Genomic DNA, 123,104 nt, shown 5'->3' with positions numbered 1-123,104 from the left:
TTTCAGGAGCAGGGCAGGTGGGCAGCAGATCCAAGATGGATTTTGGGGTGGAGTGGAGGAGGGGTGTTGGTTATTTTTAGAATTCAGCGCCCACCACATGCCTGCCTCCTGAATCAACAGCCCACAACAAATACACTTCAGAGAATAAGGAGAACAGTGGAGAATGGCACGCAATAAAGTAGACACTAAGTCATGAAATTCCCAGAGAACCCATTTAGGTCTTCTCTATATTGTATTCCAACATGGTAGCCTATACATTATGGGCCATCTTCAGCAATAACATTGCTTTTACTATGCACAAATATACAGGTTGCAAAACTGATGAAGCATTTCAAAACACAACAAATTAATATTGTGCAGTTAAGCCCCTTCAGGAGTTATGTGTATGTACTTTTCACAATTTAAAAGCCTTCTATAAACAAGGTCAAACCTAGTTTTATGTTATTCTATGTTAGCTGACTGACGAAATAAGTGATACAAATCTGGTAGGCCATAACCAGTCAATTTTCTCAAAACATCCCGCAAGTTTGAAGGAATATTCACAAGCAAAAACAGTAAATTTCATCATAAAGCATAATAAATTGTATGGTGCAATACACAAATAGGTAAGTAAGGTAAGGCCATAGCTAGTGAAAGTAGCGTGTAGTTTTGAAGGGTGTTTAAAAATAAATTGGGTTTATCAACGGCTATCCATGTCAAGCATATTAATTGAATTTCTTAGATTACGGGAAGTTTTTTGTAAAACATACCGTTTTCGAATTGGATGATTCTTTAAGCTGACGTTTTAATTGCAAGACTTTCTTCAAAACATCAGCAGCGGCCATTACAACCTCTCACGTGAGCAACTCACCTGCGGATTGGAAACGTCGAAATCACTGTCGTCATCTTTTATATGGGGCGGTGGCTCATTGAACGCTCATTGAAAAAAAAGGTGTGAAATCATCAGGTATGAAAAGCCTTGAGTTGGGTTTGACTAACAGTATTTATGGAATGACTCATATAAAGCAACAATTCCCGAATCGAATGCGTAGAAATAGCCTAATAAACGTATCCCCCAATAAGTATTTGCAACAACACCTGATTTCATTATGAACTGTGAATATTTGCCCAATGTCTTTCTGCACCATTGCGATGAGCTGGCGATGCAACAATTGTCAAATCTGTAACGAATTTGAACAAGCAGAATTAATTACATGTCAAACCCAATAGAAATAAATGTTGTTGCTGTTGTTGTTGCTTCTGCTCCTCCTTTAACTATACCTTAAAAAGTCTTCTATGGCTGAAAGGAAACCAATTAGTTTGTGTGGTTCAGTACATAGGCTACTGTTATTTAGAAATTTTGCTGTTCGTACATTTAACATTTGACGTAGGCCACATTTGATGTAATATGCCATGCTTCCCAATTGCTTCTTTTACTATGGGCGTTAAAGATATTGTACTGGTGGTCGAACCGAAATAGAGGATGGGTTCCACCACCGAATTGCGCAATCCCTTCTTTGCCCTGCTTTCAGTTAGAGGAGGAGTTAATTGCCAGGCTACTCTGCTACTGTTAAGTTTTGATTCTTTCTCTCTGCTCCTCACCAGGGCTTGGAGGTACAGGTCAATTCACCACCAACTTCTGCCTCATTCATTGCTATCTGTCAGGTAAGTGTGACATGTCTGATCTGCATGTACCATCCTTTTCATTGCTTTTCATACTATTTGCATATGACAAAAGTCAATATGCCATTAAACAGCGATTTTTATTTTCTGGTAGGCTATAGGGCAAACAGCCTAATCGCAACAGTTCTCTCAAATATCAGTGCTGTCATGGTTATTGTTGTCGTCAAATACCAAAATCGCACGAGGGCAGTATATTTAATCAATTACACACACACACACACAAAAAGATTTTAAAATAACGAATAATAATAGGCTTACAATAATATGAACCTTTAGTTGGCATTGTTGAATCAGAATGATTGTATATTATATTGAAAAGCATATGTTAACTTTAGATGAAATTAAGAAAGGCCCCTTAAATACGAAGTCTTTTAGGGAAAAAGAGCCTGTGGTTGAGCCTGGCAGTGCGGCTATTCTTGGAGCTGGTGTTGATAAAATGTGACAGATGCAAAGAGTGGAATGTTGGGTAACGGCTCGGTGATTTTCACAATATTCAAATTGTAAATGCTCATAACCGAATTTCTGCCGATTAGTCAGAACCTGTGAAATACTAAACTTTTGTATGTTGCTGAAACTTACTTTCTGTAAGGGAATATTTTCTGCTTTCATTGCCAATGCTTGTACTGCTGTAGCACGTGACTTGGGAATTTGAGGACGGTAATAGACCACTTCACAGGCGCGCTGCGCCGTAAATAGCACCGGATCCGTCTCACGCGTAGATAGGGAATCATTCGATAAAGGCTCTACTTGTCACAATAAATGTGTGCAAATAAGGTAAACCAGTTTTCTCCGTAAATTGAAAAAATGTGTTCCCAATTTCCCGGATGAACTTACACTCCACCGTCCGTCAATTTAGAGTAGCCTACATTAGGCATACATAACACATAACTAATTTTAAAGGACACATGGGGAAGCATGTCTTTACTCACTCATAGTATGGCCTTGGGCCCCCGTTTATATTTTGTCCAATGCCATGATATTACGTATTGTCGTTGACATGTCATTGCCTGAATTGGCTACATTTTATAAATATAAAAATACAGTTGGGAAAAAAGATAACCTTTAACTTTTTTTAGGTCTTGGCTGTGACCCACTGCTGCAGTCATGGCACCAAAGAAGAACAAGACCACCAAAAAGATCAAGGGAGACATCAGTGAGATGATAGTGGAGGATGGTCCAATTAACAAAATGAATGGCCTCAATACTCTTTTAGAGGGAGGGAATGGCTTCAGCTGCATCTCAACTGAGGTGAATGATCCTGCATACTGCCCAAACCTCCTGGAGGGTCTGAACACCATGAGACAAGACAGCTTCCTGTGTGACTTAACCGTGGCCACCAAGACAAAAACCTTCAGTGTGCACAAGGTTGTGATGGCTTCCTGCAGTGAATACATTCAGAATGTGCTGAAGAAGGATTCCTCCATCCAGCATTTGGACCTCAACGATTTGTCTCCTGTGGGCCTCGCCACCGCCATCACGTACGCATACTCGGGCAAGCTGACCCTGTCCCTCTACACCATTGGAAGCACCATCGCGGCGGCAATTTTCCTTCAGATTCAGAGTCTGGTGAGGATGTGCAGCGACTTCCTGATGCAGGAGATTACCGTGGAGAACTGCATGTACGTGGCCAACATCGCAGACACCTACGGGCTCAAGACCACCAAGCAGGCCGCGCAGAAGTTCATGAGGGAGAACTTCATTGAGTTCTCAGAGATGGAGCAGTTCCTGAAGCTCACCTACGAGCAGATCAGCGACTTCCTCATGGACGACTCCCTGCAGCTGCCCTCTGAGATCACCGCCTTCCAGATCGCTATCAAGTGGCTGGACTTTGATGAGAAGAGGCTGAAGTACGCCGCTGACCTGCTAAACAACATCCGCTTCGGCACCATCTCCGCCCAGGACCTCGTGAACCACGTGCAGAGCGTGCCTCGAATGATGAACGACAACGAGTGCCACCGGCTCCTCGTGGACGCCATGAATTACCACCTGCTGCCGTATCAGCAGAACATCCTGCAGTCCAGGAGGACGAAGCTCCGTGGCGGCCTCCGTGTCTTACTGACGGTGGGGGGGCGTCCCGCTCTGACAGAGAAGTCCCTCAGCAAAGACGTCCTCTACAGAGACCCCGACGGCATCTGGAACAAGCTGACCGAGATGCCTGCTAAGAGCTTTAACCAGTGTGTGGCTGTCCTGGATGGCTTCCTCTATGTCGCTGGTGGTGAAGACCAGAACGATGCCAGAAACCAGGCTAAGCACGCCGTTAGCAATTTCTGCAGGTGAGTTTTCACATGGTTTGTTAGGGCATTTAATCATTTATTTCTGGCCTATTTCTTTTGTCTTCATTTTCTCTGCTTCTGCTAACATGGCCAAATTTTTAAATTGACCTTTTTTTTTTTTTTTTTACTCTTTTACTCTTTTACATTGGGTGGTATGAAAATATACACACTTAACCTGTGATTCTCAAGTTCGGTCTGGGGTAATACCAGTTTGGGGTAATGCTGGTTTCCATCCCAGGTAATCTCCTGCTTACTTAAGGTTGTTGAACACGTGTTTAAGTTCTTTAATAATTCTTCCCTTAAGCTTGATAACACAACGTAGGTACATTATCATTTGCTTTTCTTTGAATTTTAAATCTACTAAATGGTTAGTTTTAGTGGTCATGTGTCCATATTTTCACAAATAGTTGATTCACAGTCTTTAATTTGATTAGTTAAAAATCTTTTTTTATCTCTTATTATGTGATTTTTGCAATATAGCATAATATGTATATGGGGCATTTAAAACATAAAAAAATGTAAAAATTTAGTTGTATTATGGTTGGAATGAAAACCAGGGATCCTCCTGGACTGAATTTGGGAGCCATTGCTCTAAACAAACCAAACAATTCCTGTTTGTTTCTCAGATATGATCCCAGATTCAACAGCTGGATCCATTTGACCAACATGATCCAGAAGCGTACCCACTTCAGCCTCAACTCATTCAACGGCCTGCTGTTCGCTGTCGGGGGCCGCAACTCCGAGGGGCCCCAGTCCTCGGTTGAGTGCTACGTGCCGTCCTCCAACCAGTGGCAGATGAAAGCCTCCATGGAAGTGGCCAGGTGCTGCCACGCCAGCACGGTAATCGACGGTAAAATCCTTGTCACAGGAGGCTACATCAACAACGCCTACTCGCGCTCTGTGTGCGCGTACGATCCCTCCACCGACAGCTGGCAGGACAAGAACAGCCTCAGCACCCCAAGGGGCTGGCACTGCGCCATCAGCGCCGCCGACCGTGCCTACGTCCTCGGCGGCAGCCAGCTTGGCGGCCGCGGGGAGAGGGTGGATGTCTTGGCGGTTGAATGCTACAACCCTCACAATGGGCAGTGGAGCTACACCGCCCCCTTGCTCACGGGGGTGAGCACGGCCGGCATCGGCACCCTCGACAGCAAGATCTACCTCCTCGGAGGCTGGAATGAGATCGAGAAGAAGTACAAGAAATGTGTCCAGATTTACAATCCCGATCTCAACGAATGGACCGAGGAAGAGGAGCTGCCGGAGGCCACGGTCGGCATCTCGTGCTGTGTGGTTACCATACCGACCCGCAAAACTCGGGAGTCCAGGGCCAGCTCAGTATCATCTGCACCAGTCAGTATATAAACATCACATAAGCAGGACAATGTAGTTTACTGCCAGCCAATACAGAGCCAGACAGGAAAGGAAACCCCTCCCTCCCGTAAACGTTTTTTTTTGTCACAGTTATTGAAACTGTAAATGTGATAAATAATATATTCCTCTTTGACAAACTGTATTTAGAATAATAAATAATTCAGGGAAAGAATGTTTGCCTCCCAAAAGCATTACTATCCATCAAAGGTTTTGAGAGATAAATGATAATACAAAATTGTATCTTAAATCTCATCTGAGAAATTAAATACCAGATACTTATAAACAAAATAAATACTTTAGCATACTTCATAGATAAAACACAGGATCTGTAAGGATCTGTATTTTCAACAATGCGACCATTTTAGAAATTTAGCCAAATTTGAATGTTGTCCTTTTCTGAATATCCTAAATGCTGTATTCAGAGCAAGCCATGGTGGGTATATCTGTGATGAAATATTCAGAATATTCTGGAAATATTTTATTTAAAGGGAACACTGACAACTAGAGACATTTGTACAGAAGTTTTTTGTTACATAGTGTAGTGAGTGTGCATTGTACTTGTGGCACCTGGAAAATAACATTGTATTTAAAACCTTTTTTAAAGGACAGATTTGGCTATAATTCATATTTGATTTTTAAAAAAGTAACCTTTTCCCTCTGGGGCCAATAACATTAGTATAACATGATCTCTATGACATAACAGTCCTGCTTCTCATTTCCGGAGTAAACAATTAGAAAATGAAATTAGACATTTGTATGTGCATGGGTTTATATAAAAACCCTGCCATTTCCGAAAAGTAAAACCAAGTCTCTCGTTGGTGAATGTCGATAAATTAGTAGTAAATTATTCATAATTAAGAAACGAAAAGGTATTGTCAATTTTATATCAGTGAGTGCTGGCTGCCAGGAGTAGGCATACAGGGAGGGGGGCATATTTATTTGTTTCATTCATACGTGCAGGTATACTTCTGGCTGCTCAGATACAGAGGGTGCGGGTGCCTGTCTGGGCAAAAGCATGTCGTCATTTGCTTTCTGAAGGATCCATGTTGAGTGAGCCTGAGTATGTTGAGAAGGTTGACTGGGGACAATAAAGGAACAGAGAGGAGTTTGAAAGCCTTTTGTAAAAAAAGAAAAATAATAGATTTAATTTAAACACTGGAAGCATGTTTTACGCCTGGACTGCCTCTGGGATGAATGCTACTTTGCATGTAGCGCTTCAGGAATTCCCTGACAGTTCATGTTTTAAATGTTCTTGGGTTGAAAGTAAATTATGTGAAACCGTTTTTATGCTGTAATGCTGGTGTAGAGCATGTGAAAGGTAACTAAGGTACCTTCCTAAATGGTGTACAGTTTGTTGTTGGTTCCCTGTTGTTGACTCTGTGTTCCACCATTTGTGAATGTGTGTGACATAAATGCTTGATTTCATCCAAGTATCTTAGTCTTTTCAAAGCTCTATGTCTTCATTAAAGTTTCCTAAGAAAATCAGAACTTGATTTCTTTTTCTTTGTACATTACAATAAAGCATTGTAAGTTGCTGACATCTGTGCCAAAAATAAACAGTTGAAGAGAAACATAAATCTATGAGAATTTTTTAAAAATTTGTTAATATTATAAGTAATAGTAACGGTATTGCAGTACCATACCATAAAATAGCATAAAGAATGATCAAACATTTTTGCATAACACTAATATGGCTGTACCGTAACTATTCCAGAGGAAATTCAGAAAGGAAAGAAAGGGTAACTACAGAGGGCATGGGGAACCACACCACAGTGTCTTGGAAAAGGAGAATACATAGGCCTATACATTTCATATTCACATTATAATTAATTTCTTTTAACTTCAGTACACTCGTGGTAAAATGGATCCTAAAGTTGTTTTTTTATTTATTCATTTTGAAATAAACCTGACCTACATAGTCTCAGTGTGAAGGTCATTTTGAGAAGTGGCCTCTTTGTGTTCTGCTATAGATACAAAGTCTGTCTCAGCACAATTTATAACCACAGCAGTGCTCATAAACTGTCCAATATAAGACAACACAGGCAGCAATGAGTCACTATCATTACGTCCACAAATCAGGGCTAAGGCAACACTGACTAGTAAAAGTGCTGTTTAATATTAAACCCATTTAGATAATGTGTAATAAAAAGTGGTGGATACTTCTCACTGTTTTATTTTCCTGTCTCTAGTTCTGTTTGGTTTTTATCGTGGAATATTGTCACTTTAATGAAAAAAATGAAAGGAACAGCATATTGCTGAATCAGAGTGACAACAGACAACAGATAACAGACTAGCAGACAAAAGCCATGGACAAAGGTCATTTCAACAGACCTCTTTATGCTTGTGTTGTGTGTTTCTGTGCCTCCAAATCCTCCAACTCTGTCACTTTGGGTTGTGTTTTACCACAATTTCCCTGAAATAATAAATTAAGTAGGAATGTTAACCATGCACTGAAAAAAGCCTGCTTATTAATGCATACAAGCTGACAAACAGTGCTCCAAACACATATTTTACTCAGTTAATTGTGTGCTTCAATAACAAACCTAAGCACACCATGAGAGAATGTGCTTTTGTACTGTCTTAAAGTGCTTTTCTCTCTTTCTTGAACCTAGTTTTGATGATTATGCATAATCAGGTTAACACTTAACTTAGTCTAGTTAAACCAGTGGCAGGAAACTGTCAGGCGTCTAGTTCACCATTTACAGGAACTATGTTGGACATTCTGAACAGGTCATTCCAAAATAAAGCGGAAATCCAAGTGTCACTGCTGACTTTGTAATTTGGTTTAATTATCCCTTGATCTTGTGTCTCCATGTCATGGCTCACAAACTTGTCCATAATATCCAAAGCTCTCCCTCCCATGTCAAAATACTAATATTTAATGTCACCATAATGCTTACTAGGAGTAGATTAGATTCCCTATAACCATAAAAAGATGTGTCATATTGTAAATTGACCCGAACCAATAATAATACATATAAAAGGGTAAAAATCTGTACTCCTTGGATTCCCCCTGCATCATTAATCAAGCACACACAGGCCAGGAGAGGGGGGTGTCCCATCCCCCTCCTCTTTTTCAGTAGATGAAAAGTGCACCTTTCTTTTAGTTGGCAGCCAGTTTTTAATATTTAGTTGAAAGTGGGCATCTGAGTCCTACATCTAGGCCAGGTGTTCTACACTTAATCTCTGGCCTTTTGGAATATTCTGCTATCTTTTTGGCTAATAAATCTCTTGATTTTAATCTGGTAGTGCATTGTACATTTGGAAAATTTTGATCCAACAGGTTGCTCTGCCTTTCAATGAATTTGGCAATTTAATTAATAATCGATATCTTTTATAATAAATAACAAATTAAATAAACTAAATTCATTTTACATGTTGGATAAGTGAAGGGTTTTAACTGTTGGTGCACTTGTATTCAGTGCTGGTCATCAAACAAGGGTGTTAGTGTCTAATAATTAAACATATATTACTTAATCCTCGCAATTGGCCTCATTCACAAAATCTTTCTTGAATTATTCTTACTTTTGTTCTTTAAAATTTTCCTACAAAAACTATGAGATTCATGACACATGTGCAGACCTTTGTTTCTGAGCATATCCCAAGCATATGAGATGATGAATGCTGACTGTTAGTAAATTTTATGCGCCATCCTGTTCATGAGATTTGCATAAGGGAACAGCCATGAACAAATACAGATAAGAAAAAAAATGATGAATGCAAAAATGTTCTTGGAAATGTTCTTACACTGTTACAATCAAATGTGATTGTACATATGTTTTGTGAATGAGGCCCAATGTCTACACTGCGAAAACACAAAATAAGTCAATCTTAACAAGTATTTAGTCATATGTTTAGACTATAAAATCTTATTTCTATTACTTTTTTGTGAAATAAGACAAAAAGATTGCCAATGAGGAGAGACAGTTTTACTCATTTCAGGATTTCATCATAACCTTTATTTAATTTTTGGAGGTACAATTGAGGGCCAGGCCCTCATTTTCAATGTAGCCGAGATTACAAAAACATTTAAGACACAATAAATATAAGACAAGATCACAGAATATAGCAACAGTAAAACCAACATAGTATGTAATACATAACTAAAATAAAATAAAATAAAATAAAATAAAATAAAATAAAATTTGCCAATGGAGTAAGACAATTTCACTTGTCTGACTCAAAAAACGTAAGATTAAGATTAAGTTATTTGGGAGGGGAAAAAATAAATTTTCATTACAAAACTAAAACACTTGTTAAGACACTTTTTGCAGCGCACTATTACCCACCAATAATATTCAGTCTAATTAGCATTTACTGTAGCCTGATCCTCAGGGTTTATCTTCAAAAGACATGGTGAAACACAGCACGTGACAAAAGCTTAATTCTGCTTAGTCATAGTGATCCCAGGCAAAACCAGCTGACTGAAGACTGGATGGAACTGAAAAGATGATATACTGTAGGCTTGTAGGCTCTGAGAAAGAAAAATTTTGAGTGACTATAAGACAGATGGACTGAACAGTAGGGATACTGGTCCCTCTCTGTCCTGAACTTGGTTTTTCATCATTGGGCATTGTGGGAGATAGAACAGCTGGGTTGCCCAGGATGCTTTTGTGGTGGCAGTGCTTCAGTCACATTAAATCATTGACACAATAAAATATATAACTGGTTGAGTAAAAAACGAAAAAAAAAAAAAATCCACTCTGCTTATTGTCATATTCAAAATGATTTTATGTAACCTGGTCTATCTATGCTGTAGCCTAAGTAGAGACACGCCTACTAAGGAATTAATGGGTAAAAAATCGTTTCTCCATTAGAATCACTTCATTCAATATTGCGGTTTTTTTTTTTTTTTTTTTTGCACAATACACAATAGTCTCTATCGGCGGCGTGAACCGCTTCATTGAGGGTTTGACATGGTGAGGGAGTGCTGAGTCATTGTATGACGTACGTCCGCCTGACTGGGTCACGTGTGTTTCTGTCGTCGCTGGGTGCCAGTAGGGAAGCAGCTTCCAATTTCACTCAAAAGCCGACCGTGGAGGTGTGTGTGAGTGTGCGTGCTGTGTTTCAGGAGCCTTCATTCACTGCTGAAACACGCAGAGAAACTCTGACCTCCGGGTGCGATAAATTACTGTTTTAATTCATTCACCTTTCATTGTTCCGCATGATACTGTCGCCTCGGCAGAGAAGATCAACCTTTAAGCTCGAGTTAGTTTTCGTTGGAGACATTTTTTTAATAAGTAATGTGAGAAGGCCTCGTTCATGTTAGCTGGCTAGCTAATACACATAGCTAGCGGTTGGAATTCCATTTGGAAGTGGCTAACGGTAACAACAAAATAAACTTAGTTTCAGTTTAATTAGCTTACTAGCTTTCGATTTGTTCTGCACAAATAACGAGCTAAGTCGTTGGATTTATACCAGCAAGTGTGCTGTTACTGTAGATTTGTGTTAGTATGGGCTTGCTGTCACAAGGGTCTCCTTTGAACTGGGAAGAGACCAAAAAGTACGCGGATCATGTTAGAAAACATGGCATCATTCAGTTTCTCAACATCTACAACAAGGTGAAAGACCGACAGAAGGACGTGTTAAAATGGGGCGATGAGGTAAGATCCATAAACTGAAAGTGTTTTTTTTCTTGCTGCTTTGCTGTTCATTGTAGGCACTGTACGTGCACTATAGTTTACTGTGCGACATCCTTCGCTAACTTTGCTAAGCTACTCATTTCATTCAATTTGGTTACATGAAGCTTTGTTTCAGTCAAACATTGTTGCTGGCGTGATGAAATTCAGATGGACTGTTGCGGCCATTCTAAGACATTGTGTGCAGGCCCTTTAAAGTTAATAGATCTCTGGATGTAATAGTGTTGCAGGTGCATGCATCGCCCGACAGGACGTTGCTTAGCTTCGTTTGTAGGGTATCGCTGCTTGTTGTCAACGTCGCGTTAGTAGCTAAAATATGCGCACTGTTTTAATCTGGAAATAAAATGGTTTCAAACTAAATGATTGTGTACATATTCCTTCATACTGTATCGCATTTCTAATGAATTCCAACATTTAATGTGTACGAAGATAAATGTCTAATGAGATTAAATTACGTGGAAATAACCTATGTTGTTTCTCAGAGTCCTTTATCAACCTATATTTCGCCTTTCCCAAAGGACTCAAATAATTTGAATCGTGCGGTTTTTTTTTTTTGTTTGTTTTTTTGTGGGGGGTTTTTTGGGGGGGGGGGGTTGTAGTATTTGTCAAAAATGTACCATTATTATATTTGTATATTGTTAATAAACAAACCCCGCAATGCTTAACTGAATTCCAAGTGTAATGTTATGAATGTAATGGTATGTGTTGGCATCAAAGTCAGTGTGATTTCTAGCAAATTCGGCCTTCAGGGAAACTGGTTTCCTGATGATGAAAAAAATCATTTCCTTCAAAGAAGACTTCCGTAAAGTATAGCATTTCTGAATTACTGACTTTGCTTTGAAAGTGCGATGCTGGATTGCATCATGGATTTACTCAGAGTAGTAGTTGCTCAGCAATCTACCTTGCTGGAGTATGCAGTTTAATGCAAACATATTGAGAAAGTGGCACAATTTTGTCGTTTGGCTCTCTACTCCAGCCCTTTGGTTTTGAAATAAAGTGCAGGTTGTCAGCTTTAATTTGAGGGTGTTAACATCCACATCAGGTAATCGGTGTAGGAATTACAACCCTTTTTATACATAGTCCCTCCATTTTATGACACATTAACATTATATTAAATGAAGTCCTCATATTTAGTACTTGGTTGTAAATCCTTTGTATTTGATGACCGTTTTAAGTCTGTGATCCATAGACTTCACCATACACTGGGTATTCTACTTGGTGATGCTCTCTGCCAGGCTTGTACTGCAGCCATCTTCAGTTCCTGTTTGTTTCTGAGGCACTTTACCTTCAGTCTTGTCTTCAGCAAGTGAAATGCATGTTCATTTTAATTTCAGGACAGGTGATTGACTTGGCCAGTCAAGAACATTTCACTTTTTGATGCTGAAAAACACGTCATCAATAAAGACAAGTGAGCCTGTTGCAACAGCATGCATGCCCAGGCCATAACACTACCTCCACCATGTTTCACCAATTAGGGGAGAGTGCTTTGGATCATGAGCAGTTCCTGTATTTCTCCACACTTTCCCTTTTCCATCACTTTGGTACAAGTTAATACTTGTCTCATCTGTCCGTAAGACTTTAGCAAACTCTAACCCATTCTGTTGTTGAGGCTTACCCATGGTGTGCATCTTGCAGTGAACCCTCTGATGTTGTACTGGTGTGATCTTCTTTTTATAGTAGTCTTTCACATCTGTGCCTAGATCCTGGGGATTGTTCTTTCTTGTTCTGTTCAACAGTTGAAAAAGGGGTTTTACTTCACCGTTGAAAGTATTCTTCCGTCTCCCACTACAGTGGTCTTCCGTGGTCGACCAGCTCATTTGCTATTGCTGAGCTGACCAGTGCGTTCTTATTCCTAACAATGTATCGAACAGTTGATTTTGACATACCCAATGTTTTGGCTATGTATCTGATTGATTTACTCTCATTTTTCACCCTCATGGTGGCCTGCTTTACTGGTATTGGCACTTAGGCTATTTATTCCTCATATTGAGAGACTGCCACAGCAGACTCCAAATGCAAATTCAAGTCCTAGAATCAACTGTAGACCTTTTGTTAGATTTTTTGTGCATGATCGAATTATGCAAAAACACATAGCTGGCCAAGAAACAGCTGAGCAGCCATTTTGTTTGATTAACTTTTGGTCTCCTAAAACGGGATTACAGTGTATGAAAAGGGCCATAATTCCTACCGGGATCACCAGAAATTGATGTTTAGCCTCACGTTAAAGCTGACAGTCTAACCCTTACCTCATATTTTTGTTTTATTCAAGTCCAATGTGCTGCAATACAGAGGCAAAACAACAAAGATTGTGTCCCAATACTTTTGTTCTGTATGTTGGCTAGACCCTTGTCAAGTGGAACGCTTGTTTAGGTGGATATCTCTGACGTGTTGTATTCCTAACTTATCTTGGTTCTGTTACGGGGATTTAAATTTCTCTGGCTTCTTCTGACCACACTATTTAGAAGAATATGTATTCCCATATCTGTTTTCTATGGAAAAACAAATATGGGAATAAACAGTTTTCAATTATAATGGTTTTAAAAAATGATGTAGGCTGTGTTCAAATGTTCACTTGTCTCATCAAAATCTGAAGGCAGTGTGGGATTTGCGCTGCTCTCTCCCTGGACTGTTACAGTATGAAAATATTGCTCTGTTATAACAGTCAGACGTATGATGCTCAGAGCTGAAATGGATAAGTAACTTGGTGACCAGTGGCAGTTGCATGGTGGCGTTATCCAAAGTCCACAGTGCCTTCTCCTGGTCACAGCACATTGATCTCAACCCTGGTGGAATGCTGTTGTTTTAGATTAATCCCACGTGCAGACAGTGGATTACAGGGCAGCACAATCGGAGTTAAGAAAGGCCCGTCTGCTGGAGTGGAAGGGACTCGGCGGGCGCGTCCCCCTTTTTATCTCCAGAGCGAGGACGCGGGGTTTTCGGCCGGCGCCGTGACCCGCGCCCCTGTGCGAGAGTGGCTCGCTGACGCCCACGGTCTCCTCTCAGCCAGGGAAGCTCCAGCCGATGGTGCTCTTCATCCAGCGGCACACCTGCGTTAGGGTGCTGTCTTTGTGCGCGTTTGCGTTTGAGGCTTTGAGATGAATTACGATCCGCAGATATGTGCGCCAGATATGCACAGATTCCTGAAATGGCAGTAGTTGATTTCCGCCCTGGAACAGGTTCAGGCAGGTTGTTTTGACCCCGTACTTATATTTCCAGTTTGGCAAAAGCAGAAAATTAGAGCCCAAATTGGCTTGAAACTTCATTTTATTACTTAAGAGAAATATCGTACAAGATACTCCAAAGCTGGCACCCAAGCTTATTTTTGATGGGTATCCTTATTTTATTGTTGATATTGCATGGTTTTATTGGCCCTTTTTTGTGTAGGCGAGTGCGATGTTTTGACTAAGTCTAATTGAACTTAATTGATTGTTCAATTTAACTCTAGTGTTTGTTTTTCCCACTTTCCTAGGTGGAGTACATGCTGGTAGCAATGGACGAGAAGGATGAAAAGGCTCGCCTGGTGTTGAATGGAGCCGAGGTGCTGGAGACGCTTCAGGACAAAGGTGAAAAAACCAACCCAAAGTAAGTGGACTCTTAGCAGCACTGTCCATAACGGGGTGACCTCAAAAATTTAGTCTCTAGAAAGCAAACCCAACAAACATGTCTCCCGTACACAAGCCTGTAGTGAGAGTGTGTTCAACTTAACATTCTTCTTCATTGTAGTGATTTTCTTTGTAAAAATGTGACATTTACATGCTAACGTTTAAAGTTTGATTGATTGGATTGGTTCTTTCTTTTGACGGGCCATGTTTGTATTGGTTGAACCTGAAGGAATATTTAAGTGCACATGCGCAGGCTGCCCCTGTGCACACTTACCTGGGTACTTACTGCAAGCTTAAGGTCACAACCTCTGGATTAGCGCTGTGTTGTTATGAATGTGTGAAACCCAGAGCAGGGTCCGTTTCCCTGGCGGGTTTTGTGGCTTAGAGAAAGGACTACTATGCAGAGCTGTCCTTCATTTCATATTATTGTGGATATACGTCCTTGGTACAGTGCAATTTGAAACGTCTTGTTGTGAGCTGGGTAACTCTGACACCCCTTCCCTCCTTCCATTATTATTTTATTTGTTCCATACGTTTTTAAAAAGTCATATTGAAAGCACTTAGGATTTTGCTTTAGAGCAGGTTTCTGACTTGCACTGTTTTTGTTTTTGGCCTAAAAATTTCTGTCAGGGTGAAAATGAAAAATATCAAGAAATCGTTCTGCAACTAAAGGGATAGAGGTTTATTTGCTGCTTTTAAATGAGAGTTCTCATTTGAAGGCTATGTACTGGTTAAAGATACAGTCATTTCCTTATCAGTTATTCTAATAGCGCAGCAGCTGAATGTGTGATGAACATTGTGGTGTGGTGAGCAGTTTTGCTCTGTTATTAGCGAAGTGTACACTGTGAGGCGGTGTGCATTGTGCAAATGTGTTTGGACCAAATAGTGTGCTAGCAGGCTAGTAGCTGGGGCTGTTGGACATCTCCCCTGCCTCAGGGGTGGTGGGGAGGGGGGACAGCAGCGTGCGGTGGGGGAGGTGACGCTGTGGAATTCCTCATGAATGCCTCTCTGCTGCACATTCTGATGTGCTCCACACAGCACTTTCCCCCACTGAGATAAGGGCTCAGTGCAGATTAAAAACATGTTTAACTCGTTTGAGAGTTTAGCTAAGCCTGTCATGTGGCCAGTGTTGGACACTGTGCCCTTCCAACTCCCACCCCCCCACCCAAAATCCCCCCTAGGGACATTTAATGCGCCACTGGCCTGTGTAGCCATAGAGTGCGCAGCTCCCCAAATCGGCTGAAATAACGCTGCGTGTGTTTGGTGTGCACCCCCCCACGCAGCCACCCCACGCTCTGGAGGCCAGAGTACGGCAGCTACATGATCGAGGGCACCCCCGGGCAGCCCTACGGGGGTACCATGTCCGAGTTCAACACGGTGGAGGACAACATGGACAAGAGGAGGAAGGAGGCTTCGTCCGTTCTCAAAGAGCGACAGACGCTCTGCACAATTACATCATTCCCCAGGTATGTGATGGCAGCAGGCCCCTCCCTCTGCCCATAACCAGGTGTGCACGGTCTGGCGCACTGTCCTGTCACAGTGACACAGCACCTGCATTCTGTTTAACAGAGTTTCCCAGACACATTTCCCAGGTGTTCACCACTTCCCTGGTGACATGTCTCTGGGTCCCCCTGCACAACACATAAGAGGACACCTGAGAGTCAGTGGCACGGATAAGACAGGCGATGCACACAAACACACCACTGAAGATGTGGCCTATTTGTGGAAGCTTGTTGAGTGTTTTTGGTGAAAAAGAAATAAGATGCACAGGTACTAGGTATGGAGAAATGCAGGGAATTTTTTTTATTTTGGTCCCTTTGTCAACAAGTCATTAAGGGTAGCTGGGCTTAAGAGACGTTCTCTTGCTGAATACCTTTAACCCTTGCAAATGGCTTCTTTTCCCTCTGTATGTCCTGATTGAATTAAACTCCTTTTGTTCACGATCTTTAAGCAGATTAAATATTTGTGTTGTGTTTAATAATTGTCCAGCTCCTTGTTTGATTTTCCAGTTATATTAGAAAGTCACACTGTCATCGTGTACATCGGTATTAGCGGCTAGTGGAAACCAGCCATCGCTATCAAGGCTAGCTCAAAATAAGGAAATCCCAGCAGGTCCAAGAATGTGACTTGCTTCGAACTAAAGTTAAATAGAATCTCTTGTCTCCTTTGGATTGAGTGGATATTGGGTTCTATGGAGAGGGTAGTCCATGTCCCCCTCAGTCATTAGTAAAAGTTTAATGTACAGCTTCTTCACTGTGTTTTACCTCCGTCTGTCCCGCCAAAATACATTCCCTGGAGATGGAGGCGGCGATGCCGAGGCCTTCCGTCTCTGCGGTTCAGATCTGAGGAGAGCAGCTCGACGTCGGCGGCTGAATGTCATCTCAACCTGATATCCCTGTGTTTTCAGGCTGGGCTGCCCTGGTTTCACCATGCCGGAGTTCAAGCCCACTCCAGTCGAAAGAGGAGCCTCCAAGTCTCTCTTTTTCCCGGACGAGGCTATAAACCGGCACCCGAGGTTCAGGTGAGGCAGCGCGCGTGGGCTTAGCGCTTAGCGTAGCGCAGCTCTTTTCACTCTTGGCACTCACACACAGTATTGCTCTCAAAGAGGTCGATGAAGGACATTGTAAGAGAGTGAAGAAATTTGTGCAGGCAGGCTTTTGTTGTTGCATGCCTTTGTACGGTAGTCATGTCAGGGGCTTTCCACTGAAAACGTTGCCTGTACATTTGGGGGATCGTGTTATTCAGTGGCCCGGTATCTGACTCACCAAACATATCCAACAATGGTGCCTTGCCTTCGACCGGGCAGTGAAGTGTTTGACCGGGCCTGGATCCGGATGAAAGCCGCACTCTGAGCATTAGCCTGTTGTTGATGGCGTTACGTAACTCGGCTGGGGCAGGGGAGGGATGTTGATGGGGGCTGAGAGCCAGACTAATGAATGGGGGATTAAGGGAGTCGACCCCCCCCCCCTTCCCCCCCCACTGCCACTAGCGCCGCAGTGGGCTAAAAAAACAAGGTGCCCGCTGTCCCATGGACACGAGAGGCATGACCCAGACTCTGACCGGCACAGGCTTAGCAGCTGGCCAGAACCGGAGAGGCTGTTCAGACATCGGCTTTGCCGAGCCACGTGCCTCGTCTTCTACGCAGTCCGGAAAGGTGTCCGCGGTTCACTGACTTTCCTCCAAAGTGTTTGTCCTCCTGTAGCTCGGATAAGAGGGGGTTCTCCGTAGAATTTGTTACGGTCAGTTTTAAAAGCCGCATTCTGCTCCACGAGCGCCGCTGCATTGTGCCTTCGCCATGCCTGCTGCAGAGACACATGGTGTTACTTTTCTGATGTTTATTTGTTCAGTGTGGGAGGACTGTGTTCTCTTTACAATTTGTTGAGACATTTATGAACAGTGTAACATTGTGATGCCATTTAAACAGTATTCTCTGTAGTTTGCCTTTGGATTTCCGACTGAAAGCCAGCAGTGCTTGTGTTTACACAAAACCAAGGAAACCAAAGGAAACCTGCCAAGCCAAAGGAAATCCCTGCTTTGATCTGTATGTAAATGAACATAACTTGATATAATGTCCTGAGGGAATTCTGGGATTTTTATGGGCGGTGTAAAGGCAGCATTTTAGTGGTATCTGGCACTCCTGGAGGAAAAAAAAGAGAGCACCTTTAGAACACTTTTGACAGAGAAGGATCTCCAATTAATCAGGATTTAAAGCTATCCTATGAGAGTGGGTTTTGTGTGCTGAAGTATTTATCTTGTACTTGAGCTCGAATGTTTTTCATTTGCGCCAAAAGCCTTTTCCAAGAAAAATATTATTTGCCTTTTTTACTTTCCAGCACTCTGACACGAAACATCCGTCATAGGAGGGGGGAGAAGGTGGTGATCAACGTGCCCAGTGAGTATCTCTCCTGAGGGGGGAGGTTTTTTGTGTTTGAACAAGTATTTTTTAAACACGCACACACACACACACACACACGGAAACACAAACTTTGTTGACTTTAATTGACCCTTTAATGTCCTGCTCCTTTCGTTGTCTTCGGATAGTTTTTAAGGACAAGAACACCCCGTCTCCGTTTGTGGAGAAATTCCCCGAAGACGACGGGGAGGCGGAAAGGGGGGCGCTTGCTGACCACATCTACATGGACGCCATGGGGTTTGGGATGGGTAACTGCTGCCTGCAGGTGCATACAGCCGCCTTACCGCTCATAGCATAGCGTAACACGGCTTAGCATAGCAGTAACCTAGCATAACGTAGCATAGCATGGCATAATATAGCATACCATAATGTAAGGCATAGCATAGCATGAATTGTAATATAACATGTAATATGTTTAACTTAACATAACATCATGACGAGAACTAGCCATTCAGCCAAACTCTGCTCGCCATTTTCCGACCGCTAGAGGGTACCTAGCGCTCATCGTTTACCTGCAGTACAAACTAAACAGTGCTCCCAGGGTATCTGCCTCCGCTACATGGCCTGGCAGGCTGTTCCGCACAGCGACTCCTGTGCTCCCTGCGTGTTCCGTGGGCCAGACCCGTGCTGCGCGCGGCGTGCGTTTCCCAAACGTCGTCCCAGACGTGGGTATCGCGGTACCCACGCGCGCACAATGCATGCTGCAGGACTCGCGCACCCACCGCATATATCGCTGTATCGAGACGCGCAGCACAGTTGGAAAGATTATTACACGCTCCTGAGGTCACATCCTGTGGGCACACCCAGATTTATCGCATCGTGACTTCCTCCGAGGGCAAACGAGTTCAACCCACTTCCTTCCACTGCCAATCCAGTCGAGCAAGAAACGAAAAATTTTTTTATTTTCTTCTAGCGTTGGTCTGTAAGCTGAGATCAGCATAAATTGCAAGGTTACTTAAGGTGAAGTGCAGACTGAACTAAAGGAAACCCACAGTTCTCTCTGTATTGTTTCTTCTCCCGGAAAACTTCCTTTTTGTAATTTAAAGCCAGTTTTTTTTTTTTTTTTTGTAGGTAACGTTCCAGGCTTGTAGCATTAATGAGGCAAGATACCTGTATGACCAGCTGGCTACAATATGCCCCATTGTGGTAAGTTAAAAACAAATGCAGCCGATTGCCTGTGGGAAAAACACACTGCATAGCATTACATAGCATAGCAATTCATATTGATGAGGACTGGGGCTCCCTGATAGGAGAAGCTGCCTTCAGTCTAAATATTTTGCTCTCCACTCCATCGTTGGCTGAAAAACCAGTGAGTAACTTATAACCGATGCTAGCTCCGCCCATTTTGAGGCTGTGACGCTTCATTCTTCCTTGATGTTGAAAGATAGTTGAGAGTCTGCTTCCTGTTCCCGCCATGAGTTTCTGTCCACATGCGCTAAAGGTGTGCACAAGTTCTGTCCACGTGCGCTAAAGGTGTGCACGAGTTCTGTCCACGTGCGCTAAAGGTGTGCACGAGTTCTGTCCACGTGCGCTAAAGGTGTGCATGAGTTCTGTCCACGTGCACTAAAGGTGTGCACGAGTTCTGTCCACGTGCACTAAAGGTGTGCGTGCTTGCAGATGGCCCTGAGCGCCGCCTCGCCCTTCTACAGGGGCCACGTCTCCGACATCGACTGCCGCTGGGGGGTCATCTCCGCCTCGGTGGACGACCGGACGAAAGAGGAGAGGGGTGTGGAGGTGAGACTGTCCTGTTCTGCTGTTTTGATTGGCAGTGTGGTGCAGTGCGGCCTTGTGGTCGATTACGGGTCGATGTGCTTCATTCCAGTCACCAGCCATTTGTATGAGTGAACAATAATGGTATTTCTTTTATAAATAATAAATGCATTTATACCACATAATGTAGTGTAATAATGCTACTGTGTAATGTACTCTAATGCAGTGATTTAGCTGCCTCGTCTGTGAAGACAATTGGAGTTGGCTTCTGTGTTTGTTATAGTAATGAGTATTCCAACCATTTTATTTTTAATATTTTCTAAAAAAAAAAAGTTAAAAAAACTAACATCATTATATGGGCAATTACATTTGCATTTTTATATTCTAGGGGTTTATTTAAGGCATTTGGCAGACACTCTTGCACAGTTTACATTGTCACATACAGTTCATCTACGCAGCTGGGTACTTACTGAATTCGTTCAGTGCCTTGTTCAGGGGTACAATGGCAGTGCCCCACCCAGGAGTGAAACCCACAACCTCCGAGTTGCACGCCCAGTTCCCTAACCGTTATGCTGCACTGCCACCCCTGTCAAACCCCACATCACCCGGCTGCCGTACGCTGTGTGACTCCCCTGGGAGGGACAGAATGACTGTACATTGTGAGATGTGGTGTGTGCCAGCATTTTATTAGAGAGAGTTCTTGAATGAGCAAAGCTGAAGTCTTCACCCTCATGGCAAAAAATAATCAACTAAACAAAGACAAAATGAACCAAAGCCTCACGACAGCTTCTCAGCTTTCAGCTTGGTGTCTTTCTCTCGCTCTCTCTGCCTGCATGTTCCGGTCTCAGACACCTACCGTGAAAAGAAGCGCACTTTTAGAGCTCGGGCTGATCGGCCAGCACAAGCCCACTCCCAGACCGAGCCCTGCCACACGAGAATTTCGCTCAGTTTCGTCCCGTGCTTAAGTCAGAACCTCTGTTCTTCTTTTCAGCCCCTGAAAAACAACAAGTTCCGAATCTTTAAATCCAGATACGACTCAATCGACAGCTACCTGTCCCCCTGCGGTGAGAAATACAATGATATAGAACTGACGATAGACGAGGAGATCAACCAGCAGCTTCTGGACGCAGGTAACGTGTTCGCTCGCGCGAGGCCTCGCCGCTGGCAGGGCACTGACTGCACTGTGACGGGGTGCGGAGGCCCTTCATTCTAATGAGGCTACAATATGTTTACACTTCTGCCGGGTGGAAAGGGATGCATACCCACGTTTTATTAGACACCGGCTTGATGGTGCACAGTTCAAGTAAACTGGACGTTTTCTTTAATTAGCACTGCCTGCATTTTGGGATACACATTCAAAGGTCATGATACATTATGGCACATCATTCATTTTTGAAAGATATTTTGAAGTACCTAAGTGTAAAATACTTCTATTTGCTAAAAATAGCTTTAAAAAATGAGTAGTTATAAAAAATAAGTTAAAGTCATATATAACTTATCAAAATAAGTGGTGCTTTGTAAAATATTTAAGTGTTTAGATGTGTATCCCAGTGCAGACCGGTATTTCAAAATGCTGGTAAGGGTGCACACTTCAATTTAACCATGCAATTTATGAAACGATTATCAACATGGCAACATCTTGACCTTGAATGCCTTCAGTGAGGTAGACATCAAAATATTTGGAAACATGAAGCGCTAATCGTTTTTGAAAGCTAATTCAAGCAAATCGTAGGCGAGCGTGAGATGCAGTCGCTGCCCAAAAACAGCACTGAAGCGTGCTCATAAATGTGTAACATGGAATCCCTATGGAAGCGAACAACCCAACCCAAAATTATTATTATTATTATTTTTTTTTAATCTTAAATTGTAAAATTGAGATTGATTTTGTAGGAATCGACAAACCGCTGGCACAGCACATAGCCCACCTCTTCATCCGTGACCCTCTAAGCCTCTTCGAGGAGAAAATCCACCTGGACGACGCAAACGAATCCGACCACTTCGAGGTGAGAGATCTCCTCGCCTGTCCTCTTAGTCTCGTGCTATCGGCCGCATGCTGTGCTCTTAGCCTCATGCTAACGGCCGCGTGCTGTGCTCTTAGTCTCTGCTACGCCTGCTTGCCTTACCTCATGCTACGGCGCGTGCTGTGCTCTTAGCCTCATGCTATCGGCCGCGTGCTGTGCTCTTAGCCTCATGCTAATAGCCGCGTGCTATGCTCTTAGTCTCATGTTAGTGGGTGCATGCTGTACTCTTAGCCTCTGCTATCGCTGCTTGCTCTTAGCCTCATGCAATAGTCGGCGTGCATGCTTTAGTCTCATGTTGTGTCAGTTCTTTAGTTCGTGCTAATCGATACTCTGACACTTTTAGAGCTCTGCAACAGAATCACATTCCGAGCGTGCATTTGAATTTTAGATCTGAATGTTGTCTAATTCCTTTGAAGTTGTGCAAAGCAGTAATCACTTGGATACTCCTGCCACCCTGCAGCTAATTTCTAAAGTTACAGCACTGAACTCTAATGTTGTGGCTAATGTGTTCTCGGAGATCCATTTTATGGCCATAGATTCTAACAAGCTTTTTCCCAAATAATATTGAGTTACAAATTTAATTTCATTGGTTCTTCACCAAACTTTTTAAGTAAAAGGGACACCTGCATTATTTGAAAGACAATGTTAAGGTCAAACGTTGATTTAATTCAGGCCAAATTCACATTCAGTGCTATATCTATCCCCAACCGGTTTCAGTTCTATAATAGGAAAACACAAAGGAAGTAGTTCAGCCCATTTCAGGGAAACTAAATAGTGGCTTGCGTCATCAGGATCTTAACCCTTTGAAGAGTAGGTTTTTTGAATGTTTTTGCAAGAAGTCAGTGTTCTAGAACTCAGTTGCTTTCAATTACCGCTATTATTACATCAGCATTAGAACGTTCAGTTAAGAACATTCTAGTGGTGATTGTTACAGCATCATTAGAATGTTCAATTAAGAACATTCTAATTGGATATTTGTGATCTTACACCTTAAAAGGTTAGACTCCTCAGCCCTTAACCTCATTGACTCCTAGCAGGGATTATGAACTTTGTCCACGTGGCAGTGTAAAATGTGGTCTGACCTCCTCGTAGGTTCCAGGCACACCCGTAAGAAGTCTCAGATAGTACAGCATGTCCACAGGCCGCTTATTACCTGAGCTTACTGTATAACCGAGAGCTCTTTTCAGCTTAGTGTTTATTGTCTGTGTTGCAGAACCTGCAGTCCACCAACTGGCAGACAATGCGATTCAAGCCGCCTCCCCCGAACTCGGACATCGGCTGGAGGGTGGAGTTTCGCCCAATGGAGGTAAGGCTGCTTCCGGTAGGGGATGGGGTGTCTTGTGACAGTGTAACAGATTCCTGTACTCCTGCCGCAGATTTCTAAACACAAGCCACACCAAATTCACATCAAACCAAAGTGTGCTCAAAGTGGCTCTCCAAGCTAATGGCCCGTGTCCTCAACTGTGTTGACAAATCACACATTGTGAACCGAATCCGTCATCGTTCGCATAACAGGACCGACGCAGCTTCCTGTTCCACACAGCTGAGCTTTCCCACACTAACCGCCCATCACCTCGTACTTGGTTTGCATATTGAGACTGTGTCATGAGGTTCTCGCAGGTTTACTGCAGCCATTCTCACAAGTGCTACTGACTGAAATATACCACCGCTGCCCTCTGCTGGAAGCTGAACCGTTTGGCAACGTGAATCCACTACTTGCACATAAGCGCACACACACGCATACACATAAATATTCACAAATACGCAGAATTTTCCCCTAGCAAAAGTTCACGGTTTAAACAACCTCCAAGCCCAGGCATAGTAGGCATAACGGAAGTTTCTGGATATGATGTATTTACTCTTATATGGATTTGTGAGTATGAATCCGGCTCGCTCCACGCTTCCAGCTGGCTAGCTCCGTGCTATGCACCTGAGGGAAAAGCAGTGCAGTCATTATTATGTAACATATACAGAATGTTTTCCGTTCTGCGAGCTTGGGGATGGAGACCGGTTGTTCCTCTTTGGTTCTTACATAAGGGTATTCATTTTCACAACTCGCAGACCAAATATGGACCCACCCCCGTAGGTTGTGTATGACAGGTTTCACCACATTCTTTCTGACCCTTGTGACCAAGTGACCCTGGCAACGTAACTAGGCGACAGCCAATGACTGCACTGCACTCCACAGCGGCTCACTTTGCTGAACAGAGTACACATGCAAAAATGGCACCTGGAATTTGAATGTTGCCATGCCTCTCCAGGGTTTGCTGGGTATTTACATTGTTTAGCCGGCACTTAACACTAGACATGTTTATGTCACCAGAGACCGTGCTATTAATTTCTGATTGGTGCATGATAAATGGAGTGGTTACTGATTTGTGGAGTCATGGGTGGAGTATTTCCTGAAGCAATTAGATTGGTGAAGCTTATTTGCAGGCTGATGAGCAATTAGTGGTCATGGACAGATACGAGAGTGATGGCTGTTCATTTGCCCTGTCTATGGACAAATACAGCTATTTGTAAGTTATTTGGAATTTTGCGGTTATTTGAAATTCTTGTGATTACAGTTAGAAGTTATTGTACCCTTTGCATACTTTTGCCAAAATTATTTTGAAATAATTTGAAATGTTTTGATTTATTTTCCCCCAACCCAGGTCCAGCTGACAGACTTTGAGAACTCTGCGTATGTGGTGTTTGTGGTTCTGCTCACCAGGGTAATCCTTTCCTACAAGCTGGACTTTCTTATCCCCCTGTCGAAGGTAGGAGAATCGTTCAGCTTCCACAAACTACTAGGGAATGTGGCTTTTCAGGCCAGTACAAAACTGTTCATTATCATATTAGGGTAATTTGAATGGAAATAGAAAATGTGTGCTTTTGTTAACCTGTAGCTGAAATCCAAGACAAATCAGTTCCTTCCCTGCAGAAGACTAGGAGGCCGGAGGTTTGAAGTGAGCAGGTGGGCGGGCCCGGTTTTAACCCCTTGTGTTCCTCATCAGGTCGATGACAACATGAAAATGGCTCAGAAGCGGAACGCGGTTCTGGAGGGCATGTTTTACTTCCGGAAGGACATCTTCAAGGGTAAATATTTCTGCCAATTATTTTTACACTCGGAAGGCAGCGGACGTTTAATGTTTATCCGCGGTAGCTGATGAATAAGCTTTGCGTCGAAAGGCTTCGGTCAGTCGCGGAGATAAAAAGGTTTGCTTTGGGGGTCCCGCTGCGGGACCCGGTCTGGCGCCGGTGGCGAGAGGAAGCCGCGTGAGGCCGCTGAACCTCCTCTCCTTCCCGCAGGCTGCAGTCCCGTTCTGGAGGGATCCCCCGCCACTCCAAACGGACTGGACAACGACACCGCGGAGTACGCCCTGATGAGCATCGACACCATCATCAACGGAAAGGTAGCGTAGCGTCCTGTAATACCACTACAGCGCTTCATACGCACTGACTACCGCCATCAGGCACTCTTCTCAGTAGTAGTACTGTTTGTGCAGTTAAGGTATGAGAAATGGTAGCTCTACGGTAGTAGTAAAAACAGTAGCAGCAGCAGCAGTATAGTATTTGTTACAGCATGCTAAAATATGATATTCAAATCCTCCTAGGGCCAAGTATTTGTTGAGCAGAGCAACAGTATCTTGCATCATAATGCATATAAGGAATGTGGGTGTGGCTTTGCAGAAATATTTACATTATGTGGCATCACCTGGTATTCACATTCATAGCAGTGTCAAAACCCCAGTCCTCCAGCACTGGCCCAGTCAGGCCACATGGTGGTGCTGTAGAGTTCCAAATATTAAAGTGTATTGAGAAATGAACTGTTAAGAGATTTTAGACTTGCTCCTGTGGCCAGTTACTATAACAGGGGAATGTGTGTGTGGCCTGTGGGTTGCTGCCGTCTTGAATTGGTCTCCATTTTGGATGCTTTCAAAAATTCCACCACAGAGTTTAATTTGAAAGCACTAGGTGTATCAGAGAGTTAGGTACGCGTGACCCGCCTGTGAATGTCTACCAAATTATTAACAGAAAGCTTGTGGGGCCAAAAATACGATCATCATAAGCCAATCAAAATGCATATACACAGTGATGTTGGGACTCATTTGCTACATTGGGGCTGTCATGCCAGGTCCCCATAATTGCTCGCTGCAGTATTTGTTTCTTTATGAAAAAAAATGTATGATCATTCTTTAATAAATTGTTTTTATTAATGCAGTATTTTTTATTCTTCTATACTTTTTTAATTGGCACTGCTTCTTTTAACATTATTACATTTATTTCTGTTCAGTGTGTATTATTTACTGACTGTATATGCATTATCCGTCTTCTCTCAGGAGGGCGTGTTCCAAGGACTCATTCCAATCCTCAACTGTTACCTGGAAAACATGGAAGTGGATGTGGACACGCGGTGCACCATCCTCAACTACCTGAAGCTCATCAAAAAAAGGGCCTCAGGTATGTGTGTGGCTCCAGAGCCCTCCGCCAGGCTGCACTGCCTGCCATTCGGCTCCGAGTGGAGTGTGAGTTGGGCAGGCTTTGAGTCGGCTGCTAGCAGGGTGTGAGTAGACTGAGAGTACGCTACAGGCTGACTGAGCGGGGTGCTAGTAGACTGAGAGTACGCTACAGGCTGACTGAGCGGGGTGCTAGTAGACTGAGAGTACGCTACAGGCTGACTGAGCGGGGTGCTAGTAGACTGAGAGTACGCTACAGGCTGACTGAGCGGGGTGCTAGTAGACTGAGAGTACGCTACAGGCTGACTGAGCGGGGTGCTAGTAGACTGAGAGTACACTACAGGCTGACTGAGCGGGGTGCTAGTAGACTGAGAGTACACTACAGGCTGACTGAGCGGGGTGCTAGTAGACTGAGAGTACGCTACAGGCTGACTGAGCGGGGTGCTAGTAGACTGAGAGTACGCTACAGGCTGACTGAGCGGGGTGCTAGTAGACTGAGAGTACGCTACAGGCTGACTGAGCGGGGTGCTAGTAGACTGAGAGTACGCTACAGGCTGACTGAGCGGGGTGCTAGTAGACTGAGAGTACACTACAGGCTGACTGAGCGGGGTGCTAGTAGACTGAGAGTACACTACAGGCTGACTGAGCGGGGTGCTAGTAGACTGAGAGTACACTACAGGCTGACTGAGCGGGGTGCTAGTAGACTGAGAGTACACTACAGGCTGACTGAGCGGGGTGCTAGTAGACTGAGAGTACACTACAGGCTGACTGAGCGGGGTGCTAGTAGACTGAGAGCAGACTATGGGCTGACTGTGGGCAGGCTGTCAGTAGGGTGTGAGCACGCAGTGAGTAGATTGTGAGAAGGCTATTAGTAGGTTGTGAGCAGGTTGTGGGCAAGTTGTGAGCAGGCTGTGAGAAGGTTATTAGTAGGCACTGAGCAGACTGTTGCCTGTGTGCCTGTGTGTGAGTAAGAGCAGGGTGTGGTGGCCACTGTGAGTCAGCAGATAGCCGTTTGGAAGTCAGTGCTGGAGTCTTATCTCGACCCTCTCAGTTCATAGTCCAGCCATTTCCATTCAGGCCACAGTGCGATAAGCAGTAATGAGGCTCTTAGTGATCCCTGTTCTAATCCCCTCAAAGATTCGCCACAAAGTACGATGCAGCTTTCCAGATTGCAAATGCACACCTTCAGTTGATATTCACTAGGACTTTTTTGACGAGGAACTGGCACTTGAGGCGGCATTTCCAGGTGCTGTTAAAATCCCGATTCTCTTTATCAAACGATCACTTGCTGCGCTCATATTTCACACTTCAAATGTAGTCCTTCAGTTTTTCCTGTAAAGACTCGGAGAGCTGAGAGTCATGTTCAGTTGGATATAGCTGATGCTTTCGGAAAGCCCTGTGAAGTGCTTGAGCGTCGGTCCTGTCTGTCCCCCCCCCCCCCCCCGCGCAGGTCAGCTGATGACCATGGCCCGCTGGATGAGGGAGTACGTGGCCCAGCACCCCGAGTACAAGCAGGACAGCGTGATCACCGACAAGATCAACTACGACCTGCTGGTGCGCTGCGACCGCATCGCCAAGGGAGAGCTGCGCTGCCCCGAGCTGTTCGGGGACCCCGTCAACCGCCGCAACAAATGAGGCCCCGCCCACCCCCCCCAAATACCGGGGTTCTCCGCTCACAGTCAAAGTGTTTATTCACCTCCCTGCCCTCCCCATCCAAGCCCTCTCAGCATGAAGACCAAATATTTGGCTGGACAGAAGAAACCGTGGTCCAAATCTACTGTTGACTCTTGACCATAATGATTTTTATTTTATTTTAATGCACACACTGCATGCATTCGCAGTGTTCAGCCAGGATGTGTCCAATTTGTATATATCAGATTTTTACAATTCACAAATTATTTTAGTAGCTGGAGAAAAGAATTCAATCAAACATGTATGTATATATTTTCTCTGACGTTTGTGTTAGCTGCGTTCTTTGTGTGAGGTTATTTAAGTATAACAAACACTAAGCTGTACATTAGACTGGATTTATCTTACAGGTGATCTGTTCCATTGATCAGAAAACATTAACAATGGTGTGTTCATACTTGCTGTCCTCTTTGTATTTGAAATTCTATTTTTCCTTTAAGCATAAATATTTTGGCTGTGCTGAATTGTACTGCAGTGTCTTTAGAAAGCACTTCCTTTAAAAAGATTGCGATTTGTTCTTGTGTTGTACTGGAAAGCTTAAAACAACAAGTAGTAGCTTATTGAAATGCCAATGAGGGTGATTGTTTGGCAATTTAGGCAAAAAAGTGATTCTGAATAAATCTGAATTATACTTTGTTTTTGGTTTCTTTTTATATAATCTGATTTAGTAATAATAATGCATCTTATTTATCTAGCACATTATCCACCCAATTGTCTGTCAATACAGCAGAAATACCAGAGGGGCATGCGTTTTCATCAGTGGTAAAACCATAGTAACAGATGCTATTTAATGTGTTGTATGAGGATATTCACTGCGATCATTAGAGGAATCCATAAAAAATGCTGAAAAGATGACAGTAAATAACCTTGTTTGGCATTTTGCTTTTGTAGAACAGTGACTTTGGAAGAATTCCTCCAACTCTCTGAGTTCTGAAAATTTGTGAATAGAATTTCTTACCTTTTTTTTTGATAATGTAATTTTTTGACCTTTTAATATGACTTAGATTTCTGCCATTTATCATACATGAAGGTTTTATTTTAGCTATTATTAAATACAGTAATGCTGAGAATAAAGACTCCAGACTCAAACCATGCACTATTCTTTGTCATGCATAGTTTTGGTTATGTTTGTCTCTACTTCTATTAATAATTTCCTTTCTTACTATAAGTTGCTGTATACATAAATATGATGTTCTATATAAATAGTAGAAAACCATTTCACTTATTCTGTTTCACAATGGATACTTTAAAAAAACCCTGAAGAATAACACAAATACTAAAGGATTCAGTAACATTACTGGCATTTATCAGAGGGCTCTTATCCAGAGAGGCTGTTTACTGCAGATAATACTCCACTGACTTGCAATGCAACAGCTGAACGTGAAGGAGCCTTTAGAATCTTTCAAACCATTGACCCTGCTAATTGTTCTGTTGGACTGTATGTTGAAACCTAAGGGAGTTTTTGGTGGGTGCTACGTTTTTTTCATTTGAAAGTTTCAAAGACTAAGCTGCAAAATTTTATGAAGCAATTTTCCATAGTATACCTCTAAAGCTGAACTAGGCCTTAAGTGCCAATGGTATTTCCATTTCCACTAAATAATCTGGCTATTGTAAAGTATGCAAATGAGATATTCTATTTATTCAGATGTTCCTCCTGTATACAGGTCAAACTTAAAAAGGGCCCTCAAAAAATATTAGACTGAAGGATTTTCTTGGTGGGAGGATCCCAATGTGAGATCTTTCCATGGGGTCCAGAATCCCTGGTGATGCCCCTGCACAACACACACACATACTTTTGACAGATTTATTGAGATTCCGAGCATCTCTGAGTTCAACAGAAGATGACAGCCATCAGTCAGTTGTTAAAAAAATATATAAAGATATACTTTATATTGCAGAGAGGATCTGGTCGGACCCAGATTCGAACCCAGAACCTCCTTCTTGCGAGGCAACACGGCTAACCACTATGCCACCGTGCTTGCCCTGGTGATTTTCTATAGCAGTGTTCATAGTCTCAGATCATCAGTGGATATGGTGGACTTCAGCATTGGTACAGTGGGCCGCTCTGCATGGTTTCACCCAGCTGTGTTGACCATGTGACCCTGTAGACTGGGAATAGGAGCAGGCAGCCATCTGTGTGTTAAAGACCAGTGGGGATGCCTGGTTGCCAGGCTGCTGGGATTGGAACTGGCATGCTATGGTAATGCTGGACTGCTTTTGTGGGGAGAGGGAGATGGGAGCAGTCCCCAAACCACTGAGACAGATATGGTCTTTTAATTGGGCAGCTCTTATCTTTCCATTCCATGATTGTAATTTGCTGGGAAATGGGAAAAGCACACAGACGCATGGCCAGGATGGTCTGGTTGGATGTTGTGTGTTTAGGATGAACCCTGGTGGACAGGCTTGTCTTTGTCTTTGGACTGTAAGAGGGTTTTTTTTTTTTTTTTTCCTCTGGGGGGGGGGGGGGGGGCAGCTAAATTTCTGAGCTCCGCTGAACAGGGTTCACTATTTATATCATGCCACGAGGGAAAAGCAGCAGGACTACTACCTGCTGCCAGCGCAATGTTGAACGGTAGGGGGCAGCAACGCCTTGCCTTGGCCACAACGAGCTATTCTTCGCAACCATTTCAACGCAATGTAACTGAATTACTTAAGTTATTGTTGTTTAATCTAATGAAACGTGAACACTACTTAATAACGTGCAATGTATACAACAGCCAGTTTTAGCAAACAGCAAATTCTCATCTCAACAGGCTTCTGTCAACCTCAGTCTTGCTCCTGAAATCCTTAAGAGTGAAAATAAAAAGAGAGTAGATTGTATTTTATCCCTTATCGATTCATATAAAATAAGAGTTGAACTGACACTGAAAATGTTCACGCATATGGATACTTTCACTCGTTTGGAATGGTAGCAACGCTCGCGTAAGTGATACGGGCAGCACGTGCAGTTATTTGGCAAATGTGATCTTGACTTTTTCTTCTGCCTTCTCCATCCAGCACATTCTGCTATGTAGTCATTTCAAACAAGGTAAAGGAAGCTATTGCGTGTACTGTCACCGACACGTTGTTCTCTCTGTGGATGTTTGGGCCAAGTACGTGATGGGACGCGGCGCGGTGCGTGTTCTTTTACTTGTTTATGCCTTCACTGCCGCATTAGATGCGTAACTTTCTCTGGAACCTAGCCGGAAACAATTTAAGCAAAACAAAATGTGAAATCCCCGTTTGCTCATTTCATTACGGATATACATCCTAATAGAAACATATAGTCAGCTAGCATATTGTCATTTATAGTATAGCCAGCTAGCTGTTTATTGTGAATTCTGAGCTCTGAATGACGCTTTGCATAATACCTACTGTTGGCAATGAACATGGAGCTGTGCCTCATATGATCACTGTTTACTTTGACCCACCAGAATATGGGAAAATTATATGTATTATGTCTAACCGTGCAATCATCTGACATATAAAACAGGACGTATTAGATTTAGCGTTATTATATAAATATTTTGGTGGGCTGCAGCTGCTCGCACAATGTTCGCAGTTAGTTTTCCCAGCGGTCATTTAGTGATATGATATCCCGTAACTAACTTTGTGCTGGTATGTTTTAACTTATTTTATCAAAATACCGCTATTTTTGGAATTTGAGTATGCCATTGTTTTACATTGTTTTGACACATTTTCATGTGGGTTCTTAAAAGTCTTGCACAAAACCTCTGAAAGGGTTTCAGTGTGGGAAACTCCCACTGGACCTGATTGCAGGGGTACACACACACACACACACACACGTGGCTGTTAACGACTCTACACTACACTGGCTGTTGTCAATGGCTACAGTCGCAGATTGTCAATGGTGGATTAGACAGGCACTTCTAATTTTGCTGATAATCCAGATTAGGGTTTGGTATGTGTTGCTGGGAGTTTTTCAAGGGGGTGGAGCTTAGCGTTTAGAACATCAGCAGTCAATGGGCCAGCGCTGAATCTGTTCACTCGAGCCATGGCTCTCTGGTGTTTGTGTGGCAGGACTGTGCAGTACACTCAGGAACAAATGTTACAACTTTGCATCCCAAAAGTGAGGTGTTTTTTTATATAGTGAAACTGTTTTCCTGGGAAATATTATTTAAATATAAAAATGCTCCTTCCTGTCGTGGTAAAGGCTTTCTGCCTTTACAGCACAATGTTGCTCCTGAAGTTGGAAGTGCAATGAAATGGGGTTGAGACATCATATACAAAATTATGTTTGGAAATATAGACGTAGTTATAAAATAATGCCAATTTCTGAGACATGCATCATTCTTTATGGGCATAAATTCATTTAGATACATGCATACTCAAATTTTGAGTACAATTTTTATTTTTTATTTTTTGGGGGAGGGGGGGCAGGGTGAGCCACAGTCACCTAAATACTATCCTGACCCACACTTTTATTTTGGCTGAAGTGCCACACCTAACTGAATGAATGTTTTTGACAAATCATTTGTTCATTGTACAAAGTACGGGGGAGCCCAGTTCACATCCTCTCCCCCAAACCCCACCCCTGTCAAAGTTTTCTTCCCCCATTCAAGATTGCAACCCCACCCCCCCATGTCAAAATTGTTTTTCTTTTTTTTGCCTGGGGCAATTTGCTACCTCTGCGTCAGACATTGAAACGGCATAATACAGAGCTCCTCAGTCATTATCCCTTAATTAATTACAGCTGGGTGAATCAAGCAGTCATTTTAAACTCTGGACTTTTAAAGCTTATGGTCAGTGTCAATGGTAACTGGCATTGGCCTAACTTCTTGTTTTCTGAAATGATACGTGTACACTGTAGGTTATGTCTGCGCTTACTGTCTGATTCTACCCTTACAGCCCTGAAATCTCCCTTTAACAATGATGACCAATGGATCTATCACTTGCTAAAAGCAGATTGAACAATACATGTTTAAACTTCATTTCTACAAGTTATTCTTCAAATTCTAATCTCTTTTACATTTTGATTTCCTGTTAAAAACTCATTCAGAAAGAGGCATAATAGACATACAATTGTTTTAAGATGTTTTTGCTATTTAATGAATCCTGTTTACAGTGTGGATTCATGAGCCAAATTATGGTGGTCTTGTCCTTGAGTGTAAATGATCAGAAAAGGCAGGTCCATAATTTTGGTGTAAATGTTTAGCATGCTGTCATTCATTGTAGCACATCACTCTGTTAAAGTCATTTGGTTGCAATCAGTGAAATGTAAATAAACACATCACAATCTCAACCAGTTTGTTTTTCATAATATAATGTGTCACACACCGTAGACTTTGCACTTAGTTTAGTGCCTTGTTCTTTTGCAAACTTATGAAATGAATCTTATTCATGGCACCCACAAAAAAATGATGCCCTAATTTACTGTAGAATGCGTAATATTTTTTGGATTTCTGTGTAAATTCATTTTGTTGTGCCTTTTTTAATGTCATTTAAGAGGTATAGTTTCATGCATGCAGAAACTGTTACCTAAATAGTAGTTATTTTTATGTGAAATTTGAACTGCAGCACTGGCATAATGTGGCATCAATTGATTGGTGACAATCATTCAAATGTTTTTCCATTCTGTTACAGGTAAAAAAGCAGTGCTGTTGTGCTTCAACTTAAATTTGACTAGGAGCCTGCTTGCCCCAGGCCTAGGCAAAAATGTACAAAATGGTGAAACTCATACTCTGAGTTCAGCAGTTTTAGTGTAAAAATAACTCTGGTTGGGATCAACCATGGTATACTATAAACCAGGAGTTTTCAAACTCGGTCCTGGGGGACCCCTGTGTATGCTGGTTTTCATTGCAACAAGAAAGCACAACCCCTGAACTGTAACATACTGTTAGTTATTTTAATTAGACACTTAATATCCTAAAATTTCTATTGAAGGAATAGAAAATATACTCTCTTATGTCAGGTTATGATTGAAATTGCCATGCCCACCATGAAGAATAAAGTCCCATGTTCATGTCCCAGGTTTCATCAGTAAAATCAGCTTATGCTTGCATAGTCTGGGCAGCAAATGATGCCTTTAGAAAGAGGCTACATTGTTTGTTGTTTAAGTAATAGACTGACAGGTAAAACAAGTGAGATCCAAACTGATATATGTCTTCGCCAGGTTGCTGAAATGAAATCAGTGTACCAAAAGTGTAGGCAGTTCATATACTTTTAGTTAAAGCATTCCGAAAGAACCTAAACAGCAGGGGTTCACTAAGAGATTGGCTATAACAAAATGCGACTCTAATGGTGACGGCAGCAAAACAATGTGTGTTAGTGTGGAAGAAAATGTGTTATTCTAATGCGTTTTTAACATCTGTCCTACCGTAGGTGATCTTTGCTTTATTAAACACAGGAAGTGCATGCAGTTCAGAATGCCCCCAATGCTCAGAGAACTGTATTCCTCCACTCAAATGGATTGTGAATGAGTGAGCTCTGCGAGTGGTTCCACCTGAAGCTTTGAGCTGGCTGGCAGGTTAACCCTTTACCCCGAGTCCTGACCTCTCAGCTCAGCTGGCAGGCTGTTCACCCGTTGCCGTGACTGTCGCCGACCTGCCTACCTACGTGTGGAGAAACGCCCCTCGCACACCTACCCGTACCACCCCGACTGCGGCCCACACGCTCTGCCCACGGGCCTCCTAAACTGCTGGTGCATGTTGGGACACGAGTGTTCCGGCTGTCATGCCGCTCTGCTTAGGGTCTTCTTTCAAGTGCTGTTATAGTCAGAAGAATGAGTCGGGTGGTTTTGGTCTTAAATCCCGGCAGTGCATTTAAATGAACTCGCTGCGACTGTGCTCATTTACATAACCCGTCTTAGTAAATACTGCGCCAAAATCAAAACACGCAGCGACAGACGTTTGCGACCCTAACGGTAATTTGGCCCTAAGACCAGAGACTCATGTCCCCTATAGGGGACAAAAATGAATTGGCAGATCTCAGGAGGATATAATCACAGACTGGTAGGGAAAGGTGCAGGCGTGTGCAAACGCTGCACTTAACAGGGTTGCCAGGGTTACCAGGGAACATGGGTGAAAGAAGGAAGGCTGATAACTATGTGCTCAGTCCCTGGTGTTTTGCTTCTCCGGCTGCTCAGTAAATGTGTGTGTGCGACTGTGACTGCTCTGCCCTCTACCCTGGCCCTGTAAGGAACCCCAGTGAAAGTTTGCCTGTTTCTCTGACTATCTCAGGACTCAGATGACTCAGTTGTGCTTCGTATTGGTTCTGATTGACATACAGACATACATACAGGACTGTGCTCAGGAGCTGATCGAGCCTCTGCAGCGTTAGTGTGTGTCCCTGCACTTCACCCCCTTTTCAGCCTCGCTTATTCATGTTGTTGCGGGACTGCAAACAGGTTTCCAGAACACTCTGTGGAAGAAGTTACCCCGATAACTGAACGCTGAATGAGGTCAAGTCCTGATCCCAAGAGGTATGATACTGGGAGGAGGCAGACATTATCTGGATAGCTTCACCTGTAAAGGGACAAAGGAACACCTGCTACTACTGGTGCAATCATTACATTACATTACAGTCATTTAGTAGACGCTCTTATCCAGAGCGACTTACACAACTTTTACATAGCATTTTACATTGTATCCATTTGTACAGCTGGATATATACTGAAGCAATTTCGGTTAAGTACCTTGCTCAAGGGTACAACGGCAGTGTCCTACCCGGGAATCGAACCTGCGACCTTTCGGTTACAAGCCCAGTTCCTTACCCACTGTGCTACATGCCGTCCAATCAGCTATGGCTTTTCTGGAGATAGCAACCCCCCCCAAAAAAGGAAGAAAATAATCATCTTTCCTCTGCTGAAGGGGCCCTTGGATGTGGTTGTGTGTAGACCACCAGTCCTGATCTCCAGGAGATCGAGGCCCATTGCAGGTCTCTGTATGTTCACCCCTGGCCACCCTGGAGTGAGTGGGAGATCGAGGCCCATTGCAGGTCTCTGTATGTTCACCCCTGGCCACCCTGGGCTGAATGGGAGATCGAGGCCCATTGCAGGTCTCTGTATGTTCACCCCTGGCCACCCTGGAGTGAGTGGGAGATCGAGGCCCATTGCAGGTCTCTGTATGTTCACCCCTGGCCACCCTGGGCTGAATGGGAGATCGAGGCCCATTGCAGGTCTCTGTATGTTCACCCCTGGCCACCCTGGAGTGAGTGGGAGATTGAGGCCCATTGCAGGTCTCTGTATGTTCACCCCTGGCCACCCTGGGCTGAATGGGAGATCGAGGCCCATTGCAGGTCTCTGTATGTTCACCCCTGGCCACCCTGGAGTGAGTGGGAGATTGAGGCCCATTGCAGGTCTCTGTATGTTCACCCCTGGCCACCCTGGGCTGAATGGGAGATCGAGGCCCATTGCAGGTCTCTGTATGTTCACCCCTGGCCACCCTGCGGTGATCGCGGCACAGTTGCGGTACGGCAGCCACTGTTGTGACCAAGTGCAGGCGCTGCAGAACAGAGCCTCGCTCAGACCGGGCCGAACAGAAGAAAGACTGCATTCTTCAGCGCTTGGCCTGTTCCCTGCCCCCTAATTATGTCAGCGGGGTGTAGTAAGCTCTGCTCCACCCTTATCGTGAAGCTGTCTATTATGACGGCCCCATAAGCCTTCTCCTCGGCTCCACGTTTCGCCTCGCATTTAAGTGAAGTGACTGTTTATGGAGGAAAGGTCAAAAAAGTGCACGTGTGAAATTGATCGTGGAATTTCATGTTGTTGTTTTTTAACTGCAATTTTATTATGCTTCCCCTTTTTATCTTGTGATTCTCTACTAACAAATGGGTTATTTTCTGACAATATTTTTCTTCTTTTAATGAGTCAAAGGTAAGGTTAAATAAGGTATGATGATTAATTATTAATACATTTTCACATTTGTGAAGCTCGTTTTTAAAATAATTTAAAAAAACAGAGTTTACACTATTGTCTTTGCGCCCAACCAGCCATTCCAGCTCCTCATTGTTACATTGTCTTCCTCTTACTTGGCCATTGTGTGAAAGAAAAGGCAGAGGCTGGATTCCTGTGAGGTAACCCCAGTCTGCAAAATGAAAATCTGTTACTTGATTTTAACAGAAGTTCAAAATGGCAAAGATTGTGTTTTCATGCACTGGGTAAATACATGTAGAAAATTTGGCACTGATGTGTAGTTCGTTGCTGATAGTATTGATACGTTACAAAATGTCAGTCAGTAGGAAAACAAAACAAACCAAGTGAAAGAACTTGTTGCAAATATGAAAAACCTCAGAGCCTTACTATGGTTGGCAAGCTTGCCAACATACAGTATGGATCCCCCTCTGATGTTAGTATTTTTGCGATGTTATGTTTTAACAAAAGGACAGACAAGTTGAGTGTTCAGGGTCACTGGTAGCCAATAAGGTTGCCAGACCCAGAGATATCCCCACCCCTCGTCTGGACTGTGCATGGCTCAACCACACACGCGCATGCATAACTCTTCTCTTGGGTGGCTGTTGTGCTCCCAGATGTGTCAGTGGGTTGCTTAGCCTGCCAGGGTAGGGGGGATGGGGGGGGGGGGGTGTCAGCATGAGTTTCTTCTCCAGGGAGGGGTCAGTCAATATAGCCTTTAGCATTTCAGGAGAACTCACACTTACTTTTGCCCATGAGTTATTGCCATGTTGATTATAAACTTTCATTTCTTCCATTCGGCCCTCTCCCCAATTGTGAAACTCCCAGAAAATTCTAATCCTTTCCTTATGATGCATCATGTCTGATGGAAAGGGCTGAAATTGATTAGGGTTTTTTTTCTAGCCGGTATCAGCTTGAAAGATGGATCACGGATTTACCCATCCATACTCAGAGACACTGGTGAGGATAAGCTCCAAATACCCAAATTAAAATAAGATGGACCTCAAATTTTTCACTGGAAGTTGGAGGTTTCCTGGCCAAAGTATACCAAGGCCATTCTTTCTGCATGCTGTTTTCTTCTCACCAAGATCCTTTTTTTATGTGAACAATCATTCATTTTAGTTTTAAGACCAATCCATTCAGCCAACTGCTGTATATGCAGGGTGGGAAGAAAGAACTACAGAAAGAAATATTGTCTTGGTTGCATTTGAGCCAGGTGCACACACACAGACACACACAGACACGCGTGCATATACACACACACACACGCACACACACACTCACATGCATGCACACACACACTACATACTCACACACTCACACACACACACATACACACATATACACTGCACACACACACACACACACACCCTTAAGTACTGCAGTGGAGATCAGTGCACTTAGGTCTTTTCTGGAGGTTGATGTACCAGATCACTGAAGATCACAGCCAAAAAACTTTGAACTTTGAAGTAACTATAAATCACAATTGAAAGACAGCTATACAGCTGAGTCATATTTAGTGGGTTGCCAATTAGCAGTATGTGTCAGCTATTGAAGAGGTCTGATAATCAGCCCTTTGATATGAGTTTCCAAAGGAACACGAGGGAACTAAAAGAGAACCAAGAGCCCAAATAGTTAGTGCCAAAATTGTAGGTGAATCATACACAGAAATGCTTTAAAAATGATTTAATGTGGCAGGGGAACAAAAATGATGGCAACACAACAAACATGAACAAACTGCATCAGCAAAGACAAACAGTGGTCACAGGTCAAAGGTCAACAGGGAAACATACACACACATACGCGTACACACACATGCACACACACACACACCAACAGGGACAGACACGTAACAGGATAAATGCTAAACACCCCAAATTTACAGCCACAAAACTTACCACAGAACTGAATCAACAACTCCAAAAATTCTAATTGCCGAGCTTCACAAAGCTGGTATACGTATATGACTTTGGGATAAATCTTACGAATCTTGGTGGGGTTGTGGTGAACATCCTGAAAATAAAACCTTATATTTTTCCTCCTCTTGTGATTGCTCTACAACATAAGAAGTTGACAAATTTTTTTGCAGTCTATTGTCAACACAGCCAGCTCAATTCTACCAATTATTAATGTTACCCAGGCCTTCTTTACCACACATCGCTAGGATAATTTGAGGCATGTCATATTTAATTAAATGTGGGCTTTCACAAACGTTACGATTGATTAGTCAATCAAGCATTGAATTATCCTGGATTACTGCACACACTCACTCTGCTATAAATGGGAGATCAATCACATGGCAAAAACAGGATCAGTTCCTTATATTGGAGGTGCACAACTTTGGTCCTGTGATAGTTCTTGTTCCAACCAATTATCTTAGATTTGGTTTTCTCTATCAACTGTACTGGTTCACTCCTGTACTTTAATACAGTAAAATGTTTGGGATACGGTTGCAGCCTGCAGCTGTAGCTGGTGCTTATACAAATGGCAGATCAAGTATGATTGAGCTAATTAAATAATTTAGAGTTGGCACAAAACCCTGAAATTGATCAGCCCTTGTTGTGCACCTCTGACCTTACACTAAGGGATTACATCACATTAAATGATTATAATCAATTAATTGGACTTCTCCTTCCTGAGTTCTTTTGTACTAAAGCAGTATAGAATTCAAAGAAAGTTGGTTCAGTGACCTGTATCCTTCACGTGAAACCTTTTTCCTCTGCACTTTTTTGTGTCTCTTGAAATTCTCTCTTGGTCAAAGCATGTGTTTGCTGTATTTAAAGTTGCTTGCACCAAGACAAATTAATTAAAAAGGAACAACACAGAGATGGATGGACAGCTGCCTTTAGAGCGAGTGTATGAAAACAGTCCAGCACTGGAGTTTATTTATGTCGTTTTTATGGAGGTGGGTGGGTTTGGGAGTGGTCCAGATCAAACTGGTTCAAACTTGGCGACACATTTTTGTGTGTTCTGTGTGATAACCATGACAACGTGAATACAGAAAAGTGAGGCTGTGCAGGGCAGACCAGGCACCAGCCCCTTGTGAAACTCTCAGATATTTGGCAACCGGCAACGGGAGCGATGGTCTGGGAGCAATGGCCCGCTGCCTCAGAGACAGCTCCCTGCCCTGTGGAGGCCGCATTAGCAATGGGGGTATCACCTCCATCTTTAATTCTACGTTAAAACGCTTCTCCTAATCTCCATGCTGGGATGTCCTGAGCTCTGTCCTGTGGAGGATTAAGGCAGGGGAAGAGAACCCTCCCCTCCCTATCCTATTCTGCCCAGCCCTGCCCTGCCCCCTCTCCAAATTGTTTCCAGTCGCCGAGAGAGGTTGAGTCAGGCCGAGCTGGCCTGGAGTGTCTGTCTCTGGGCCTTTTTCTGTGTCTGTGGCTGTCCCTGTTTCTGCCTGTCTGCCTCTATCTGTCTGTCTCACTTTCTGTCCGTATGTCTATCTGTTTTGTCTCACTGTCTCTGTCTGTCTATATCTGTCAGTCTCACAGTCTGTTGGCCTATATGTGCTCGTCTCACAGTCCGCCTGTCTGTCTGTATCTGTCTGTCTATACCTCTCAGTATCACAGTCTGTTGGTCTGTATGTGCCCGTCTCACTGTCTGCCTGTCTGTCTATATCTGTCTGTCTCACTGTTTGTGTGCTTGTGATGGACAATGTCTTTCATGACAATATTGGGATGCTCTCTTTACCAGACCCTCAGATAAGAGAGGTGGTAAAGTGCAGACAGGACAGTGCATGGGTTTTTGTGTTTCATGTGTTTCTCTAACAGCATGTCCTGGTGTTACAGGGACAGCTGTCCCCAGAGAGAAGCACAGGAGGTTGTGTATGCTCATGTGTCTTGGTTGGACTACTCTCCACTGGAAGCTTGTTCAGTGCCGGTGACAGCAGTCCTGACCCCTACGGCCGCAGACACTTCAGGACTGAAGTCAGGCTGTGAGCTGGCGCAACAGGCCTCAGGTTTGCTTTCTCAGTGTTGAGCTGTTTGTCATTTCTAAACCCTGCTAATGCCGTCACAAAGCCAGTGAGAGGTACGGGCAACACAGGGCATGATCTGATCCACAATGATGCCTCCATTTTACAGGTGCTTCAGTTTGGGGGCGGGGCATGGGTAATGGTGGGATTGCCTCCCCCGCTGATAGGGCATCTTCACATTCTGCTCTAACTCCACCAGGTGGCCTATTAATTAATTTGAAAACACCACAGGGTTAATGAATAAATAAAAGGCTCAATGAAATCAGATTTCAGCCGCTTGACTACTGAGCACCCGTACAGGGCCTCTGGCTGAGGTTTACAATCAGATGCCCGTTTTGACGCAGGGAGCGCGAGAGCTCGAGCGGTTGCTGTTGTGGGGCTGCAGCGCTAATGGGCCCAGCTAAATAAGGAGGGAGCGGGGCGTGCCGTGGAGACGGCGGGAGCTGAGAGGCTGGGACTTCAGCTGCTACGACAGGCTGGAGCGTTGTTCCTGCGCTGAAAGGGCATGTAATTAAGTGCACTATAATCAGGCCACCCCTTTGTCAGCGTGACGGTGTGGTTTTAATAGGGGCGAGAGCAGGGAGCTTTGCCTTTCCGCGCTACGCAAAAGCCATGCGACAAAGTCCTTAATTACTTGAAATCTAAGATAGGCAGTTTGCATTTCCCAAATCCATGACCCTTTCCACTTTCACAATGAATCAGTCTAATCAGTGACCTTTTTCAGGAGTAAAAGTCTAAAGGAATCGCTTATCCTTTTTTGACCCCTCTCGCTCCTCAGGCGAGGGGGGTTTGTTTCATTTTTTGGCTAAACTTGACCCCTGTCTGCGGAGAGGACGAGCCTGGTGAGAGGATCCGGGGTGTAATAGTGAGGGGGCGGTGGGTAGCATGGTGTGCCTCTCTGTGGCTGTGGTGGCGACTCTGGTACAGAACAGAAAGCTGTTGTGGGTTCAGTCCAGGAGCCAGTGCTGCTCGGTCTCGCTCTCATTACTCAGGGAGTCGTTTCCTGTTTTTGACTGGAATTCTTTATTTAGAACCACCTCCCCTTACAGTAGCTGTTTTGTTAAGAAAACAAATGGCGAGAGGGGGAAACCGCCAAAGAAAACTGCACTTGCTCCAATAAAAGCGCACAAAAGGCATAATGTGTCACTGTGTGCGACTACGCGCAGCGCATTTGTAACTCCGTAATCTTTTGGTGGAAATAAAGTAGCCCCGCAGACTGTTAATTCTTTGTTTACGCTCGAGTTTCAGGATTTGAGGGAAACGGGCGCTGTGTGCCTGGTCTCACCTGTTAGCGCGCATTGCTCCGGGCTCCTGAAACATGAGAGAGGGCTGGCGGTGGAGCCTTCTGCCATCTTTAGCGCATGCCAGACTGAAAATAGGTGAGCATACGGCCCGGCCTTTCTCACGCTCTCGCGGCAGACACTCAACGGCAGACCTGACCACGCACCTTCTGTCGCCGTCGTCCATTATTTAAGGAGGGCACGGCGAGCGGAGCGGCTTGTCGTGGCGCTCACGGCCTCTTCAGCGCAGCGACGCCAGGGCTCGGTTCGCATTGTGTGTGCGGCGCCGAGGACGATCGCACTGTGAGGGAGCTCCACCTCTGCCGTGTTTCTCATGAAATTTTAATAGCTCCCCCACAGGGGTAGAAGAAATCCTAGCAGATGAGATTTTCAGATTAGGTGTCCGTTGTCTGTCGCGGTGCATAGTTCAATTGGTGCAGTCATGTAGATATTGTGTTACTTTGTCTCTCTGCGTGGCGTGCTGGGACTTGTTCAGGTTGGGGCAGCGCTAGGCTGGGGAGCTGTTGGATGTTGAGGCCCCCTCCAGTATCTCTGGAGAGGGGTCAGCTTGAATGCTGAATGGTGGACCCAGAGAGGTGGTTCTGGGACAAACCGCAACATAATGGACCTTGTCCCGTTTGGGAACGCCACAACGGCAGATCTTCGCTCAGGCTGTGTTTTTGCACTTGGGTCTAGTAAGAGTTGTCAATCCAATGTGTGCAGATTTGGGTTTTCAGATGAGGCAATTTCGGCAAACACCAAAATGAACCTGCAGACCATGCAGTTATATTTATGTCTTTGCATTTGGTAAGGACAAATGTTGATTGAATCCAGGCCCTTGTGCCATGATCACAGAAATAACGCAGGAGTCAAATTGTTCTGGTTTCTGCAGAAAGGGGTATTGGAAGCCTTCTAAGCACAGCAAACACAAGACAACAGAAACAATTCTATAGGCTACTATACTATAAGACACAGTATAGACTACCTTTTACAGCCCTTGCTGTCATGGAAGCTCTTGGCATATGCACTATGAAGAGAAGGGTATGGATATGTGAAAGGGCTGGCAAGAGCATGTTGTTTGTGTTCTTCAGCTGTCCAGAACAAGCAGCTGCCACAATTTTCATCCATTTCTTAAAGACTGACTCATAGCTCACCACACAGCAGCATCAGGCAATGGTATGCATGACAATCAGAAATCTCAAGTAGTTGGATGCAAAATCCAAATCGAATATTTAACATATGCAAGTGCTTTCTTAGTTCCCCCAGTTAGGCATATGTGGCCTTAATTGGAACCATAATAAAAAATGAAAAATCACAACACTAGTGCAGCTTCAAATTTTCTGGACCCCTGCCAATCAGGGTTGGACCAAATTCCATTTCAGGTCAGGAAATGAATTGAAACTGACTTCCTAAATTGAAAAATGCTCAAAATGTTATATGGAGATTTTCCAATTCATGAACTGAATTTAATTGAATTTCCTGAATTGACTTTTGAAGAAGGATGAACAGAGCTGATGCACTGCTGGTGCATTCATGTTGACAGTACACCAAATGGAAGTTGGGCAGACTGACCAACATTGAGGCACAACAGGTGTCCTCTTCAAGAGCCAGCTTCAGAAACTGAGTCGAGATTACATCTGCTCATTGATTATGGTGCAGCATACTAGTCTTGTCATTCGGTCAGTTATTCTCCAGTCCAGTGAGTGTAGGCCAGAGTTAGCCACCAACATAAATTCTATGAATGGGGCCCAGTGGTGTATGCAAACACACTTCCCATCATGCACCTGGACTCATGCCCTGCCGGGGGCCCTGAGAAGAGCCTTTTAACAGCAAAGTAGCGAGAGAGAGCAGTGAAATAAACACCTGCACATGCTGCCCTCTCCTTTGCTGTATGATCATCTTCCTGCTGGATGGCTGTCAAGATGGCTGACAGGACAGACTGAACTGCTGTCGGTCTGTATTTGTGACATCCGTTTAGAATTTATCAGAGAGGAACCATGCTAACTTAAAAACCAGCCCCAGAAGTGTGTTGCACTACCCTGTCTTGTTATAAGCTCTTTTGTCCAAACATGATTTGATTCCTGTCAGCAGAGCTATTGATATTGGTTTTTATTGGCTTGTCAAAAAAATGTTTTGGTTCACTAAAATAAATGACATTTCTGATATTAGAGACTGGAGTGCACTGTGAGAAGCTTTGTACTCTCTTGTGCCTGCCTCACTGTATCAGTCCACCAGATGAAGAGGTCAAATCAGTATGTTCTCTGTCTGTGTGCCTCAGTCAATATTATTCAATTGCTGTGCTCACAAAATACGTACCTGTCCGACCAGTTTTCTACATAGAGGGTGAAATACAGTATGTATATCCAGATACATTTCTTATGGTAACAGACTATTTGAATTGCGTGCTTCCTGTGCTATCTCAGGTAAATTATTCTGGTAAATTCACTGTTGCTTTGGGGACAGTGCATACAGGTGCATCATTTTTTCCCCCACATCCAAATATGCTAGATGCTTTATGTATTGATTGTCAGATGGTAGATCAACTGCTCCTTGTAATTAAGTAAAGTGAGTTAATTAGTGGCTAGTCAGTCATTCTGTTTCAATCTGAAATGGCTCAATCCTATAAAGTCAATTTAATATAGTTCTGTTGAAGAGATCCAGGTAATCCTGGGTGTAGGGATAGTCCACAATGTGGCATGGTCAACTGGCCATCTTTCACAGACCAGATGTGGCAGTGGCACTTGCTACAAGATCCAATTTTAGGGGGAAAAAAAGAAGTAAATTAACAGATGGATCTGAATTCTGTTACACTATAGTGAGCATTTTTCCATATTGAAAAACTGATAGCCGCTTTGTTTATATCGGTCCAGCTAACAAGCTGACTGCTCTCCTGAGGGACAGGAAGGAGACGGCGGCTAATCTGCCACCAGGACTGCTGATAAAGATTAGAAAACACAGAAATGTACAAATGAACCGGGAATTTGGGATCCGTTTAAAGAGAGAGCAGTTATTGCAGAGAACTCTTAATCGTGTTTTCCCTTTGGTACTTTTTACATTGTTTATAAGCGGACTATTTCAGATCCTTATAGGCTACTGTGTTTAACGTCCACCTAAAAACAGCATGTAGAAACAAATACATAAAAATATTTGAATTGATTTTGCTATGTGCGAATACGAATGTGTCTAGTAAGTAAAGTTGTTGACGGGTTTCAAGTTGTTAAATAACTTGAATGCTTCAAATATTTGCGGTTGCTCGTTCTCTCAGCGGGGCAGTTCCTCGCGGTGAGGCGAGTTATGGAGATACGCCCGTTGTCACCGACGGTATGATTTTAACATTGTTTGTCGGTAACACAGTAGTTCTTGTAGTCCATCGTAACTCATGCATGGACCTGGTATGGCACAGAGGTGGGCTTTTGCAAAGGGCACGAAAAAATAAGCATTTATTTTCCCACAGGATAAGGGCACATGCATGAACCATGAGAGACCGGGAGCGGATAGCCCACAGTCCTCTCTGATTGGTTATTGAGTTGAAGAAGGGGCATGTGTAGCAGCCTGGCTATCGTTGGGGTTGCTTGGTCCCTCTCCCAGCTGCTAAGTGTGCACGGTGCACGGGGGAGGAAGGGTAGAGCAAAGCGAATGAGGAGGGGGAGGAGAAAGGACGCAGGCAATCGTGTATGTGTGTGTGAGGGGCGGAACTCACTGAAGCCAGACAGTGTTGTCGGCGCACTGCACAGCTGAAGCCTCACTATACGTCATTCTTTTCGGGGACAGCATTAGCGCAGCTGACGGCACTGTCTTGGCTTTTTAGTAGGCTAACCAGTGGTGGGGAATTTCTCTCTCCGCACCGGAACGCCATTGTGTGACTGGATCTTCACTATTGCCTGAAGAGTGGAGACTCTGGAAACGATGTAGCGAAGGAGTTTATTGTGGACACAGTCGTTTAGTCTTTAAACAAGCTCTGTTTACCAACGAGTAATCCCGATGCTTCACTTAAAACCTCAGGTGGAACTAAATGTGGTAAGTGCCGCTTTCAGACATCTGAAGTAGCCTACAAAATGTCTAAATATAGCGCATCTAGTTAACTTGGCTACCTTGCGAACTACTGTTGCTGGAATTACTGTAACATTAAATGTCGTTTGCCTTTTTATATCTCATTGGTAGAGATAGTAATGCTGTCCAGTAAACGATGACATGTATAAATAAAAGTGCAAATATAATGTTATAAGAAGTATTTTTCGATTATTTGTGGTCAGACTGTATTACAAGCTCGTGCTGGTCTGTAGCCAAAGTTCAGCTGCACGAACGTCGCGCTACCGTTGCTAGCGAGTGAGCGAGCTGTGTCAGTCCCGATCTCTATGCATGCTATTTTAGTGGCGGTTGACCTTCTGGTCGTAATTTCGGAGTAAACTTGCGTTGTACTGGCTGCGGCGTCCTGGAAAGCATGGTATGCTCTCTCATTTTGCATGCGTTGGTTATTATGTTTGAGTGTTTCGCCAAGTACATGCATTCGAATTGGCGCATTAGATGGATAGCAGTTAGTGGAATGGCTATTTAGCTGGTGTTCGGCGATTTTCTTTCAGTTTTGCCCTCAGCTAACAAGCTAGCCAGCTAGAGGGCTACACCGTTGGACGCTCACGAAGTCAGATGCGGAGCATGATTTATTTTCTATTGTAAAGTAGAATACATCCGAATGTTTGTATTTGTCGATGTAACAATTAGCTATCTAGCTTGATCACAAATGCAGCGAAGTCGCTCTCGAAGGCATGGAGGTGTTGATTCTTTAATGAAAATGTATGTGCACCAAGGCTTTTTCGATTTTAAAGTTATAAGCGTACGCTTTAAGAGTTCGGTGACGTTGAAGACTAGGATAAAACGGGACTCGCTTCTCGCGTTGTTGACAACCTTATTAAATTAAATCTTAAATTAGATACCCTGCCAATTATTTATTTATGTATATATTTGCTTGTATCCACGTATGTTTTGTTTATTCTTTCGGACTTGTATTGAATTAATGTTTAGTTGAAAGACCCCATTAGTTTACCAGTAGCTGGTATTGACTGAGCGAGCTGTTTATCAGATTATTTGAAGAACTTGGGCACCGACTACTGAGTATAGTGACTCGCTCCAAGTACAGGAAGTTGGTTTAAAAGAAACGTCATATACTTTTTAGCGATTCATCCTGTTTAGCCTAGCTAGTGTACTTCGATGTGTTTTGAAAGGGAAGCGCTATTCATTTTTATCCAGGCTGATATTTTGCGGTTATTGTATTGTCAGTTCTGAATATGCACCATGTGTATGACATTAGTGCGATGTGATTTAATTTAGTGCAAAAATGTCCTGAGATGTTCAATTTTGTTGTCCGTGTTATAGGCAAACTCATCCACACTTTGTAATCTGATGAATGTTTATATATTTGTCCTTTTATTATGTAGCATATTTCTAAAATATACTTCGCATCAATTGTCAGTTAAACTTAGACAATCTTTGGGCTTGTGTCGTGTACCATGGATGTAAATTAATCAGTTCTCTTATAGGCTATTTTTAAATCTGTCACATCATTGAGCCGCTTCATCGTGATCACCGTTAGCCCTTCTGTGGAATACAGGGAAAGCACGGTATAGCACCACTTTAGGATTACTGAGTGTGCGGCGTGTCTCATTGAAGCTGTGGTTAGGGTACGCTGAGGATTTAGTAGTGAGACGCTGTTGGCTGGTGATTTCATGGGCCAAAGAACATTTGTACGTCCGAGAGGGTTCAAGGTGCAGCTGGGTTTGCAACCCGGCAATACTCCTATGTTAGAGTTGATTGTTTTCCAGTGCTTGGTTTATAACTCATAGTAGGCCTGTACATTTGAATACAGTCTCTTTTCCAATAAATGGGCTTACATAGAACGTTTTGATTATTGTTTCTGATGTTCTTGCAGCAAGGTGTGACCTGACAAACTCACTGGGTTAGAGTAGGCTACCCTGGTCCAGGAGCTTATTGTGTTCTTATAATTATGTTTCATCTGAATGCTTAAGTGTAGAATTTAGTAGTTTTTGAAGTTGAATGAATGCAGGTGACTGTTATGAAGGCCTCAGAAGTCTTCAGGATGGTGGAACTCTGGGAGTGGTCTTAATTCGTTTCCGATCTTTGACAGCGTTTTCACTGTGGAGTGTGTTTAGTATCTTGTCAATGTAGAGGATCTTTGGTGCCATGAAATTATGTCACAGCAGGACAGCTCCTGCCGACAGTTTATTTCAGGTTGGGCTTTAATACAGACAGTCTACGGCTAAGACTGTGAGAAGTGGCTCTGAAGAAGGTGCTCTCCTCCTCCTCGTGACCGATGTGCTGATGGACTGATTGAGTGTTGTAATGTCTAGCATTTGCTTGCTAGAGGTCCTAAAAGGCAGTTCTGATGTAGTCACAGCCACTACGGACATTTTCAGTTTTGCCTTGTTGTCTCTTGGAGGAGAATCATCTGTGTTATCTTTCACCTAACCACCTCTGCGTAAGGATGCAAATTTCATGCAATTCTTTTAATCGATCATCGGCGATTAACTGATAAGCCTAAAATCTAGCTACTATATGGCCTATAAAAAGAATGACTCAAAATAGGCCTTCCAGTTAATCAGTTGTATATATCAGAGGTTTTATTAAGACATGCTAAAACTATCATTATTACGGGATTTGCATTGTGTATGAAGGCCATAACCGCCAGAAACGAAATTAGAAAGAAACAAAATTATTCAAAGACGCATTCACGGACTGAGAAATCTGTGCAGGAGGGGAGGGACCACTGAAATTTTTATTACAGACTGGCTGAACTGCTACTGCAATGGTGACAAAAGATATTACATATTAATGCGTAACTTTATAATAAACAAATGAACTGCTCCCTCACAAGACACAGTCCTCTCTCCTGGATCTCACTCACAACGCACAGTCCTCTCTCCTGGATCTCCCTCGCAAGACACAGTCCTCTCTCATTGGAGAAATCGCATTCCCTGTTCAAACTTGTTCTACATGTGTTGGATATCAAAATGTAGGCCTATTGCACTGTTGTTTTGTCAGTCACATCCATCATTTGGTTTCTGCATACCATTTGAGCATGGTAGAGCCCATTCCAAGGACAGGCAGTACTTTAATGTGCTTTTATGTTGCCTGAAAACAAATGTATCCATTCTGCCACAGATCCACGTTCTCTCTGACTTCAAGTTCCTGTCCTGTGTTTTTCCCCCTTTTCAATGGCATATGATTGTTTTAGTCAACAACAATATATGCCTCGTATAAATTATTATTATTATTTTAAGTAGCCTATTTATTTTTCCAGCTTGCTAGTAACTAATCATACATTTCCAAATAATATGTATGTATTGACTAGCGGTTGTTGGGGCCATGGGATCAGGGGCAGCGCCAGGGATTTTGGGACCCATGAAAAGATCTTACGTTGGGGCCCCACCATCCCAGGCCACCCTGTCCCTGCTCAGCACAATTCTTTGAGAGTCCCTTTCTGTCAGGCCCTTGGAATCATCCTACCCACCTCCTCCCCCATACGGCATCATTGCATGGGAAAAATGAAGGGTCCGTTGTCAGTATGTAAACTCAAAACCTTTGCAAAACCCATAGTTTATTTGCATTTTAGAATCTGTCATCCTCAAACATGAGCACTGCAAATCTTACTTGAAAGCTGCTTGGGCACATCTCAGTTTTTAAGAATGAATGTAACCCTCATCTCTTGAAGCTGGAGGTCAGTAATACGAAGAAACACATCGCTGCTGAAAACTGCACTATTGTACACAATGCTACTTTAATGCATTAATAGTAAGGCATTACCTCACTCGTTATATCAGTCCCATTGTCGTGTTATACTAACTGGAGGAGAGTGGTGTGGGCACAGTTTGTGATGATACATTTTAAAAATAACATTGTGATGTCACACAGTCTGATTAAGCCCATCTCCTAAATCCAGTTGTCCACAGCAGACTTGGAACTTGGAACTCAGTATTTTCAAAATGAATGTGCTCGTGTAATGCGTATTTCACAAATAACTTCCAAAATACTGGAATAGGTATAAATTGCAGCCATGACTTTTTGCAGTTTTGAGTTTAACACTAAGTAACCAGTGCGTCTGTGTTGTTGAGGTTGTCCGATTTTCAGAGTGACCTGAATTCCCTCTGAGTATGTGAAGTTCACCCACAATTTTTCGCCCTTAATAGTCCCTTTCCAAAATAATGGAGGGTCTACGCTTTTTTAAGCACTTGAGGAAAGACTTTTTTGTAAGTACTCTAAACCACTTGCTCTGGGTAGGCTATAATGTGGTCTATCTTCTGTCTTTCATAGAACAGTGCAGAGCAGAAGGGAAACATTTCTTTCTTTCTTTATTTTTTCTTCCCAAGCCACCTGGAATTCTAAAGCCGTGCCTACTCACCTGCGTGAATCGGTCGCTGTGAGGAAATGCAGCCTTCATCAGCCTGCCAAACAAGTGCTACGTCAGCATTTGTCCTCAGCTTCACCCGAACCCCGCTTGTCCTCAAGCCTGTTTACTTTTGTAGAACCCAGTCAAATGCAAGTGAACATTTTAAAGTCACTGACAAAGGCAGATGTTAATTTATTCCACGTCTCCAGCTCTGCGCAGTCCAATGTGCGAGTGTGTTGCAGGCTGACGGTGTGTCCGTCGACGGGTTGCCTAGCATCCCACATAGGCTAGCTGTTGACATCTGCCGCCTGTTGTTAGCGACTGTCCGTGATGCTCTCTGGAGATTCAGAATGCTTGCTGCTTACAGGTAATGATGCCTGCTAGCACCAGCTGCCGAGGATGGGATGAGGCAAAATGTAATGGTGAACAGTGTGGCTGTGGTCGGTGAATTTAATTCTTCCAGTACATTTGGTGTGTTGGTGTGAAAGGTGTGAAGTGTTCACTCTTAACATTAGCACTTGCCTGTCTCCATGGGACACTCTGTCCTGCTGTATTGACCTGCTTTGCTTCACCTGGCCATTCTGTGGTGGCCTGGGTCCACCAGTAGGGCTTGTGCTGGGTTCATGTTGAGTGGAAAGCAGGGCAGGTGGGTTTGGACTGTTCTGTGAATACAGTGTGCAGAAGGGTTCAGAAAACTGATGGCTGTGTGTTTGTTTTTATGTTTGTGTGTGTGTGTATGCGTGTGTGGTGTACGTGCATGTGTGTGTGGTGCACATGTGTGTGGGTGTGTACATGCGTGTGTGTGTGTGTGTGCATGTGTGGTGTACTTGTGTGTGTGTGTGGTGTACGTGCGTGTGTGTAGTGTGTGTGTGGTGCATGTGGTGTATGTGTGTGTGGTGCACGTGCGTGTGTGTGGTGCGTGTGGTGTGCGTGTGTGTGTGGTGCACGTGTGTGTGTGTGGGTATGTGTGTGGTGTACATGTGTGTGTGTGTGTGGTGCGTGTGTGGTGTACTTGTGTGTGTGTGGTGCACGTGTGTGGGTGTGTGCGTGGTGTACGTGCGTGTGTGTGTGTGGTGCATGTGTGGTGTACTTGTGTGTGTGGGTGTGTGCGTGGTGTATGTGCATGTGTGTGGTGTGTGTGGTGAATGTGTGTGTGTGGTGCACGTGTGTGTGTGTGTGGTACGTGTGGTGTATGTGAGTGTGGTGCACATGTGCGTGCGTGGTGTACGTGCGTGTGTGTGGTACGTGTGGTGTATGTGAGTGTGGTTCACGTGCATGTGCGTGTGTGGGTGTGTGCGCGCATGCATTTGCCCTTAGGACCTGAAATAGCACAGCGAAGAGAGAAGGGGGAGGGGAGGCATGTAGACAAAGATATCCCATTACAGGATCATAGTATCACTGCAAACTCCAGCTTCTGTGCCCGTGTTTTTTGCCTACCTGTCTTATAAATTTGTGTAAATATCCTGCTGGGCATATCTGTTTTCTTAAACAGTTTTGCTTAATCCTAGAAATCCTCAACTTTGTCCTAGCTATTAGCCTCTTTATGGCACAGCTGGAAATTGGGAAATCTAAAGTAGAACCAGGTAGGCTACAGTTTTGATTCTGCCTACTCTTCTGCAGATTTTTCTGTCGAGAAGATCTAGAAGCACACATGGATTTATGTTACTTCAGTCCATTAACAAAATTGCAGGCACACCCAATCAGATGAGAGCTGTAGGCAGCAATTTCTTCATCATAACATAATATAGCCCAGCCCTAAAGCAAGAAACAAGCACATATTTTAACCTCGGAGAAAGCGTACCTTATGTAGTCACAATCCTGAGACCACACGTCTCTTATCTGTGCCTTATATCTGTGCTTTACGTACCGGCAGATTGTCTGCCATCTTGTGAAGAAATGTGATGCTTCTCTCCTGGTTGGTGCAGAGTGGAGCACTACTGTGCATGGAGGTCTAATGGAAACACAAACTGGACCTGTGTTTGTAGTTCTGGGTCCCTGTTTCAGATTCCACCTGTATGTGTGACAAGCTACTGAGAGCCGTCTTTCAGTGGAAGTTTGTTGTTTCTTTGTTGGGTTGCTGATCTTTTTTTTATTTTTGAAAACTTCACCTTGTTACCGGTTGCTGTGTTTCAGGTAACAGTTGGCAGGAAATGAGTAGCGTAGCTTTCAGCCTACATTGTAATCTAGAATAGGGGTTTGCCAAGTTTTTTAAAAAACTTTTTGTTCTTCGAAGCAATTGTGCCAGCTTCAGGAGTTTTGGTGGGGAAAGTCCCGCACATGTAATAGAGAAATGTTTTTCCTGTATTGGCCCTAATTTTAAGTGTTCTGCTGCATCAACCCTTTCAGGGCCAAAGACATTAGCACACTGATTTCCATTGCTTAAGTGTGTGCGCGCGAGTGTGCGTGTGCATGATCACCCACTATTAAGTGTGGGAGTAAAGGAAGCAGTGCCTGACTGGAGATGGTCTGAAATGCCACTCAGAGTTATTAGGGGGCGGAGCCTAACGCACGTGCCTGGCAGTCACACTGGGTGTCAGGTGTCAGTCAGGAAGTGGAGCAGGCGAGCGTCGGGCCCTCTCTCAGCCACAGCCAGCCTGAACAGGCCCTCCCTTCCCCTCCCCCCTCCCACCTCCCACCTCCACAGCCTTTAAGTGCTGTCAGCCAATCACATTGCAGCAAAGGGACTGCGCATGGCAAATGAGCTGGAGTGTCCAGAGTAGAGAGTCCAGAAGCGGGGGAGTGGGAGTTGTGAAGAGGGGCGGGGCTATGGTGGTGTTTTTCAAGTCGCTCCTGCAGGTCTTTGCCGTGAGTCACTACGACTCGTACAGCTGCCTCCTCACTCCACTGAAAATCCCTCTCCCTCTCTTCCTTCCTCCCATAATTCTTCATAATTGAGTCCTCACATATTTTGATATGTGTTGCCAAAGCTTTATGTAAACACATTATATTGAGCATAAACTACAACTGTCTCTGTATCTATCTCTATCTCTCTGTTTATAATTGTCCCCGTCTCTCTCAGACTGAACTGTGCCAGTGTCCTGTCCAAAGAAGATATGCAATTCTGCTAGGAGACCTCTGTCACACATTCTGCGGCTTTTCCAGTAGTTTTGGCTCTGTATAAATTGACTCTACCTTTGTAGCTGCTGCTAAACACAGAGCAGGAACAGTATTTAACTCTTCAAGGTGTGAGATCACAAATATGAGATTAGAGTGTTCTTATCTGAACTTTCTAATGCTGATGTAGCAATCAGTACTGGTAATTGACAGCAGAGTTCTAGAGCACTCACTTAGAATTTTGAAAAAACAGTCCAAAAAAAGCCTCCTCTTTAATTGTTTAAAATCTGCCCTTTTTTCCCAGCTGACGTTGTTCGTCACGGTAACAGGCGACGAGGTGACTGGCCCGGGCGCTTGCTCTTCCTGGAGGAGTGGGCGCAGTGCAGGCTGGGTGAGAGCCCAGCGCGTACGGCCCGTCAGTCTGGATTAGGCTCAGAAACCGCTGCGGCGCCTTCGCCGTGCATCATGGGAATGCTTGTGGGAAGAGTCATAAGGAGGGAGTGTCCTGCCTCCCTTTCAGGCCACAGTTAGAAGCTGCTGATCTTTTAAGTTTCCAGTTTTCTCCAGTGACAGTTGGCCATGCTCTGTTTATTGTTGCCTTCTAGATTGTGTCTGCTCATGACCCATTCAGTGGCCCATCTTTATTGCAGGTCAGGGAAACTGGATTCAGATTGTGGCTGTATTCCCAGAAGTGACAACTGGTTGTGCTTTTAATATTTCTTTCATGTTTTAAACGCTGTAGCCAATATAACCATTACATTTGAATAAAAACGGTTAGATTATCTTGACCTGTTCAGCAGACAAGGACAGGGTGGGCATGTATCCTGTGCTCATTAATATTCATATCTGTAGGACATGTTATATGTAAACCGTTCCTCGTTGCTAGGTTAGAGTAGGTTGTCCCCTGCAGTGACATTAGACTACCAGACAAAACAAAAGGAAGCAAGATAAGCTAAGCTTTACCATCATAGCGAAATTCCCTGCCTAAAATCTCTTAAGCCCTTGCTCCTCTAGGGAGCATAGGCCATTGACAAATGTCAATGCCTAAAATGGGCTAGGTTTATTGTGTTTAAATGCATTTGCAAAGTTATTGTGTTACTATCACATAATATGCAAGATTTACGTGACTATACCATGAAATCTTGAGTGCGCAATCATGTCTACATCATGAATGGGCTAGCGTAATGTAACAAAGTTCTCAACAGTGGCAGATTGGCCACATTTCATGCCAATCAAATGTACCTGTCGAGACGTGTATTAGAAGCTGTAGGGAAGAGGGATGAAAACAAGAAGAATTTTAATATTGACTGATGCATTTTTAAAATGACACTCAATTTACCCACATGACCTTGGCGATCGACTGGTCATAATGAACCAGATTCTACTGAAGCTAATTTATCCTGTCTAAGGTTGCGCGTAAACTTTAAAAACTTGAAGTGCAGTATCATTCACGACCAAATTGCACCAATAAATGCACAGAGTTTTCTTAATTGTTCCGGGTGTTTTCTGTTTTTTAAATGGAATTTTTGCGCTGCTTCTCCTATAGGTGGCTTAGGTGGCTTGAAAAAACACTTAAGCGAATCACCCAAGACATCTCAATGCAGGAAAAACCCTGAAAAGTGTTCCGTGTGTCACGCAACAGAAGTGAAGGTTCTTTTTCCGGTTTGCTCGGATTGGCTGAGGTGATTCAGGGAGTCTGTGAATCTCTGAATTTGGGCCCTGTCAGCGACCACGATCATCTCCCTACCAGCCTGAGGTTGTTGCTGGGGTGACTGAAAGTAGTCTGGGTTTGTGTAGGCAGGTCCCTTCGCTGACAGAGGCCTGTTCTAAGGGTGTGTGAGTGGAGTGCGTGTCACGTTTGCACGCACACTAATTGTCCTTGTGTCTTCGTTCGTATGGATCTCTCAGCACATGACTATTTGTACAGGAAAAGTTGAGTCACCAGAATCCAGTCGGACTGCCAGCTCGGGTGCTGCATAGCAGGTTACTCAGAATTAACACATTAAATGCCACACAGACTGTGAGAGCCGTTTTGGGGCCCCAGACATTCAAAAATCTGAATGTGCCATTTTAACAATACTTTTTGTTCCATTTTAAATTTAAGTAGAATGCTACCGATGTCAACAGGCAAACTGTTGAAAAGTGTTTTGATGTCTCAGCTTTTGCTTAGCGTAGCACATCAGCATGTGAATGTGCATAATTTAATCCTTTCCTTCAATCAGTCATAAAGAAATAACCCTTAAAGTGTAAGATTTAAAATGTGTGATTAGAATGTTCTTGACTGAACATTCTAATGCTGATGTAACAGTCAGTACTTGTAACTGAAAGTTCTAGAACATGAACTTAAAATTTTGAAAAAAACATTCCAAATACCTCCTCTTCAAAGCGTCATAAGCAGTTACAGGTTATTATATGTCATACGCAGTATAATGGCTGATTTTATCTGCAGTGATTAACAGTGTCCTGTGTCCCTGCTGCAGATTTATGTTGGGTAAAGGGGCGAAGCGGAAACTGGAAGAGGATGAGGACGGGCTGGAAGGCAAAGCGCTGGCGTCGGGCGGGGCCGCGGACGGGCCGTCCAAGGTGTCGTACACGCTGCAGCGCCAGACCATCTTCAACATCTCCCTGATGAAGCTGTACAGCCAGCGGCCGCCGCCGGAGCCCAGCCTGGCCCGCCGCGTGCTCATCAACAACATGCTCCGCCGCATCCAGGAGGAGCTGCGCTGGGAGGGCGGGCCGCGCCCCATCCTGTTCCCGCCCTCCGCCCCGCCCGACGACCCCGCCGACGAGGGCTTCCGCGAGGCCCAGCCCGCCTTCGGCGCCCTGTCCGCGGCGGCGACGGCGGCCACGCCCACGTCTCCTTCCCCTCAGGCCCTGCCCCAACCTCCGCCCCTCCCCGCCCTGCCCGTCTCCGCCCCTCCGGATTCCTGCCTCACCCCCGCCTCCCTCCTGGAGGACGACGCCGCCTCTTTTTGCACTTCCCCGCCCCCCCACACCGCCCTGGCCCATCCCCTCCTTCATCACGGCCTGTCCAGACTGCCCCCCGCCTCCACGGCTCTGGACGACACTGGGGGGCTGGGTCCACCGGCCGCGGAACACGCTACGACTACTACCTCCTCCGTCACCGTGGCGCCCCACCCGCTCCTGGCCGGGTCCGACTCTAAGGACTGCAGCAAGACCTGCAGCCAAAAGTTCGAGGGGCTGGTCTCGCAGCTGGAGGGCCGCGCGGGTGTGGCCACCAAGGCAGAGTCGAGACTGATGGACTCCCTGCCCCCCAGCGGCCTGGACATTAGCCCCTCCTCCTCTTCGGGATTCCTCACAGATCTGGCCTTGGACGACATCCTGTTCGCGGACATTGACACCTCCATGTATGACTTTGACCCCTGCACCACCACCACGGCGGGGGTCACTGCTTCCAAAATGGCCCCCATGGTGATGTCGGACGACCTCTTCAAGACCCTGTCCCCCTATGGGGGTACCCCCACCTCCGCCCCCCCTGCCCAGCCCTTTAAAATGGACCTCACTGAACTGGACCACATCATGGAGGTTCTTGTTGGTTCTTGATTCACAATTTTAAAAACAACAAAAACTTTCAAGACAGAAAAAAAGAGAACATTTTATTTCATCTGTGTGTTTTTGTACAGTTTTCTAAAAACAGTTGAAATAATTAACTGATACTACTACACAATACTGTGCATGCATTGTCCTTCGCTTTCCAAAAACAAAAAGATGAACACTTGGCTTCTAGCTAATTTGAGTGCCTTTCATCTGTCACTAGTCACATAACCACTTTTAACTTGCAGCGCTTTTTTTTATTTCAGTCAGTTTTTTTTGTTGTAGGTGTTTTTTTTAAATATCACTGAAAAATGAAAAATGCAATAACCTTTTAAAGACTTGGTTACCCTCTCAGAAAAAGCAAGATGAACTTTAATGAAGCACAAAGCGTGTACAAAGTAAAGTCGCATGTGTCTCTGTTTCAACTGTCCTCTCATTTACTGTCATTGTCAGAAACATTTGTGAGAAGTATTATTATTATTATTATTGTTGTTATTATTATTATTTTAATATTATTATTTTGTTGTTGCTGTGGTTGTTGTAGTTTCCTGTTGCTCTTGATTAAGCAGTCTATTAGTACTGGTTGTATTATTCTGACTGTCCATTTCAAACTGCTGTACACATGGAATTGTATTTTTCTACCAAATCTCTGAATTGAGAATGTTGTTTCCTAACATTGATGAAAAGCACATACTTTGATACGACTGTTTAGCTGACCCAAAAATTGACAAGAATATGTTGTACTTTTATACAAAGTCACCTGAATTATGACTGTAGGATGTGTCCAGGAAATCCATGAAAAGCTTTACTTACTGCCTTTGTAAAGCTGTATGAATTCAGCGCGAGAGGGAATTCATCCAAATCAGATTTTCAAAGTATTGATGAACATAATTCTGTATGTTTACGCTTCTGAGCAATCGTCTTCCTTAGTCTCTATATTCCTCAGTCATTTAATGTGATGGTACCGATGAGAAAAAAAGACTACTCTCATCACCAGAAATTAATTTTAGGTTTACTTTTCAATGAAACGTGCGTTTTACTGAGTATAATTGGCTGGTTTTTAATGATATTTCAGTTTGAAGTATTTGAAGGCTAACTATAATTAGTATCATAACATTTATTATTGATTAGTTCTCTGACCTAATAAATGCTGATGAGAACGTCAGTCTACAAGATAACTAAGCAAGCTGAATTATCTGCGACTCTTCAGTGAAGAGGTGGCATGCTGTTTCACAGAACACACACACACACACACACACACTCTGTGTCTCAAGCTCCATAATTTCTCACTTTCCCAACCCTTAAATGCAGCAAACTGTGTTCCTTCACTTCTGCTGTGCATCATGTTGTGCGTGCTGTCGGGTCCATGCCCCTGCTGGCGAGCGTGCTGTAATACCCCGCGCATGGCTTTGTAACGGTACGCGAGCGCGCTTTGCCGGTTGGGTGGCGGCCTGGTCGCGGCGGAACACGAGCTGGGTTCTGCATGAGTAACTTCCTCATTAATTTATTGTTTTGTTTCTTAATGCTTCGCCGCGTTAGCACGGGCAGGGGCGAAGCACGGCGTTCTTTTTTCCTGTCGGCGCGCGCTCAGCGCACAACGGCCTTTAGGCACAAACGGGCCTTTGGGGGGGGGGGGAGGCCCCACCGCTGCCGGCCTGAGGGAGCGGGCGTGCCGGAGTGAACGAGCGGGGGGCGGGGGTGTTATCGGCCGTGCGAGGAGACCATGAGATTACATTGCCTGGGAGATCCGTGGAACATGGTGACAGCAGCTTGTGAGTTAAACAAATATTTTGCTTTATATATATATATATATATATATATATATATATATATATATATATATATACACACAGGCTATATAGCACATCGGATAGTATGCAGGTATCTGCAACAAACCACTTAAAACACGTCAGGTGATGCGTCAGTCATGGAGGCTAGCTGTGAGTGCTCGCTTGTTGCCAACTTATGGAGCCATTTTTGCTTTATTCCTGTATTGAAACAAAAAAAAAACGTAAATCCTGTACCTTGTTCGTCAACAGTGGTATCCAGCATTCCATATGCAAAATGCATATTGCGTATAGTGACGGGATATTCTGGGACAGCCTTTATTTCTGTGACTCATGTTCTTGCTTTACTTGAAGCAGAGTGTCAAGTGAATGAAAAACAAAGAGATTACAATAATGAGTGGAACCCAGGCATGTATGGGTTTCCGGTACCCAAAAGAGATGCAAGAACTTAAACTAGAATTTGCGCAAAAATCATTGTCCTGCCATTGCCTTGGATTTAACCAATCATATGACAGTCCAGCAGGTGTGGGCCTGACCAATATGCCCACCTGAGTGATGTCACCTACATGTTTATACCAATGGGATCTTGCTGTCTGTCTTGAGATTTCTGAAGCCTGGAGAGGGAGGGGCAGTCCTCACAATAACTGCTGATTCACAGCCCTGACAGCCTGGTTTCCCAGTGCAGCCATTTCTGTTTGTGAAAGGTGGAATCAGCCATGAGAGGAATGCTACTGGGAATTAGGAATACATCCCGCTGACTGAGTCTGTGGGGAAGTGGTTAAACAGTGACCGGGGGAGTGCAGAACACACAATACTATTATTAATTTATATGTAATTAATAAGTTTAATGGTTTAAAATATTTTGGTTTTGAAGTGATTGTTCAGTTTATTTATTCATTTCCTGTGTAAATATATTTATTTTCCATGTGAAGCTAACATCTGTATTGTAATGTGTACAGAATGTATGGTAGGAATGTTCTTTTCTTTTAGGAATGTGTATTACAGTATCTATGGAATTTGGGTGAAAGCCATGTTTATGTTAATGCATTTTTGTTTGTTTTTTTGAATTGGTGAGGTATCTGTACCAGTTCCTGGTTTAACACTCTGTAAACCCAATCAGGTGGTGACAACGGTGTCTCATTTTGGTATATATGCGTCAGTTTTGTGTCCCTGGAGAAAGACTGGATAAGCAAGACACAATGCAACATATGCAACTTTGTTCTCACAAACGTTGGAGAATGAAGTCTCTGAACCTGAGCTTGACCTGTGAAACGGCGTTGTCAGCCACTGATGCCAAACCGTGCTGAAATGTCTAAGAGAAGACGAGTGCAGTGTGTTTCTCCTGTACCTTCAGTTTGAACAATCATTTCTGCTGTTCCCTGTGGACTAGGCAGCAAAATTTTAATATGCAGTAAAAAGGGGGGTGGGGGTTGGGACATTGGTTGGGGTTGGGAGTGTGACCGCATGCGGATTTCGGTATAGGCTGAGGTTTGGATTTGGGTTTGGGAGCGGTGTGTGTGGGGATGCTCTTCCATTCAAAAAGCAGGCTGTATGTTACATACATCCTGGAGCTGTGCCTTTTTCTATGCAATATTATCAATATATTTGTCAGTGGGGGCGGAGACAAGCATAAACACTGACTACTGTATTTGCATCGACTTATGGACTATAGCATCTATTACAATGGTCAGGTGTATATGAATTTGAAACAGTCTTACTTTTGTAGTTTTATATTATACAATAAACTATATAAAGAATATTGCTTGTGTTTTTTAATTTTTTTAATGAGAAATATTTCATTTTCACAAGTCATTATTGTGACCTATGAACACCTATGTACTTAATCTTAAACATTGGCTAAAGCTTGACCATGGTCAAATACAGTCATGTACTTCAATGTTGCATGTACACATGAAACATGTATGTACAGTATATCATATATTATATATTGCTTTACAAACGTGCTCATGAAGGAAGTCACACTATTTGCGGAGAAGAAAAAAGATGCTTTCACTGTGAGCCACTGCTGTACAGAAATGTTGATTGAATCTTGGCCCAGCTCGGTAGTCATCCTGTACCGCATTTTTCTCCGGTGTCCCCATAAGCCCCGCCCCCTCTTGTCCTGTATCAACAGTTGCCGCAGTTTTCTCCCATGACTCACCCTGCCGTAAGCTGGCATCTATTTTCAGGGGCTGGAGCGTGTGTGGAGCCTGGGGCTGGAGCGTGTGTGGAGCGTGGGGCTGGAGCGTGTGTGGAGCGTGGGGCTGGAGCGTGTGTGGAGTGTGGGGCTGGAGCGTGTGTGGAGCGTGGGGCTGGAGCGTGTGTGGAGCGTGGGGCTGGAGCGTGTGGAGCCTGGGGCTGGAGCGTGTGTGGAGCGTGGGGCTGGAGCGCGTGTGGAGCGTGGGGCTGGAGCGTGTGTGTGGAGCGTGGGGCTGGAGCGCGTGTGGAGCGTGGGGCTGGGGTGTGTGTGGAGCATGGGGCTGGAGCGTGTGTGGAGCCTGGGGCTGGAGCGTGTGTGGAGCGTGGGGCTGGAGCGCGTGTGGAGCGTGGGGCTGGAGCGTGTGTGTGGAGCGTGGGGCTGGAGCGCGTGTGGAGCGTGGGGCTGGGGTGTGTGTGGAGCATGGGGCTGAAGCGTGTGTGGAGCCTGGGGCTGGGGTGTGTGTGGAGCATGGGGTTGGGGTGTGTGTGGAGTGTGGGGCTGGGGTGTGTGTGGAGCATGGGGCTGAAGCGTGTGTGGAGCCTGGGCTGGGGTGTGTGTGGAGCATGGGGTTGGGGTGTGTGTGGAGTGTGGGGCTGGGGTGTGTGTGGAGCGTGGGGCTGGAGCGCGTGTGGAGCATGGGTTGGGGTGTGTGTGGAGCGTGGGGCTGGAGCGCGTGTGGAGCATGGGGCTGGGGTGTGTGTGGAGCGTGGGGCTGGAGCGCGTGTGGAGCAGGGCTGGGTGTGTGAGCGTGGGTTGGGGTGTGTGGAGGTGGGCTGGAGCGCGTGTGGAGCGTGGAGCAGGAGCGCGTGTGGAGCGTGGGGCTGGGGCGCGTGTGGAGCGTGGGGCTGGGGTGTGTGTGGAGCGTGGGGCTGGAGCGCGTGTGGAGTGTGGAGCAGGAGCACTTTGTGGAGCGTGGGGTTGGGGTGTGTGTGGAGCGTGGGGCTGGAGTGCGCGTGGAGTGTGGAGCAGGAGCGCGTGTGGAGCGTGGGGCTGGGGTGCGTGTGGAGCATGGGGTTGGGGTGTGTGTGGAGTGTGGGGCTGGAGCGCGTGGGGCTGGAGCACAGGCACCAGAGACTGTCTCCGTGCAACATGAGGCTTCCTCCTCTGCTCTCTTTGACGGCTGAACTTAATGCTGACTCTCCAGAGATGACTGCACTTAATTGTTTTTAAGCGTCACGCAATGAGATTGTACACACACACACCAGTTATCACATACTGAACTGACTCAAGGCAACAACTGCAAAAGGGATTTGTAAATAGAGTGTATTCCATGTAATCCAGTCTATAATGTAGGCTTTTTGGCCATCTGTTTTTTTATAAAATAGTGACAGTTTATAACTGCTCAATGGCACTGTTTTCAGTCACTGTTTTTGTAAATTGTCTTTGTCTCCCTTTTGGTATTAATGAAAAATTTTGTGTCAGTGAACACAACATTGAGCCAAAACTGTTATACTGCCACGTTTCCATAAAAGAATGCATCCTACCTAGCAGCAGGCGTGTTGTATTACCGACTGATGCTAAAGCTAAGTCAGACTCCATTGGTGAAAGGCCACGTGAAGGGATTGGTTGATTTTCGATGAGGCTCGATGGCCTTCAGAGCAGAAGCATGACAGCGAATAGCTGCAATTTCATTGGTTGACAGGAGAAGTGGGAGGACAGCAGAACATTTCTGTTCCTGTCAGGTTTACTCTGTGTGTCAGCTATTGGAATGACCCTGTTCCTCTGGGTTTGGTAAGGGAGGCAGTGCCTCCCCACTATTGCCTGAAGCCCTGCCTCCCCACAGCTGCCCCACCTCCACCACCACCACCACCCTCTTCCCTCCTCAGGATTGTCATGCAGCTGGCCACACTTTTACATAACACCCAGAATGCCTCTCTGCTGCTCCCGCTGGCTGGAATGCGGAACGACAGCCCAGGCTGAGGACTCGTCCTCACGTGACTCCGTGAGCTCTTCCCCACAGTACACAGCAGCACGAGGTCTCTCCCTGTTTCTGCTCTCTTACAATAACAGCAGTGCACTGAAAGGAAAACACATTCACACACACACACAAACACACACACACACACACACATACACACACACACACACACACACACACACACACACACACAACACACACACACACAACACACACACACAAACACACACACACACACACACACAAACACACACACACACACACACACACAACACACACACACACACACACACACAAACACACACACACACACACACACACACACACAACACACACACACACACACATACACACATACACACACACACACACACATTAAACATCAATTAAATGTTTCAGCATTATTTGCACTGTGCATGATCAGTGGCTAATGTTTGCAGCCATGTGAAGATACACATGATGTGCAGACAGCAGAATCAGAAAAGCTGAAGTGATTGAAAGTATATTTAGTAAACACGTAGGACAGGAGCCGTGTCATCACCACCGTAAAACTATAAAGATCCGGAGTGTTCAAATAATGCACAAAAGCCACGTTTGAAAACAGCAGCCTTAAAACTCTCTAGCAAAAGCACATAGAGTACAGTTAGATTAGGCCAGTGCTAAAGGTCAGCTGCAGTTAATCATTAAAAGCTGCACTGCCAATCTAGATATGGAGACATTGAGCAGATTGCCACAGACAATATTCAAAATCTCCCACAATGCTAAAGTCCTGATATGTGACTCATTCAAATTATTCCTCAGAGGTGCAGATAAATTTTTTGGAATTGTGTACTCACTGCCACTGAAAATCAAGCAGATACCTTCTTCTGTCCTCAGGGGCTACACCTACAGACATGCCTCAAGAAGAACATGTAATGCATGTGCCCTGATGCTAAAGGACAGCTGGTCCGCATGCACAAATACATGCCCTGAATTTGAGCCAGGAATTCCCACACATGGCCACACAGAGTGTGATGCGTGTGGTTTGTGCCCACATATGTGGGTCCTGGTTCAGTTACTAAAGACATGGTGTGACTTCTGGACAGAAGAAAGCTCAGCGACAGCTGTCTTTAAAAAACGCTGCTGAGAAAATTATTTAGGGTATTTATGAGAATGAGTTTTGGCAATAAGCTGTTTTGTGAAAATGCGTAAAAATGAAAATGCCACATAAGGTTGCGCAAAAGAAAGCATCTCTTATTTCAAAATTTCATGGACAATTAATTCATGCAGCTCCTGTGGGGCTTATTTTGGACACTGATAAACATGGACAGAAGAATATCAGTGGTCATCACACTTCAGGATGCTCACATTAATGTTCATTTGAAATATGACCATAAGTAGGATAAAAATCATTATTCAGAATATTGTGTGCATGCCAATGAAGTTGAACATATAACAGGTCCTGTGGAGAAACCGGGGCTCGGAAGATCACATATTTTGTCCACAAGGGGGAGCCAGAGCAGGAAGGAGTCATGTGAAAGAGGAGGGGTCACAGTGAGCCATTGGAGTGAGTTTGGCTGCTCAGGCTGTCATTGAGCTGCGGTCTGTCCAGCTGGCCCAGCTCAGACCGTGGAGCGCGAATGGCGCCAGTCCTGGGCCCACCTGCACAGTGCTTCGCCTGAACAGCTGAAGAGAATGGAAACTCCACGCACAGGAAGGACACTGTAGCAACAGCAGCATTAGCCTAATTACACTGTGCTTCTGTTAAATAACGCTCATTAAATTTGCATGCATGACCACACTTAAGGGCGGACAAAAGTACACGCACTGAGCTATTGTTTAAAAATAAAAATTTAAAAATAGATCCAGAAATTAAATTGTGGATATATGATTTCATTTTCAGTTTTTTTAACTGCAAAAAAACTATAAAAATTGCAGTAAAAATTATTTTAAAAAGTAAAAAATTGTTTTGCTTTTTGTCATATCATTTGAGAGCTGTCCCAATTTCTGACTACCATTGTATCAACTTCAACAGTAGGATTAATCTCTACTCTTTTCTTTTTTTTTCTTTTTACTAGTGGGATGAACGTGGACTTAAATGCTTTAGTCCAGTGAGAACTCATGCGTTACTGAAACTGTTACCGTTTCATTTTTAAAAGCAAGCAACTTAGGGACTTACAGTATCGCCAGTTTTAACACCAGAAGACAAAACCATGCTAATCAAACATGACTTTACAAGATCTGAAAGCAAGACTTGTTGTGACACATTTCATGCTTTTGTCAGATTTGCCATATTTCAGAAGTCCATATTTCACAAGCACTATTAAAAAACATTATAGATACAATGTATGCCATTTGTTAGCTAGCCAGAAACACAATACTGGAGGCTGATGGCAGGAGTTAAGTTCATAATGATCTTAGAGCCTGGTTAAGGATGCTTTGACATTCTATTCTGGTAAATTATGACTTGTGACTCAAGTCCAGCCTGGACAGTGCTACTCGCTGACTGTGACCATGATTGTGAAGCAGCAGGACACCATCAGTACAGGTTTGTGTTGACAAGATTTCCTCAGGTTACTTTTGTATTAGTTCCTCCTGTAACGAACCGGATGTGCACAGACTACCATTCCTGTTGTCTGGGAGAGATGTAGCAACCACTCACGCTAATGCTAGTTATCCTGGAGTACTGTGTGGCCTGTAGCACAGGGAATATCCCAGCTTGTTTGTGAGGGCATCACAGTACAGTATACAGTACGTTTCCTTAGCTGTGGTCCTTCTACAGATGTTGGCGGCACAGTATTGATTGATGGATTTTACCTTTCCCGTGAGGCTTCAGGAATATGCTCAAACTTCATGTTGCATTGTAAAAGCCGTTCAATCCGGCCCACACACGATGGGATGGTCTTGCCGACAGGGTGCCACTAGGGTGCAATGCTACTTGTGTGCAGAAGAGGGCAGGCATAAACCAAATATAAAACGGTAACAAATCAGCTGACCGAGTTGCAGAGCGTCCCGGATATGTCTGTAGTTTCGTTTGGAAGCAGCAGCCTGTCTGTGCACATACCTACAAGACGCCTTTTAATGAAGGCTTTTCTGTTAGAACTGAAAATGCAGACGTGTCCCACCACTGCAGTGTGTGCAGTCAGTTCGGCAAGCAATTTCCCGATACAGCTGCTAAATTACGGGCGCCGCTGCACTGACGATTACGCAATCACCGGTGAGTTTACTGGGTAACATTATAAGCAAGTAAGCATACGCCCGAGGCCTCCTGGCCCCGGTCCACATTGGCACAGCGCAGATTAAGTCTGGCAGCGGGTTCATCTGCTACACTGTGTAACACTTTAATATACTGCTTGTTGGCTGATCGTGGGTTTTAAACATTCAACGTCAGCGCTATGCAGGGTGTTCAATATGGGTGTGAAGCACGCGCTGGCGTACCGGAACCGAAGCCTTCTTCAATTGGCACATGAATATTTAAAAATAACCGGCGTGAGTTTGCAGCCTACCTGCAGCGATACTCGCATCCAAGAAGCAAAAATAAAGGTTGGTGCTACTCTGACAAAGATCTTAATCACCACTCTGTGACTACTCAGTCAACTACGGCAGATGGTGTTTCAGAGTCCAACACTTCCCACAATTCTTTACTGTTGGTCAGACGCCCCTCAGCTATTATTGCTTTCATCCAAACATAATCAAATATGCGAGCGAAGAAATACAATTCACACAAACACCTAGCAACGTCTTGCATTAGTACATAACGAATTTTAATATTACGTTTGTCCTGTGCTGGATAGATTGTTTTTTGAAAATAAATATAGGTCACACAAAATATTTTTTCTCCTTATGAGCTTGACCTATTGTTGGGACTTTACTTTAAAAGAACAGATTAGTGCATTTCAATAACTACACATAAGTGCTTTAAAACCATTCCTGATGGTTTCCAAGATTTAAGTCACCAGGACTTGACAACAGAGTTTGATTAATGGAGTATGGAGTTGGCCCACCCTTTGCTGCTATAATAACCTGCACTCTTCTGGGAAGGCTTTATACTATATGTTGGAGCATTGTCACAGGGATTGGCTTCCATTCCGCCAGAAGAGCATTAGTGAGGTCGGGCAGATATTGGGCAACTAGAGCTGGCCTACAGTTGTCTTTCCAACTGATCCCTAAGGTGTTAGATGGGGTTGAGGTCAGGGCTCTGTGCAGGCCAGTCAAGTTCTTTCACACAGTTCTTGACAATACCATTTCTATGTGGACCTTGCTGCGTGCTCGGGAGCATTTTCATGCTGAAAAGGGCCTTCCCCAAAATGTCAGGGAAGCACAGAATCATCTATAATGTCATTGTCTAAGGGGTCCAGTCCAAACCATGAAAAACTTCAAACCAAGGTGTGTCCAGACACTGTTGGTCATATAGTGTATGAATATCTGCAGCACGTGATCGTCCGCTAACTGGCACATCACAAAGGGGAAAAAAACAGCAACACGTGTTTTCTTAAATTATTTTATTTTCATATACGCTAAAAGAAAATAGACACACTAAAGTATGAAACAGGGTGTATACTTTCATTTTTAAAATGCCCAGCGGGAGAACAATGTCCTTTCACAGGAATTTCCCCACACATTTTAAACTCCATAGCATTACTGTATACAGTCTGAAACCACAGCTAAGTAGGATTACATTCATGTCTTTACAATGTGCAAAATCCGCCTTTAAAATGGTATGCAGCGGTAAGAGAGAAGAGGTGAAAGAAAAACTCAGTGACAAAATCAAAATGAAGTAGCAGCAATAATTCACAAGCCCAGCCAAATGGGCATTGGTCCCTCATTCCTTCCGAGGAGAGAAGATTATCTGTATCTTAGCAAATTGCATTTTGCCGCTTTAACCCAGTGGTTTTAACAATATTAAAACATCCCACAAAATACTGAACAAAACACAAAAACAGACACCTGTACTTAATCATATTCACAGTTTTTCATAATGCTTCTATATTAAAATGACAACAGACACACACACACAAAAATAGGACAGGGGCTCATAGGAGAGTCTATCTGAAAGAATTTAGGATAAAATCTACATACTGTAAAACCAAAAAATAAGGTGGCAATAACTACAATTATAAAAAAAAATAGCGCTGGATTTTACAGGTAGTGCCATTTCAAGTTGTATTATGTACTTTCATATTCACTTCATTCTTGCCTTGCAAGTCTTCAACCAGCGATATCTTGCAAAAGAAAAATATTTACACCCAGCCAGTTAAATAGTATTACAAAATAATCCAAGTGCTTCCTGCTTTTTTACAAATTGAACAAAGATTTATCTAGCTATTCTGTATATAAATAAACATTTTTTATTTTTCGTACTTGTTATCATACTTATACAAAATAGAGCTTGTTTGTGGATATAGACGCAGTACATATTCAGAAGAAAAATGCAGCTTTTAAAATACTTTTAAAAAAACGGAAGAGGAGTGTGAGAAGAAAAGGGAGCAAAAATGAAAAACAAAATAAGTGCATATTGACAGGAACAACCCCAAAACAAAGGGGGCGGGCTCAGGCAGGTGTGGGCCGGCTCAGGCAGGTGTAGGCGAGCTCATTCAGGTGAGGGCGGGATTAGGCAGGTGTGGGTAGGCTGGTTCAGGTGACAGCCACCGGAAACATCACCACTCTGGCCAGCATGAAGGACAGGTCAGGCAGGGCTGCCATCACCCTGGCTGCCTCCTCGCTCAGGGCCCCCTCCTGTCTGTGTTCCCTGTTGCCGTCAGAGACCAGAGGGACACAACCGTCAGCCACAAACCTGTCACAGTGCTATACTCCTGTAATCACAACATCTGCCTCAGGGGTCCCTTCCATAAAAAACGCACACCTCACATCTGCTACAAGACTCATGCAATCTTACCGCATAAACATTCTAGAGAACAGCTACACATTTAGTAAATTCTACCTACAGCGTGCAAACACCTTAGAGCAATCTGTCTGAAACATGTCCACAAGAAACAATGTGTGTGTGCCGGTGCGTGTGTGTCTGTGTGTGCGTGTGTATTTGCTGACCTGGAAGAGCTGCAGGTCTTCCCCACAGCAGAGATGGGGTGGGCGAAGGAGTCAGGCAGGCTGCTGGTGTTGCTGGTCTCCAGCTTGGCTGTGGTTAGCTTGCCTTCACAAGTATAGAGACACAGACTCAGCCCGGCTGCTATGACAACCCTCTAACGCCACTCCCCTTAAACGCTAATCCCCTCTAACGCCAATCTCCCCTAATGCCACTCTCCTTAAACACGACTCCTCTCTCCCCTCTAATGCCACTCCCCCTTAATGCCAATCTCCCCTAATGCCACTCCCCTCAAATGCCAATCTCCCCTAATGTCACTCCCCTCAAACGCCAATCTCCCCTAATGTCACTCCCCTCAAACGCCAATCTCCCCTAATGCCACTCCCCCCTAACGGCACTCCCCCTTATTGCCAATCTCCTCTAATGCCCCACCCCTCAAACGCCACTCCCCCCTAATGCCACTCCCCTCTAATGCCTACCCATCACTCTTTCAAATAACCAAGCAAGCACAAATCAAGGTTTTAGGCCACACAGAACACATTTCTGTTATCTGAGCAGGTAATATGTCCGTCCACTGTAAAGGACATCATACACAGAAAACAACTCGTATACACATGCAGGAGGAACAGCTACTCAAAAGAAATGAGTAAAGAACAGAAAGAAAATCATTGCTAGAAGAAAGAAAAGAAATACTTACAAGAGGTGAGGTGGTGTACTTCCACAGTAGAGAGACAATCAAGATAGAAAGTTTTCAGAGCAGTAAATTTGAAGAGATCCCCTTGGACCCAATAGTTTTGTATGCTGAAAACCTTTTTTTTTGTTGAGTTTCATTTTATACCTAGCAGCAATTTACAGTTTGGCCAAAAATGGTCACGTGTGCATAAAAATATTATGTTACTGAGACATGAGATAATAAACCAGCCAAGATGTTTGCTAAATATATCCTCCATAAATAGGATTTTTCTTAGGTTCAAATGGTTAAACGATACATGCAAATGTAATTTTTTGAATCTGAGAGCATACAGTTCTGTTCTGCTGAATGCTTGCTCTGCATTATATGACGTTATAACATTCACGTTCTGAGCAGTGGCTGTGAGCTGGAACCCGATCGGTTGGATTATCTTCCATTTGAGGTTAGGCTAAAAAGTTGATTGACACATGCAACAGATGTGAATTTAGGCTTTAAATGTGCTAAACCTTAACTGGAGGAACTCTACTTTCATGAGTCAGCAGGTTTACTGCACAGAAGAACAGTTTTCCCTCCTGCTTTTCTAAAACAGTTACTGATTGGAAATTTGGAGCATCCTTTATGGGTGAGGGGTACACAGAGAGCAACTCACAATAATACTTAAGATTACCTAATCTTGTCTAAGACCCAGTCCACGTGTTAGTGAATGGAAAACACAACAGACGAGCTACAGACGTCACCAAGAGAATCACGTGGCTTCTCCAAGACTAAAACGAAAGCCGTCAGCTATGGGCACTGAATGACAAACTCTTTTAGGGCAGGGTGGACGAGAGACGAGGGGATCTTTTAACGGGCCTTTTCCTGCTTAAACCTGCACAGCCTGATGGGATGAGGGGGCAGCACTGTGTCTTGGGGAAGCTATATGCACACCCAATGGGAGGGGAATCTCCAGGGCTCCGCCTACCACAGACAGCTTTGCTTGTGATTAACCCTTTGAAGAGTGAGTTTTTAAAAAAATATTTTTTCAAAATAATTCATTGTTCTAGAACTCCAATGCTTACAATTGCCAGCAGTGATTGTTACATCAGCAACAGAATGTTCAGTTAAGCACATTCTAATCACATATTTGGGATCTTAAAAGGGTTCATTGCAAAGAGCAGTGCCTGCTGACCTGGGAGCGAGGAGGCGCTTCTACAGCTAGAAACTTCCGCAGCCCCAAAAAGCTTGAGGTGAAGCAGAGAGGAACCTCCTCTAGCTTGAGACTGAAGGGCCCAGCCAGAAGACAGGGCCGGGCGAGAGAGAGAGAGGTGCAGGAAAGCAGGGAGAGTGAAGCCAGATTTATACACGCAAGCTCCACATGAGTACAGGAAGAAAGAGGTGAACAGTAAATACAATTAGGACACGCAAGTGAGGAAAATCAAGAAGTCAATGTGACTGTTAGCCCGTGTAGTTGTTGGCAAAGGCAAATGAAAGCAAAAGTAGCAATACTACTTGGACAAACACATTTATGTGTTACCATCGGTTTATTCATATAGGTACAAAGGATAAATGTGAGTCTTGTGTTTACAAGAGTTATATTTATTGCAATCAAGTTTTTTTTTCTTTTCTAAAGCATTTCCATGATTAGGTTAATGTTATTAAAGGGAAATAATAATTTAACAATTATTTCAAAATGAAAATTCCTGTAATACTGAGAATGTTATTTTTTGAATGCTTTATTTACAGTAGATGGTAAGAAACAGGTTTGATCATTAAATATTGTTCCCCTTTAATATTAAATAAAGAAAATGTACAGAGTGGACTGTCATAGAACAAAAGATAGTAGTTTTAACACACAGCACAACAGCAAGGGAACCCAGGCTTTCAGTCTGAAAAACACTTCCAGCGTATTAGACCTCCATACAAACGGCTTCCTTTATATATCAGAAACCAGACCAATAACATGGAGTGCTATTGTTTACATTGGTTCTGATTCATTTCCCTGAAAAGCTCTAGGTTATGTTTATCATACAACATGGCTACAGAAACTGTGCAAAAACTGGTGTGGAGATCATTTAAGACTCCTCAAATTAACTGTTCCTTGTCACTATTAGCAACTCAAACTTTCCACCTCTTTCATGCATGACCTGTATTTAAAATACATTTTTGGTCCGTCATGTTGACAAACTAAATAGCGTAAATGCAATGCTTTGTGTGTTTGGGCTTTTGTATCCGAGATGGAGACTGGCACTCGACAGACCCAAGCCACACCCCTTCATATGCCGATGAGGTAGCAGACATGGCGACGGACGGTAATGTGACACCGTTAAAACGGACGGACGGACAGACAGAGAGCCTGGGTTTCCATGGCAGAGAGAGCAGAGACGGGATTGGTCAGGAGAGAGAGCTCTGTCTGTAGTGACGAGCGTTCCTATTGGCAGCCCTGGAGCTCGCGGCACGGCGGAGGGACGTACCATCCAGAGGGTTAGTAAGGCCACTGCTGCTCCAGTCAAACTGGATGGGTAAGAGCGCCTCCTGCTGGGCCAAACAGCAACAACACGGGTCATTCCGTATCTGAGGGGAACTGCCAACCGTTACCAATTCAAGTCCTCTCTAATTTAGAGACCTGTGAACACACTACAGGAGGCTGTATCAGGGGACTACCATTAGAGCATATCAGCCTCCATTTAACCCAATGTTGTTCCAGGGTCAGGTAGCTGAACCCCAATCCAACCCCATCCACTGCCAATAGCAATAGGAAAATGTCTATAAAGAATGCTGGACTTGAAGATCACTAAAATCCCTCTCAACAGAAGAATCAAGCAAGTGAATAGACCTTGTTAAAATGATAATTTTCAAGAACTTTCACATCCTTGATTTTATTTTTCTGAAAGACTGTAAGAGCCCTAGTAGCTATATTCAGCGAGTGCCACACACAGGCGTAGGAGGGGAAAGTGTTAGGGAAGTGTCCACACGTACCTGAGTGGAATCTGGTGAAGTGCTCATTTCCAGAGAGGTGGAAGGTGCTTGTGCTATAGACGCTGTCTTTTCTGCCGCTGAAAGGGGGCTCGCGGGGTCTTTGGTGGGCTCCAGCATACCCTGAAGACCAAGGGGTAGAGCAGTGGTCAAGGCCCAATCACGCGCGTGTGAGCACAGACTGGACCCAGGCTGGCAGAGTACGTGGGCACTTACCAGGCTGGCAGCGTACGCGGGCACGATCACAGGCTGTTTCTTCTGGCCTGTAAACAGCTGTGGGGGCAGAGCAGAGCAGCGTTAGCCCTCACTTCCACTGCCTAACCCTCAGCTCTCTTACAGTCTTACACAAGGTTTAGGAAAAAACAGGACTTGTGCCTGAGAAAGGATTAATGAAGCAGAGTCACCACTTGATGTGGCAATTCCACAGATTTAATTCCCACTATTAACACAGTTCTGGGAGGCCTGGTTTAAACAAAAGCACTTTTAAACAAATCATTTGTCACAATGTTCTTCTGCTCTGGCTAAGAAAACTCATTTTTCCAATCACACAGCTCTAGATTAATCTCGCCTGCCTGAATTGATTTGTTTTATTATTAAAAGAGAGCTAGCGAATCAGGGGTAATATGCTAATGGCATGAAACCATCTGAAGACACGGATGCACTGAGAGTGGTGCGGTCTGGGGCGGGGGAGGGGCTGCGCTCACGGTGCTGCGGTTGTCGATGCCCAGGGAGCAGAGCAGCGCCCGGTTGCTATGGGAGCCGCCCCACTGGTAGCGCAGGCCGAAGGCGTCGTGGATGTCCTGCAGCCGCCACCACACGTCCCGCGGCCCCCTGCAGGGCACACAGAGGGGGCGATGACATCACGCATCGCGGTCACGTGACTGGGCCTTCTCAGTCTGACAAAGCGCAACTGGCACGCAGCGTCACGTGACGCTCGGACCCAACCCTCCCAAAAAAGCCAGATTTCTGGCACGTGAGCTACAGTAAACATGTATAAACATGGCCGGTAGCGGAGATGTCTTAAGAAGAAAACCGTACGGCAGCGGCTGTAAGATTCTGGTTCGTGTGGACGTTAGTGTGCGCCATGGGTGTGGAGCAGGAACTGGGGATCTCACGTGCTGTGGGAGGCGGAGCTTCTCTCTTCCCCTGGCTCCAGCCGTCCGTCAGGGGGCTCCAGCAGGGCCTTGAGGGAGGGGACCTCTCCTCCCGCCTCGGGATCCCCCACCGCGGGAAAGCTGACCCTGAAGAGCCTCTCCAACCGGCTGACCAGAGACGCCTGGGGGCACAAACAGCAGCGAGTGGGGGAGGGGCACATACAACAGACTCACGGCTGTACAGGGCTGTTGGGTGGCTCATCCTGTTAAGGCACTGTTCCAGTGTGTGGATGGGCCCCACGGTCTGGTATCTGTTAAGGCACTGTTCCAGTGTGTGGATGGGCCCCACGGTCTGGTATCTGTTAAGGCACTGTTCCAGTGTGTGGATGGGCCCCACGGTCTGGTATCTGTAAAGGCTCTGTTCCAGTGTGTGGATGGGCCCCACGGTCTGGTATCTGTTAAGGCACTGTTCCAGTGTGTGGATGGGCCCCACGGTCTGGTATCTGTTAAGGCACTGTTCCAGTGTGTGGATGGGCCCCACGGTCTGGTATCTGTTAAGGCACTGTTCCAGTGTGTGGATGGGCCCCTCCCCCCCCCCCTCCCCCACGGTCTGGTATCTGTAAAGGCCTGTTCCAGTGTGTGGATGGGCCCCACGGTCTGGTATCTGTAAAGGCTCTGTTCAGTGTGTGGATGGGCCCCACGGTCTGGTATCCTATAAGGCACTGTTCCAGTGTGTGGATGGGCCCCACGGTCTGGTATCTGTTAAGGCACTGTTCCAGTGTGTGGATGGGCCCCACGGTCTGGTATCTGTAAAGGCTCTGTTCTAGTGTGTGGATGGGCCCCACGGTCTGTTATCTGTAAAGGCACTGTTCCAGTGTGTGGATGGGCCCCACGGTCTGGTATCTGTTAAGGCACTGTTCCAGTGTGTGGATGGGCCCCACGGTCTGGTATCTGTAAAGGCTCTGTTCTAGTGTGTGGATGGGCCCCACGGTCACGATGAGCCTAGATTAAATAAATAAGGTAATAACAATGTAAATGATTTGCATTTGCATACAGCCTTTCATCTGATGACATGAAAGCACTTTATGCGGAAAGGGGACCTCACCCCCGCCACCAGTGTGGAGTCCACACCTGGGTAACACACAGCAGCTGTCAGCACCAAAACGCTCACCACTTACAAGCAGAGGGGAGAGACTCTGAACAGGGCACGGTGGATCTTTCTAACCGAGGAGAACAAAGTGGGAAGATGGGGGATGGGACAGCACTTATGCTGGGAGGAGGGTGATTTTCCCACAATGCAAAGCGCTCGGCAGGTTGTCAGTTCTCATCAGGGTCTCCCCAACCCCCTCCAGACTGCCATTGTACACACTTCTTTCATCTTTTTTTCCACCGCACTTAAGCTCCTGTGAAATGTTCCTTTTTCTTCCAATAGCCTAATACATCTGTGTGAATGCCCCAGGCTACTGCCACAGGCCATTTATCTGTGTTAACCCTTTAAGGTGTAAGACCACAAATAATGTTAAGAGAATGTTCTTAACTGAAAATTCTCATGCTGATGTCACAACCACTTCTAGAATGTTCCTAACTGAAAAACTGAATGCTGATGTAACAAATTACTACTGGTAACTGAAAACAGTGGAGTTTGTAGAACACAGACTGTTTGGGGGAGAAAAAGCATTACAAAAAACCTACAAAGGGTTAATGCCCCAACCCACTGCCAGAGGGCATTCATCCGAGAGCTGAAGCACTTTCACACTTTCACACATATTCACCACTGCTGACTACAGGAAACCAAAGCCAAAACTCATACATGTATACCAGGAATATCTAGTGATAAAATAAAAACGATTTACTAGTGGTGATCACTATTACAATAACTATGTCCTAAATGACTTTTAAGCTCCTTCCTTTGACAGTTAGGAAAGCAGCCGAGGGGGGAGAGCAGATTTAAGAGCACAGTATGGGCAAGGAATGGTCCAGCAGCAGAGTAACACACAGGAACAGAGGGACAACGCTACTGTTAGAGTCTGCCAGCTTAATTACACCCATATGCCCGTGGCTATTTTATTGGTACCAAAAATAAAAATCACCAGAGCTTTGTGCCACCAGTCACCAGTGCTGTCCAAATTTCAGTTACCTGTGTTGAACCACGCACATCCAATATGAATATAGCCTAATTTGTGTGAGGGAATACATGTGAGGAACACTATAAAACTAGAGGGGAAAGTAGCAGCTAGCTTGTTTGCTTGCTTGACTATCTAGTTAATAGTGACCTGTCAGCAAGCTAGAAACAGTCCAATACTGTTTTTTCCTGTCTATGTAATGGACTCTGCAAAGAAGGTGAAATCATGGTAGCGGCTGGTAGAGATGTGACTCAGCTGCCTGATCCCACAGCTCCTGCAGTGGGTGCTGATCTGCTATTATACTTCATTATTAATGAGAGTTTGCAGAATCACAAGTTAGGTGCTTTGACAGCACAAGAATTATAATGGCAATGTAGATAAGGCTAGAAAGTATTTCTATCTTCTGACCACAGACACAGGCGCAGATTATTCTGCTGGTTACACAGACGCAGATGCAGTGAGCGTGGTCTCCGGACGCCCCTGCTGCGCCCTGCCACAGACACTCCAAACCAGGATCATCAGCTCCGCAGGCTGAAAGGACAGCCGCTCTCAATCTGCGCTGAAGCTGCAGCTCCTCCCTCTCTCTCTCTCTCTCTCTTTTCTCCACCGCTTCTGCAGGTTCCCCGCGGTGTCTGCGTTTGGCGCAGTCCCTTTGATTTAAACTCCGTCAGCAGTGGAGCAGAGAGGCAAGAGAAGCTTTCCCACATGGGATGAGTTACAGCCTGCGCTGGCTGGAGAGGGACCAGGCAGTCTCAACCACTGCACCTCACTGCTCAACAGCGACCCCTGCTGGTCAAACAGGCGCCCAAGGACGGCTTGCCCAAGCTGCACAAAAAGCATGTTTGTGCAAGCTCAACTCGACTGGGACTGGACTGCAGTGAGAAAATCAACGGGTTGACATTGCACATGTGCCTGTCTGAACTCTCCTATATTTATGATGGACTCAGCAATGGCCAGTGAATGGCTGGGCTTTACAAATTAGGAGAAAAAGTGTGGAGAAAAAGAATTAAAATAAGGGGAAGGGAAACCACTCTAATTGGTCCAATCAGGCTGCTACACTCCTGCACACTCAGGGTGTGTAGTGTCCCGGGAGGTAGGACCACACAGAGCCAGGCGTGTCCTCTTTAGCTGACGAATCAAGACAGATTCCACACAGCATCCCTCAATATTGACTTCAACCAGCTGGCTGAATGACCAGGCCTCTCTTTAAAGAGACACACATCGCATTATTTGTGCTGCTTGTGTGCATGCTTCATGCCCCCACATCTCCCAGATTCTGACACAAAACCTTTACAAAAACAGAGACATGAAGAATTACAACAAGTTTTGCCAGATACTTACCGACAAGCTGTCCCTCCTGCAGGTCCGGGGGCAGCCAGACGGGGGCGCTGTGGCGGCATCATCCCAGCTCGTCTCCTCATTCTCGCCCCCGAGCACGGCGCCTTGCTCCGCCTGGAACGCGGCCCAGGAACTCCCCCCCGCCGGGGCGGCGTCCTCCGGCTGCTCGAACGCGCTCCACCCCGCGGGGCTGTCCGGCTCCGCCCCCGTGGGCGCCGAGCTGAAGTCGGCGAAGCTGTCGCTGCCAGGAAAGCCCGCAAACTCCCCCTGGTCGTCCTCCCCCTCCTTTTTTACGCTCTCGCCGTCTTCTGACCTGCCAAACTCCCCCTCCTCGGTGGATTCTGTGGTGGGCCTGGCGGCCAAATCAGCGACCCTGTCCAGTGTCTCAGTCTGGCCAAAGTCCCCGGAGCTCCCCTCGTCATTGGTGCGATCGGCGGGCGGCTCCTCCCCTTCGAGGAAGGGCGAGGCAGCGAAGCCCGTGGCGTTGAAGTCCCCGAAGTCCTCCAGCCCGTCCGGCGACACCGCCTGACAGAAGGACGCGAAGTCATCGCTGACAGATGCGCTGACGGTCCCCGGGCCGACGGCACACTCGTCCTCTGCCCCCCCTACCTCTGCCCCCCCTTCCTCCGCTCCGTTCAGACTGGCTGGGCTTTGTTCCCGCAGAGCGCTCGGAAGTTCGGTCCTGGGCTCAGGGTTGCCACGCTCAGACTCGCCCCATTCTCTGTCATTCAGGCCTGCTAGCGGCGCCACGGTCGGGGTGATTCGCGGTGGGCCCGCTGGGGTGGAGCTGGTCACAGGCCTGTGCCCGCAGCAGTCCGGCGTGGGCTTAGCAGCCGGCCCTCTCTTTTTGGGTCTGACGACAGGGGCTTCCTCCGCGTCAAACGGCCCAAAGCCATTGTTAAAACCCTCCGCGGCCGGGACGTCCCGGTTGCAGTCGCGGGCGCGGCTCTCAGCTCGCCCGCCACTGGCCGTCTGGGCCCCGGGGGCGGGCTTTCGGACAGCCTCGCTGCCGAACATCCTGTCAGGCAGCGGGGAGGCGTGGCTGCAGCCGGGGTCGCGGGGTTCACGGGGGTCGGACCGCAGCTGGGCCGCACCAGGGCCCCGGCCAGGACCCCCCGGGGCGAAGCCGGCCGCGACCGTCCCGCCCGAGCGGCCGGGGGGCGACGTGTCCGCGGCGCGGGGCTGGCCGAAGCCTTTGGGGGAGTCGAACTCGCCGAAGCTGACGCTGGAGGCCACCCCCGAGAAGCCGCCGAAGTCCCCGAATTCCTCGTCCTCCTCCTCGGGCGCGTCGTCCAGGGGGGGCGGGGACGAGGAGTACATGCGTATGACGTCCGGCTCCATGGTCCCGCCTCGGTCACCCCGGGGGCTCACGCACACTCCTGCGGGGACAGCAGAGGTCAGTGTGGATTTGGGCAGACTGAGGGACACCCATCGCTAACACTCACAGTACGCTAACACACACCTGCTTAAGCTGCACTTCAGGCAAGAACTTATTAGCTACAGCATTAAAACATGGTCCATACAGTAGCAAGCTCTTAATGCCTACAGGATTACATCAGCGCTCCCAAGACAAAAGAAACTCACACACTCGCCTCCTCTAAGCAGGATTATCCCTGTACACTATGCACATTTCTGTGATGCAAGCAATACTGAGCAAAAATCATGGCAGTGATTCAGAAATATTTGAGGATCACAGAAGGAATTCTAAAAATGAAATACTTAAAATTTAAGTCACAGCCAGGCTTATTTTTTTATAATGAGCTCGCTACTGGACGGCAAATTAAGAAATAATCCAAATTTACAGCCATGTGAAATGTAGGCCTATAGTGTGCAGATATTGAGACACACTTGCGGGGCAACCTGTACGTTCTCATAAATTAACCAAATCTGCTCCCTGGTCTAATTTCCCTTTGAAATCCACTTCCTTTCTTATGAACACCGCAAGGAAAGCACTATTAGTGTTAGCCTAACACATTAAACACAGGAAGTGCATCTGTGTTCTCATGCTGTTGCTGGTCACATGACTTAGAGCATACTCTATGCACACCAGCGTAGAGTAACTAGAAATTAAAAACCAGATCCAGCTCACACAGCACAATAAGAAAAGAGTCTGCACATATTCTGATTAAATCTCCAGGTTACTTTATCCCATATTAGGCCTATCTTGAAGCAGATAAATGAATATATATGAGGGGGCATTATTGACCTTCCCTCTCTCCAGAAATGCAGGAATTTTTTTACTGTTATGTTCAGACGGCCCAGCGCTACGATAGCCTTCCTCTGCCAAGGCTGCTCTGACAGGAAGGGTTTCAGCTGCAAATCAGGAGGGAAAAATAAAAGCAGCTTGGGAATGTTGACATAGAGCCATTTGCTAACAGCGCCTCAAATGGCTTTGATCCATTAAGCTGATGCTTACATACTAAATGAGTATTTCCCCCTTAAGGAGAAGCTCCAAGGTCATATTCACGGCCTCCTTACTCCTCTTGACCAGCTGTGCTGTGGACGACTGCAGCACTGTCGATCTGAATCCACACGGCTACAGCCACAGAGATAGGCCATTTTATGTCCGTCTGTGTGGGGTGCCATTTGCACATCCCATCAGGCCAATCGCGGTTCAACAGCAAACAGATGCCAAGCCTCGTTTCACCGTAAACAGGATGCCAAATTCCTTTCAGTACAGTTTGTGCCATTGGCCCGCTTCTCTTACAACGTTCTCCAAACCGGTGCCATCAGGTTTACTGTTCAAGCAGGTCTCACCGTCGGACTCACTAAAGAGCCACCAGTTACAGATGGACAGCTCCTGCGCTTCTCCAATCCTCCTTCACTCACACAGGAGGTACCGGTGCTAAATGACAGCACAGAAACAGCACAGCAGGCCCCTAAACAAATATTCTAAAGATGTATCAGACTGGAGTGCTCAGGTGTGAACGGTAGGGAAGCAGAACGTTCAGTGTTAAGAATAAAAAACAGGGCATCTGGTGGGTCGATAGAATGAGTATCTACGCTTTGCATATAAAGGTCTCTTATGACCTCAGTGCCTACGGCTTCAGGGGTGATCCACCAGTGTAGTGGAAGGAATCTGGCAGCAGGGGGGGTGGAGCCTGAGAGGTGACTGATGCTGTGTCAGGACAGGACCACGGCAAGCGCAACCGCTCTCTCTACCGCGGCTGATAAACACATCTGCAGCCTGTCCCCTGCTCAGCACAGCTGGAGCTGGATTCACACCACCAATGCAAAAAAAGACAACTCACGGAAGGTCAATTTCTTCCCAGGGTTATTAAGGGCATTTGGTGTAGTAAAATAAAATTTAAAGCCATATGAACCACGGCTATAAATCCACAATTTTAACTGAATGTCAATGGGAGGACAGTAAAAATTAGCTATAGAAACACACCTTCTATCAGGAACTTTCAGTAATTCAATAAGTGAATTATAAATGCTTAAGTCAAAGATATAGCCTAATATAATCTGACATTGACGAAGCAGGTGTTCAGTCTGGCTAAATGAAGCAAATTCAACCCCTGACACTTGTCAGAGTTACTCAGGGGGGAGATCTGGGAAATCACTCTCCTGTCCTGTCCTCATATGAAAAAACCTAGACTATCCACAGATACACAAGGCTATCACATCCAGATACCCTTCAAACATAGGAATATACCAGTAAAATGTCTGAGTACCTTTGAAACAACACGTGGAGGTACAATTAGTTAAGATATGCCAAATTCAAAAAAGCCCATAAAAGAGAACTGTTGGTTCCTGCCCCAGTTAATTAATGTTCTACAGTGCAAGTAATATGGTGGTTTAGAAACGTGGTTTGCCATTTGTTGCCTCTTCTTACCCTGTAACCCAAAAGCAGAGCTGCACAGTCACTGTGTGAAGTGCATGTCACGCATCGCGAACGTTGGCGGATCGTCTGGATTTTCACTGGGGCGCAGGGAAATGCAGACAAACCCGCTAGCTGAAACCCTGCAGGGTGGCAGCTACACACCGGAGAAGCGTTTTAATAATCATCCCGGATGATGCCATCAAATCTGTTGTGTTCACCGGTTTCCCTGTGGAATGCTTGGAGGCCCCCCCCCCCAAACAAACTGCACAGAAAAAATCAAAAAAATCAAATCTAATCCATTAGGCCCATGCGATTATCTGCACAAACAAAACCGGGGACAGAACAGAGAATTTGAGGATTACGTTTTGCATTCAATCCCTTCTGTCAGAGTAAATTGATGCCATTAATAAACATCACTCCAAATAGGCGGAGGTGCAAACCACAGCATGCAATGCAGGCCCTGTCGCTGCAGGTTTCCATGTACAAGAGCAGTCTGTGTAGACTGGTTTCTGCGCTCACACAGACATGTCCAGATGTGAGCCCCTGCATGGGCACACTGCAATTAGGAAAGACAATTATGCAAATACATCTCAGTGTGCACACAAAGCTTTTAAAGTTAATCAGTCCTGCATATATTAATAAGGAGTAATGTTTGCTTTTGAGTTCTGCATTTGGCAGCGTCCCGGAGTACACAACATTCCATTTGGGGAAGCATTAGCCTTATTGCTAAATAACTACTGCGCAGTGTGTGCAATCTATACTCAACAATAGCTCAACCACTCTATTTCCAGATTCCATTCATTATATAGCTATTTAATGAGACAAGATGGGTTTTTGCTTACTACTACTAGATACACCACCAGCAAAAGACTGCACATATAATCCCTGGTTTTCTAAAGTCTTTATCAACAGGATTATCCTTGTGTCTGGGGGAAATTTGACATCCATTTAAAGCTTGATAAAGGCAGTAAATAATAGGTCCTTAGTGGGCTTTACATTACTACACAGGGTCGGTCTGTGGTGCATGAAATGTCCTCAAGCGTTCTCAAGTTTATGTGTACTGCAGTTATGCAAATTCGCTTATAAGTCAACCTGGCTGTTGATCTGAAATAAAAAATTTTTTTAAAAAGATTGGCCAATTCACTAATTGGTTGCAAACAGAGGAAAAAGTAGACCCCTCCCCCTACCAAGGCTAGTTTAGAAATGCAATATTCAGCTTATCCTACAACATTGAAAATTAGGTATAGTTCAAAAAGCTGCCACTTGATGCAAGTACTGTAACATTGAAAATGAGAGATAGTTCAAAAAGCTGCCACTTGATGCAAGAATCTGTACCTGTTTTTCTAAAAAAAAAAAAAAAGGAAAGGAAAATAAAAGGCCAACTGAACATCTTGGCTGTACTAAGGAGTAGTAGAAACATTTTAGTTCTCCCATAAATAATAGGCTACAATGTAACATTATCTTGCCATGTTGGCATACTACGTTTTATAAGTTTAATATTAACAATTTATATATATATATATATATATATATATATATATATATATATATATATATATATATATAAACTGAATAGACATATTAAATATTAATACTAAATATTCTGTCCCTATAAATATCAAAACAGCTAGATTAGAACGACAAACGGAATGACAAGCAAAAAGCCTGCTCCATTAGCTACAGTTTAACCTGGAACCCAGGACGTCATGAACCCATGTTTTAGCCATCTGTACTCCACGGACAATCTTGACAGCCAGAGTGGAGTAAATGCTGCCGAAAGAGAGCAGTACCATTATGTTCGCTAAATAAGACAGCGGGCATCAATAAGGTGACAATAGAACACGGGGTTTGTTAGCCAGCGTTAGGGTTATCCTCTATAACACTAGATGCAATTTCGTGTTTACTTGGTAACATGCTACTACTAGCTAACATGACATGTCAGCTGAGCTAAATGATGATAGTTGGCTATCTAGTTATTAACTAACGTTACTGTTATCCCGATCAAATAATTCACAATAACAGAAACAGACGAAGTTGAAGCGTGTCAGTTCGACAATGCAGTTAAATTGAAGATAAAAAAGGCAGATCATCTTTGACTTGCCAGTCTAGCAAGCTAGCAGCTAATTAATACAGAAACACTTTGTGTGTGTACTTTTGCGAGTTAAAATAGGCCCTACCCTTAACCTCGCTTGAGCTGGAATACATCATCTGGCAATATAGGGGCATCAGGGGCAATATAGACTATAACAAATAACGCTAACGTACTTGGCTAACGTTAGCTGTTAACCAGCTAACTACCTACAATATACCGGGGGATTCAGACCATATGGACACACCATGTCCCAAAGCTGAAACATTCACTGCCTCTACGGAAATATAACCAGATCGCTTCCTAGGATTCATAGCATTTCATTTTTAATGAGGGAAGCAATTCAGGTCGGATTTCGTGGAAGGATATCTATCCAACTAGCTACTAATGCCAACCATAATAGCGAACTATTATATTATGACCCCCTCCCTCTCAGTAACACTTACACGCTTATAAATCTCAACACCCATATAGTTACCTAGATAGCCTTCTTGTTTTTATATAAGAGATACACATTAACCTACAGCCGTAATGTTAACGTTACCTTCAAATCGTGGTGGTTTATTCTCATGGTGCGGATGCAGATTACATTCCCAATAGACTGGCTATCAGACTGCAGCAGAGCACGGAATTCCGTATTTAGCTTGCTCAGTGTAGATGAAGGTTAAAACAGCCGGTGTGAGTACGTTTGTAGTGCTTTCCTCCGTCGGACCTTCAGTTCTCCTTACCCAGCATGCAGGGCTTTCAAACCAAAGGAGTGTCTGGACCACAGGACCGTATGAAAGCGTCACTTCCGGCATCATTAGCATGTTGTTTGTTGTTTACAGTTTACCAAAATAGTTGCACTATTCATTTTGATCTGGAAGTACAGTATCTTAGCCTAAAGACACACTTTGGCTAGTTTTTATACTTTCAAACAAAATGCAGCATAAGAGTTACCTGAAAAAATTAAAATAAATAATAATAATAATAATAATAAATTATATATATATATGTGTGTGTGTGTGTGTGTGTGTGTGGACACCTGACATTCACACCCAAATGTACTTGTTGAACATCTCATTCCAAAATCATGGGCATTAATATGGAGTTGGACTCTTCTGGGGAGGCTTTCCAGCCTCTACCAGCTTGACCAGCATAAAACTAGTGCTTCCCAGGTTGTACCAGAAATAGACCAGCATTACCCAGGTTGGAACTGATCTATGTTTTTTTACAGCAGGGGTCACAGTGACTTTGCATGTGGTGTCCAGCACTTTGTTTCTCCAGTATTTCTCTTCTTATATCTTGGTCTAAAAATGTATACATTTAGAGTGCAGTGACCTAAAGGAATGCATGATAAGACGTCACACTATACACAAAGGGTCTTATCAGTGCATGTCCTGCTATCTCTGATTCACTCCAAACTTCCTTACATTGATATGTGGTCCACACGTGCCTCACATTTGGAATTGGGTTGCAGTACTAATGTTAGAGACAGTTTGGTGTTCTACAGCTACAGCTATGAGAGTGTGGAGATAGTTAATTTATGGCTAGAAGAAAAAAAAAAACCCATTGTGGTAGCAATAAAAGTGAAAGTTTCTGACATTCCTAACAAGTTTTTTTTACATTTTCCTGCATTTACAAGATTCTTTCCAAAAGAATTGGACCATAACAGAAACAATGCACCCTTTATCTCATAAGGGCTCTGCACTATGAATCAGATGTTTGTTTTCTTTAAATCCAGCTTCATGTCCATGATCCTTCAATTGACAAATATATAAAATGTCTTGTGTTAGAAAATTAAGACCAAGATTGGTATTTATCAGTGCCTATGAAAATAACATCATTGTGCATGTATTTGGGAGAGGATGCTTTTCTACTTTAATCTTGTCTAACAAATATTTATGTCTTGTATGATTTCATAAATATAGACACCCCAACACTTCCACAACAGTTAACACAGCTTATGACAAATGCAATGGAGAGGTTACAATTTTTCAATGAGTGAGTTATTCTAAGATCTTCAGATTCACTTCCACTTAATAACACTCAGGTACTTCAGTATACCTGGAGGCCCAAAACAAGAAACCATGTATGACCTCTCATAGCTAGTCCTTAAGCAAGTGCTTGCACAAATGAACATGAGCTGTTGATAAGCTGAATTGGAAGGTGCAGGAGAGTGCACGCTAGCTCCAAGATGGGAGACTGGGACTAAGAATACATTAGTGACTCAGAAGTAGCATGTAAGCAGTCATCTCCGTCATCTTTAAGATGACCTCGAGTAACCACTTTAATCAAATGAGGGTGATTCACAATCACCAAAACTTGCAATTAAAACTGCTGTTGCCAGAGCATGACTTTACTCTTCCAAATGCCTGCATAGATTGGAATCTAATAATTTAGAACCTCAAACATAATCATTACCTGCTGTCAGAATCAAAATGCAATTGAGCACTTTGTTTCCTTTATTTGCATAACAGTAGTTTAGAGCTCATTATGTTAAATGGTTTTGATAAGAATAATGAAGTGGTGAGAAAATGGGGAGTGTATAATATAAAGGGAGCGTACATGAAGACCATTGTCAGCTCTAACGTCATTTAAAATATTGGACTTACTGGATTGTAGATTGAAACAAATTTTGTCATTCAACTTCTTAGATGGTTATACTGCTAAAGTTACTACTCGCCACCTCCAGTAACACTGAAACAGGACTGAAGGAAAACTCAGTCATCAGTATATACTAAACACGCCATCCACACAGTCACAGTGTAGGAATACAAACCCATCAATTTGAATCCATTCATTTTCAAACCTGTAACCGGAATGTTTCGGACATTTTGTTAGTAAGAGTGGGGAAAGGTGCTAGTAACATGACATGCCTAGAAATATCCTGATGTGTATGATTTGTTGCTAGGCAGCATACTTGCATCTTGGAATCCATGTCTGGCACCAGCACCCCCTCTGGCTCAGAGGTCTCAGAGGTCATGTGGACAGTACTCAGAGGTCCCTTATGACTTAGAATCTGTTACTAGAAACTCAGAAGTCTTGTAACTTAGAATCTAGTAATAGAAACTCAGACGTTTTGAGGCTTAGAATCTGCTGCTGGAAACTCAGAGGTCTCGAGACTTGTTTCGTGACCCTTATGACTTAGAATCTAGAGTTAAAAATGCAGATCTTTTGCGACTTATACCTAGCTCTGAGAGAGGTGTGGGGGCTGACTGTGAAATTCAAGCATACATACTACAGTGCCCTGAACACCATTGCACCTAAGAACATACACACGTGCTCTCATGGGGTTTATAACAGAGTTCTAGGCATTTGTGAAGCTGCAAAGCAAGATGCAGATGAGGTGAAAGTATGATATTATAATCAGATTATATCAGTACTTTTTTAGAAGATAAAATGACTGGCACAACATTCAGAAACGGAAAGTTTATTTGTCTGCAATTAAGTTATTCAAAAACGCACAATAAAAATGTAATATTGGAATGACACAATCACCAGAATAACTTAGTCTACATGTTAAAAAAGATACTTTCACAAATACAAGTTTATGCTGTATTAAGATAGACCAGATTATGTGATAAAGCAAATACATTAAAAAGGAAAACTTGTTATAGCACCTCTAAGAAGGCTAATCGTAATATAAATAAACTGAAACAAAGATAGCCTATTTACTGTAGACACATTCTGTATAGAAAGCATGGAAGTTTATTTCAGTCAGTAAGGTATCTGGTCAAATGAGTCAGTGCTAGAACGAAAACAGTACAAGACCAGGAAGAAAAGACAAATACAAACATCCCTGGGATATCTTCTTTTAAACAGAATATTACACAATGCTTGTTTTTGGTCATATAGGCCTGTACACATACATTGTAAAGGTACTCAGTGATCTTTCGACAGCTATATATTTTAATCCTAATTTGGAAAGTGCTTTTTTACTTAAGTAAATTGGTAAGAAGGAAGAGTTCTTCAGGTGTTCACCTACCTTACTGTACTTACACATGCTCAGCCATTTTACTGTACTTATAAAAATACTAAATCAAGCTGTCTTTAGTAACAGGCCCTGAACTGAATAAATTCAAAATAAACATGACCGCATAAACAAACATTGCTTTCACAATATCACAACCAGTCAATCCAAATAAGGTAGTCTGCTATGTACAAAATTTTAATAAAAAAAATAATAATCACAAAATTGAATTGGTCCACACCAGGGCTTGGAAAGAAACAACCAAATGTCTAGGTAGTACTAGGTAGTACCATTCCAATAAAATAACTGATATAAGTGAGAAAATATTGTTCAGTCAGGCCAATTCATGTATTTAGATTAAATGAATATGTTAAATAATTAGTGCAAAATTATTTTTGGTTTGCCGCTGAATGGATCTGCTTTAGGTACATCTGTGCACACACCAGCATGCACTAATCTATCAAACAGGGATCATGATACATATCCCCTATCGAACGAGACAAATGCCAAAACCACCCAGTACCTACAATGGGTCCAACAACAGGTAGAAGCTTGGGTAGTGGAGGGTGAGTGCAATTCTCTGAGCTGCAGTAAGTTTAGCATGCAAAGAGCAGCACAGGCAATGAACAGCACCTGAGAGGTCTGACTGTAAGTTTCAAAAGGCGCTCCATTAGTGATGCATGCATGTGATAGGTTGAGTATTAGAACATGTAGTGATGTGTGTATGTGATTGGTCGAGCATGACAACATGAGGTTGCTGAGATGAATGGTCGGCTGCAGTAAGTTTCCTGACCGAACTTGCTCTGTGCATTTCATATGTGATGCTCATTTGCTGTAGCGCTTCACCTTAACTGCTGTAGCTACTCAAACTTGTAAGTTCGCATTATTTACCAGGCCTTGTGTGTGCATTACGTACTTCCAGACCAAAGACAGGAATATACTTTGTTACACTCAGGAGCAGTGACATTCATTTTAAATTGATCACAATTTGTGTTTAAGGCCCCTTCTTTGTAAAATCGAAAAACAGTTCTTAATGTTTCTCAGTGACGATAAGACCTCTCCCAGGACAAGGACTCAGTTCAAAAGGGACCACAAGAAGGTATTTAATGAGGCTATATTTGGTAGTTTTTCCAATGTTCAGTGTATAAGCACCTAAGAAACTTACAACCAAACAAATTTAATAATTAAATAAATGACAGCCAATACAAACTTATGCATCTTAATGACTAGTAATTTGCACACATTTACAATGGTTTTTTACATTTTATTTTGGCAATCATTGGCATTTGCAAATAACTATTTATTAATGTGTATTTTAAAGAAATTGGCTGTAGATAATAGTACTTTAAGCCATGTGTGTTGCATTTTATTCATGGAGAACTTTGTCAGAACAATAGCTTTCATTCTAGCAAATTATTTCATGAAGGGCCATGTTAAAACTGGTATTAGTTAAAGCAAGTTCAAGCCAAATATGACCAATAAGTACACAAAATAGATGTATGCATTAATAGCAATTCATATCCCAAAATATTCAGTGCAGCAAAATGTTTTTCAGTGGCAGTAGTCAACTTTGATTTGATTTTCTGCATCTCCTTCATGGGTGAGAAGCACCTCCAAACAGCTGAACACTGCACTGAGGCATCAGAATATCTACGTGTCCAGCTCTGCATTCAATACACTGCAAATGTTAAAACTCGGACACAAACGCACTATTGTTGAGACGCATCCTGTTGGTCCACTGTCAACTACCTGTAATCCATGCAACTGGTAAACTGGTCCACGCGAGACAAACTGTTGTGATGAAAGAGAAACTCTGGTTCCCTCTCCAATCTCATTAACACCCATTAACACAATTAAAATAAAAACATGGCAAACCAGTGGTGTGCCCTTCCAAGTGGAGCTTATTGCTTACTTAGTGCCGCTAATAAGATTAACAGTTACCTTCATATATCTGTGCCCATTTTACGCCACTTTTGCTCACCAAAGGAAACAGGATTAATTGGTGCTTTGCAGATCTTAAACTTGTCTATCATACTATATAATCATACCTTGTTTTTAAAACAAAAACAACAAAAAGAAGCATTTGCTATGTACATACAGTAACTAGTAATTAACAAGTGCATGCATGTACCCTCAATCATAATTTCACCAGGCACACGTAAGTTGCAGAAAACTTCTATTATTGCCAAACTATGTTATCAGGTTTCCTGAAATCAAGTACCAAATAATACACCTGCACATATCCAAAGGGTGAGTAAATACAATGAGAACTGGGATGAGAATGAGTATGGGTCCTAACACTATACAGCAACAAACAACTAGCCCTTTTACACTAGTGTTTATGGCACAAGACAAAGTATGTCCACTGCATTTCTACTACCCTTTCTGTGTCAAGGAGAGAGCTTGGAGGGGCAACCACAGAGCTACCAGACTGCTCTGAGACTGGAGAAAACAGCAGCAACTCTTTTATATGGCTTAATAATGTCTCAGTTATCATTTTTTTAAAGGACGGTACCATATGCAGAAAACACTGCACAACAGGCTGACTCAACAAGCCCAGATGATGGCGGAAAGCTTCACGGAACAATAGGTCATCAGTACACTTGACAAATGTTTTCTTGTCTCCAGTCCAGTATCAGAGAGAGATGGGGTGGGAGATTCTCATCAGGGAAACAGGAAGTGCCTGGCTTGCAGTGCCATTTTCAGGGCTCTGGCATGCATGCTTTTTCTCCTCTCCACCCCACACAGCCAGGCACGGAAAGCAGTAACAAAAAACCAGCGACCAACAAAAACACAATCCCCTACATAGCTACAAGACACACACACACAACAATAGCACCAAAACTCCCCTATCATGCACCTCATTCTCTATTTTTGTTTGGACCTGTAAAAGGTTCTTTCCTGACTGGTTTAAGTGAAGCATCTAAAGTGAGGACTGCACAGTGCTGTTTTATGCCAGACAACATCCACCGAGCTCCGTGTCAGCAAATGTACCAGCGAAGGAGGGCCGCCCTGGATTTATGGAATGCACACAAAAGCCTCTTCAGCAGGAAACTCCAGGGAGGGAGGCTAACCAGTGCACAGTGGGAGAGGAGAAGCCCCCTCAGCATTGGAGACACATAGAGCTCTGAGCCAGCGGGACAGAGAGAGGACGATAAATAATGCAGCAAATCCTCGACTTCTGTGAGAAACCTCAGCAAATAAAGCCAGGGGGACTCCGTAATATTCACTTTAAAAAGATGAAAGCATGAGAATTTTTTCTTTCCTTGATAGAATTAAATTCCATACACAGACATCTCAGCTACTGCAAGACAGCGAATACATTAACAAAAAAACTAAAAAAAATTCAGCCTTATTTCTCATCATTACCTATTACAACACCAAAGCGCTAATGCTACCATTAATGTCAGGAAGACTGTTATGGTTATCTATACCTACAGCATATCTAAGAGCTTGACAGTCAATTCTGTTGTTCTTTTTTCAGCTATGGCTAAAGTTATGCAATATTCTAAGGAGTCACACTTTTTATTGTTTACTTCAAGAATGGTGAACAGCAAAATGCTATTTTTTTTATGAATATCGGTGATTTAACTGGTACAATTTCTCCTCAGACCTGTTAAGGGAATATAACACAGCTGCTTGTTGTGGGTGTGCATTTGAAGATATACAGTTCTACATTCAGAACATAGAACAAAGCACACAGCTCAAAGTAATATTTTCGTATTGTAACCCAGTCCTTTCTGACAAGGTTTAAATGGAAATTAGATATTTTTACATTATAGGGACTTCATGACTGAGGATATATTCGCAGACCGATGATTCTTTTCAGGTAGGAAAGAACTTTTAAAGACATCTAGGGTTGCCATACGAGGAAATCAAGGCATGAATTCAGCTGGGTTCAGTAGAAGTATCAGCTTCATTAGGGACAAACGTTAGACACACACTTCTTATATCAAACTGAACATATTCACAGGATTTAATTTCCTATGTTAGCTTTTTTCCAGGAGACCCCAAAAAAACAGCCCTATGTGCCCTCTCATGAATCTTGTGTTCACTGTCACTAATATCACAAAACACAGCCCTGTCTACACTACATTCTGATCTCCACTTAACTTTGTCCACACATTTCAGGCAAATAAATACATCTAGAACTATTCTATTCCTGAGAGCGTATTGTTTAATTTGAACATAAATGCATCACTGTAATTTTGTAGTGTTTCCTAAAAGCACCACCATAGCACACAGCAGTGTTATGGGGGGTTTGCTCTACAGGCATTGGCATTTGTAGGCTACTATGTGACAGCCCCTGACAGCTAGAGGTAAACATTCATCTTACATCTGAAACGCTTAATTGTCCCTCGTGATCATTCATCCGCATGCTGTGTAAACGGCAGCACGGGCTCGCAATATTTACGTGAAAGACAGGCGGTGGACTTCATCACAGGTTAATGTGACAGAAGAGAAAGCACAGGGTAACACTGCAACAGCAGCTCAGCTACGGGCCCGGTATGTGAGCGAGGGGCGTACCAGTTACGCCTCCCTTCACGAGTTCCGAAAAGACGAGCCTAACCCAGCTTAGTGATCTGCAGACTTCCGTTTATCCTTATTGTGTCAATGGCTGACAGAGACGGCACCTTGTGATAAAAGTCAAACAGCTGGTGCCCATCCACAAATATCCGAAAGCGCTGGTGCTCGCAGTGAATTTCGATCTGCAGTGCGAAACAGAAAAAGGGAGAGAAAAATACACATGAGAAATGTTTTCCTTGGCCAAAAAGAACAATAATGATAACTGCAGAAAGTCTGCAAGGCCTTTATCAGGCAGTTGGAACCTGAGTCTGATTTTGCATAATTTGTGAGTTATCTAAACTTGTCCATCAGACCACGTCATGGCCTTGCTGTAGAGGCCAGGTTATCACTGGTTGCTCATTTGTAAACATTGTCTGTTCAAAATCTACCGAGTGTGCAGCATGTGCTATAATTGTTGTGCAAAAAAATCCAGCCAGACTTACAACAGCGCTTCTGAAAATTTCACACCCAAATGGGTGGTGCAACTGTTGCGTGGTAGTAACACAGTCCTGAGGGTGTTGTCAGTATTCGTTGGGTGATATATCCAGTGCTGAGAAGTATTTCAACTACACATAGTTAAACTAGTAGTGTAATTACATTTTGCAGCAGTCTGCTGGTAGTTCAACTATATTGAAATTTGTGTAGTGGTTGTAGTAGTTCTATATAATTATGTAGTAGAAGGACAGCGCCTTTGAATTCAATATCTCTCCCCACCCTGCCTCCCATTTTGGAGAGCTGTTAAATCCTGGTCAATATTCAATCAACATTTTTCTTAATTTTGAATGAAAAGTAAATGCAAGTGTTGCACTTTTTCTTCACAAAATAATTACTGCTTTTAATTGTTATTCAAAGTTAATGAAAATGTTCATTATTTTACGTTCCTGGCAAGGGTGTAGCATGAAATTCTGGGCCCTATGCATATGCAGTCTGTGTGCACCCCCTTAAAATTGTAACGTAAAGTAAACTTTTTAGTACAGTCCTTTTGAGCATCCCCCTTGAGGCCCTGGATAGTCAGTTCCACTATTCCCCCCACTGTGATGCCTCTGTTTCCAGGTAACAAACTGCACAGACTCTTCCCCATGACATGAGTGGACTGTGCATCACATAACTCACGTAAGTAAACAAATGAATAACTATCACCACCCTCATCCTGTCATAACTTGTCATTCTGCATCAAACTCTCCTCCCCTCCCAGTCTTTCATGCACAGGCAAAAGTCCTTTAACACATCCAGCAGGTGAAATAAAAGGCAGGTACCCTAAAGGGCTGATCCTCGATGAATGGGAAGTAGGGAATGGGCTCCTCCACCGCGCCCCACGTTCCAGAGACGCAGGCCTTGCGCAGGAACTGGCGGTCTGCGAACTTGGCGCTAAGCTCTAGAGCCACGTCTGCAGGCGGCTCCTCATCCGTGCCACGGCCGCAGGTCAGGCTGATGTCAAAGCTGGAGAGGAAATTACCGCACGCGTCAACGCGCACAATGCTAAACTGCTGAAGAGCACACAACTGCATGGGCGTAACCGCATTAGAACTACACGTGGCTATACACCTAGTGACTTCCAAAACAAACAAAAAAACTTCTGGGGCCAGCTCTCCCTATGTTGGAAGTAGGCTACACTTTAATTACTCTACTTAAAATGACTATGGGAGTGCAGCCTTGATCAGATAAAGGATAATTAAAGGAGTGGCCTTGCTATGCCTATTTTAAAAGGGAGGATGAATCGGTCTAGAAAACCCATTACAAGTGCCTACCTCTCTATTATTGGGGTACAGATATATATTGTTTAAAACGTAAGCATATAAATGAGGCAAATCGAGGATACGATTAGTCAACAAAAAATTGGATATGGCACCTTTCCGGCTCAGGATCCACAATCCCCATCACGATGATCTTCTTCCCCGGCCTCATCCCACCTCTGATACGACCGCTAAAGGGGACAGTCTTAAAAAGCGAGAACTGGCTTCAGAATTTAACATATAACTGCTCGGGAACATAAGCGCTTGCAGCAGGGAAAACGTGATGTGAATAAGATATTTAAAATGAAAGAGACAGTAAATAGATACAATACCAGTAGTCGCGTTATATCCTCCTCTCTATCGGGAGAGATTAGACCGGGGTTGCCGAATGAATTGTCCAAATTTACATCTTCAGTATTCTTCAAATAAAGAAGAACACAAACGACATGGGGATTTTAGAAATATTCCATAAATAAAGAATAACAGGGCGGTACGCTGTCTTTAACGGGGACGATTAGGTTAGTGCAACAAGATAAGGATAAAAAATGTAAATAAATGATGTTTATGTATGTTTAAATATCCCAGTCACTGAACACAGATGCCAAAAAAGAAATGTAAGTGCATTGCATATCTTAAGACAGTCGTTCATGCAACACAACACAGAACAATGCATTTTAACGAGGCTACAGTATATAGTGTCCAAAGCGTGCATGGAACGTGTGTACATGTCCAAAACAGTGCTGTCAAAGCATTGCTAGCGTGTCGAGCTGGGTTGAAACGGCACAATGTCCCTAAAAATTCCAGGAGATAAGGTCTTTCAACAATTAGAACAAAGCAGCACGCTGCAAAGCTTGGTAGAAACTATGTTTACGGTAACGTGTAATTATAAAAGGAAGCACCACCTCAGCGTTGTTTTATTGTTATTTCTTATACTCACTATTCTGTCCTTTTCCACGCCCGACATCGCCATCTTGTACAAAATACCATAGATTTATTACCAGCTGAGCAGTCCAGCCCAGGAATTTGACAGCGAGTCACAGCACTACAAGGCGTTTTGCCACATTCAGCATTGAATTACAGAAAGTGCCCAATGTGGAGGACGCCCTACACCCTCTATCGGCCACACTGAATTAAAGAAATCGTTGCTGAGAAAAAAAAAGTCCAACTGAAACGTAATCACCATGTTGTCACTCCATCAAAAAGCTCCATCTTGTGGCAATTAAAGGCACTATAAATTGAAGGTTTACCTTATAATGGAGTGCTGTATGAGCAATACATAATATTTTCCTGGAAGTGCAGTTTCCATCATGCTTTATTTGAGAGGCGCATTTATATTAGGCAACCAATACCTTAGCTTCACCAGTCAGGGTCATGGTAGTTTTGGCAAAAGGTGAGCCAGACCAGGATGACAATTTCATAAAAGTCCCCAATTCCTAGCGATGATCACCAACAGTCAGTTACGTCTTCAAGTGGTGACTCAGGCATAACCTATAACATAACCTATTACCCTGTAACACAGCCTATTAGTAAAAGTAGCTATTACTCTATAACATACCCCATAACCCTGTAACATAACATTTTGCATAATACGGCTGAAAACTGCAGAACTGATCAGATTACAGGAAAACATCTCAAACAAATGGTCTGGCTGCTAGAGTGCTAGATATCGCTAATGCATGTGGCTTGACCTATCACCATAGGCCTCAAGCTACAGGCTAATGGGTGTATACTGCATTACTTTGCTATGAGTGTGCGCTTACGTGTTGCTTGTTTTCCAGTGAGCTGGAAAGTATTTTTAACACACATTCTCTAGGTGTTAGTATGCACCAGATCAAGGACTTGTAGACCAGATCACCACAAGTAGTCTGGAAAATATTTCTCTTTTTTTCCAGATGAACTATGGATGACCCAACGATGACCCAACCTAGCCTCTGTGTCTTTGGTTGCAGTTCACTCTCTTATGCTTGTGTGCCACTCACACTGTTTGAGGTACTGGAGTCCATTCACCGCTATGGAAATTCAACCTGAAAGGATGTAGGTTTACAGATATAAACTGGTATCTATAAAATTAATCTATAATCCTGCTCCTTGGAAGTCACCAAACCAGACTAATAGGTTTTAGTTGCTAATTGGATTAACAGCCAGTTTTAACAATATGTGTGGGGCTGCATTACATTACAGGCATTTAGCAGACGCTCTTATCCAGAGCGACTTACACAACTTTTACATTGCATTTTACATTGTATCCATTTATACAGCTGGCTATATACTGAAGCAGGGCAGGTTAAGTACCTTGCTCAAGGGTACAACGGCAGTGTCCTTACCCGGGAATCGAACCTACGACCTTTCGGTTATAAGCCCAGTTCCTTACCCACTGTGCTACACGTCCTCTGCAGGTGGAGGATCCAAAGAATTGGACCGGTCTGACCGGTCTGACCAGCAGCATACCACCCCCTGATATTTGACATGTATAAAATATACAGTTATAACTTATATGTTCTTAGATGGCACTTTTACTTCCTACCTTCACTGTCAAAAAAGACCAAGTATAACTTGTAGCGTTACTATTTCATATGCTGCAATGGCCGTTTAATTAACACTTTTTGTTAGTGTTAAATATTACAATGCTATATTGTTAAGCTACAGTATATGGCGCGTGGCAGTCTTTTGGACACATTCCACGACAAATGTAGGAACCTTTGTATTCTCCAAGTTTTTAAAAATCATGTAATATCAGATCCTCATGATTGCGCGTTGTCATTTTGAGTGCCATTGAAAAGCATATTGGGGCGTAAGCTAGACATTTAAAATTATCCCATTACCTTTAATTAAGCATAATTCACCAAAGCCGCTACTTAAGATGTGATATTTGCGAAATGGTATACAATATGATGAATGGCAAGACTATAACGTTTATTAAGACAAAAGGAAGCCACATTCACATTACATTTAAAGCTCTAACCGCGTAGCTCAATGTGTCTAATTGATTAAAGGACTTCCAGTAATTCACTTTAAATAATAATTGAATATTTAAATTATTTGTAATATATAACATGGCAGTGAATGAAGTGCATTTGAAAGACAGCGTTACAGGCACGTCTTACCGTAAAGCTTAATTTTAAAGTAAAAGTTTAATATTTTGTGTTATTGCTCCGTTCAAAGGCGCGCTGTGGCGTCCAATGTGTTAACGCACTCATCTGTGTTTGTGCAGCCGGCCTCCACAGCGCCTCGCGTTCTGCCTGTCGCGACTATGGCCGCGGATGCTGTCGGAGATGTGCACAAAGTACCATTCGATGGCACGGAGATGGATGAGCGGGTAAGACATACAATAGATAAGCCTGCAATAAACATCAAACACATTTATTGATATTGAAACGCAATTCGTAGGCTACGGTGGTTGTAGGATGTAGAAAAATAGTAAATAACATATTCACAAGATCCACTGTATGATGACAGTAAAAACGTTAACGCTTATTCGTTACATTTTGATTGTTCATATTATACCGGGAAAATGGAACACATTTCTGTTAAATGGCTGGATTTCAAAAACATGTCGTTTATTTTTTTGATGTTGCGCGGACACTGCAGTGTTTCCCGTGACGCATTGCAATGGAATGGAGAACTGAAACACTGATAGACGGTGGCGGCGGCGGCACTGGTGGCGCGTGAGACCGGTGCATATAAATACACCCCAGTCTCAGTTCAAGCGCGACCACTGTCACATTTGTTAACGATATTTTTTTTTTTGAAAGAAGTGGCATACGAGGTTTACTTTCTGATCAGGCAACTGGCACGTTCTCAGGCGACTTCTTTGCAAGTGTTGCGAAGACCTTTTGGGATTTCAAGGTATTTTATCTATTTTACACCACATTCCTCAAAACCGGTTACTGTAAATTTTAATCCGGGAAATGCTCTCATCTGCAACGTAGATTTGATAGCGTTAATTTGATGTCGATTTGACGATCTAAAGCTAGATTAAAATGTTAGGACGAGTGCCTCAGCAGCACAGAAAGCAGGTAGATATCATTTCATTTTGTGACCTTCCAATTAATAGAATTTCAACAGGCGAATCAATGGAGTCATATTAGAACGGTGCGCCTGGAAGCCAAACCTGTTCTGCGACTGTTATTACGGTGCTAGAAAGGAATTGTCAGCTGATTTTTCACATGGTCTTTCAGTTAGAAGGTGCATGTATTCAGACTGCACTTGCAGGTAGTTGGCTTTCTTTAGTCGACTTCTTTCCTCAGCAAGGCGTCTACTATGGTGAGTTATATTTCGATTATTTGTATTTAAGAAACTGTTATTTTATGCAAACCATTTTTTTAAATTCCACCGGAAATTCACCTAACTGCGGTGTGGTGATTAATGCAAAGTCCGAAAAAGCAACGTACTGTTGTATCTGCGAGAAAACATCATACGTATCCTGTAAGTAGAATCGCAAGGCAGAATAACAATTTACATTTTCATTCTGGGATTTGTTAAAAATGAATCAGTCCGTTTAATATTTTACTTATGAACTTTCTATAGTTTATGTACTTTCTGTATAGTTTCTCTACTTTATGAACTAGAAGGGCTATCACGTAAATAGGTTATAAAACAGGATAAACACGTATACAAATTACGAGTTAGAGTTAATCTGAGTGGAGTACCCTCCCTTCTAAACACAAAACACAAATAAACATTTAATTTTATGCATTGTTCTTTAATAGCAAAGTCCATACATGTAAGTATAAGTGTAAGGGAGAAGGAGACAGAAATCATGTGAAAGGAGGCCAGGATTAAAGATTACTGCATATATGACCTAGATTTGGTATTGGCTGCAGCCTGCCCACTCTGTGACACCACACAGTGGCAGATTCAAAACCGTTGCTAAGATACCATCTTGCCGGGTCAGGGAAAAAAAAAACTTCCACACGTTTGGTTCTCCAGTATAATCAAATCTCCCTGGAACTCCCTTGTACAGAATGTGAGGCACAGGTGTATATAACGATCTTTAACATGCTGTGTCATCTTGCCTTAGAAGCTCTGTTAATAAATCAGATTGTTCTGAATATTAATAACAGTTGAGCAAATAGCAAATAACATGACAAGAAATGATCTCTATCTGTATCTCTGTTTTTCTCTCAAATTTCAAACTAAGATTCAGAATGTTGACAGGAATTACATCTATATATATTTCCAGGCACACGGAAATGCTCCCAAAATCAAACACAGATAAACAATCCGTAAATTCGAAACATAATAGCCACATCAAAAAGGGCAGCAACAACAGCAGTATTCTCTCTCTCTGTCTCTCTCTCTCTCTCTCTCTCTCTCTCTCTCTCTCTCTCTCTCTGTCTCTCTGTCTCTCTCTCTCTCTAATTCAGTTTTCAATTTCAAGTATTGGCAGGACAACTGCAGTCATATTGTCAAAGCAACACTCGTGAGACACAGAAACTCCCTCTCTTCGTTTCTCCCTCAGTGTCCGGAAGGCATGATGAAATGTGATCCGGAGGCGCCCTCGTCTCAGGGGTCGGTGGAGTCAGCCATCAGGTGCAGGGATGTGTGTCGGTCATTCGGGAAGCTGAAGGTCCTCAGCAGCCTGAACCTGACAGTGCCCCAGGGCCGCATGTGAGTTCCCCCGACGCCACGCGCTCACACCGTGCACGAGTGCCCTTCTCTCTGTGCACATACCAGAGTGAAATCCGGCACTGATTGTTTTTCACCTTGTCCTACAAGCATACTTTTTGCCCTCACCTACATGTCTCTTGACTGCATTCCAGACACGTACTGTACTATCACCTCACCAATGGGTAGTCTGTTCTGTTGCTATGCGCTGAAGTTTCTTGCTAAAGGAGAAGTGCACACACATGCGCACACACACACACACACACACACACACACACACAGACAAACACACACACTCACACATGCACAGTTTAACAATAGTTAGTCAAATAGTTCAGTGTAGAAATAACAGCCTATATGAATCGGGAGTGGTGAAATGTTCTTTTTTGGTGGACAATGTACCCTGTCAGGGATGATTTTACACTTGAATGGTTTATTGGTTTATCAGAGCTGACTCTGTTGTTCTCCTTCTTGTCTCCCAGTTATGGCCTACTGGGGCCAAGCGGCTGTGGGAAGACCACGCTCCTGAAATGCATCGTGGGAATGCTAAAGATCTCACGCGGTCACATCACGGTCCTGGGAAAGCCGCCTGCTTTCCCGGGACACGAGGTCCCCGGGAAAATGGTGGGCTTCATGCCCCAGGTGAGCTCACCTTATGCACCACTTCTGCGAGCACGGAATGTTCTCAGAGGAATCTCATTTCCATGACAGCCAATGGGGGGGCATGTCTCCGGGGAGCACGTGTAAGTGTGTAATGTGATATTTTTTAACTCCTCAGGACCTGGCCCTGTACGATGAGTTCACCATCAGTGACACTCTCTGGTTCTTTGGCCGAATCCACGGGCTGTCCTCCAAAGACACTGAGGCCCGCATAGATTTCCTCATCGACTTCCTGAATCTCCCACAGAGGACCAGACTGGTCAGGAACCTCAGGTACAGAGTTTTCCATCACTTGCACTGAACAGAGGTTCACAGTATGTTGCGTACATGGTGCCGTATATTATAAAGCCTGTCCCATGCATGTGTGGTATGTGCGACAGAATTAGAGGTTTTCTTTTTTTTTAATTGCCTTCATATGTGGCTTTGACATGCAGTCTTATGTGCACCCTTATCAGCCAGTGGGGGTTTCTTAAGAGTTGCTGAAGAGAAGCACAGACTGGATTTGATCCAGGGCTGCAAGGCTTTTCCATGTACCGCAGAGTGGTGCCTTAACAAAATGAACCATCCAATGGCCCCTGTAGAAATGAAGTCTTTCGGTCTGATCTATCCACAGTTTAACCACAAAGTGCTTCATCCTAAACTTTGAACGTAATATTAAGCGAAGTGTTTTTAGTTTGGTTAATGCCTGATGGCCTCATCTTGGTCTATTCATTTGTGGACCAAAGCTGACAAGGTCCTCTTTACTTCTAGAGCTCGTACAGGATTCTGGCCTCATCCGCCATTGTGTTTCCTGTCCTGCTGGCTCTGACCCAGTCTGTGAAAGAGAGGTCTCATTCCTAGAAAACCATGTGACTCCTGGGAGAATTTCATATTCTGAACAGTGAACAAAGTCCAGCATTAGCTGCAGGAGATCAAGTGTTTCCTCGACAAAGGCAGTCCATCTCCCCATTACAGACACTTTTGGTGTCCAGTCAGAAAATAGAGCAGGGTCTGTGGCAGAAAGCTAGTCAGCACCTGTTCTGAAAACAGCCAAAGTAAGATTGTCCTGACAGATGTGAGTGGTAGTACAGCCTAGTGTGTTATTTTGTCAGCTTTTCATCAGAAAAAATTGTGTTTTTTTATTTACAGTACACAATCACTGTGATTTACCGTTTTTTATTTATCTGATGAGATGTATCCCATAAATATCTATTTTTGTCCAAAAGAAATTAGTTGAAATCTTTGGTATATTTGACTTGAGGAGTATGTCCTGTTTAGCAACCGAAATGCTGTTGCACCATCCCTGATTGACATTTTACAGTGGACACGGTTGCTTCCCAAGCTTTGGGACTTGATCCCCTCGACATGATGTTGCCTGGGTAGCATTGTTTGTCCTTTGCAGAGTGAGGGGGGGAGATGCTTGGTATGACAATACATGTCAGTTAAGGCAGTAAGTCCTGTTTGGCTTTGGCTAAGGTAGTGTGCCGTCTGGCAGGTTTGAACTATCCCTGATCTCTGCCACCTAAAGACTAAGCAGAAAAACATAAGGCTGGCAGGGGAAAAGATAGTGATCAGAGGAACCAGATACAAATCAGCAAGTGTTGCCCTCACCTGGGGGTAAATACCTGCCTGTCTGCTCCCAGCGGAGGCCAGAGGAGGAGGGTGTCCCTTGGCGCTGCTCTCCTGCAGAAGCCTCAGCTGCTCATCCTGGACGAGCCCACCGTGGGAGTGGACCCCGTCCTGAGAGCCAAGTACGCGCCCCGATGACCCCACTGTGCTGCAGTGCTTACACACACCTTTCCTTAACTTCACTGAATTATTGTCACACACTATAACTTTCCTTAATAACACCTGTCTATTGCAGCTTCACTCAATTACAGTCATATAGTCGTACACTGCAACTTTACTGAAGAACACCTGTACACTGCAACTTCACTGAATTATCATCACGCACTACAACTTTACAACTTTACCGAATTGCAGTTATACAGTGCAGTCATACACTACACCTTTCCCGAATAACACTTGTGCAATGCTTTAGCTGTTTGACAATAGTAAAATCTTATAGGCATATCCTGTTGTAATTACATTACATAACAATCACTTGGCAGATGCTCTAATCCAGGGTGATGTATTGAAATGGAGAACATCTGTGCTATTCTCAGAAATGCAAAAATGTGATATCACCAAGAAGGCAAAGAAGAATAATCAATACATGCATACATTTATAGTGTAACACAAGAAGGTACCACAAGGCAGATAATTTTACACAACTGTATCTGTGACATTATTCCAAAAAGGAAAGCCTAAGAAAGAAATAAAGGCAAGTCTAAAGGGGGTCAGGGTAGTCGCAGTGAAATCTGAAGAGATTTCTCTGTCTGTGTCGGAAGATGGGCAGGGTTTCTGCTATCCTGAGCTATGGGGAGGTTGTAGATCCGATGAACAGCAGCATTCTGGATGAGCTGCCTGCAGAGGTCTGATGGTGGAGACAGGGAGAGAGCAAGGAGGGAGATGCAGTAGTCCTCACAGGAGATGGCCGACGCTTGGACTAAGAGCTGGGTTTGTGGTGAAGATGGGACGGATTCTCGCTTTGCTCGCTCTAAAATACGCTGTGATGTTCTTGGAAGGAACAGTGCCACCCCAAAATTTCTAGCAGGCAAAGAGGGTGACACTGTGGTGTCATTTAGAGTGACAAAAAGGTCAAGCAGAAGGAGGACTTGGCTGGGCAGTTCAGCATTTCAGTTTTAGCCAAGTTTTGAATTAATTTGGGCCATGGTAGTCCAATACCCATCACTGAACTAGTTCCTCACTGTTACTCTTTTCCTTGTAACAATTAGAAGAAGGTAAATGTATATCTAGGCTTCTTTTGTCACACAATCATGCATAATGTATTAGTGGAAGTAGAACTCATGTCCACTGCGATGACGACACACAGGCACTGTGCAAGTAATATCCGTGCATAGCCTGTTAGACTGCGTACCCCACACAACATTTGGCTTGATTAGAATGCTGCATCCGAAATGCCGTTTGGGTCATGTGGTGAATTGCTCCAGGTAGTGCAGTAGTTTGTCCTGTTGCTGGTGGTGCAGCCTGTCTCGCTCTCTTTTCTGTGGTTGACCAGCTCCCCATTCATTGTGCTTCCTGCAGGATCTGGCAGCACCTGGTTGAGATTGTGAAAGGAGGACAGGTGTCAGTCATCATCACCACCCATTATATTGAGGAGGCAAGGCAAGCCAATGTGGTAAGACACAAGCGGCCATCTTCCTCTGGCTCTTTTCCCTCCCACAGTTTGTCTTTTGGAATAAATGCTGTTCTAGCTCTTATCCTTATTTGTTTATACATTAGCATGAAAAGGAGTGGAGGAAAGAAAACCTTAGCTTCAAAAAGATATGAAAGATATCTTTTGAACAAGCACTTGTGAGGTCCCCCTGGTATTGGAACAATTGGTCTTTGAAAGGCCCTGTTTTTGTGTAAACCTTTGAAGATGGAACGTTTAGGAACATGGCAGCCCCTTGCTATACTTAACTTTGGAGGTGCTGATCTCCGCATGCTTGTGTAGAGAGAAAATTAAGTCTTTTTTTACAGCATAGAAAGCAAGAAAATAAAACGGGCAGCAGTTAGACGAGGTCAGGCCTACTCCACTGACGTCTTCATAAAACCTTTGGCTTTTACTTGAACGCGTGGAAAAGGAAAATCTTATCTGAAGGAGCTATGTGGTTAAGGGAAAGAGCTATACTGCACAAATGGAGGATGTATGCTTTCTGTTTGTTTTCTGCTAGACTCCCTCAACTTACAGCAAGATGCTGCTGTGACTACAACTAGGCTTCACTTTGTTTGTTGAGTTAGCTACTGTGCTTGGGTTGATTCTGTCCTGTTCTGGTAGTTCATAGGCCAGCAAATTAGCAAATAAATGTGATGTGCTGGTGCCTGCATGCCATTAGTGCCAGCAAAGATGGCACAACAAACTGCTGGTTCAGCAGCACATTTATTTTAGATGGAACAGGAGGACTTTTAGGTGGTGTGTCCAGTTGAAGCTCCCACCCTCGGAGTACAGATGTGCCCACTGGGCTCTTGGCTGAGCTAGGCTGACTGCTGCTGGAAGCCGCACAGAACAGCACACATTTGGCCATAGGGGTCCCAATGAAAGGGAGGGTTTCAGCCAGCTGGATATCTCCCAGGTTATCACAGCATGATCGGCAGAAAGCACGGTTCTGCGGTGCACTGTGCAGCCGAGTGAAAAATGGCAAGAATTAGCCGCTGGCTGCGAATGCTTCTGGAGATACCTGGGTTAGCCTGTGCTGCACCCACCTGACAGATATTGTAAAGGGATGAGTTTAACCATCACTCTATGGAAACGAGATGTATTTGTAAATATGCTGTAATAAATATGCCACCATTGTATGGCAACACTTTACAATTTATTGGCAGATATAGACATATTTGCTGCTTTAAGATATTACAACATAGTACACTGATGGAAAATGTACTTTTCATTACATTTTCCAAATAGTCCACATATTTTCAATATATTGCAGCATTTTACATTTCTGTAAGACACTGCTGTTTGGGTATTAAAAGAATAGAAAAAAAAACATAAACTGGAACTTGAAAGGCAGGTTTTCTGTTTTATCCACCAGTGGTGTGGATTTTTGATTCATATCCAGGAATTTTGATTTATATCTTTAAGCGCCTAGTATATTTAAGGGCTCAGTCTTCAGGTGTGTTACAGCTGCTGTGGTCACCTGTCGCATGGTCATGACAACAAGAGCTCTTGGTTATAGTGCTTGTTCTCGGAACCTTATCAGAATTTCGGAAGTTTTCATCTGAAAGGAACCGATACAGAACTAATTCCACTTCCCCTTTTACTGTACGCAGATGCTCAGCAGCAGGAAGTCCTGAAGGGAGGTGACCGTAGGGTTTATCGAGGGTTTTCCCATAGAGGAAAATGTACACATTACCATACCTTACTCAGTCCCAACTGTATATCAGAGCTTGTTGTTGTGAATAGTAAAATGGCAGATGAAGAATGGGTTTGGCTGTCAAGACAAAAAATGTCAAGGTCCTTTTGTTTTCTCCTCATTGTTTACACTTCAGGGTGAAATTGCCATGGCATACACCAGTGTGCTGTTTTCAAAATCACGGGACTGTTCTCGCAGAAGGAGGATCCACCTGACATAATAGCATAGTTGCCACAAGGAGTAGGTGTCAGCCAAGTCACAGAACTTGTCTTGCAGCAAAATGTTTTCCACTTTAAGCCGCTGATGTCTTGTGACTATCTAACACACCCAGCCCTAGACAAGGAGGTGTTTCTGGTAATACAGATCAGATAGTGAAATAATAGGAAGGCCAAACATCTGGGTAAATTTTACAGTCCATTACATCTCCAAGTGTGCCTTTTAATGTGTGATGACAGAATGTCTTTTGTGTTTGCAGGACCCTGATTCTGTTTACAGAGAGTTAACAGCATATCTTTTTTTAATACTGTGCACTAACAAAGTAAATATGTGGCTTGGAACAAATAGTGCCAAACGTGCTATTATAGTCCAGCTAATAAAAGAGGACTTAAAAGGCACTTCACAGCCAAGACAGTCCAAAATGGCAGAAGAAGGGTCCTTACCCAGATAACTTCACAGGGACTGACCCGAAATAATCCAAAACAAAACACCTTTAATAAAACAGAGTGGTTAATGTTTCAACATCAGAGATCTTCGTCAGAGTAAAAAGAAAGCAAAAGTGAAATCTGTGACTTATAATGGCAAGAACCTTTGAGAGAAGAGTCAAATCTCTTTAGATGTGTGTGATTCTCTCAAAAAAGTCGCCTGTATCTGCATTTACAAACAGCATGTCTACAGATAGCTGCAGCTAAACAGATTTGGGCTGGAATTTGTATAGTCTGAGTACAGCAGCAATGATAAGTTAATGATAAACTTTCTTTGTAGAGCTGCTTGTATACCAGGGGGGAGGCTGCTCGGTCCTTCACGGCAGAGTGAAAAAGGCGCTGCATTGTCGTGTGCACTGATGGGAGTGGCTGGCTAACGACTCGGCTGTGTCCTCAGGTGGGGTTGATGCGGAATGGGCGACTGCTGGCCGAGGCCCCCCCGGACACCGTCATGAAGCAGCACAGCACGGCGGTGCGTACCATTTCCCCTTTCGGCCCAGTCTCAGAGCGCCGCAAGAGATCTTCCAGGAAAAGAGCCAGAGATTTGCTTCCCATATTCCTGCCACTTCAGCTCCTCACTGTGATCATGTTCAGAAGGCCCCTTAAGATGTTTTGGAATAAATTACATTATCTCAACTGTGGGATCAATGACTTATACTTCTGTTTATACTCGCTGTCATATTAAAATTTTTTATTGCCGAAAACTCCTTAGAAGGTTCTGCAATGGTGTGTTCTCATCACAAGACATTTCTGTGTTCTCCTGTTGTTATGGGTACAGACCTTGGAGTGCGCCTTCCTACAGCTGTGTGAGTCATCAGACCAGACCCTGTCAAAGAACGTCTCCACCCCCGATGGCCGTGAGAAGGAGGGCAGCCAATCGTCAGAGAGCTGCCGGGATGAGAGCCAGCCCATTCTGAGCCTGGGGTCTGAACTGGATACAGAGGAGCCAAAATTCACAGGTCTCACTCTGTCTGATTTGGTATCGCAGTCAGTGCTGGCCAACTTTCTGGGCAGGAACTGTAGTTTACTGATGTTAGCTGGAGCTTTCATAAAGGCTGTAGCCTGGGTGTGAACTGTCATGTGTGGTCATGGCATTGTGCAGTGACTGGCTACAGCGCTGATATTTTTGTGTTGAGATCTGTCTTTAGTGAGGTACAGAGCCAAGTCAAAGGTACAGGGGGTCACAGTATAGCTGTGAGGGGGAAATCAAGTACAAAAAGTTTATGCAGCTTTTATTGCACTGCTCACTCTTGTGCCATCCAGTCAGGTTCAGGTAAGAGTCAAATTGGAAGTGAGATCAAAATTCTTCAGGAAGGCGAGTAGTTGCCTTTGGAGACATTTATATCCTTAGTACTTAAGGGTTTTGCATTCTTTTACTGCTTTTTTTCTTCTCAATCTTCTCAATTTGGAATGTGCAAGCATATTTTTACTTGTGCTCGTTGCCACAACCTCCACTGTTGATTTGGGAGTGTGCAGACAAGCAGAATGATGCCAGCTGCTGATTTTTATCACATAGCAGTTCACAAGTCAGACTCACACAGACACGAGCCAGAGGAAGACACTTCACCTGTGGCTAGACAGGCACGCTCATTGGCGTCCATTAGACCTATAGGGGTCGCCAGTGATTGACAAAATTACATTACTTTACATTTATTTGGCGGATGCTTTTTTCCGAAGCAAGTACAATAAGTGCATACTGAAGGTCATTGGAACGACTACAAAACGCAAGTCCGATAAGGTACAATACTCATTATGTAACATCTATCCATGCATTGAACACATTAAGTCCACTTCACACAGGAAGCATAGGTCAGGTCAGAAAGTTATGGTAAGTCAAACTAGGAGGCATGACGATGAGCTACAACATCAAGATAATGATACAAGTGCAATATAAGTGCTGGATGGAGATACGAGTGTAACATGCTCCTGCTTTTAACCTCTTTTAACCTCTTCTCTACTTTTAATTATTGTTACACCTCTGTCTCATTCCACATTTGATGTTTGTACATTTTGTTAGGTATAAGTCTTGTTGGGCAACTTTGTGTTTCATGTCAGGTCCCCCTTGCAAAATATTTCAATTTCAATGGGGTTTTCCTGGTTAAATAATGGTTAAATAAAAAAAATAAATAAATAAAAATGAAAGTGCTAGAGGAACAAGATTGAAGGATACAAGTGATAAGAGTGATCCTAGATTGGGTGCCCTGCAGAGTAGTGATAGTTTGTTCAGGTTCAGTCTGAATAGATGTGTCTTCAGACCACCGTGGAAGATGGGCAATGACTAAGTGGTTTGTAGATGAATGGGGAGTTTGTTCCACCACTGGGGAGCTAGGGTGGAGAAGCTCCATGGTCGGGAGATGATGTCTTCCCAGCCGAATGAAACCCATTGGGGTCGCTGGTCACAGTCTACATTCAGTACCAAATCATGGGGCTCATCTATACTCTAGAACAGTGCCTTAACAGGGTGGGCCAGGCTGAATTGTCTTTTCTTGAACACCAGCCTCTTCATCTCTCAGTACGTGGCTCTGTACCCCACTGCTACCAGTTCTCCATTGGCAAAGATGAATTTTCTTACACATTGTTGCTCAGACTGTAGCTACATGCTAGTGTTTACAGTTGTTCATTGAACATTAATGAATATAGTCATAACATGATGGGGATAGCATACATTAGCTGCCATAAGAGTCTTTCAGGGCAGTTGCAGCTGAAGTTTGAATGAACTGGGTGAATCACTATCGTGTGTTTGTGTGTGGTCACACATGTGTATGTGTGCCAACAGTGGATTGGAAGGTGCGAGCGAGACACATGATCCCAAAGTGGCGGAACATTGCAGCCCTGATGATCAAGACTATGGTGCGGATGAAGAGAATGCCAGGGTGAGGAACAGGAAGTGTTTCTTTGTCTGATTTCACCGCTGTGTGATGACGCAGAATAGCTAATTGATTTGCCAAATACCAGACTAACCAGATTAACATTTTCACATCCACTGAATCATAAGATGGATAAAATCAGTGAACATGTGTTTATCATTTCCTTGCACTGATTGATGACTGTGGGCGGTAAGGATGAAAAAGAGAATTTGAGGAAGGCTGTTTGATTTGCGAACATGAGCTTTTATGTCTCTCTCTGGACTGGATCAGGTTCCTGTGCTTCCAGTTCTTGTTGCCTGCGATCCAGATCTCTCTGATGTGCCTCTGCATCGGAGGGGACCCCCTGGGGATCCAGGTTGCCGTGGTGAACAATGAGACGAGCCAATCCTCCCTGAGCCGATCTCTGCTGTCCTTCCTGGACAACACCAGCGTGCACCAGGTACCTGTCAATCAATCGATCAATCAATAAACCTGCCATTCATTCAGTTCAATCAGTCAGTCAGTTGATCAGTAAGTCAATGAACTATCCAAGCAACCAATCATTCAATCAGTCACTTAGTCACCGAACCATCAATGTGTCTTACAATCCAAGACCCAAGACTGAAATGGCCAAAATGTGAGTATGAGAAGCAAACGTGCGCGCTAGTGTGCCTGTGACTCTGAGAGCCAAGAGGAAGGTCCGCTGCCATTTACTGACTTTCACTTCCTGTAGATTAGCCGTTGCCCGCCCTGAGTCAACCTTGTGCCTGCAGAGTTTCACTTCTGCTGTCAGTGCTGGATTTACAAAGTACAAATGGAGTCCCATTCAGCTGAGCCTTTTTGCAGCTTTACAAAGAGAGGAAGTCTCCAGGGAGGAAGTGTAGTTTTCTAGTGATAAGAAAACTCCCACAGATCAAGCCAAATATAAACACCCCTTGAGATCACTTGATTATCTGTGTGAGCACCACAGAGTTTTTGCCTATAACTTTTCAGTAAAATATAAGGGAGGATTAATTCCTTTTGTTAGAAACATTGGCATGGCAACAGCATACACTATATGTATATACAAAATGTATGCGTATGTATGTTCTATGCTAACATTTTTGGAAAAATCCCAATTATTAGATACGCTTCTAAATTATTTGTCCAGTTAGCACAGATACATTTTCGGGAGCAAATGCTCCTAAAAAATGGTTGCACTGTAGAGCTTGGCATATACAGCATACAGCATTTAGAGCAACATGCTATTAATACGTGTTTAGAACAGAATTAACAAATATGCAGATATGTGCAAATGCGCTGGAGCCTGTACGGTTTTACCGCAGCTGAACTGTGGAGAAGTCTTTTTGACTTGGCATTCTAGTCTGTGTGTGAACGAGTGAATCTCACACACGGCTGTTCTGTCCGTGCTGTAGGTGGCGCTGTCGCACTCAGAGGCCTTTGCCGGGATTCGGGATGGAGAGTACTGGGGCGTTTTGGGCTTTGGAAAAAACTTTTCCAGCTATCTGATGAAGAGGTAGGTCACTCAGTGCATGTCCTCATGCACATTACCGTCGTTCTCTTCTCATCAACAAGTCACAGAATGTGAAATTTCCTTCGACGAACCACCTTGTCATGCTATCACACTGCTCATTAAGGTTGCTCAGGTGCAAGGTTGCAGTATATCCCTAACCCCAGGGCAGGGGAAGATTCCTGGGCCTACCCTTGAAACTTAGAGTGAGGCCTGTGTCTCACTGGCAGGACCTCTTCTGTCAAACAGCCATAAATCACTCAATTGCGTTCTCGCCACCATTCCCCAGGTTACAGTGTTCTCTGGGAGAACAAAACCCAGTTGTACTGCCAACGTGGCTGCTGTCATGTGATTTGTTTTGTTTCCTGCTGTGTGTGTGTGCGTGTGTGCGTTTGAGAAGCTGCATTGCTTCAGGTGTGAATCACAGCTAAGGCAGACAGTCAGGTCGGGCCTGTTGTTATGCAAAGTGTAGGTCAGGTTCTTAATGTTTTGTCCTGGTTGGCCAATCACAGAACAGAGCTGATACTTCTTTATGATGCAATGAACACTTCTTTTAGACTGGTCTAAAAATTGCTTGTGTATTTTATAGTGACAATGACAGATGTACTCAGCTTGAGGAGTACATATATTTTGTTTTGTTCCTACGAAGAATTTACAAACCATGCAATGACCAGAACAACAAGACAAAACGAAAGGGGAGAATACACAAAAACTGAAGGAAAAAGGGAGGCAGCACTTACAGTTGTATACTCACAAGTTCCTGATAATGTTGCTTAGTGTGCCATCCTCTGCATACAGATTAAATTAATCACTTAGAAAAGGCAAACGCATTAATGTTGTAGAATAGTTTTTGGGCTGTTGTGATTGTGATTGTTTTCTGTGTTTATTCCCAGAATGGTGCAGACCAGAGTGTCTTTGGAGGTTGCGGAGGGGGGTTCCGTGCATGTGTGGCAGGATTTTACCAGTGAGTTTGTGTCATGACATGACTCGACGCTTACTGTACATCCCGGCAAAATAACGCTGCGCTGATTGGGGCTACTGCTTAGCGAATCCTGTTCAGCCACTGTTCTGGTATGTGGATCAGCTCAGTCTGGCATCATGGATGGGACCCCACAGCCTGGTATGAAATCCGGTCCCTGCCAGTGCTGACCGTCAGCTGGGACGACAGAGCCTCGTGGCGCACCAGTGACCCCCGCCGGAGCACCCAATTCCTCCTGTTAACACGCGCGAGCTTCGTCGTCCTCCCCCTCCTGCGTGCGAGGGCCCGTGTCATTGCTGAGCACATGCTTGTCTGCACTTTCCCGGATCAAGGGAGGCTGCGGCAGTGAGCACTGATGTATGTCAGACACACACACACGACATATTTATATGCACACGACTGGCCGTACCAAATTGTGGGAAAAAGGTTTGAAAAATAGCCCCTCATTAATGCTGAGTACCTGCAGGCCATGCCAATGAACACCTGATGGAGCTGTTAGAAATATGTTCAAAAGCAGTGCCGCAGTCATCATCAGTTAAAAGCGACGCACCACATTCCTTGATTTAACGTCTGTACTGTACTTACCTCTATTAATACCTTGTTACCTTATCTTCCCAGATCGGCAAATTGCTCTGATGCTCCAGAATAAGCTTCAAGAAGCATTTCAGGTATTTCTTACTAGCAGAAAACTGGTTTACTCAGAGCAAGAATTCAAGTGGAATTTTTTTGTTGAGATTATTAAGACTGTGTGCTGACTGGCAGGTGCCTGTCCCTCAATCCTACTATCCCCCCCCCCCCCAAAAAAGTAAAATAAAAATGTGCTGCACAGTTGAGCTTGTGTAGCGTGCCTGTGTCAGGATGTCCTGTAATGCAATACAGCAAGTTTGACTGGAGCTGTTTTGTTGCAGGCATTTGTGAAAAATAAACTGGGCAGCAGGTCTTACCTGGTCTCCCTGCCCATTAAGGTAAGAGCAACACATGAGAAAATGCAACACAAAACATATTCTGCTCCTCTTCCAGTTTGGATCATTGAGCTTTCTCTCTCCTGTGTACATCTTCAGTTTGAGGAGCCTATCTACGGCAGCAACAGCACTGACTTCACCACCTTTGTGACACCGGGAGCCATTTTGAGGTACGGTGTGATCAGAGCCCTTTTCAGTGTAAGTCCTTGACCTGTCATTAGCTACCCATGAATGTTTCCCCTGGCCCCTCCTCCCCAGCAGTAGGAGCAGGCGAGTCGGCAGAAGGCGTGGTTATCCCATGCTGTCTGTCACGCGTGATTGACATGTGCTGTCTGTTCCCCCTTCGCTTACAGCATCACCTTCTACTTGGCTGTGGGTCTGACTGCCCTGTCCTTCGTACTGGAGAGGAAGGAGGGGCTGCTGGACAGGTGCTGGGTGGCAGGTGAGTCCTAACACAGAATCGCCGTGCTGTCCCCACTGGGGAAGGGTCTCCAGGGACTAATGTCTGACATATGTATGTGGCACATTCTGATTGGACACATGGAGGTTGTTATAAATGGGATGAAAACTGAAGATTTTGGGTTGCCACATTGGTGCAAAACATGTTTTCCCTGTGCTGTGGGTTCGAGCCTTGGTTGGCATAATTATTTGCAGTAAATGCTGCGTGCAAAGGTGATAAAAAGCTACCACTAGAGGGAATTTGTAGCTCACAGTTCTGAACGGCCAATTAAGTCTTAATAGTCTCTTAATGGCTCATGGTGCAACATGGAATGACATCACTGCATTACATCACTGTCTGTCAAACTGTCAGGAATTAGCATGCACTGATTGGAGTAATAGTGGGTCAATTGCAACATGGTTTAAACATCTTGGCAACAGAATTACATTCCACCTGGAATAGCTATCAAAATATGCAAAATAAGAATGCAAAATATTTGTTTCAGTTGTAATGAAGTTCTGTGGTTTAGAGATTTGAACATGAGGTTTAAACTTCAGTAAAGCATGCTACAATTGACCCAGTATGTTTTTTCAATGTTTTATTTGTGATGTACTCTCTCTCTCTCCCCCTCTCACACTCTCTCAATGTCTGTCTCACTTGCTCTCTCTCTCTCTGTTCTCTGGCTGCCCCTGAAGGTGTGAGCTCTATGGAGACCATGTTGGCTCATCTCCTCTCCCAGCTCTTTGTCATCAGTGTACAGATCATCCTGCTCCTACTCTTCACCCTCCTTGTCTTCAAGGTCTGTCCCACACACGCACACACACACACACACACGTGCACACACACACAAACATAGGGGTCAAAATGTTGGTTTGGGAGAGACTTTTCAGTTTGGAGTCTCCAATTTGATGTGTCTATTTGACCACCATAAATCAATTATGAGAACTGGAGCCATAGGCATTCTGTTGGACTGGCCATAATTTTAAACAGTATTCATGAACACTCATTGCTACGGCAACCAGAGATGCTCTCTTTTATCCTTGCTATTTTTAACCGATGTCAGCTGATACTCCATCTCTGATAGGGCTCATTAACTGAGAGGAGCTGGCTTCGCTCCCTTTTGCGCTGGAGCTGTGTTAGCTGTGTGTGAGCTGGGTCTCCGTGCTGCCACCCTGGACCCAGTGCAGCAAAACTTAGTCTAGCTCAACTGGGTTTAATGCCCCTCCAACCGGAAAGTTTGAATGTGTTCCCATGCAAACATCTTCCAATAGCATCATATTTCAAATGTATGTTTTTAATAAGACACACAGGGTGAGTGTTGTGTATAATATGTTCTGCACTGTAAGCAGCTTTGAATATCTCTCTCTTTCTTTCTCTTTCTCAGATCCCGAACGAAGGCTCTCTGTTCTTGGTCATCCTGCTGATTGTCCTGCAGGGTGTGACGGGCATCTCCTTCGGTCTGGTTATCTCCGCTGCCATTGACGACGAGCAGTCAGCCAATCAGGCTGCCCTTGGCATCTTCTACCCCAACCTCATTGTGAGCGGTAGGTCTCCTCCCACTCTGCTTGGTAGAGCTGCACTGAGAGGGAAGTGTAAATAGAGTACTTAAGAGTTGTCATGCCTTTTCTACCATGTCCCCCTAAAAGTAAAACATTTTCAAGAATAACGCCTGTTTCCTTTTCTATGTCACCGTAATATGCAATACAGTCCATTAGTATCTGGACTGTGACACAATTTGAAATGAAACATTGAGTATGAGGTTGAAATGCAGGCTGTCAGCTATAATTCTAGGGTATTTACATCCATATCAGGTGATCCGTGTGGGAATTACAGCCCTTTTTATACATGGTACCCACATTTTGTTGTAAGGTACATATGTTGGTGTAGATTTGTATCTTTTACTGCAATGTAGTAGGCCAGGTAGTTAGAATGCTTGTTGACTGGTCTTCTGGTGAGCTTATAAACTGGGACCTGCAGCCACAGCAGTGAAGCATGTTACTCCTTCTTGTTTCTCATCCTCTGTTCCTGTTCCTCATGCCATGCTCCACTTCCTGTCTCCATGCAGGCATCCTCTGGCCCGTGGAGTGCATTCCCTATCCACTGCGCTACATCAGCCTGGCACTGCCACAGACCTATGCTTCTGAGGCCCTGCGCTGTATCATGTACAGAGGTACTGTATGCACGTACACATGTACAGAAACACACACGCACGCACACACACACACACACACACACACTGTACACATATGCTCTGATATCCACTCTCTTCCTCTCTTTCTCTTACACGGACACACACTCGCTCACATACAGTCACAGGTAAATGCAGAAGAAGGGAACACAAGAGACCCCTGCTGGTGGACTGCATATTGTGTGCGATGAAACACCAAACTCCTCCATGCAAAACTCCTGTATCTAGAAGTACTCCATCCAAAATTCCATCATCCAAAATTCCTTCTTATAAAATGATAATTTTTGAAATCTTTTTAAAAAAGTTTTGAAAACATTTGTCTAGTTTGACATTAATCTAAGAAATTTAAACGGCACATAACCAAAGAAATGCCTTTTATATGAAACGTTCCCCTGTCGTTGTCACGGTGGTTGCATTGACAGTGGAGAGGAGTAGGACAGCGCTCAAAGCAGAACCGTCAGCCGGGTCAGGGTTTGCGCTGAGACGGGTCGAGTCGTGTTACTGACTGCACAGGGAACTCTCACCTCTCCCTCCTCTTAATTATTCACACACTCTCCCAGCGCGCTGCAGATCTCTGTGAGAACGGATGAGGTGTCTTATTCTGCGCTGGCATCCTGGCACAGTGGGTGCTGACAGATACATTACCCCCCCATTGTCACAGGGACAGTGGTTGTGAATACACAGGAAGTCTTTTCAAATGGCTTCTCTGGAGCGGAGATAATGGTGAACACACATTTGAAAAAGAGTGGAAGAGAACATGAACTATAAGCACATAAAGCAGACACACACACAAACACACACGCACACACACACACACAAGGTTAAACCTGTAGCTCAGGTATGTGTGACACTCCAACCATGAGAAACTACAGTAGTTTATCCCTCTCTCATTCTTTGGGCCTTAATTACTTTAAAGACATTGATTCCTGTCATAAGAAATTGTATTTGTTCTACTGTTGATTTAAAAACTTAAAACAATTTGACTCATACACCTACAGTACAAAACTCATTTTTTCAACAGCCAGGACACATTGAGTTCCACATACTCATGGTAGCCATAAATCCGTGAATAAACCAAATAACTCTACTTATAATGGCTCATAACGTTAGAATAATAAGAAATGAAAAATTCAGAAACATATGTTCAATGGTCAGTGTAAAAATGCTTCCTGGAAAGATTGATTTGAATTGTTTGTTTGTTTTGTTTGTCAGGATGGGGTCTCTCACATATGATGGTGTGGCGTGGCTTTGTGGTCACCCTTGGCTGGAACACATTCTTCCTCATCCTGGCCACAGTCATCCTCAAGCTCCGGACTTGAATGGCCCAAGCCTGGGAAGATGCAACGGGTTTGGGGGCACAACACTAGGCAAGACCCAGGCTCCATGGAGTGACCCAGGCCCCAACCCCTAGCCCAGAGGATACTACCCCTCCTCTGCTTTACTGTTAGGAGGGGGTGCTCTGGACAGAGCTCAACTGCTCCCTCCTGAGCACAACCTTGTGTAGGCTGACAAACCAAGGTGTTAAACAAGCACCAGAACAAATTACCTCAGGATCACTCACTTCAGAAAATTGATGCTTTTCTACTGCCATTCCACAGGCCCCGTTTGTCTTATTTACCATGAATAATATGCAGTATATATCTATAGGTGTATTTTCTTTTGATTTACATGCATTATATACTGAACATTTAAATGTGAACTGTGTGTAGGTTAGATTGTTAGTATTATGAGAAGGCTGCTTATGTGTAAAGAGATTTAGCGAAAAGTGGGTGTGAGCTGCAGACCCCAGCTGGCTCATCCAGAGAAATAGCCTTTCTGCAGTGCGTTGCTCGAGGTTCACTGGAGCAATACCCCTCTACAGTTCGCTGCCATGGTTACCAGGTGTTCTAAGCACACAGTGTACTCTCCTGTTCAGTGTTGTTACCTTCTGATTATCTGGGTGTCAGGCCTTTCCTTCTTAGAGTGTCTGCCATGTGCCCGTCTGCCCCGTGGGAAAGGGGCCGGGTGGTGTGAGGAGGCGACAAACTCCTGGTGAGGTTTAACTGTCTACAGTGCCCCCTTGTGCTGGCCAGAAGCAAGGCTACTGGGTTAGGTTAGCCAAAAGCAGGGATGTCCCTCCTGCGAGCAGCACAGCCTTGTGCTCGTAGCTCTTCTACAGTGAATGTTGCTTAGTGATGGTACATATGATATGGTGGTTTTGTGCGGGGCTAGTTTTTTCCATTGTGTGCTATTGAGAAACTTCAATGAAAAAACCCAACAATGTTTACACTCTGGTGCCTATGAGAGGGTTGGAGAGAACGTTTGGAGGACCTGGACTGGATCCAGGCAGAATCAAACTAGTCTGTTTACGCTCTTGCGTTTGCGTTTTTAAATGGTCGCCATTTTATTGTGCTTTGGGCTGAACGTAAGCCGCATGTGTATCAAGGTCAGCTGCTACCTTAAAACTGCGAAGTTATTTGTATCCATTGCATTTTTTATAGACAGATTTTATTAACAGTAATTACAGACATTTTAGGATGCTTAATTTACCGGATAAAAGAAAATTGTGATATGTATTTAGGAATGTCTGATGAAATCGAATTTAAAACATATAGAAGTAGCATGATTTGTGATTTATTCTGTGGGGAGAGTTGGAAAACAGTACCACATGTCAAAAGAATAAACAGAACCTCTTGGACTGGGGGGTTCAAGAAAGTTTGCCCACCCTGAATGATACAAACAAGGAAAGAGCTGCATCTACCGGGGGGAAGAAACCCATCTGCACCATGGGCTGTGATGTAGGAACAGGCTTTGAATCATTAGCCCCAATTCTCTTGCTGCTCTTGTTGATATTGTTCTTGAGTTGTTCTTGTTGCTTTTACCGGAAAGGGACAGCAGCACGTTCCCCTGCCTGGTCTTGTGCTCGGAGCTGGGTTTTCCTGTCCGTCCGTTCCACTGCGTGTGCTCCGCCAGTTGCTTTCACTGAGATGTTCTGAGTTGGTCTTCCCAAACCTCTGCTGCCCCAACCTTGGACAGGCTTGCTGTGCTAGGCTCATTCCAAACCTCCAATGGGATTGTGGGAGTTTATTTCTGCCAAGCTAGCAGGGAACAGGATTGCCATCAACAAAGACAAGAAACACTATTTGATTCCAAATGCATTCGGTGTAATGTGCCATGTGGTCTACTTAAACATCCTGTGCCAAAGTAAAAGGTGAAAATGCTAATTCTCTAGCTCACTAATTCTATAACAACAACAAAAAAGAAAAACTACATTTTTGAAATGGGATGCCAATACTTTGGAAATATTTACTGATTATTGAGACATTAATAAATGTACACATCCACAAAGTGTATAGACTAGTGGACATCCACAGTGCAGTGTTGAGAGTCGCAGCGTGATCGTGACTGCGTATTCAAAACTGGTGGAGAAAAGCATAAAAAAGTGATGGATCCCTGCCAACGAGCTACCTCTGTGAATCTCCCCAACTCTGCCTGTTCCTACTTATCAGCAATATGCCTGTTCCATAAAAAAATGAAAACTGATGTATGTCTTTCGAAAAACAATAAACATTTATAAGAAATACTTATGCATCACCTTCTTTCCTTGAGAAATCTTTGAGTTCATTCACCAATGGAGCTTTCTTAATCCACAGAGCTCTGCAGCAAGATATGAATTTGGTTCATTTTCTCATTTGGTACAGTAGGTACAGTAGGACCTCCAAAAACAGACACTGGGGGTCTGTGTAGGAAAATTAAGATGAAAGAATTTCCAAATAAGAATTTTTATTGTGTACTTATATATTTTTTTAAATGACATTTTTAGACGCTCTGATTAAATAAACCTTGTCTTGTGTACACAGCCGTCACAATTCTGGTCTTTGTAATTATGCATTATAAATCTGTCATGGTTGCTGGGTAAAAGTGTCATACTTTAACAATTTTATTGAGGAAATGGTTCTCTGCCACACCGATAAAAACAAACTTGGGAATCCCCGAGAGCTACCGTAAAGCTCACATTTACTTGTCAAACACTTGGACTACAGACTAGAGGCTAAAAGAGATCTAATGAAAATCATGTGAAAAGAACACAAGAGTAGCTTGTCCGCTTAATGTGATCTGCATCATTCACACCACCTCAGCAATGAAGATATGTGTTAAGAGTGGTTGAGAATGATGCTTATGAACGAGATGGGACGCGCTGTTTCTCTGTTCTGGCCTTAGCAGACTGAGTGTGAGGAGATATCCCGGGAAGGAGTAGAGAGCATTGACCCCACTGAGAGGCATGCTCTCCTCCTGCTAGAAAGGGCAGTGCCCAAAATGCTGCCATGGAAACAAGCAGGTCAATCAAGTGACCAGGGACTCCAAGGCCTTCTAAGGCTGGTATAGCTGTACGAATGCTATATTCTGAACCTGCACTGCTCTAGAGTTTGAATTCCTTCATTAACGACCAGGATCGTGTGGAGAAATGTGTAATGCTTGTCTTTTCTAGTAACTCAAAGTTAAGGACAAATGTTGACCTGAGTCTTACCTAAGAGTTCCTGGGTCATTTCCACAGCAGCTCGTGTACTGATGAGCTCAAACCAAAAGTTATTCCCTGCATCTAGCTATGAAACCTGCCCTCTGTAGAGAGATCATCGGGAAATCCATGTGGCATGGTGTGGGGATGGAGATGTCAGATTGTTTCCCTCCATGTCTCCCAAGGGGAACCCAGCCAAGAATTCAGGATTAGTTCTGGATGGCTCTGTTCTATTGTGCTATTGCATTCATTTCTGATTCACAACTTTCCCAACCCATTGTATCAAAGAGCTCCTCCTTTTTGAATTAATAAATAAATAGCAGCCATAGATTTGGACTGGCACAGGGGTGGTTATCAGTGCAGACTGGCACAGGGCTGGTTCTCAGTGTGGGCTGCTAAAAGGATCAGATCTCAGCGTCCACATTCTCTCAGATAATCGCAAAGAGATGGAGAGGTGACAGGCAACCGAGCAAAATTGCTAATTAGAGAAACCCCATTTCTATATGCCAACCCAGGTCGTGTATATGCAAAGGCACACTTTCATGGGAGCAATAGATCTATGGACAGACAAAAAAAATTACAACCCAAATGCTAAGACATAATACACCATATTAAAATCCAATTACAATATGCAAAGAAAAACAGAAAAATGACCACTTCTGTATTAAATTTCCAAATAAGCAGAGAGTCCTAATAGTGGGCAACAGATTCAAAAGATTCACTGTGATGGGTACATTAAGTTGAGTAAATGGGGGGACAGGCAGGGAAATCAATCTAGGTTTAATGTTTTCTGGGTCTATGTTAAGTTAGAATGCAGCTGCTGGACAAATCAGGGAATGACAGCCTAAGTCCAGCAGGATGCACACAATCAATCATCTTTTGTTCCCTGCAAGCTTGTCGCACTTAAAACATTCTGTAAACACATCTGTGTACACGGCAACTGTCTCCATGGCAGCCTAACAACAGCAGACAGGCCGACTTCCAAACTTGCTGCAGTTGGGAAATTTAATATTTTGCTGAGTACGACCTCAGCATTTTTATCACATAAACCCATGGTATGGTGGCAGACTCTACAGAGCCCTCTGTTCCCCACAAAGTTGACCTTTCTGTACCAGAGACCTCACCCAAGAAGGCTGTTGCTATGTTTCATGATTAATCTCAGCAACAACAACCTCTTTAACACTCCCTTGAAAAAACAAAACTGTCCTTGGGTGCTAGTGTGGACTATGTACTCTACTATCACGAGGTGGAGGACACCAAAGACAGAATGTGTATTTTTCTGTCTTGAGTAAAAAGAAGTTAAAACATTAACAGAGGAATCTCATGCACAGTGTGGTTGCAGACATTGGTATAAATATTTCGCAGCTTCAAGTTGAAATTCTGTGACCTTCACTACTAAAGGAATTCTTCACAAAGCCATCTCTTTTCTGTCAGTTCTCATGTGTATCTGTGTGTTTGCTGACCTAACAGTCTGAAATAGAAATATTTGCAAACAATCAAACCTCTCTGTCATGACTGGCTTGTTTACCCTTGGTTCTGGTAGCAAAGGAACATTGGTCTAATGGATTTATATGCTGGCAATGTGCAAAATGTTAGAAAGGTGTTGCACATTAATACCAAGACGACAGACAGCTGGATGTCAAAGTACATGAAAACACTAGTTTATTTTGCAAGGCTGTGCCCCGTGATAGTATGTGGAGGTAAGTGTGTGTGTATTTGTGTGTGTGCGTGTGTGTGTGTGTGTGAGTGTGAAAGATGGAATCCTCTTGGCTGTGGTTTGGCTCACCTAGTGTGCTGCCATTTCACAAATCTATCCTAGTCTAGGATGAAAGACTATGTGCAGGATCTAAGCAAAGTAGTGATACATCTCCACCTGTGGTTGGATTATATAGAAATGGAATACACTGCAAATACAGTATTATTCGCATATCAAAAAATGTAATTACAAATATATGGTCTTTGGGACATTTATACTGGAAGAACGAAATCAAATAAAAGCAAATCTGCTGTGCTATAACATTTATAGTATTGGAGCCGTTCTTGTTTTGCTTGTAGGCCTACAGTAATAATAAATATCAATGAGGCCCACCATATGCAAACTCAACAAATATTCAAAGAACTGTTGCCACAGCACTAATACAGATTAATTGTTATGGTAATTTGGCATGTGTTGTCATGGTACTGAGGCATATTGTGTGTGTGTGTGTGCCCGTGCATGTGTGTTTGTGTGTGTGTGCGTGCGTGTGTGTGTGGTGGGGGAGGGAGCAAGGGCGGTTGTAATTATTGTTTCTACTTGATCCCCCTGTTTACAGGGACCTGTCTGGCAATGGAAAGCGGAAGTGTCGGGTGGATGTGGAAGAACATGTAATTGTCTGATGGAATCACAGCTGCAGGGTTTATCTGTGCCAGCACTGTCACTGTATCACATGCCTGCCTTGTCATCTTGTTGTGAATACACCTCATCATCTCTCCTCTAATTCTTCAGCATGGTTTTGTTTATGACAGTGAGGATGTGACCCCATGACCTGTGATTTGGTCGGAAGGAACTCCAGAGTACTAGCTGATGGATCCACTGGATGGGTTTTTTAATTTAACACACACACATACTTTCAGTTTTTACGCTCACATCACAGAAAGGACAAAGGGGGAATTTAAAGAGATGCTTTTGCATAATAGTGAGAGCATTACCCTCTTCTTGCACGGCCTGTTACAACAGGTCTCTATACCCCTGACACGGGCAGTTACAGAACTGAGGACATTTTTCTTTCTCTCTAGGGAGCAATGTTTCCTTGGAAGCTGTCGGTGTCGGATATGAGTACAACAGGGCAATTGTATTCTTATTTAGATGTACAGGGTGTTTGTTTCTGGCAGGTTTTGTTCTGTTGACAGCTGGGTGGTTTATTAGCTGATGCAGCTCTATGTTTTACGATTGTGTGACAGCAGGAGAGTTTGGAAGCATGTGTGTTTTTGATTACCTTGACCACAGAGTACGATGAGAATCTGTCTCTGGGCACACTTGAACTTTCCACTGCTTGTACTGAGAGGGGCATTTGCCAAATATGGTCTTGCTCTCACTACAGAGATGCACATTTGGAACACCCAGCGGAATCTGGAATCTGGATCTGGGACGATCGGAATGGGACACGTGAGAGTGCTTTGATTTGAGACCCCGGGATTCCAAGGTGGTGTGAATTGATGGGTTAAGCTGAGGCTCTATTCCTGTCTGGGATATAAATGCAACCCCACTGAGTTGGATTTTCAAATTGTGATATATCACAACTCTGTGTACTTTTAATGGAGTCATAATAACCCATTTTAGACACAAATACCAATGAAAGAATACTTATAGCAAGTATAATGAACACGCCCCATTTTGCAGCTTTGAATGTACCTGTAAATCCTCTACTAATTGCAGAGGGATGTGATCTAGTTACACACTGCCATAAATCTGGTGGGCGAACATGTAATGCACTTGAGACAAAACCTGTACATAATCCTTGACAAATATTTAAAATATCCAAATCTATAGCTAGATAACAGATACTGTAGAATGGTCCATACTGTGTTTGTTATACTTTGGCATTTGTATTTAATTAGTTTTTCTTTGCAAACCTAATAAACACAATTTTCCTTTGTGGTGAAGGGAAAACAGTCTTGTCTACTGTGTTTCTATGAAACTAGCCAACGGCTAAAACACACTGTAGTAATGCCTAATGGGAACTCCGCTTGATAGGTACAGCACTTGAATGGGAGAGCAGGTGCGACCCCGCTGCTGTTGATGGTGCTTGGCAGCCACTCAGGGCATTGCTCTCTCTGGATGAAGTATCTGGTTATGGGGGCACTGCGCTGTATGAGATGCTGTATACGATAGAACAACAATTATTGCCAAATTTGAATAAACACTGCAGCCCTTTGAGTTCCCTGCTCTAAGATTATTCACAAAAATACTCAAGAATTAACCCAAAGTAACTCAAATACTCCCAATTAAAAAAAAAATCCAAATACTTTTAATGCTTGCTCAGCCTTGCGGCAACACATTGTCTACAGCAAACGCAG

General features: G+C 44.0%; 7 protein-coding genes across 11 annotated transcripts in view; 4 read left to right on the top strand and 3 right to left on the bottom strand.

The window, feature by feature from the left end:
• The window catches only part of eloal (elongin A, like), a 12,689-nt gene extending 11,798 nt beyond the window's left edge, over nucleotides 1-891 (bottom strand). For both annotated transcript variants that reach the window (XM_064317353.1, XM_064317355.1), the window contains exon 1: nucleotides 750-891. In XM_064317353.1, the coding sequence (XP_064173423.1) occupies nucleotides 750-824 (75 nt within the window). In that variant the 5' untranslated portion in view covers nucleotides 825-891. The remainder of the gene's footprint in view (nucleotides 1-749) is intronic.
• Nucleotides 892-1,486: 595 nt separating this feature from the next.
• On the top strand, nucleotides 1,487-6,791 carry klhl31 (kelch-like family member 31). The gene is made up of 3 exons (XM_064317352.1): nucleotides 1,487-1,644; nucleotides 2,739-3,935; nucleotides 4,562-6,791. Exons 2-3 carry the CDS (start codon nucleotides 2,767-2,769, stop codon nucleotides 5,292-5,294), a joined length of 1,902 nt encoding a protein of 633 aa, XP_064173422.1. The 5' UTR covers nucleotides 1,487-1,644; nucleotides 2,739-2,766; the 3' UTR covers nucleotides 5,295-6,791.
• A 3,497-nt stretch (nucleotides 6,792-10,288) lies between these two features.
• gclc (glutamate-cysteine ligase, catalytic subunit) lies at nucleotides 10,289-28,952 on the top strand. The gene is made up of 16 exons (XM_064317045.1): nucleotides 10,289-10,906; nucleotides 14,412-14,524; nucleotides 15,828-16,010; nucleotides 16,952-17,065; nucleotides 18,378-18,436; nucleotides 18,586-18,722; nucleotides 19,529-19,603; nucleotides 20,075-20,191; nucleotides 21,159-21,297; nucleotides 22,058-22,170; nucleotides 23,402-23,494; nucleotides 24,843-24,947; nucleotides 25,185-25,266; nucleotides 25,480-25,583; nucleotides 26,511-26,631; nucleotides 28,078-28,952. Exons 1-16 carry the CDS (start codon nucleotides 10,757-10,759, stop codon nucleotides 28,260-28,262), a joined length of 1,890 nt encoding a protein of 629 aa, XP_064173115.1. The 5' UTR covers nucleotides 10,289-10,756; the 3' UTR covers nucleotides 28,263-28,952.
• A 17,049-nt stretch (nucleotides 28,953-46,001) lies between these two features.
• Nucleotides 46,002-60,979, top strand: LOC135244771 (SERTA domain-containing protein 2-like). Of its 2 annotated transcripts, none has more exons than XM_064317321.1 (2): nucleotides 46,002-46,443; nucleotides 56,359-60,979. In XM_064317321.1, exon 2 carries the CDS (start codon nucleotides 56,363-56,365, stop codon nucleotides 57,440-57,442), a length of 1,080 nt encoding a protein of 359 aa, XP_064173391.1. In that variant the 5' UTR covers nucleotides 46,002-46,443; nucleotides 56,359-56,362; the 3' UTR covers nucleotides 57,443-60,979. The 2 variants fall into 2 exon arrangements, with proteins under 2 accessions (XP_064173391.1, XP_064173392.1); XM_064317322.1 differs by lacking the exon at nucleotides 46,002-46,443 and adding an exon at nucleotides 46,503-46,870.
• Nucleotides 60,980-67,804: 6,825 nt separating this feature from the next.
• On the bottom strand, nucleotides 67,805-84,240 carry LOC135245238 (aftiphilin-like). Its single transcript, XM_064318155.1, has 11 exons — nucleotides 84,018-84,240; nucleotides 77,562-78,937; nucleotides 74,119-74,279; nucleotides 73,708-73,834; nucleotides 73,220-73,276; nucleotides 73,007-73,126; nucleotides 72,431-72,562; nucleotides 71,220-71,439; nucleotides 70,058-70,075; nucleotides 69,366-69,468; nucleotides 67,805-69,066 (listed from the first exon to the last, which is right to left on the bottom strand). Exons 2-11 carry the CDS (start codon nucleotides 78,897-78,899, stop codon nucleotides 68,952-68,954), a joined length of 2,391 nt encoding a protein of 796 aa, XP_064174225.1. The 5' UTR covers nucleotides 78,900-78,937; nucleotides 84,018-84,240; the 3' UTR covers nucleotides 67,805-68,951.
• A 5,070-nt stretch (nucleotides 84,241-89,310) lies between these two features.
• Nucleotides 89,311-94,825, bottom strand: LOC135244837 (galectin-related protein-like). The gene is made up of 5 exons (XM_064317423.1): nucleotides 94,662-94,825; nucleotides 94,057-94,143; nucleotides 93,841-93,929; nucleotides 93,248-93,431; nucleotides 89,311-92,134 (listed from the first exon to the last, which is right to left on the bottom strand). The coding sequence occupies exons 1-5, from the start codon at nucleotides 94,692-94,694 to the stop codon at nucleotides 91,991-91,993; spliced, it is 537 nt and encodes a 178-aa protein (XP_064173493.1). The 5' UTR covers nucleotides 94,695-94,825; the 3' UTR covers nucleotides 89,311-91,990.
• Nucleotides 94,826-96,919: 2,094 nt separating this feature from the next.
• Nucleotides 96,920-118,115, top strand: abch1 (ATP-binding cassette, sub-family H, member 1). 3 transcript variants are annotated; one of them, XM_064317325.1, is made up of 20 exons: nucleotides 96,920-97,040; nucleotides 99,186-99,334; nucleotides 99,814-99,973; nucleotides 100,110-100,264; nucleotides 101,614-101,721; nucleotides 103,118-103,211; nucleotides 106,027-106,101; nucleotides 106,408-106,588; nucleotides 108,406-108,502; nucleotides 108,767-108,935; nucleotides 109,891-109,991; nucleotides 110,879-110,949; nucleotides 111,583-111,632; nucleotides 111,873-111,929; nucleotides 112,026-112,096; nucleotides 112,280-112,368; nucleotides 113,061-113,164; nucleotides 113,750-113,909; nucleotides 114,431-114,535; nucleotides 115,766-118,115. In XM_064317325.1, exons 1-20 carry the CDS (start codon nucleotides 96,975-96,977, stop codon nucleotides 115,870-115,872), a joined length of 2,169 nt encoding a protein of 722 aa, XP_064173395.1. In that variant the 5' UTR covers nucleotides 96,920-96,974; the 3' UTR covers nucleotides 115,873-118,115. The 3 variants fall into 3 exon arrangements, with proteins under 3 accessions (XP_064173395.1, XP_064173397.1, XP_064173396.1); XM_064317327.1 differs by lacking the exon at nucleotides 96,920-97,040 and adding an exon at nucleotides 97,242-97,570; XM_064317326.1 differs by lacking the exon at nucleotides 96,920-97,040 and adding an exon at nucleotides 97,578-97,987.
• Nucleotides 118,116-123,104: the final 4,989 nt, after the last annotated feature.

The sequence above is a fragment of the Anguilla rostrata genome, chromosome 18 (genome assembly GCF_018555375.3).
Source record: "Anguilla rostrata isolate EN2019 chromosome 18, ASM1855537v3, whole genome shotgun sequence".
Taxonomy (NCBI): domain Eukaryota; kingdom Metazoa; phylum Chordata; class Actinopteri; order Anguilliformes; family Anguillidae; genus Anguilla; species Anguilla rostrata.
Note: the sequence above shows the minus strand (reverse complement) of the source record. Positions and strands in the feature narration are given on the sequence as shown.

Excerpts from the sequence above, each read along its gene's own strand:
- LOC135244837 (XM_064317423.1), bottom strand. The coding sequence starts at position 94,694 with ATGGCGATGTCGGGCGTGGAAAAGGACAGAATA. Across the intron at positions 93,930-94,056 it reads AGGATATAACGCGACTACTG|ACTGTCCCCTTTAGCGGTCG; the intron begins GTATTGTATCTA and ends TCGCTTTTTAAG. Across the intron at positions 93,432-93,840 it reads GTGGATCCTGAGCCGGAAAG|CTTTGACATCAGCCTGACCT; the intron begins GTGCCATATCCA and ends TTTCCTCTCCAG.
- klhl31 (XM_064317352.1), top strand. The coding sequence starts at position 2,767 with ATGGCACCAAAGAAGAACAAGACCACCAAAAAGATCAAGGGAGACATC. Across the intron at positions 3,936-4,561 it reads GCCGTTAGCAATTTCTGCAG|ATATGATCCCAGATTCAACA; the intron begins GTGAGTTTTCAC and ends TTTGTTTCTCAG.
- abch1 (XM_064317325.1), top strand. The coding sequence starts at position 96,975 with ATGGCCGCGGATGCTGTCGGAGATGTGCACAAAGTACCATTCGATGGC. Across the intron at positions 101,722-103,117 it reads GACCCCGTCCTGAGAGCCAA|GATCTGGCAGCACCTGGTTG; the intron begins GTACGCGCCCCG and ends TGCTTCCTGCAG. Across the intron at positions 112,097-112,279 it reads ACACCGGGAGCCATTTTGAG|CATCACCTTCTACTTGGCTG; the intron begins GTACGGTGTGAT and ends CTTCGCTTACAG.
- LOC135245238 (XM_064318155.1), bottom strand. The coding sequence starts at position 78,899 with ATGGAGCCGGACGTCATACGCATGTACTCCTCGTCCCCGCCCCCCCTG. Across the intron at positions 73,835-74,118 it reads AGCTCCGCCTCCCACAGCAC|GGGGCCGCGGGACGTGTGGT; the intron begins GTGAGATCCCCA and ends TGTGCCCTGCAG. Across the intron at positions 69,067-69,365 it reads AAGACCTGCAGCTCTTCCAG|GGAACACAGACAGGAGGGGG; the intron begins GTCAGCAAATAC and ends TGACGGCAACAG.
- gclc (XM_064317045.1), top strand. The coding sequence starts at position 10,757 with ATGGGCTTGCTGTCACAAGGGTCTCCTTTGAACTGGGAAGAGACCAAA. Across the intron at positions 17,066-18,377 it reads AACCGGCACCCGAGGTTCAG|CACTCTGACACGAAACATCC; the intron begins GTGAGGCAGCGC and ends TTTACTTTCCAG. Across the intron at positions 23,495-24,842 it reads TGGAGTTTCGCCCAATGGAG|GTCCAGCTGACAGACTTTGA; the intron begins GTAAGGCTGCTT and ends CCCCCAACCCAG.
- LOC135244771 (XM_064317321.1), top strand. The coding sequence starts at position 56,363 with ATGTTGGGTAAAGGGGCGAAGCGGAAACTGGAAGAGGATGAGGACGGG.